At 49.2% G+C, this 144,179-nt stretch overlaps 1 protein-coding gene across 1 annotated transcript; it reads right to left on the bottom strand.

The window, feature by feature from the left end:
- Positions 1-64,597: 64,597 nt before the first annotated feature.
- Positions 64,598-142,012, bottom strand: LOC142576317 (uncharacterized). The gene is made up of 3 exons (XM_075686396.1): positions 141,890-142,012; positions 70,215-70,514; positions 64,598-68,438 (listed from the first exon to the last, which is right to left on the bottom strand). Exons 1-3 carry the CDS (start codon positions 141,899-141,901, stop codon positions 66,390-66,392), a joined length of 2,361 nt encoding a protein of 786 aa, XP_075542511.1. The 5' UTR covers positions 141,902-142,012; the 3' UTR covers positions 64,598-66,389.
- Between the last annotated feature and the right edge of the window lie 2,167 nt (positions 142,013-144,179).

Raw genomic sequence — 144,179 nt, 5'->3', positions numbered from 1 at the left:
GTGGAGAATGGCGTCCAGAGTAACTGAGGCTGAGGTATAGCGAGGTCTTGACGAAGGACGCGGCCGGCATGCTCGAATGGTAGGGACCTCAGCTGTCACTCGCACTACTTGTCAGTGAAGCTACTCCTTAGCTTTGAGGAGACGCGCATAGCTGTCGCCAGTGGTTGCATCGTGGGACGACGGGTCAGGAGGGAAATGAACTGTGGCCGCGGAGGGAAAACCGACATCCATAATTGTTTCCGCCAACTGAGCCAGAAATTCCAGCGTCGAAGATGAAGACGCAGTAAGGATCATGCACACCTGCGGTGGGAGGCGCTGCAGGAGAAGTTCCGTAGAAGTCCACTGTCTGTTGAAGGAGCCAGTTCTTCAATCAAGGCTTCCATGCGACGCAGTAAGGCCGTAGGTTTGCGGTCACCTAGATCCTTGAATGTAGAAAGTTGCTGTAAGGGATGCTGCTCCGCTTCAGCAGTGCATTGGATGAGCGTCATCTTAACGTGGTGATGGGGCCGGTCGACGGGCAGGGAGCGTAGAACATCGCGAATAATCGCAGCAGTAGTACGTGGAAGCGCTCCAATGACGTGGTCGAATATGGTCAACAGGGCTGCAGCTGAGAGCGGTGACGCGAAGTCAGAAGTCACCAACTTGTGGGGAAGGAAAAAGCCAGAACAATGCTGGTGGTGCCTGGTGTCCACAAATTTTATCTTTAAGAGGGAGCTTTAGCTCGGGCCCAACTCCGACGTGGTCTATTCAAATACATGTAAAACGCAGAAACGCTTTTCTGAGGTAACCCCTGGACTGATTTTAATTAAATGTGTAAAAAGGTAAGTTATAGTGACTGTCCGAAGTGGATTTTCGATTTAGGGCTTGAATTTCGTTACAAGAATTTTCAAAACTTCGAATGTTCGGAAGCTATAGAAACACGAAGTTTACAAATTAATAGCTTTGCATCAAGAGCAGATATCGCGGTTCTGCAAACGGCATCCATTAGATAATTCAAAGCGGACAAGTTTGACATGTCAATTTATATCTTACGTGAATTCGTTACGTTGTGTGCAAGGTTTCTGCAAAGGCTGTATTTCCATGTAACTATATTTTTTTAGATTCATTTGTAACATATCTATTTTGTCCGCCTAATATGTACTATTACATGCAAGTCACATAATTGTGATATCATTTTTCACCGCTGAGTTACTGAGTTGTAAGCTTGATAGTTTCATTTTCTGAATATTTTGATTTTTGTCAATTTTTAATGAAAAATTGATGACTTAAATAAAAAAATTCGAAACCAACAGTCACTTGATTTTACGTTTTTCTTTTAAATTCAACAAACCTCGTCAAATTTGGTTGAGTTCTTGCCGAAAGAAATTAATTCTCCTCTTACATGTATTTAGATAGGATAACCCGGGCTAAATCTTCTTTTTAAGGAAGGTTCCTTGTCGACTGCGCCATTATAAAGGAGAGAAGCAGACATTAGGTCGTCTCTGCGATCGCATGTTTTATACTCTAACTTCTTCATGTTCTCTTCTCGCGCTTCCTTTTCGAACGCCCTAGCCACTGCACTTCGTCTTCACATACATACATACATACATACATACATACATACATACATACATACATACATACATACATACATACATACATACATACATACATACATACATACATACATACATACATACATACATACATACATACATTCGAGCGGTTAGTTGGGCTAGTTGGATGAAGTTCATCTTGTAATAAGAGGAGGAGGAGTACTTTTATTTCTGTTGTCCCTGCAGTTATAGCGCAGTATCCCCCTTATTACACGATGATACATGCATTCGTCCATTCTTCACCTATGGCTTACAGAAATCCATCGGAATAAGCACAGTAGCGGTACCTCTTGCAGACAGTTTTTTTTTAGTATCATAGAACTAATTGAAGTAGGTGGAATGTGCAAGTTAACAAGCGTCCGCAAACTTATCACACGGCAGCCGCTAAAAGCCGTGTCTTTTTCAGCATTCAAGTAGTAAACGCTTGTCCATTAGTGATATCATACCTGCCGAAATTTTTCGTATTCGGTGCATGGGACCTTGAAATTTCTTTGCACATTGCCATTGTTGTGTCCATGCTCACTTAAGCTCTAGCGTGACCGTCAGTTAGGATTTCTCGGCGAATCGATGTACAAACTCGCTGAAATTATTACTTATTATGTCTCCGTAACTATTTGTTTTTATAATATTCTGCCTCTTTCTCTACAGTGCACTCGTCTTCCTAATGGAAAGAGCAGCGGCTGTCCCGACCCGCACTGTCTGTGCGTCGTCACATCAAGGTTAGGCCACCCGCATCCTACAACGGGAACTTGTGAACCGCCACCAACGGGAAATATGGGTAAATGATACCAAGCGGAAATAAAACATCGAATATGTAGCAACTGCTCCACATCGACTGTGACTGTGACATTCTTATTACTGAACTAGAAGGGCAAACTAAACGGAACTCACACGCATTCACAGCATATTCTTTACAGCTTTCACATCTCCCTATACAATTTGTTGAATTTTCGCCCCTGACAGTCGCGTGTCGCTGCACCATGTATGCAGATAGGCTTGTTACAGAGGCACGAGCAATATAGCGACCACTGAGTGCTGTTTAAGCTCACATGTGTGTTTGTCTCCTTGAGAGTGAAGACATTAAATGCATCACACATAGCTTTCACTGCATATATATATATATATATATATATATATATATATATATATATATATATACATATATATATATATATATATATATATATATGGAAGGAAGAAGTGTACGTCTATTCACAGATGGCTTTTAATGGCGGAGCCAACAAGCGGAGAGCAGCATTAACGTTAAGTTCTTCTTCGTCGTCTCCAAGGCCACCATCAGCGTCCTCTTCTTCCCACATTACAGACTGTGAAATCACCCCCGTCGGAAAAAGCACCTTATTGGTGCGGCTCATCGGTCCGGCAAAGGTACGGTTTGAGACGGCTGACGTGATGTCAGAGAGAGGTGAAGCCACGGTGGCATCCAGTGGAGCTGGCGAAGGATGCCGTAAGGGCCGTAGTATCGCGAGTGGAGTATCTCCGGAAGACCAACACGCCGAGTTGGAGACCAAACTAGCACAAGAGCACCTGGTTCGTACTCCACATCGTGGTGGCGCTGGTCATAACGGCCCTTTTGGCGTGTCTGTGAAGCAGAAAGACGAATGCGGCAATCTGGCGTGCTTGGGTCGCTGTGGCTATGACATCCCGAGTGTACACTGTCGGTGAGTCGAGTGTGGTCGAAAGGAGAGTCTCGAAAGGCAAAGTCGGCTCCCGGCCGAAGAGGAGATAGAAGGGTGAGTAGCCAGCTGTGTCGTGGCGCGAGGAATCCGCCTTTTGCGATGCATTGTGGCGCCATGGTGCGGTGGCCGTGAGAAACAATTTGGCCGCTGCCGCTGCGCGCCGCGGCCGCCGCCCCACGCGAGACTCGCGATCAAAAAAGCAGCGTGTGAAACAAGACCGAAACAACGTGTGCGCGCCGTCATATTTTTTCATCGTCAGCTGGCCATCGAGCCCTCTGGTGAATGCTTTTACATGAACGGCTGCATGGAAGAAGAGCTTCATCAACGCTTTACAAGCCCCTCCTTGGCCTGAAACCGCTGTACCTGTAGCGCAAAGTGAATAATTAATAAAACAGTATGAGTGCGCACAAAACCTCATGACTCGAATAAGGCATGAGGTGTAGTTTTTAGTGCGACTATCACGTTTCACTACTGAGTGTCTTGCTTTATGGTGTGGCATAGTGCTAGGCGCGTATACATACACAGGCAGTGGGGAGGCCAATTGAATGCCAAGTTGCATACGTTATTTACCCACATAAAGTGTGTGTACATCTACAAAAATGCCAAAGAAAGGATCAGAATGACCAAAATGTGTGATACCTCCCTGTTTGTGGGGCGCTTGTCTTCCTCAAAGAACTCGCCGCGGTACAAGCATAGCGGTCGACCGCGTCATTTCTTTTTATCTGGTGCATGTACACAAACAGCGTCAGGATTATCACGTAGTAGTGACGCCAAAGAACACAGTAGCAATACTGTGAATGACGAAACTAACTTTTATTGGCCGAACCTGTGCCCACAGAAGCAGGGTACACTTAAAGCACAAAGATAGCGGCGAATACTGTCGGTGATCGTCCACATCTGATCAGCGGGTCAAGCGCGTCAGCTTTTATACATAAGCCATATCAAACGTTTGAGAGTAATCGCTGGTGCCCGCGTGTCTTCCAGAAAGGTCTACACCATTCGCGGCGCGCATACATGCAGTCAGATTACTCAAGGTTTAGCCATAACAGACAGCGGATAGAACGATCTATAACATTCGATAAACTTCCGATACATGTGGGCGCGTCCCGCGCTGAGCGATAACATTTGTTTGACGGTTGTAAACGGTCACCCGAAAAAGATAAACAAGTACACGTCTCAGTATGAAGTTCAGATGTCTGGGCGATAGCGAAGGTGCCCCTGAAATGTGTCAGTACACAATAAGACGCGCCACTCGACTTGAGAAGACGCCGCACAGCAAAACGAGCCTTAGTGCATACCGTACTACATCCTGATTAGCTAAACGAACATAAAAGCCTCCTGCAAGTAAATATCCCTTTACTTGGGGCCGACAAGAATGACGAAACGACAACTAGCAACGATTGCTAACTATAGCACTATCAGCTACTTCCACAGCGCACGATGTTTCCCACGTCAGCCCGGCAGTGCAGGTAATCTTGGCTCCGACAGGTAACTACGCCGACATCACGAGCATTCGCTGAGCGTTTATAAAGCTGTAAGTGTGCATGGTGTGAAGTTGCGAAATGACGGCGTTCTAGCGACGGACGCAAAGAAACGATAGAGAAGAAAAAAATCCTCCAACCAGGTCGCGCGAGCTCCGAGATCGTTTGTTTCGCTAGCTCAAACATACTTTGCGTCTTCGTCGAGATTATTTGTACGAGTCAGTAATGACAAAAACAGACAGGTAACCTACATATGCCAATACATACTTGTCACAAAGTGCAGCCCTAATCAAGGCTTCAGGGCGCTGTCGATCGCGTTTTACCGACGGAATTCGGAACATCTGCGTTGCTCTGCTGGGATGGTCACGGGAGGTGCAGCCGTAAACGAGACACGACATTGGAATCGCGCCAAATTTCGATGGCAATAATGTTCGAAAGGCGTTCCATGCGCGCGGCAGCGAGAATGGCAAGCCTGACAAACGAGTGAAAAAACTCTATTGGACTTCCGGCAAGGACGCGAACTCGTCGCGCACCCGGCTATCGCCACTCAGGACTGGCTGGTCTAGTCCAGCGGCCGGGTCACGGGCACGCCAGGCAGCCAGGATTTACTTGTCTACAGTGGGGCCACGCAAACGCGAGTCCCACTCTTCCGTGCTGAACTTGGGGTATCTCGACCTGTACTGCCGGAGAATGTGTGCTATAGAGTGTAGGTCTGCCCCCTAGAGGAGCAGGCACCGTCGCGATATACGTCGAGGTAAACCGTAAAGAACGGCAAGACGCAGATATGTGCCAGTTTGTAAGAGTCTAAGAGAAACGCCTGGCGCCCTATTCCACTGACCAGTGCAGCGCCTGCCACGGCCGTACTCCACTCACTCGGAGGAGAGGGTCGAGTCCGGTCGTGCGCCCATAGGTGCGCCTGCCAAATTGCTTCGATCCTCAGCCGATAGAGCGCTGCGCATGCGCAGTTGATCTTCGCAAAAGACTGATTGTAAGCGAACGTGACAAAGGTAGAGCAGTGTCCCAGTCGCGATGGTCGGAGGAAACATATATTGCTAGCATGTCAGTTAATGTGCAGTTCAGGCGTTTGGTAAGACCGTTAGTTTGAGGACGGTAAGTGGTAGTAAGCTTGTGTTTAGTAGCACATGATCGAAGTAAGTCGCCTGTGACTTTGACAAGAAAGTATCTTCCGCGGTCGATGAGCAGTTAACGAGGTGCACCGTGGTGTAAGGTAAGGTTGTGAAGCAAGAAGTCAGTGACGACTGTAGCGCAGCTGGTCGGTAGGGCTCTAGTAATGGCATAGCGGTTTGTATAGTCCGTAGCGACGGCAATCCACCTATTTCCGTCATTTAATATTGGGAATGTTCTGAGAAGATCAACGCCAACGCGATAAAAGGGCCGGTCGGTATATCCAAAGGCTGCAACAGACCAACAGGATGTACAGCTGGTCTTTTCCGGCGTCGGCACGACTCAGACGCGGAAACAGCGCGGGACGGAGCGTTTGAGACGGGGCCAGAAAAAACGTCGCCGAATTCGGTCATAGGTCCGAGTGACGCCAAGGTGTCGAGCGGTGGGAACGTTGTGCAGTTGCTGGAGTACAATCTGTCAAAGATGCGACGGAATAACGATTAGGAGCTCGGGCCCATCGGGGCGCATGTTGCGCAATACAGGCTGCCATTTTGTAGCACGAACATGTGAACGGATGGTCAGACGGATCGTAGAGCAGGCGTTCGATATTGTGTCCTAATGATTCATCGCTTCGTTGTTCACCACCAATGTCTTTCAAGGCGGAGAGCGAAAGAACGCAGATTGGTGCGACATCCACTAAACTGCCCGGTGCATCGACCAAATGACGAGACAGGCAGTCGGCATCTTGATGTAGACGACCCGACTTGTAGCCCACAGTGTATGTGTGTTCGTGCAGCCGTAGGGCCCAGCGACCGAGGCGTCCGGTGCGATCCTTGAGGGAAGAAAGCCAAAAAAGGGCTTGGTGATCGGTTGTAATTGTAAATGGTCGACCATATATGTAGGGTCGGAATTTGCCCACCGCCCGAATGAGGGCGAGGTACTCGCGCTCGGTAATGGAGTAATTGCGCTCGGCTGAAGAGAGGAGGTGGCTGGTGTAGGCGATAACGCGGTTGTTGCCACATAGGCGTTGAGCTAAAATTGCGCCGATGCCGCAGCCACTGGCATCAGTGTGTATTTCTGTCGAAGCGGAGGCGTCAAAATGGGCGAATACAGGAGAGAGAGAGAAAGGAATGCAAAGGAAAGACCGGGAGGTTAACTAGAGATTATCTCCGGTTGGCTACCCTGCACTGGGGGAGGGGCAAGGGGATGCAATAGGTGAGATAGAAAGCAGGATAAAGAAAAGGAAAAAGAAACCTAAACACACACACGCACGTACACACAAACTATTCCTGTGGGCACTGTCACGCAGCCCGCAAAGGCGTTCCTAGTCTTACGCAGTGTCACCGTACAGTCCTACGTCACACAGTGTACAGTCACAATTTGTCAGAAAGTCCCGTGTCTTTCCAGTATCGCAGCAGCGCCTTCATAGAGGATCGCGCTGATGTTCGCGTAAGCCAGGTTCCAAGGATCTTGTTTTCTGTCATTGGGCGCTTGTCCAGTTTGTCTAAGGTGGCTGGGAGGCCTGCTCTTTGTCGGTTAAAACGAGAGCACTGACAAAGAAGATGCTCGATCGTTTCGTTGCATCCGCAGAAGTCACACAGTGGGCTGTTGGCCATTCCGATAAGGAAAGAGTAGGCATTTGAAAATGCTACTCCAAGCCATAGACGGACAAGAAGGGTGGAATATGGAGCTGTAAATTAGGGTCCAGGGTAAGGAGGCGTGCACTTGTGAAATCGGATGAATTCAATTGGGCTAATGTCAGGTCACGCGCAAGTGCGGAAAGTTTTTTCGCTGCGTCGGCTCTCGAAAGAGGAATGGCAACGCAGTTGACGCCGTCATGGGCAGATCGGGCAGCTGCGTCTGCTCGATCATTGCCCTGTATGCCACAGTGACTAGGCAGCCACTGATATATCGTATCCTTCGTATCCTTCGTCAACTAGTCGATGGTGGACTTCTCTGATCTCTGCCACGAGCTGCTCATGTGATCCATGGCGCAGTGCTGAGAGTACATGCTGTAGGGCTGCCTTGGAATCACAGAAGACTGACCATGCGTGGGATGGTTTCTCCTTAATGAAATGAAGAGCCGCACGCAGGGCTACCAGTTCAGCAGCTGTCGTTGATGATACATGTGACGTCTTTAGCTGTATTTTGACGGATCTTCTTGGTATTACCACAGCGGCAGCTGCGCTTGCAGATGTGACTGAACCATCGATGTAAACGTGTACGCGGCCACTGTGCATCGCATGTGAAAGTTCTAATGTGGCCAGCTTAAGGGCAAACGATGGCATGTTGGCTTTCTTCATGATTCCTGGGTTGGTGAGGCGTATGTCAGGTCTGTGCAGGCACCATAAAGGTGAGGATGGTGTTGCTGCAGGCATGTAGTTCGATGGCAATGAGGTACGATTGGCATCAATTATACGACTGAAAGTTGTGTGTGGCCTTTCTGCGGGTAGAGCGGCAAGATGGTGAGAAGGTAATCGGGCAACGTGCCGAATATGCGCCCTGAGAGCGTCGGTTGCCAAGTACGTTGAAAACAGGAGGTGTGATGAACAGCATGATGAGCTGCGAGAAAGCAGACGCTCGTTCAGAGCCACAGCAGAAAAGAAGGTCTTTCTTGAGGTCGTCAGTCAGGGGACGGAAAACATGGCCAAAATTTTCCACAAAGCTGCGGAAGTAAGAGCAAAGGCCAATACCGCTTCGAACATCTTTGGCACAAGTTGGTACTGGCAAATTCTGCGCAGCATGAACTTTAGCGGGGTCGGGGCGAATGCCTCAAGAATCGACGAGTTGTCCGAGCAAAGTTATTTGGTGGTGACCGAAGTGGCACTTGGACGAGTTGAGCTACAAACTAGTGGTGCGAAAAACAGAAAGAACAGATGAAAGTCTTTCAAAATGGGTCCAGAAGTTGAACAGAATAGGTTGACGTCATCCGAGTAGCACAAACAGATGGAACATATCAAGCCACACAAGAGCATGTCCACTATCCTTTCAAAGGTCGCCGGGGCATTGCACAAGCCAACAGGCATTACCCGGAACTGATAAAGGTCGTCTGGTGTGACGAACGCGTTTTTTCACGATCCATTTCCTCCCCGGCAATTTGCCAATATCGAGAGCGAAGGTCTATCGATGAAAAATAAGTGGCACCTTGTAGATAATCGAGAGCATCGTCAATGCTCGGAAATGGATATACATCTTTCTTGGTGATAGTGTTTAAATTAATATAGTCAGGCAGAATTGCCAGCTGTTATCCTTCTTTTTGACGAGAACAACAGGGGACGCCCACGGCCTAGAAGAGTGTTCAATAATCCTATTGGCAAGAATTTTGTCACTCTCGCTCTGGATAACTTGTCGCTCAGAGGGCGACACCCGGTATGGGCGTCGGCGAACAGGTGCTGCATCGCCGGTATTTATACGTTGCTTCACGACCGTAGTTTGATGCAAAGGGCGATCGTTCAGGTTGAAAATGCCGGAGTACGACTCGAAGAGGCCACGCAGTTCTGCGGCTTGTTGAATTTAGAAGTCCGGTGCAACCATCTTTGTAGAGTCGTCGGGTGGGGCAGAAGCAGAAGGCGCAGAATGAGCACTGGTCGATGACGGCGCATATGATAGAGCGGAAACGTGGCACTCGTGCGACGGTCACAACGGGGCAAGAGACGTGCCTCGAGGTAGTACTTGTGGGCACTATCCGAAATTTAGGATGGGAAGACATGTCTGAATGTCCGCTGCAGAAACGATGGTGTGTAGGAAGGAGACATTGTGAGAAAGCAGGACTGAAGTCGCGAGAGTAAGGGCAATCTCCGCCAGGTACAGCCGGGCAGGCTAAAACAGTGATGTACGATGCTGATAGAGAAGGGAGGCGAATAAAATCTGCAGAACAAAGCTGAGTTGGAGCTTGAGCAGGAAGGTCAACGGGAAGGGGTCGGTCAAGTTCTACAACACCGGCTGAACAGTCAATCAGAACAGAATGGGCGGTCAGGAAGCTGAGTCTGATGATCGCATCGTGAGGGCAACATTCGAGCACACTAAGCAAAACGGGCGTGTGGCAGCCGGTGACACTCACAGGTACAGTACACATTCCAAGCAAAGCGAGAGTTCCACCGTCGGCGACCTGGCGCAGTCGAGTCGGAGCACGAGTAACTACTTACTTCATGCGCGTTCGAAGCTTTACATTAATAATGGAAATTTGCGCTCCAGTGTCGATGAGAGCTCTAACGGGCAAACCGTTCACGCAGGGTCAGCAGGCTCAGAAGAGGAATTTCAGACCGGGGTGATAAAGCAGCGTCTCCTCCAGGACCTGCCCCAATTAGCTTCCCCTTGGAGAGCGGCGACGGTAAGCTGGGGACGGGGAGCGACGCAGCTGGGGCGAACGGGAGCTGTGACTGTGTGGCGAAGGCGAGCGGCTAGTCGCAGTGGCTCGAGCGTTGTCAGAGGCGTGTTCAACGTCGGTGGAGAGTGCAGGTTGGCGAGGATTCAGTGGGGATAAGCGATAGGCGGGAAAGCTTGGTCGAAAGTGGGCTGGCCAGGAACTTCCTACAGTGGCGAGAGATGTGTCCCACACGCCCACAGTAAAAACAGGTGGGTCTATCATCATGCGTGCGCCATTCGGCCGGGTTGCGATAGCTCGGATATTGACCGTATTGACCCCAATGCACAGGGGCAGAGGCAGCAAACGAAGAAAAGTCAGGATGGCTGTCGGAGCAGATGGACGGGCGACCCACATTGGCAAGTTCTTGGCGGATGACCGACTGAATGAGAGGCACGAGTGGCCAGGAATCGTCGAAGCACTGCGTCACTGGCGTGGCAGGGGACGCTGCTTCGATTTTACACTGGACGACACGCATGATGTTCTCGAAGGAGGTGGGCTCAGGCTGTGTAAAAAAGTCTTCGCACGTCGCTGAAGCTGCGGTATTGGGTAGACGCGTAAACTGTTGAACTATATTGACGCGAAATAAGTTTGCACGTGTTGACACGGGAGCCTTAAAGCGAGAACGACGAATTTCGTGGTTGCGCGCGGGCTCTCCGGGGACCAGCCATCGCTAAAGGCAGACGTTTTTTTCCAATCTGTATTTTGCCAAACTGTTTTAGTTGTAACAGCTGGGTGACGCGCGGGGTACGGTCGATGTTAAGATCTCCAGAGCATACCCCAGACCTAAGCCCGGCGAGTAGTTCAGCCGAGCTTACCCCTGTGCACGTACGTGCCAGCCGACGTCTCCAGGGACTCCAGCCGCAGCACGGTCTGCTATCCGAACGAACTAGAATGACGAACCAACCACCTCCTGCCACTCCTGCAGCATCGCACGTTGTCGTCAATCACATCCGGACGCCTAATATGATCCACGGAAGTGCTTCAGAGGACGCCGACTGGCTTGACCATTTTGACCGGGTTGGCAACCTCAACGACTGGAACCACGAGCGTAAGCTACGCTACGTGCACTTCGCTCTTGAGGATTCCGCGAAAACATAGCTTGAGAACCACGAGGCGGCACTGATGTCATGGGAAGAATTTCGTAGGCAGTTCCTCAATGCCTTCGCCAGGGCGGACAGGAAGGAGAGGGCGGAGTTAGCGTTGGAGGCAAGAATTCAAGGCCCGAATGAGCGAGTGACGGCGTACGTAGAAGACATGAATCGGCTTTTCAGACGTGCGGACCCTTCTATGGCTGAAACAAGAAAGGTGCGCGATCTCATGCGCGGCGTCAAAGAGGAAATCTTTGCTGGCCTCATTCTAAATCCGCCGACGACACTTGCAGAATTCCATGACGAAGCCACTACTATGAAAAAGGCCCTTCAACAGCGGGCCAGGCAAAACAACCACGACGAAGTGATTTCAAGGGAGCTCTCTGCCATTACCCTCGGTAACGACGTTGGCGCCTTGCGAGGACTCATCAGGGCTGTCGTCAAAGAGGAACTGCAGAAGATGCAGACGACCACTGCCCCTGTGGAACAACTTTCCATTGCAGAAATGGTGCGCGCCGAGGTCCGACAGGCCGTCCATGTTCCTGGACAGTACGAGGCACCACAGCAGGGACCGCACGCCGAAATGGGTTACGCTGAAGCAGTACGCCGTCCGCCAGCCTCAAGTGCGTGCAGCATGGTACACCCCACTCAACAAATGGACATAAACTTCAGGCCGCCTCGCAGCCCACCGCACATCGCCGAAGCAAGGACTAGGAAGAGCGACGTCTGGCGCACCACCGACTACAAGCCCCTTTGTTTTCAATGTGGCGAAGCCGGACACATCTGCAGAATGTGTCCTTATCGTCATGTGGGGCTCCGTGGATTCTCGTCGAATGCACCTCTTCCACGACCTGGTGAGCGGCCGCCGGAAATAGAGAGTTTCGTCGCAAATCGTCTCAATGTTGATCAGCGATGGCCGGAGCCCCGTTCGTCGTCTCCTGCTCGTTACAGGTCACAATCACCAAGCCAAGCCTTTACTCGCGGCGCTCTGAGACGCCGCTCGCCTAGCCTGGCGGGTCGGAAAAACTGAGTTCAGCGACCTCCGGAGGTGAGGCCGCTGACGACGACCGTACGCAATATCCTTCACTACGACGACAACGACAAAAACAGAACGCCGCAGACGTACAGAGGGAGTCGAACACTTTACGAGAGGTAGTAACGTCGAACATTCCTGTCACCATAGACGACGAAGAAATAACGGCGCTAATCGACACTGGAGCGGACACCTCAGTTATGAGCATGGACCTTGCCTGCAAGCTGAAGAATGTTTCTACCGAGTGGACTGGGTCGCAGATTCGAACTGCAGGAGGCCATCTGCTAACCCCAGTAGGAAGATGCACAGCGCGAGTGAGCATTCGTGGTTTTACGTACCTCGGATATTTCGTTATCCTCCCAAGCTGTTCGAGGGACCTAATTCTGGGAATGGACTTTCTGCAGGCTAATGGAGCTGTGATTACCTTACAAAAGTCGCGGGTAACGTTTTCGACGGCGCAGGCCTTAGCAGGGAGCAGCACTGGCGACACGTATGTCAACGCCTTGAGGATTCATGACGAGAACATCAGGGTGCCGCCAAGGAGCAGCGTATTGACCCTCGTCACCTGCGACGCATTCGATGGCTATGAGGGTATTGCCGAGGCAAATATTCCGCTGCTGCTCGAAAGACACATCTGCATCGCCCGGGGCCTTGTTCGAATACAGCATAAGTGCTCACAAGTTTTGTTGACAAACTTCAGCCATGAGTATCAGCACGTCCCTCACGGTACAGCTGTGGCATTCCTGAACGACATTGCTGACTTCTCCGATATCGGCACGTTACAAGTGACTTCACCGGATGCAACAACTCACGCCAGCCTGAATACCCGCGTCTACATTAATGCTGAATTAGCAGATGTACAGAAGGATCAGCTGCTGGGCCTACTGACAGATTTCTCCGGCTGTTTTTCCACGGAACCCAAAGTCCAGCGCACTTCCGTTACGCAACACCGGATCGTTGCAGAGGAGTCGGCGCGGCCTGTTCGTCAGCATCCGTATCGCGTGTCACCTATGGAGCGGGAGGCGATTAAGTGTCAAGTTCACGAAATGCTAAATGATGACGGCATCTAGCCGTCGACAAGTCCGTGGGCATCGCCTGTCGTACTAGTAAACAAGAAAGACAACACACTCCGCTTCTGCGTTGACTACAGACGGCTTAACCGAGTCACCAAACGCGACGTTTATCCCCTGCCACGGATCGATAACGCTTTGGACCGTCTGCGTAATGCTCAGTTCTTTACTTCGTTAGAGCTAAAGTCAGGCTACTGGCAAATCGAAGTGGACGAGTGCGACCGTGAAAAAACCGCCTTCGTGACTCCCGATGGGCTTTACGAATTCAAAGTGCTGCCTTTGGTCTCTGTTCCGCTCCTGCTACGTTCCAACGAATGATGGACACTGCACTCGTTGGACTAAAGTGGCAGACGTGTCTAGTGTACCTAGACGACGTTGTTGTGTTTTCCAGCACGTTCGATGAACATCTCGCCCGGCTACGAAGTGTCCTTACCGCAATAGGCAAGGCAAACCTCACCATCAAGCCTGAAAAATGTTACTTTGGCTTCCAGGAACTCAAGTTTCTAGGCCACATGGTCAGCTCCCGAGGAGTACGACCAGACCCGGAAAACTCGCTGCCGTTGCCGAGTTTCCTCATCCTAAAGACAAAAAGGCTGTTCAGCGGTTCCTGGGCCTCTGCGCTTACTACTGTCGCTTCGTTGAAGGCTTCTCAAGGATTGCTGAACCGCTCAAGATGTGCCCTTTGCGTGGACGGAAGACCAAGAGCAGGCCTTCACCGAATTGCGTAAACGCCTTCAATCCGCTCCAGTGCTGGCGCATTTTGATGACACCGCGGCAACTGAACTACACACCGACGCCAGCAACGTAGGACTCGGGGCCATTCTTGTTCAATGGCAAGATGGCGCAGAGCGTGTAATTGCGTACGCGAGTCGTAGCCTGACAAAAGCAGAAGCTAATTATTCAATGACCGAAAAAGAATGCTTAGCAGTCGTGTGGGCCATCAGCAAGTTCCGACCCGACGTATACAGCCGGCCATTTCGAGCGATCAGTGATCATCACTCGCTCTGCTGGCTTGCCAATCTACGAGACTCGTCAGGTCGCCTCGCCCGTTGGAGCCTCCGCCTCCAGGAATACGACATAACTGTTGTCTACAGATCCGGCCATAAGCATAGCGACGCTGACTGCTTGTCACGTTCTCCTATTCCCTTGACATCCTCCGACTTGTAGCTAGATTTGCCGTCTCTTGGTGTCGTCGACGTGGTGCGCATGGCTGACTATCAACGTGCAGACTCTGAGCTGCTTCCAGTCATCCGATATCTCGAGGGAGCTGACGTTGTTGTCCGACGCCCACTTTCACGAGGATTGACGTTGTACTGCCTGCGAAACGATGTCCTGTACAAGAAAAATTTCGAGAACAGCCAGGAAATGTTCCTTCTCGTCATTCCGACGGCACTGCGCGAGGAAGTTTTACAGGCCTGTCACGATGATCCCTGTGCCGGCCACTTAGGCTTCGCGAGGACATTGGCGCGCATACGGCAAAAATATTATTGGCCACACCTATTTTCGTCGGTTCAGCGCTATGTGCGAACATGCCGTGACTGTCAGAGGCGTAAAGTTCCACCTGTCAAGCCTGCCTGTCTCCTTCAGCCTTTGGATCCGCCTACGGCGCCGTTCCAGCAAGTGGGAATGGACCTTCTTGGGCCGTTCCCCACGTCCTTCTTGCAAAATAAGTGGATAATCGTGGCAACTGACTATTTAACTCGCTATGCGGAGACGAAAGCTGTACCGCGGGGAACTGCTGCTGAAGTCGCCAGCTTCTTCGTCCAAAACATCGTGCTTCGCCACGGTACATCCACTGTACTCATTACTGACCGCGGTGCAGCGTTTACAGCGGGGTTATTGCAACAAGTCGTCACACTGACGCACACCGACCACCGAAAGACCACAACCTATCATGCCCAAACTAACGGCTTAACAGAGCGCCTAAACAGAACATTAGCCGACATGCTCTCCATGTACAAAAATGTGAACTCTCCCGAAGTCACTTTGCAGTGTCCCGTGCGAACCTGAACGAGAGAACGAGGCCTTCTCTGTGCGCTGCGCTCAAGAAACGTCGAGGGACGCCCGACTTCGGTTATGAGCATCATCGAGCGACATCCCTCCGGACAGCGGATGCAGTCCCCTGTCCATCGGGATCTCCTTCCCCCGGCGGGGCGGTCTGTTGCGTTTCGCCTGCGACACGTGGTTTTGCCGGCGCGACTGCGGCGGGGCGGCAGACATTTTGGCCCGATCGTCGTCGCCGCAACACTCATCGCCAGGTGTTTCCAGGCGCGACTGCGGCGATGCGACCGCCTAGGGATCATCCTCGCATTCCAGTCATTGTGCCCGAAACAGGCGATGCCAAAGCAGGGATCTCATTCCAGTTATTGGGCCCGAAACAGGCGATGCCAAAGCAGGGATCTCGTTCCAGTCATTGTGCCCGAAACAGGCGATGCCAAAGCAGGGATCTCATTCCAGTTATTGGGCCCGAAACAGGCGATGCCAAAGCAGGGATCTCGTTCCAGTCATTGTGCCCGAAACAGGCGATGCCAAAGCAGGGACCATCCTCTCATTACAGTCATTGTGTCCGACCGGCAGCGCCACGACAGGGTGCTACGAGATCGTGCTCGACATGGTGCTACGGCATCGCTACGACAGTGTGCGTCACCATTAGCCCATTGTACATTCACGTGCTCGTCTTTTGAGGGGTTCCTTCTTGCCCTCAACTGCGAGAGTATAAAAACAGCTGCCCCCGGACGCCAAAAGGGAGGGCTCCGATTTCTTCTGTTGAGTGAAGTGCTCTCCCGTCTCTCTACTTCGGTCAACCTGACCGCCAACTCTTTGCGATGTTAAAATAAACAAGTTGTTTCGTTGTTACCAGTCGACTCATGCTTTGCCGGGACCTTCGGATGCTTCCAGTTGTACCCCAGGCCGCCAGGCCAACGCTACCCTTGGGGCTTGCGACCCAGGTACAACCACGGGCGTCAGCGCCGAGTTCCCAACAGATCGTACCAGCGGTCGGATTCCAAACATCTGGTTGGCAGCGGTGAGATCGCCTACGACTTCAAACAACTGTCTGCCAGCGGTGAGATCGCGACAACGGAGGCCAGCAGCGAAGAGATGCAGTTGACTGTATGCTGAGCAGCTCAACGACGATCCGGGAGCAGTGCAACGAGCCCTGTGTGACGACTGGTTGCCTGCAGCGGAACGACTGCGCGGAATTCCTGCCTGCGAGGTTTGGTGAGTGCGGGACTTTCTTCTTCTGAGCTTTGCCAGGCTTTTTGTTAGTGTCAGAAACAGAGCTGGTAATTGTGGTTGTCGTTGCTGCCGGGTTAGTTTGCGGCAAGACAATAATAAGCAGTAGAGAAAGCAGCATTCAGAGCAGCCATGGATTTGAAGTCGTTGCGCAAACCGAAATTGTTGGAGCTTGCAAGAGAGTTGGGTCTGGATGTCTCAGACAAACTAAGAAAACCTGAACTGCTAAAGGCTATTCTTGAGTTAGAGGCTGAGGATGACGAGCTGTCGGAATGCCTTGAGACTATTGAGGAGAGGTCAAAAAGACAGGAGCGCGAACTTAAAGAGCAAAAAGAGAAACAGGAGCGCGAACTTAAAGAACAGAAAGAAAAAGAAGAGCGTGAACTTAAAGAACAGAAAGAAAAAGAAGAGCGTGAACGTAAAGAACAGAAAGAGCGAGAGCAACAAGAGAAAAAAGAAGAGCGCGAACACGCTTTGGAAATGAAGCGTCTCGAGGTAGAGATGGAACGCGCTCGTAATGGAAGTCAGGCACACGGTGCAGGAGAACGAGTATTGTTCAAAATGACTGACCTGATGCGGCCGTTTAAGCTTGGAGAGGACATTGGTTTGTTCCTGGTTAACTTTGAGCGAACGTGCGAGAAGCAGGGGTTCTCTCGGGAAACGTGGCCACAGCGCTTGCTCACTTTGTTACCCGGCGAGGCGGCCGACGTAGTCGCTCGCTTGGATAGAGAGGAGGCAGAGGATTTCGACAAAGTAAAATCGAGTCTGCTAAAAAAGTACCGGCTGTCTGCGGAGGCGTTCCGTCGGAAGTTTCGGGAAAATGAGAAAGGCAGAAGTGAGTCATATACAGAGTTTGCGTATAGGCTTATGTCGAACATGCAGGAGTGGCTCAAAGAAGAGAAAGCGTTTGGTGACCACGATAAAGTTCTGCAGTGCTTCGGGCTAGAACAGTTTTATAGTCGGTTACCGGAGAACGTGCGATACTGGGTCTTGGATAGGCCAGACGTGAGTACGGTGGCTAGAGCCGCTGAGCTAGCCGAGGAGTTTGTGACGCGTCGAGCTCGCGGAGCTAAGGACGGTCAAAAGGGTGAATTTGGCTCCAAGTCTGAGAGGCCAAGGTTCACGCCCATGAGATTTAAGGGGGACAAGCGTAGTGAGGATGCGAGTGAAAGCAATCCGACCAAACGTAAAGAGACGGCAGCCGAAGCCGAACGCAGAAAGCGGTTCGAGATGAGGCGAGCGGGCGTTTGTTATACGTGCCAGAAGCCGGGTCACTTTTCGGCGCAGTGTCCGGAAACAACACCAAAAGTTGTGTTTTTTTCAATAGGCAGCACGGACGAGAACATGAAGCTTCTCGAGCCTTACATGCGAGACCTCCTCGTGAACGGGAAAGAGTGCCGAGTGCTTCGCGATTCCGCAGCTACGATGGATGTAGTTCACCCATCTTACGTAGAACCCCATATGTTCACGGGCGAGTGCGCGTGGATCAAGCAAGCCGTGGAAGCTCATAGCGTGTGTCTGCCAGTAGCAAAGGTGCTTATTGAAGGACCTTTCGGAGCGCTTGAGACAGAGGCGGCAGTGTCATCTATGCTGCCACCCCAGTACCCGTACCTATTTTCAAACAGGTCCGATCACCTCCTGCGCGAGAAGGGGCTTTTGTTTGGTGAAGCTAGTGTTCAGGCCTTAACCAGATCGAAGGTTCGGGAGCTCGCTGCAAAGGCGGTAGTTGCGGGGCCGACGTTATCAAACAACGAAAAAGGGTCAGAGGCGCAGCAAGCTGATATTCCGAGCACGCCCGAACTGAATAAACTTGAGTCTGTAACGTTAAAGGCGCCAGATACTGGAGAGGAAACGCCCGACGCGGGAAAGTTAGAAGAGCTATCTACTGATTTGCTCATCGCGCCTACGTCAGACGGACTTGATAGGTTGCTAAAAGTCAGCCGGACGGCTTTGATAGCCGAGCAAAAAAAGGATGGCAGCCTGGAAAACGTGCGCTGCAATGTCAAAGAAGGTATCGCCAGGAAAACTGCGCGTTTTGTGGAAAGAGGTGGAGTCCTGTACCGGAAGTATCTAGACCGCCGAGGAGTGGAGTTCGATCAGCTGGTCGTGCCTCAATGCTATCGTCAGGATCTGTTGCGCTTGTCACATGGGGGTTCGTGGTCCGGACACCTAGGAGTTAAGAAAACTAAGGACCGTCTCTTGCAAGAGTACTATTGGCCAGGGTGTTTTCGGGACGCAGACCATTTCGTGAGGACATGTGACACTTGTCAGCGGGTGGGCAAACCAGGGGACAAATCGAGGGCGCCGTTGAAATTGGTACCTATCATTACGGAGCCTTTTAGACGGCTCGTTATTGATACTGTGGGACCTCTGCCGGTAACAGCCACGGGGTACAGACACATTTTGACTGTGATCTGCCCAGCGACAAAGTTCCCTGAAGCAGTGCCGCTTAAAGAACTCAGCTCAGTTGAGATAGTTAATGCACTACTGTCCATATTTGCGCGAGTTGGTTTTCCTGCAGAAATTCAATCAGATCAGGGCACAGTGTTTACTAGCGCTTTGACGACAACTTTTCTCGAAAGGTGTGGGGTAAAGCTGTTACACAGCTCAGTGTACCACCCACAGTCGAATTCCGTTGAGAAGCTCCACTCCGTCATGAAGCGCGTGTTGAGAGCGTTGTGTTTTGAACATCAAACTGACTGGGAGCTGTGTCTGCCTGGGGTGATGTTTGCTTTAAGGACCGCGCCGCATGCGGCTACGGGGTTTTCGCCAGCTGAACTGGTGTACGGTCGCTCGCTTCGATCTCCGCTTCGCATGCTTCGAGAATCATGGGAAGGTAGGGGCGACGACCCAGTCGTGGTGGAGTACGTACTTAAGCTCCTCGAACGCTTAAGAAGGGCACAGGAGTTGTCAGGTGAAGCAATGACAAAGGCCCAGCAGAGGGCCAAGGTTTATTATGATCGGACAGCCAGGGCCCGTCGTTTTGAGGTTGGCGATGAGGTCATGATATTGCGCACATCGCTAAACAACAAACTAGACGTGCAGTGGGAGGGCCCAGCACGAATTGTTCAGAAACTGTCGGACGTTAGCTACGTGGTAAGTCTGCCAGGAAAGCGGAAAGCACAGCAAGTTTACCACTGTAATCTGCTCAAACCTTATAGACAAAGGGAAGCAGTGGTGTGCATGATGGTAAACGTTCCTGAAGAGCTTCCGGTCGAGCTTCCAGGACTAGGCTCAGTGACGAACAGGGAAGACACCGGTCAAGTCATTAGTGACCTTATCAGTAAAGCACCGCTGTCGCCCGAGCAGAAAACCGAACTACACCAGCTATTACAAGAGTTTCAAGGTCTGTTCTCTGAGAGGCCTGGTAGGACTTCTGTACTTACTCATGATATAGAACTTACCTCCACAGAGCCAGTACGATCCAAGGCGTATCGGGTGTCACCCCGCCAGAGCGATATTATGGAGGCTGAGGTAAAGAAAATGCTACAGCTCGGTGTTATTGAGGCAGGTGAGAGTGACTATACCTCCCCTTTGATTTTAGTTGAGGTACCGGGCAAGGAACCTCGTCCTTGCGTCGACTACCGCAGGCTTAATTCCATCACTAAGGATCAAATTTATCCGATCCCTAACATCGAGGAGCGCCTTGAGAAAGTTAGTAGCGCTCAGTTTATTTCCACCCTAGATCTTGTCAGGGGTTATTGGCAGGTTCCACTTACAGAAGAGGCTAGTAGGTATGCGGCGTTCATTTCACCAATGGGAACATTCCGTCCTAAAGTGTTGAGTTTTGGTTTGAAGAACGCGCCATACTGTTTTTCAAGTCTCATGGATAAAGTGTTGCGGGGACAGCAAGAATTCGCTTTACCGTATCTAGACGACGTAGCGATATTCTCCGCATCCTGGTCTGAGCATATGGCACACTTGCGGGCAGTGCTAACCCGCCTGCGCGAAGCGGGCTTGACAGTAAAGGCTCCTAAGTGCCAGTTAGCACAGGCCGAGGTTGTCTACCTCGGTCACGTGATTGGTCAGGGTCGTCGCCGCCCCTCTGAAATAAAAGTGGCCGCTGTGCGAGACTTTCCGCAACCGCGCACCAAGACCGATATTCGGTCGTTCTTAGGTGTCGCCGGCTACTATCAGAGGTACATCCCTAGGTACTCTGATATCGCGGCTCCCCTGACGGATGCTCTAAGAAAGACAGAGCCTCAAACAGTCGTCTGGGACGAGACCAAGGAAAGAGCTTTTAGCGCCCTAAAGAGTGCCCTAACAAGCCAGCCTGTGCTACGATCGCCAGACTATACAAAAGGGTTCATTGTTCAGTGCGATGCTAGTGAGCGAGGCATGGGCGTTGTACTGTGCCAACGGGAAAATGGAGAAGTAGAACACCCCGTCCTGTATGCTAGTCGTAAGCTGACCAGTCGTGAGCAGGCGTATAGCGCCACCGAGAAAGAGTGTGCATGTCTCGTGTGGGCCGTTCAGAAATTGTCATGCTATCTAGCCGGCTCGAGGTTTATCATTGAGACGGATCACTGCCCTCTCCAATGGCTGCAGACCATCTCTCCCAAAAATGGCCGCCTCCTGCGCTGGAGCCTCGCTTTACAACAATATTCCTTTGAGGTGCGTTACAAAAAGGGGAGTCTCAACGGTAACGCCGATGGCTTAAGTCGAAGCCCCTAACGTAGGAATCAGCCTCAAAATTGTTTGTTACTGATGTTTTTCTTCCTGAGGCAGGATTTTTTTTTAACATATTGCTTTTGTTTAGTGTTTCAAAGTGATGATATGCTTTCTAGTGCAATTTTTCAATTTGTGGACGCGTTCTGAGTGATGCTAGACTACTGTAAGGAACTAGGCAGTGGTATAAAAAGGGGAAAGAGCCTGGCAGGGCTTAGTGAGGGTTGTGCCGTGCTTGCTGACTGAGCGGTTGAGTTTCAGCGTAGTTCTAACGCTTGCCGGGAACGAGAACAAAAATGTGAACTCTCCCGAAGTCACTTTGCAGTGTCCCGTGCGAACCTGAACGAGAGAACGAGGCCTTCTCTGTGCGCTGCGCTCAAGAAACGTCGAGGGACGCCCGACTTCGGTTATGAGCATCATCGAGCGACATCCCTCCGGACAGCGGATGCAGTCCCCTGTCCATCGGGATCTCCTTCCCCCGGCGGGGCGGTCTGTTGCGTTTCGCCTGCGACACGTGGTTTTGCCGGCGCGACTGCGGCGGGGCGGCAGACATTTTGGCCCGATCGTCGTCGCCGCAACACTCATCGCCAGGTGTTTCCAGGCGCGACTGCGGCGATGCGACCGCCTAGGGATCATCCTCGCATTCCAGTCATTGTGCCCGAAACAGGCGATGCCAAAGCAGGGATCTCATTCCAGTTATTGGGCCCGAAACAGGCGATGCCAAAGCAGGGATCTCGTTCCAGTCATTGTGCCCGAAACAGGCGATGCCAAAGCAGGGATCTCATTCCAGTTATTGGGCCCGAAACAGGCGATGCCAAAGCAGGGATCTCGTTCCAGTCATTGTGCCCGAAACAGGCGATGCCAAAGCAGGGACCATCCTCTCATTACAGTCATTGTGTCCGACCGGCAGCGCCACGACAGGGTGCTACGAGATCGTGCTCGACATGGTGCTACGGCATCGCTACGACAGTGTGCGTCACCATTAGCCCATTGTACATTCACGTGCTCGTCTTTTGAGGGGTTCCTTCTTGCCCTCAACTGCGAGAGTATAAAAACAGCTGCCCCCGGACGCCAAAAGGGAGGGCTCCGATTTCTTCTGTTGAGTGAAGTGCTCTCCCGTCTCTCTACTTCGGTCAACCTGACCGCCAACTCTTTGCGATGTTAAAATAAACAAGTTGTTTCGTTGTTACCAGTCGACTCATGCTTTGCCGGGACCTTCGGATGCTTCCAGTTGTACCCCAGGCCGCCAGGCCAACGCTACCCTTGGGGCTTGCGACCCAGGTACAACCACGGGCGTCAGCGCCGAGTTCCCAACAGATCGTACCAGCAAGTCCGATCCAAACAGCACTCTTGCCCATAGTGCGCGCCCGATGCCCTTGAAGCGACCGGGCCGGTCGCTTTTAAGAGGGGAGCAACGACGCGAAATAAGTTTGCACGTGTTGACACGGGAGCCTTAAGGCGAGAACGACGAAGTTCGTGGTTGCGCGCGGGCTCTCCGAGGACCAGCCATCGCTAAAGGCAGACGTTTTTTTGCCAATCTGTATTTTGCCAAACTGTTTTAGTTGTAATAGCTGGGTGACACCATGCGGCGGCTCTTTGCGTCTTCAAAGCGGCGACATTCGTTAATGATCTCATTGACCGTTGTTATGTTCTTGTAAACAAGCAGGTTAAATGCGCCGTCCGCGATGCTTTTTTTTTAAACGTGGCTGACCTTGTCTACCTCTGCCATATTATTATCCACCTTGCGGCAAAGAGCGAGGATGTCCGCGATGTACGCCACGTAAGATTAAGTGGACATCTGCGCACCGGTTCCATGATCCTTCTTAGCAGCACGTTGACGGCCGACGGGCTTGCTGAACAGATCTCTAAGCTTCTGTTTGCACTGGTCCCAAGTTGTAATCTCTTCTTCATGGGTCTCGAACCAAACCCATGCTGTTTTCTTTGGGTAGAATATTATATTAGCCAGCACAATCGTGTTATTCCACCTGTTTTGTGGGCTGGCCCGTTGGTAATTCTGCAACCAGTAATCGACGTCAACGTTGTCAATCCCGGAAAACATGCCAAGGTCGCGAGGCTGGGCCAGGATGACCACCGGTGGCGACAACGGGGCCGTGGTTGAAGGCTCTCCTTCGGATGACATGGCGGCCAGGTTACGTCCGCTGCGGAACTCCGCCTTGAGCAAGTGATTATCCAGCAACTCCACCAGTGATGTTACGGGAAGGAAGAAGCGTACATCTATTCACAGAGTGCTTTTAATGGCGGAGCCAACAAGCGTAGAGCAGCGATAATACTAAACTCTTCTTTGTCGTCTCCAAGGCCACCATCAGCGTCCTCTTCCCACATTAGACTGCGACAACATTTTACAGCGATAGGTGCTACGGGCTCACTCCCCTATGCGTTTTGATGTCCGCTGCAGGGGTTCCGCTGCAGAGATCACAAATTAGTTTGCGTAAATTTTATTGCCACGTTGCTTTGCGAGGATATGAACTACGCTCACCCTCCCCCTCCCCTCCCAAGTTCCCGGTTCGTGGTTCTATTTGTAAGCCACTACGCCTTTTGATGCAAAAGCATCAAATGGCCCATTGAGCGAAAAAGCTAGCGGCGCCTGTAGCAGCGAACCGGCACCTAACTTCCCATTATATGCCACGAGGCGCGCTCGCCATCGCGAGGAGTTCGTAACTTGAAGGACTGCTCAGCGGCGCTCAATTACACATAAATGCTTTCGCATTCGCAACTCATAAGAAGGACGTAGGTGTTCTCGAAATATTTTCTTTATTTCAGGGAAGCAAAACCGACACATTTACACTAAATAGCGTGGAAACGCAGCATAAATCGATAGTCCAGCAAATTGAAACGCACACACATAGGCACGTGCGCGCGCGCGTGTGTGTGTGTGTGTGTGTGTGTGTGTGTGTGTGTGTGTGTGTGTGTGTGTGTGTGTGTGTGTGTGTGTGTGTGTGTGTGTGTGTGTGTGTGTGTGTGTGTGTGTGTGTGTGTGTGCGTGCGTGTGTGCGTGCGTGTGTGCGTGTGTGTGCGTGTGTGCGTGTGTGCGTGCGTGTGTGCGTGTGCGTGTGCGTGCGTGTGCGTGTGTGCGTGTGCGTGTGCGTGTGTGTGTGTGTGTGTGTGTGTGTGTGTGTGTAGACTGGACTGGAAGTGTGAATCTGCGTCCGAGTGAGCCCTAAGCGAAAAATACATTTGGCAAATGGGTCTTAACGAATTCCGCTTATTTCGTCGGCCTGTCGTACACCTAGAAAGACCTGGCAACTCCAGATTCATTCAACATGTTCCCCACACCACACATTGCATTCCTACGAAGGTGCAAGCTTGATAGGCTCAGCGGTTTGAATGAAAAATGTTTGCTCCCCCTGTAAGCTTCCAGAACATTATTTGGAACACGACAACTCCTAAATTGCTTCTCGGGCTTGGAGAAAAAAAGACAGTTAGCGGATAGCATGCGCTGCTGTGAACATCAGATTCAAATTTCTTGCAGTCGTGGGCGGCGCCTGGAGCTCGCAAGCGTAGCGTGAAGTGAACTTTTTCTCAAGCGCTCTCTTTTCAAGACAAGCCTGCTCCTCACTTTTTCCTGGACGCGGCTGCTATTGCCCAATAGCTGACATCAATCAGAAAGCGGGTTTGGATGAGTGTGCGTCTCCGTATACTGTTAGTGTAACGACCCAGGCATAAGTGAACAGGCATAAGTAAGCAAAACTGCGCTTTCGAATTTCAATAGTAATTACGTAATTCCGGAAGAAACTGACTATCGTTGGTTCACACTCGGCCACGGCCACCCACGTAGGAATAAACTTTAGTCGTCCCGCTTATCGGTATCGTAGCCATCGGGTGTCGCTAATTTCGACTAGTTTTTAACACTGAACTAGCCTCCAACCACGCGAAACTTAAGAGCACACACATGCATGCCAGCGCGCTCTAACTCCTGGCTGCTCCTGGTTAGGCGCCTTAGCAGACTTCGCTCCGTATTGAGCTATTGAGTAAGGTAGTAATATCGGCGAGTTGGAAAGGATGCATACCTATGAATCAGCGTGACATGGAGGAAGACACAGAGTTAAGCATAGAGTAGAGCATAAATAGCATAGTAGAGCACAGAATAGAGCATAAGAATAACTTGAAAGGAACGTGGACCTCTCATCTTTCAACACATTGCAGATGTGGTGAGTGCAAACCTTTCTTCGAAAAAACGAACATCATCATCATGCACAAAGATAGAAGGACCCGTGAGCTCGCTGGAGCGTTCCATATATAGAAAGGTTGCGCGACGATTGTGTATCTGAGCCATCTATCGTTTTGCTAGATTGTGAAACGCACTTGCTCAGTAGCGATTTCCACAAGACAGATTTCTTGCGCACGTAGGCAGTTGGTTCATTCGTGTTTTCTTTTTCATACGTTTTGTTCAATAAATTTCAGTTGTTAGACAGCACTAGTCCTGTGTCCTTCTAACTCCCTGTCTTGGGCTGTTTTGCGTTGATTAATGAGTGTGAGACACACAGAGCACTTGAAAATCCTCAAGTTGGATGTGGCTACTATCCGTCGGTCAAGCTGTTACAGGACAAAGCCGATCCGCATCACGTAGTACGGCCAGGCTGGAGCCCATAAGTGCGAGCGGGAACTCAAGCCCTGCCGTGCAGAAAGCAAACGATGCGCGTTCGCACTGCAACTGCATGCAGCTGCGGACGCAGCATAGATACCGCTTTCGCCGCAGGGTGCCATGACAAGTCCGCTGGCTGAGCTGAGGGCAACCGCGTTTGGAGCGTTGTAAGCGCCACAATCGTTAATAGCGACGTCTACAAGAACATCCGAAATCACATTTGACCGGCGCGCCACGGTGACGTTCAGTAGGTGGAGCGCTGTGGGCACATCCCGCTCCACCGTAGCCTTAGCAGTGTAAGTCATTGAAGAAGGATCGGAAGCACCACGAATGGGACGCTTGACTGCCAATAACTCCGCTTATCCTGAACGCATTGAAGCACTTTTTGCGGCAAAGTATTTCTGAAATAGTGGATTTAACTTCAAGTGCATTTCTCCATCAACTTCAATGAAAACTGGTTCTGGGCCCCTTTAAAGCAATTTAAAGTACCTACAAGGTCGAAATTCCTCCGCCAAAGGGCAACAAAGATACACGTTCTTCACACTAAATTCAAACTTCATGCATATTGTGCAATTTTCAGACGACACAATTTTAAAACATTCTTTACACGAAACGACATCTATATACTCCTTATATAATTTTTAAACGACACAATAAAGATATTGTGGAGGAAATCATGGAAGATGATTGTCCAGGTTAAGAACAGCTTTCTTCTATAATCTGCTTAATATCATAGGAGTATCTACGCTTGCCCCCCCCCCCCCCCCCGTTGTCAAAAGTGGGTGGCCAAAATATGTCATTCCCCCCCCCTTTCTGAAAACCTGCACTGGCACGTTGGCTGTACTCTGCAAAGTCCATTAAAACTACAGCTGAAGCTAAACTTTCTTTCCTAGTAGGGGTGCCACATAAATAATGCTTTTCTTTAATACGCATATCCTTGCATGAGCCGTGACGATTGTCTTTTGTGCCTTATCGGGATGTTCTGTAGCAGACGACGCGCGGGATTCGCCATACACGCTTGCATAACGCATAACGCCTGTCGCTGGGCAGTTCCAGCCCTAACAAACTATCATCTTGCACAACTTGCATCATGTCCAGTTTTCAGGACCGCTATATCCGTATTCTAAAACCCAATCAGCTTGTTATATTTAACCTGCGGGTGAGCGGGAGGTCCGGATGAAGTATTATAATCAGCCGCACGCAGCTACTCATGTGCCTTACGGCCTGAAAGCATTGGATCTTCAAATGCTGGAACTACTTAATCTCTGTCCGTTGCAGCGTTGAAATCTCAGTATCTTATCACCATCAGAAATATAATCCAACCTTTTACAAATATCACTGTCGAATTTGAGTGCGGAATCACGACTTATCGTAGATATGCTCGTGAAAATGACCTTGGGCGAATCGCAGAGCCATTTCAATACCAATTGAACACTGACTGAATTTTCTTTTCGAGGACATGTGTCACTTTTGACTGATGATCGCGTTTTCGGGCTTTGTTTCCCGGCAGTAGCAACCACAGCAGATATTTCGTATTTCGAAGTTTTTGGTGACCTGTGCCGAAAATTTGCACTGTGTAAGTTGCATATGAATCCTGGAAACAGTAACTGACTGGTCGCTTTATCCCAATTTTTATGCGTTATACAGGACACTTGGTTATTTTCCCCCGGTATTCTCGGCAAAATATGCGGGGCATCGTGCTTATACTTCAACGTTCAATAACACTTCAACAACGTTCCGAGTGACAAGCGATATATGTTTATTCTGTGTAGGTTCATTACAGCCTTTTTAGAACGTTACTCATTGAAGCGTTCCAGGGTGTCATACTGCCGCTAATCTAGATGTTTGCTAGAATCCTAAAACAACAGCACGAGAGTTGACATTTCATGAAAATAGAGATAATTTTAAACGCAATGCGTTGCGAAACTTGCATTTTCCTGCTTTAAATGCAACTGTCGCAGAAAATTACTAAACCCTCGACTTTTTTTCAAGTATTTTCGTGGAATTGCTCCAGTCACGAATTACGGTCGACTGTCGATAAATATGTGAAATTTACATAATTTTATCCCAAGGTGGCTGGAGACTCCATATAGAAAGCAAGTCTCAAGGGGGGAATGACTCAGTGCCTTTTATAGTGACCCATCATAATTACATAGCAATTAAATATTCATTTATTATACAGTCAGTCCATGCTAAGTCCCTTCACTAAATATATTGAATCACCCGCTCGAATTACATGTACAGGTTAATTCTTGGGCACAAGCATTACAACAAGCGAAGAAATAATCTTTCGCGATTACTACCGAAACGCCCCACTTGAAACGTCCCGTCAACGACGGCAGTGCCTTAATGAAAGCCGGTCCTGTAAAACGATACATTTCACTCCGAAGAGAAATGGTGTACTTTAAGAAAGTAGATTGTTCAAATTAGTCAAAGCTTAATGTTCATTGCCTATTTCTTACAACGACTGCACAGTATTATCAAAAATACGTCGCGTTCACAAACGTGTACCCCGTGACTGAAGGGCATATTACAAGATTCGTAAATTGTTTCTCCCGTCTTCTCGGTGAGCTAAACAGTGCCTCTTGTTTCTATCTAGGGAAAATTATGCGCGTGGTATGGATAAGGTGTAAGCAATGCTCCAAATGGACGGGTTAAATGCGCATTTTCAAGTAGAATACGTATGCAAGTGGTCCCTAGCGTTATTAGTCTGTTTCACGAGCGGCGTAAGGCTTACACGGCTGCGCTGGCATAATTACAGCAACCGAGGTCAAATTTTTGCGAACATATGGAGAACAATGCGCGAAGTTTATGTGCGGTGGTAAATACGGGCTGATCAAATACAGCGTAAAAAAGAAATTGTAAGCAACTGTCAGTAAGTAGCACGCTACTGCTATTAGCTAGGTTTCCCAATGTACCAGTAGAACTTTGCGTTTCAGGTATTTCATACTTTTAAGGAATGGGCAGCATTTTAAGTGCAATGTGTCGCGTAGTTTTAACCGTTCTGGCTCATTTATAAGCGCTACAAATAATCATTGAACCCTCATCCTTTTTGTTCTTACTCTCTCATACGTGATATATTGGTTTCGCCTGGTGTCCTCACTGAACTAGAGGAGGCATCTTCGTTATGTTTGATAACTGTAAGACAAGTTAATGGGTGATGTGGAGGTGAAGCTAAGAATATATAGGTAATTTGGGCTTTCGCAATAAATTACGTATGCAAGCACACCAGAGCGTTTGTGCGTGACTAACGAGCGGGGAAGAATTGACCCTGCTGCCCTGGCAAAGCTATAAAAGCCGCCAAGACTAAATTTAGCAAAAATTCGTGGTATACTATGGAAACTCTCGGTGCGAAGTTAAATGTGGTTGGAGCAAACAGGGCTCTGGAAGAAAAGTTCTTATTCAAGTGCTAAACATGTGGTGTGGCTGCTATCAGCTATGTTTTCCTGTGTCCCGACGTAGGGATTGTTTACAATAGAGCTTTATTTTCTGGAAAAGAGAGGTGGGACACGGCAACTGCAATGTGCGACAAATTTTTTACGCTCCTGGTCTTGTTGGAAGCGTTGCAAATATTTAATGAGCCGTCGTATTTTTTCCTTATTTTCAGGCGTCATAACAGTTAGTTTCAGCAATGTCCTCGGCGAACTGAACTAGATATTTTGTTTATATTTGGCGAAATTAAATAGCGCGTTATGGGCAATATATATATATGCAGGTTGGCTTCGAAGATAGGAGGACTAATTACGACATTTGTAGTAAATTAAGCATGTAAGCTATCCATAGCTTTATCAATATGTTATGAGAACAAAAAATGTATCCCGTTGCCCTGGAAGAACTCTGAACTCCAGAGATATCAACTCTAGCGGAATTAAAGGGGGGGCGTGGGGACGTAATAAACAAATAAAGCATCGCATACCCCCTCAAATGTTGTAGTGGTGGTTTTCAACAGACTCACTGGACATCCACGCTGTCGCAGGGCCGAGATGGCGAGTAAATTTTTCTTCATTTTGTGTGAATATTGCAAGTAATTTATGTTTATTGTACATCGTTACGTATAACATCGACAATACTATAGCCTAAGCTAGCTACACACTTATGCTGTAGGCTTAAACAGCAAGTACAATTTTCGTTGAATTATTCCAATTCTTTCTAGCAAATGTGCATTTTTATGTGCGTTGTACTGCTACTACTGGGCAGGATCAGGGACCACTTTGGCGCGCTCATTCCATTTTCTCTGTGCATCATCTTGAGATTTTGTGTAGTTGCAAGAGACAAATGCAAAATCAGTTCATTTTTCGCACCCTGTTAAATATAAATCTTGCTGCATTATCTTCGTCATGTCGAAATCCTCAATTGGCGCTCCCAACGAACCAGAACTTACTTGATATTCACGTCGACGGTATTCCTTTGACGGCGTTAATAGATACTGGAGCCCAGGTGTCCATAATGATTTCTAACCTCCGTCGTCGACTGAGGAAGGTTCTCACGCCTTCTACTACACGAGCCGTACGCGTGGCCGATGGCAGCACTGTTGACGTCACTGCAATGTGTACTTCCCGTAAAAGTATCACCGACCGCCACGTTCCTGTTCTTTTTACAGTGCTGGCCAATTGTCCCCATGACCTGATCCTCGGACTCTACTTTCTTACGGCGCATTCAGCTTTGAACGACTGTTCTGCCGGTACACTTTGCCTCGAACTTCCTCTACTCGCGCATATTCGTGCCGAACTGCCGAACAGCTTTAGTACGACCGCCTTCGTCCGCCTGCCGCATAAAGCCTTGACTTTCGTCAATTTGCTATCATCTTTTCCTGTGCCCGATAGTGATTGTGTCGCTACACTTATTCCTGAGGTCCTTTTGATGCGCAATATCACTGCGCCCCACTCCGTCGTCAGCGTCACCGATAACCGGACATTCTTCCCCATCATCAATTTTATCCAGACAAAGGAAGTTCTATCCCAAGGCATATCGGTTGCAACACTGCGTGCTATAGGAGATGACCACGTCACTACGTTTTCAGTAGGCGCCTGGTCAGATTCTTCACCATGTTCACAGGATGCTATTTGCCCTGACGCAACATTTGTCACATGATTGCTGCGGACCTATTGCCTGAACAAGTAGCAGCTCTGTGTCGCCTTTTAGTTTCGTACCACGACATCTTCGTCCTCAACAATCGCTAATTGGGACAGACTTCAACTGTTACGCATCACATAAATCCTGGTAATGCCAGTCCTATTCATCGCCAGCCATATCGAATTTCTGCTTCAGAGCGTAAGATATTTCAAGATGAATTGAACCAGATGCTTGCCAAAGGCATTGTTGAATCTTCGTCGAGCCCTTTGGCGTCGCCCGTGGTGCTTGTTAAAAAGAAAGATGGCACAGGGCGTTTCTGCGTAGATTATCGTCGTATATACCGCATTACCAAGAAAGACGTCTACCCCTTGCCTCGCAATGACGACGCCCTCGATTTTCTCCACAGTGCCAACTACTTTCCATTAATAGACCTTCGGTCAGGCTATTGACAAATTTCTGTGGATGAAAAAGACTTATAGAATACCACGTTCGTCACCCATGATGGTCTATATCAATTAAAAGTTATGCCGTTCGGTCTATGCAATGCCCCAGCAACGTTCGAACGTATGATGGACTAGTTGCTTCAAGGCTTCAAATGGTCAACATTCCTCTGCTACCTAGACGACATTCTCGTATTTTCGCCTACATTTGAGACACACCTGGAGCGCTTATCAGCTGTTCTTCAAGTCCTCCGCGAAGCTCGGCTCCAATTAAATTAATCGAAGAGTCACTTCGGTCGTCTGCAAATTACAGTGCAGGGCCACCTCGTCGACGCTTCCGGTATTCAAGCAGACCACGAGAAAATTCGTGCTGTCGCGTATTTTCCTCTACCTCAGTCTGTCAAAGACGTCCGAAGTTTTGTGGGACTCTGCTCCTGCTTCCGACGCTTCGTTAAAAACTTCGCAGTGATTGCCCGACCATTTACTGATCTTCTGAAGAAGGACGTGCCGTTTACGTGGGGCCCCACTCAAACTGCCAAGTTTGCACAGCTCACCAACATTCTCGCCAAGCTATCTATACTGGCCCATTTTTAGCCGTTCTCTCCTGCAGAGGTGCGTACCGATCCGCGTTGTCACGGTATCAGAGTCGTCTTAGCCCAGCGCCAACAAGGTCAAGATTGTGTTATCGCCTACGCTAGCCGCCTCCTCACAGCAGCGTAGCGCAACTATTTGATTACAGATCGTGAATGTCTGGCTCTCGTCTGGGCGGTTTCCAAATTCCGCCCATACTTGTATGGCACGCACTTCTCTGTAATCACGGACCACCACGCGCACTGCTACCTTCCCTCACTCAAGGATCCTACCAGCCGGCTTGGTCGCTGGCTTTGCGGCTGCAAGAATATTCCTATGCAGTAGTGTGCAAGTCGGGCCGATTACGTCAATGCGCAGACTGTTGATCACGCTATCCAGTGGATGAACCACCCGCTGACCCTGACCCCGATGCCGACGCTTGCGTTTTCTCCGTCTCTCAGCTGCTACACGTTGCTGACGAGCAACGCCGTGATGTCACCTTGAGCGCCATCATTGATGGCTTGGAATTTTCGCCTTTTGATTTGTCCCTTCACCTGTTTGTTCTCCGGGATGGTGCATTATACCGCCACAATGTACGCCCCGACGGCCCTGCCCTACTCCTCGTCATTCCTAAGCACCTCTGATCAGCTGTTCTCCACGAACTTTACGATTTACCAACGGCAGGTCACCTTGGCATCTCCCGCGCCTACGACCGGATTCGCCGACGCTTCATTTGGCCAGGCCTTGCCCGCTTCATCCGGAAATGCGTTGCGGCGTGTGACAAATTCCAGCGCCGAAAAACAACATCAACGCTCCCTGCCCGGTGCCTTCAACCGCTAGACATTCCTCCGGAGCCGTTCTTTCGCGTTGGCTTGGACTTACTTGGCCCTTTCGCTCTATCCACGTCTGGCAACAAGTGGGTAGCTGTGGTGACAGATTACGCCACGCGCTACACAATCACCAGAGCGCTTCCAACGAGCTGCGCCACAGATGTCGCCAATTTTCTTTTACGCGACATGATTCTGCAGCATGATGCTCCACACCAACGGCTCACTGACAGTGATCGGACATTTCTTTCTACATTCATCGCCGACATCGTGCAGTCCTGCTCAACTAAGCACAAACTTACTACGTCTTCCCATCCACAGACTAATGGTCTCACGGAGCGTCTGAATCGACCCTAACAGACATGCTTGCAATGTATGTCTCGTCCGACCATACTGATTGGGACCTTGCCCTACCCTATGCCACTTTTTCATATAATTCGTTGCGTTACGACACTGCCGGTTATTCCACGTTCGATCTGTTGTTCGGCCGGGAACCCACATTGCCACGGGTCGCATCCCTTCCATCCGCCACAGCAGAGACCAGCGAGTATGCACTTGACGCCATCACCAGGGCAGCCCAAGCAAGCGAAAAATTGCCCGCGCTCGCCTCCTGACCTCCCAAGAGAAGCAACGGCGTATGTACGATCGCCAACACAGAGACGTCCACATTTCGCCTGGATCTCTGGTACTCCTGTAGTCCTCGACTCGGCTCCTGCCTCAGTACACAGGCCCATATCGAGTGCTGAAAGCCGTGACTATAGTTACGTAAGAAATCACCCCAGTCAGTACCAGTGCCTTATCTGCACGGAATTCCACTGGCGTTGTGCATGTCGCCCACCTCAAACCACATTACTCTCTTCTTATCAACGATAGTTATACAATGATACATGCATATTGCGTAAACGAGAAGAAAGGAGGTTGACCCGATGTGTGTGTGTGTGTGTGTGTGTTTGTGTGTGTGTGTGTGTGTGTGTGTGCGTGTGTGTGTGCGTGTGCGTGCGCGTGTGTGTGTGTGTGTGTGTGCGTGTGCGTGCGCGTGCGTGCGTGTGTGTTTGTGTGTGTGTGTGTGTGTGTTTGTGTGTGCGTGTGCGTGTGTGCGTGTGTGCGTGTGTGCGTGTGTGTGTGTGTGTGTGTGTGTGTGTGTGTGTGTGTGTGTGTGTGTGTGTGTGTGTGTGTGTGTGTGTGTGTGTGTGTGTTTGTGTGTGTTTGTGTGTGTGTGTGTGTGTATTACAGCCGAACTCTTCTCTCGCGCTTTGATATAAGTGAACCTACATGCAAGCCCTATTCAATATGAATACGCTGCGCCTTGTATCGGCGCCATTGCGAAGCTTGCGCGTGGGCGTGTTTAGATATTTATTCAGACAAGACTGCCTGAACGTATGTGACCCGGGTCTGATTCCGCCCAGAGCCGGATAATATTTGAGCGATATATATAAGGCGTTAACATTGCAAGAACGCTTCACGGACTTTCCGGGGCTTACGTATCTATGTTTACATGTATGTTTCTTTGGGTCATGACCCTACCTGGGTCACTGGGTGGTCCATGGTCGAATGGGTAGCGCATCGGGCTGCTACCGTCGAACCAACTTGGATGGCTGAGTATGTAGCGATGTGTACATAAGTACCACTCTTCAACGAACCTCTTTCACGCTGACATGGGTCACTCTAAATGCAGGACTTGGTATGCTACACCGTAGGTCGGACACTGCGCTTGACGCAGGCGAGGCAGACACAAGCTGACAAGCTGGAAGAATGGGCGTTTATTTGCAGTGCACGTCGAAATATAAAGACAGGTTAAGGAAGGAGGGGAAGGGAAACAAAGTAAGAAAACATAAGATAAGCAACCAGATTGGCACGTGTAGCTGTCAACTTCATATGAGAAATGATATGAAGAACACTGCAGTTATAACATTTCTCTATCAATAGTACTGAATGCGCTGCGCAGGTCTGCGCTCTCGTGTGAAGCGTCGGAGTTCCGTGGCCACTGTAGGTTCGCCGTTTCTCTCTTGTGCGTCCAGAGGTTGGGGTGATGACTGACGCTGTGGTCGTGATGTTTCACGAGTTTCGGCTTTTGCCTTTGGCCCTGCTCCGGGAGTTTCTTGCGGAGTTCTCGAGATGGACGAGCTTTCACTCTCCCTGTGGCCTTGGGTAGCCATTGGGTCATTCCTTGTGTGAACTTGATCAACGTGTCGCCGAACGAGGCCCTCAGGCGTTTCCGCTGTCTTACTTACACTTACCAGTCTTACCACTGTCTTACAGCTTACTCCCCTTTTACGACCGCAGACTCGAACTGTCATTGGTCCACCGTTTGCTGTATTGGGGCCGTAGAGTGGTCATTCCAGTTAACGCGCAACATAGAATGTTACACATGTTGCACGAGACACATCAAGGATCATCGGCGATGAAATCAATCGCTCGGTCAGCTATCTGGTAGCCAGGAATGGACCACAACATAGAACAACTGTCAGCGGGGTGCACAAGCTGCATCCGAAATCGGCCAATGTCTGAATCTGCTCCGCCAGTTAACTGGCCGACCTGCCAGGGAAACTGGTCGACAGTTCCTCTGCGCATTCTGCTTTCATAGACTGTTTCACCAGTACTCTTCGCCTTGAGCTGCCTCTTCTAGATCCGGCTGAATCGCAGCCCACTCGCCACTTTTCCGTAGACTACGTTGGCTTGCCACCTTCAGCACTAACTTACTCTGACTTTGTGTCATCCCCACCAGTTCCCAACGGTCACTACATCGCGACTCCCATGCGAGAAGTTTTATTCGCACACAATATTACAGTACCTCATACAGTTTTATCTATTACGGCGACTTACGTCTGCCTGCCAGTGGTCAATTTTGGCTTTACGACACAATTGTGCTGCCACGCGGGATGTCTCTGGTCCAGCTTTGCCCCCTTGGAGCATTGCTATCGTTGTAGACAACCATTCAAGCGACTCCGCTCTGTCGCCGTCTGCAACTTCTGCCATCGCCGACTTGCAAATATCCGGCAGGTCACACGTCCTGTGGGAATCAATGTTATGCGAAGCAATGTGTGGGGAGCATACCAAATTAACGAAACGACCATGAGAGCACCAAGACATAGGTGGCTGTTTCATGACCTACATGACACGCATGTCCCGATATTCATGTCATGACCGACCATTTATGCTCGTCATGCACTCGTGTCATACTACGCCAATGTTGGTACATACCAAGACGTAGGCTGCTGTTTCATGACCTACATGACACGCATGTCGTGGCATTCATGCCATGACCTATCATTTATATCCGTCATACAGTCTTCTCATACTACGCCAAGTTTGGTAACTACGACGTTAACGAAACGACCATAAAAGCACCAAGACGTAGGCGGGTGTTTCATGACCTACATGGCACGCATACCATGATATCCCTTTCATGACCGATCATTTACATTCGTCATACGTTCTTGTCATACTATGCCAATTTCGCTAGAGACAAAGTTAACGAAACCACCATGAGGGCACCAAGACATAAGCGGCTAGATAGATAGATACTGTCAAAGTAGCAAATGTTCCCAAGCAATGCTTCGCATTTAAGATTATTGCGCCCGGTTTGCTGTCCGAGCACGCCCATGAGCTCTTCCGCGTTTTGTTTTCATACCGCGATATTTTTACTTTAACGATCGTCCTATGGCCCAAACTACAGCTGTTATGCATAGCATAAATACCGGCGCAGCCCCTTCTATTCTTCTCCGCCCGTATCGAGTGTCGCCGGCTGAGAGTCAAGCTGTTCACGCAGAAGTTCGCAAAATGCTTGCCAAGTGGCAAAAAAAAAAACATTGTTCTGAAGGACAAGGTGCTCTCGGCGGCGGCGCTGAGCCTCTGCTCGGGCAGCTGGTTCAGCAGCAGCAGCAGCAGCCGAAGCATTTTCACCGGTTGCGTAGCACATTGTTCAGAAAGAATGCGTGAACACGGAAACGCGTTGCTCGCGCGGAGTGCATTCTCTAGAGACGGCGGTTTGTCTCAGACGAAGTAGCACATGCACAGTGGGTCCGAAGCCCAAGCCAGAGCTTTGTTTGCGCGCTGGCGGCATACCTGGTCGTGCCGACACTCCGCTTTCCTCCTCACCATTTTCGTCATACCCTTTCCGCTTTCCTCCTCGAGTATTTCATCCCGCCCCCCATTGCGCTTCGCGCTCGCTTTCACCTTTCGTTGTGCTCGTTCGCTCGTTTACACCGGCGACGACGCTTACCACAAGAGCGGGCGCTTAAAGCTGCGCTCTTAAAAGCACGCGACATTTCGCACCTACCGAGTGGAGGCGAGATTTTCATGCTCTCACGTGACTGCCGCAGCGGATCACCTCCAGTTGGTGTGGACGCTCTGCCGCACCTGCATTTTAACGCTGGCGGCACGCCGTGCGCATTTGACAGCTAGTGTGTATGGGGCTTCCTGCGGCGACGATCGCTCCAAGATAGCACCAGGGTAGCGCGAGTCGTCTGTTCACCGATGATGCCATCGATAAGGCATGCGGAGAGTGCGCCAAAACAAAGCGCTGCATGAGCGAAGGTCTGTCTGCGGCAGCCGCTCTGAATCGTGCCTAGGCATCGCCCACGCGATGCCTCTCAGAATCTTCCGATTAGCGAGACAGTCGCGCCACACTTAGCGCGTTTGCAACGTGCAGTACGAGACAGATTCTCCGCGCCAAGCAATATATCGCGAAATGAAGATATGTATAGAGCTGCACTCAGATTTCGCATTAAGCAGTATCGGAATCATCGGTGTGTTTTTTTCCTTCAGCTGCTGATAGGTCAGCGCTGTGTTTACGCTCTTTTTCCTTCGTTCTGAATGCGAGTCATTTCTGATGAAGGGGACGACGTTGTTGCCGCTGATCATAATCCTGTTGGTGTTCTCTGTTCTGTTGCGGCGTCACCGAGTTTGAAAGTCAAGGAGAATGAGTTACTGGCTGTCGCCTCCACGTCCTTCTATTCAGCATCTGTATTGTCGTACAGAATCGGGTACAGCGCGCTGTCTCTAAAAACCTTTCCCTCAGGACGTCTCAGTTTAGACTCATCCTTGTAAAAAATGATCACTAACCATGACAATCGAAACAATCGCGAGCAAGATCAAACCAAACAAGCGCGAGAGGGAGCTTACGCGAGGCCAGATGCAAGGCCAAATGCGAGACCGGATGCATGATGCGGGTCCGCATGACACCAGTTTCTCGCGCACACGTCACTGAAGGGGCTGCTTTCATTGGTCTCCGCCTTAGGCCCCTCGCGTCTTTCATCTCCCTCTCCACGTTCGCTCTTTCATCCTTCGCCGTTGTGCTGCTCGCTCGGTTACGCCAACGTCGAGGTCAACGCCGGCGCTCACCGCAGAAACGGGCGCCTATGAGCTGCCCTCTCAAAGACAGATGGCTCTCGGCGATACTACGTGGTTTATCGGCACCTTTAACCAAGTTACAAAAATGGACGTGTATCCCCTACCTCGCATTGATGACCCCCTTCACTGCCTCCACGATGCTCGGTATTTCTCGCATATTGGCCTTCGCTTTGGCTGCTGGCAGATTTCCGTGGACGATCTAGACCCCGAGAAGACCAATTTTGTAACAACCGACGGTCTTTGTCAACTCAGTGATGCCATTCGGTCTATCTAACGCTCTGGCCACATTTCAGCACAAGATGAATCAATCAATCAAGTTTATTTTCGCCGCAGACAATACATTGTTACTGCGAAAATAGGGGGCCAGAAAAAGAAAGCTGCATCTGTGCAGCTTTACTGAGCTCTAGCCATCCGTACAGCAGCAGTGACACGACGATTTGTTGTATGGATTCAGTTATATAAACATATCAGCAAATAAAGAAACGATCAGACAATCCTATCACAAATGGCAGTTGCAAGAACAATTACACAGGATACATATTTCAATGAACAATTAGACGCATAAGCAGTTCCAATACAGTCACGCAAACAGGTAAAATACGCTTTTGTTAGTAAGGGCCAGAAGGTCAGCATTTTCCCGGTCTAGCTCATTTAGTGTAGTTTCCAGTGTGTAGTCAAGTTTTTCTTTGCAATAATGAGTGCGCGAGAAGGGAACGTAGTATGGCGGTTGAGATCTGGAAGGGTAGGAAATTGTACTTTTCCTGAGATTTTATAATTCTTGGAATAGTACCGCCCTACCTAATGTGGCGTTTTTATAGGCTCTTAACAATTCGTATTTGTATATATTGCGGATTTTCATCATATTATGTTTGTGAAAGAGTGGTTCTGTGTGTTCTAATAACGAGGAATTTTCTGTTGATCGAAGAAGTGCTTTTTTCTGAATCAGGAAGAGTTTCTGTAAGTTCGATGCTGTCGTGTTAGCCCATATTAGCATGCAGTAATGTACGTGAGAGTTAAAGAGTGCAAAATATAACATCGTTTTAATGCTGACTGGAAAAGTGTGACGGTTCTGGCTTAATACACAGGCGTCTTTACTTAATTTTTGTAATAAAGTTTTCACATGTTCATTCCAAGACATCTTTTCTGAGAAAATTGCACCTAGAATTTTAACAGACTTTTCTATTTTAATTTTAATGGCCCGAGAGCAATATGGTCGTCTATGTTTTTTAAGGTGCCTGGAGTGCGAAACAACACACACTTAGTTTTTGACACATTAAGAATGAGCCTATTGTTCTGGCCCCAAATCTGCATGTTGTGGCAGAACGCACTTCCTGTTTTTTTATGGGCTTTCTTCTTCACGGCTTTAAAGGGTCCAGGTGCCTGTGCTACTTGGAGGACATTATAGTATTCTCCCTTACGTTGCTGACGCATCTGGAGTGCCTCTCAGCACTCCTGAACGTTTTTTTTTTCCTCGAACTGGTCTGCAACTCAACGCTTCAAAGTGCAACTTTGACGGTCGCCAGATTGCCGGGCTTGGAGATCTCATCGATACGAACGGAGTGCAACTGGACCCAGGCATAATCCATGCTATTACGCCCTTCCCTGTTCAGAAGTGTGTCAAGGATGTGAGCAGCTTTATTGGCCTTTGCTCGTACTTCCGCCGCTTCGTGGAAAAATTTCGCGGCCATAGCACGACTACTAATCGAGCTTTTGAAGAATGATGCCCCTTTCAAGTGGGGCCCTAACGATGCCTCTGCGTTCTCGCACCTATAATCGCCCTTCTCATAACGCCGCCAGTTCTGGTCCATTTTGAACCTTCTGCGCCTACCGAAGTTTGTATCGAGGCCACAGGACAGCTAATTGGCGCAATACTATAGCACAACGCCAGCGTGGCAACGACCGTGTTATCGCTTACGCCAGCAGGCTCCTCTCAACCTCCGAGCGCAACTATTCCATTACTGAGCGTGAGTGTCTGTCTGGCCCTTTGGGCGGTTGCGAAGCTCCATCCATACTTATATGGCCCACCCTTTTCAGTCGTCACAGGACATCATGCGCTTTGCTGGCTGTACTCACTGACATAGCCCACAGGATGGCTTGGTCACTGGGCGTTACGCCTACAATAATATTCGTATTCTATCATTTACAAATATGGCCATCTCCACAAGGACGCTGATTGCCTGTCTTGCTACTCGATCGACGAGCCTGACGGCGCCGACCGTAGCACCGCCAACGGCATTTTCTCTGTGTCTGCCTTCGCTCCTATCGTTGCGAGCACTCATCGATTGTCTGCGATCGTCACCGGCCGACGCCTCTCTTCACCGATATGTCCTATAAGGTGGCATTCTTTACCGAAAGAACTTCTGCCCTGGCGCCTCTTATCTTCATCTTGTCGTGCAGAAACACCTACGACGGACTGTGCTCTTTGAGCGGCATGATGTACCGCCGCTTCTATTGGTCCTCTCTCGTTCGCTCCGTCCGACGCTATTTTGCTTGCTGTCTGTGATTCCTGCCGGCGTCGTAAAATGCCTTAGGTGCTACGTGCCGGCTATCTATAACCGATCACCGTCCCTGTGGACCATTCTTGTTGTTGGATTAGATCTCCTCTGCAATCTCCTGGGAATAAGCAGGTAGTCGGTGAAACTGATTACGCCACCCGATACACCATCACACGGGCTCTCCCGGCCGGTTGCGCCACTAACGTCGCAGACTTCCACTTCCATGATATTAACGCGAGAGCGTTAAGGAGGCCGTTTCGCAGAAAATCTGGCGTCCGCCTTCAGACATCGCAACTGCAAAAAAGGTTTCTAACCACGTATACCCAGGCCTTCCATATGATGCAAGCAATTGACTGAAGTAATTGAATTTCAGCTAAAATACGGAGAAAAATCGTAAACTACGACTTCTACACAACCTACAGACATGATAGTTCTCGGATTGTAATTTGACTATACGAGAAAACATTATTCTGTTACGCAAAACCTCAAAGAAACCCCTTCACAACACAAACCAGCCGCGGCGTTTACAGACCGGCAGCGGTGTCCGCCATTTTGCGCACGCCGGCGCGATGGGTGCCTTGGGGGCCAGGGAGCGGCGCGCTCAGTTCTTTGCATTAGCTCCAGTTGGCGCTGGCCTGTGCCCCATCGCGGCGCACGCAAGAGGCCGTGATTCCATCATAAAGCTCGTCTTCGTAGAGAGCGTTCGCGGCAAGCGTTTCCAAGTAAACATTGCGGCTACATACGCTCCACTTGCCGGCAAGCGTGAGAAGCAGTCAGAGATCTTTGAATGCTATCACGTTTCACTCTTAAAAGGCGAAGCTTAAGCGTCCTCCAAATTTTTATTTTGCTTCATGGCGCCCGCGACAGCTGCTTACTGATGGTGGTCGTAACTTTTCTGTCGAAAGTTATCGTCGACATTTTGCATTCCTGCTCCACTCAACACAAGCTCACCATGTCATACCATCCTCAGACCAACAGCTTGACGGAGCGGTTGAACCATGCCGTCACCAATATACTGTCAATTTACGTTGACTGGCACGTTGCCTTTCCTTACGTTACTTTTGCCTATAATTCTTCTCACCATGACGCCACCGGATATCCTTCATTTTATCTATTGCACGGTTGCGAATGGACCTTGCCCCTTTATAGTACACTCTGTCCTGCAACCTCAGCAAGCGAGTATGAGCACGACGACATCACCCTGCCCGGCCAGGCACGCCAGCTTCACCGTACTCGAGTGTCGGCATCGGAAACCACTCAGCAGCGCCTGCACAAAGCTCGCCACCGTGACGCACAGTTTTCGCCTGGTGCGCTCCTCCTCCTCAAGGCAAGGGACACTCAAGGCAAGGGACTGGCGCCGCCTGCAAACCAGCACATACCCACACTTTTCTCGTCTACACGCAATCTCCCCAGACAGTTATACGTCCCGGACATGTCCCTTGTGTAGCAACCACACTGCGACACTCACGCACATAACACACGAATGTACCGACCGTCCGGGCGACGCAGTTTCGCCACGAGTCACAACACACACTCACTACGTGGTCTTGGGAGGCAAGACTCTCCGAACTGGACCTGGGAAGCCAACTGGCGACCCTCGACCAGGCCCATCGAGCCACGATCGCTATTGGAGCCCTGTCACAGGGAACCACCCAGGAATAAACCGCGCAACAGTTTTTGCAATAATAAAGTTCCTCCTCCTCCTCAGACAAGCTCCCTTCCCGATAGACTAGGTCCTACCGCGTGCTTTGCCAGGTGACGCCAGTGACCTACGAAATTGCTCCCGTCAGTTCTACGTCCCCTTCTATTCGGTCATCCAACGATACCATGCACGTCAATAGGCTCAAGGCCTACTACACTGCTTCCAAGCCCGGCCTTTGTTTGTACTGGAACGGCGCTCTTACCGCTGGGATAGTGTTGTTGTTGTTGTTGTTGTTGTAGCAGCCTGTCACACGTGTGGCTCCTACCTACGGTGGGGGATTGGCCGAGAAATGGGTGGATTATTCTAAATTAATATGGGTCATAGATTTCCTAATATATATGGAAATAGCATTGAATAGCGTAGAATTACCTGTTAAAATAAAGTCAGGAAGGTTATTTTGAATTATTAATAATTAATTTAGAAGTAAAACCAAAAAAAAATTGCAGGGCATCCGTTTCGATTCTGTAAGGAATGTTTGGAGAGCGAAGCATTCATCTCCCTGGCTGAATCTCAAAGTGGACGCCCCGAACGAAAGAATTGCAGGTTCTGTCAAGTCCAGGCCAATTCTTCGAAGAGGTATTTCCAACCATCTTTTCCTTATCGCAGTAAAGCGGCGACAAGATAGTGCTACGGACCAGTAGCTACGATAAGAAGATGCCAGCGGTGAACAGACGACGACGTCGATTAGAGGCTAACGCGCGGTCTGTTGCTGTTGGGCCAAGTGAAGCGTATTTACTGGTAAATGTACTTGAATACAGCTCCTCGTCTGCGTCTTCCCACGTAACGATATAAATACTTACGTTGCTGTAGTGACACTGAAGGACCTTCATGCACGGCTCCGAAAATTTCACCGAGCAGAATTTCACCCCTTTTTGGCGGGTCGCGACATCACTGACAATCACCGCGCATTTTTCCCCGCCCGAGTTCTTCGAGTAATCACGAACATTTTTATGAAGAAGAGTTGACAACTATCGACTCGTAGCGGGGAAATATGTAACCAAGGACTTGTTTTAAGGATTGGTGGCAGCAAAATGAAAATGTCGCGTTTTTCCCCATGTTTGCCCCACCTCATTATTTACTACAGCACGAATGCCTCTTACTATATTTTTTCCCACATCAGTGCATGGTGGTAATTTGTAGCAAGAGGCGGGCCTCCTAGCAATCGAGGCCTGCGGGTGCGTCACCTGAACGTCTCATTACTGGGGTACGCTACCACACGGCCATCAAATCGGTCTCTTAGAAATGCAAAAAACGCCACGAAGCTTCCTTGTAGGCTATAATTGACGCTTCTAGAAACACAAGATGCTGCAGGAACGTATGCGAAACGTTCTTCTTTTGTACGTCCTCAGGATGAGCGTTCCTTTCACCACGGTAAGCCCTGGCATGAGCATAAAAAATGTTCGCTTTTATTTTATGTCTCCTAAAATCTTCTTTCGGACACTCCTTACGCTTGCCTTTCCCAATATCACCGTGCTCCGGTTCCACCACATGACGCCTGAAGAGAATGAAATAAGTTATTATGCAGCGCCTTCAACTTGGGATGTCACCCACGCCGGGCAGTGTATAACGATGTAGAGAACGTCTTCAAGACTTTATTTCAGTACTCAGAACGCAGGTATTCTGTATTTAGACTTCTATATTCAGTGCCTGAATACAGAAGTGGTCGACGTGGTACATCTGCTTTGGAAATTTACTGCAACGATAGGCATCCGGAAAGGACCTTTACCTGGAGGGCTTATCTGGCTTACTGACCCGGATGGCCGTCAGGCGTCAGTTCATGGTACACATGTTAATTGAATGCTATTTCGTATCATGGATTCTGGTATGGATTTCCTGGTGCATATGAGACGAGCACCAACCCAAGTCTGGAGGCCAATATTTTTGTACTAAATAGAGGTTCCTAGCACCTTCTTTCGGGAGGCATTCTGTCCCGCTAATAGAAGACCATGGGTTGTCTATGCTATACATTATGCTGCCTGCTATGCCACTCTTCTTTTTAAGGCGAAAGCCTTAAGTGGCTCGTTGTAATGGCTCGTATAATTGGAAAACGCGACATCTTGTCGGGTGGTAAAAAATTATCATCATCAGCAATGGCTCATACCCCCTTAAGCAAGCAAAGATGCAATCGAACATACCCCCGTAAGCAAGCAAAAAATGCAGCGGCAAATTGCAAGTCATCAGCCTAGTCCACCTCGAGCTACCCTTCCTGACTTAGAACTACCATTCACCATCGAAGAGCTCACGGCAGCAATCGGCGACGTAAACAAGCGATCATCACCTGGCCATGACGGCGTGAGTTATGCAGCGCTCGCAAATCTAGGCCACACATCTCGCCTACGCCTTCTGGAATACTACAACGCCTCATGGATAACTGGGGAGGTTCCTACGGAATGGAAGCTTGCGAAAGTCATTCCTATATTGAAACCAGCGAAGCAGCCAACAAATTACGCCTCCTTCAGACCCATATCTCTGCTTAGCTGCGTAGGGAAGCTATTCGAAAAAATGATCTACAAACGACTAAATTGGTTCTTGGAAACTGCAAAAGTTTACCCGGAGGAAATGAATGGCTTCCGGCAAAATAGATCCGCAATTGCTAATGTCATTGCCTTGGTCTCATCAATTGAAGAGGAATTGGTCTCTGGAAACCTACCTACTGCATTATTTTTAGACATTAAGGCAGCATATGATTCGGTCTATCATAAAGCAATACTTGACGCTTTGGCAACCCTTGGTCTTGGAGGACGGATCTACGCATGGATTGAAGACTATCTTCAAGGACGCCAACTTTTCATGTGTACCCCGGATGGCCCCACGGCGCTTTATGCCGTCGAGAAGGGAGTGCCACAAGGAGCTGTGTTAAGCCCGGTATTATTTAATTTAGTCCTCATCCATCTGAAAAGAAACCTGCTCCCTGGCGTCAAAATCACACTGTATGCGGACGACATCTGCATTTGGAGTGCGGCGCGTTCCCGCAGTACCACCCAACAACGCCTCCAGAGAGCGCTAGCAAATATATCGGCCTACCTAAATTCAAGGGGTCTGAAATTGTCCCCCGACAAAAGCGTTGCCATGGCTTTCACGCGGAGGTGTATGGAAAAATACCCACTAGTGTTGGGTGGTCGTGCCCTTCCATACGTCAAGACGCAAAGGTTTCTTGGAGTGACGATCGATAGGAACCTCACATGGTCGCCCCAAGTGAAGAAACTGAGTGAGAAGATTTCCTCGGCGTCGCACGTATTCCGATTTTTAGCCGGAACACAGTGGGGCAGCAACTGTAGATCAATGGTGCTCCTCCATAAGGCCTACGTCGACGGAACACTACGATATTACCTCCCGATCCTGCACAAAATATCTCCCACAAGCAAGAGAAAACTCGAGGCAGCACGAAACAACTGCCTTCGCGTATGTCTTGGCCTTCCGAAGGGGTCGTCCCGGTCAGGGACTGTAGCAGAAGCTGGATGCCTGCCTCTGGAAGTGCTATGTTCGCAGGAGACACTTCGGATACACCTCCGCCACGTCATTCATACGAAGACTCACTTTTTAAAGGATATTTCCAGAACCCGTGCTACATCTAGCTTTGGGCAGGCCGTCGGAAGCATATCTATTTCGATTCCTGCTCAGGCGTCACAAATTATGCCGCGCAACATTTCACCATGGACACTGTCCCCACTGGAAATCGTGCCATATATACCTGGAATCAGTGCGAAAAAGAAAATGCCTCAGGCAGCGACTTATCAGATAGCTTTAGAATATATGCACAAAGAATACGCAGCCGCAACGCACATTTTCACAGATGGCTCTACAATTCCACATCGTTCATCATGCGGACTTTTTGTACCCTCTACAGGGCAACGATTCTCGTTTCGTCTTGAGCGAGCGACATCATCTACTTCAGCGGAGCTATATGGCATTAAGGAGGCCCTTGCGTATGTACTTCGACAGCAGCCGCCAAGGGCATGGGTGATTTTCACAGACTCAAAAGGAGCCCTACAAAGTATCTGGAACAGGCACAAGCGTTGCAATAATAAACCAGCAGCATTTGACATTGCTTATCTTCACCACAGGGCTAAGATTGCTGGGCATTGCATAAAGTTCCAGTGGATACCTGGCCATGCCGGCATTTCGGGAAATGAAAGAGCGGACGAAGCCGCCAGAAATGGACTCCAATACCGCAAGTTCAAAAGAACATATTTTACAAAAGCCGATGCTTCAAACATGGCAAAAAAATATGCCTATCAAGAAAAAGACCGCATCTTGAATCTGCCGCTTCACCAAGATAACTTCCTACGTTACATTGACCCAGAAATGAGACCGAAAATTCCACGACCACTTCCTCGACACTTAGAGACATTGTACCATCGTCTTCGACTGAATGTGGCATACACGAACAATTATCTGTACAGCATAGGACTTACCACTAACCCATACTGTGATAACTGTCGCAACTTAGAGACAATTGAGCACATATTACTAGAATGCCCCGCGTACCACGACGAGAGACAATTTTTTTAGCACCAAATGGACATGATTTGCCACGAACCGTTAACCTTACCGAGCATCTTAGGTCCAATGCCCGGCCCTTCAAACCAGCGACGGGTTTTGGATTTATTGTTCAATTACCTGACAGAAATTGGTCAAATAGGAAAGCTTTAAAAATTGCATCCTTCCTATACAAAAGCTTAAGTTTACCCGCCATGTCACCTGTAAATATTAGTATCAGGTCCACTCGGACATTTCATATTTACTTTTATCCTTTTTTTCTCGAACTCTTTTCTGGAATCTTTTAATCCCATTCCCCATCCCTATACAGAGTAGCATGCCAGCAGTTATATACGCGCAGGCAAAATTCTCTGTTTTTCCAATAAAGAGCCCTCTCTCTCTCTCTCTCAGTGGCTCATACCTCCTTAAGGCAGAGGCTAGAGGTGCTCAGCAAAGTGCAGCGAAGAATGCATACATGCACGAAATCACCCATAGATCACACGAAACAGCTTACATTTCAATAAAGAACAAACTCGAAACAAGCATTCTAAACATAAACAAAATTCGCAGTTGCTCCAGGAAGGTGAAGCACCGATTTCGATAGCAAATTAGTAGACAGCTGTGCGAAGTAAGGATAGTAGTTTTATCAGACATATAAACTTGTAAACATTCCCTTACTAAGTAAAATAAAAATGATAGAATGCGTAAGCGTGACTCAACGAGGATGTAGAAAGAGACGGGCACAGAGACAGCGCTGCCTTTGTGTGTCTGCTTCTTTTTACGTCCTTGTTCAGTCGCGCTTACAAATTCTATCATGAACTCAAATCAACTAGCCCGTCAACGTATTTTAACTAAATTAACCAGCACGGCGTTGCGCGCGCACATGTAGACATGAACACATCTCGCTCGATGACAGCGGAAACTGTCTGTGAAAACGCTCGAGTTGGGAATTGCGGCAACGGCCCCAAGCCAATTGACCTCCCTTCATCTGTCGCTTCAACGCGAATCAAACCGCCGTGGTTGCTCAGTGGCTACGGTGTTAGGCTGTTGAGTACAATGTCACGGGATCGAATCCCGACCACGGCGGCCGCATTTCGATGGGGGCGAAATGCGAGAACACCCGTGTACTTAGATTTAGGTGCACGTTAAAGAACCCCAGGTGGTCGAAATTTCCGGAGTGCTCCACTACGGCGTGCCTCATAATCAGAAAGTGGTTTTGGCACGTAAAACCCCATAATTAAATTTTTTCAACGCGAACGACACGTAGAAAGCAGAGCGCATACGAAGCTACCGGCACTACGCACACTCTGCCAACATCGCAGATCGCTTTGAAGATGAGGCCCGCGCGGGTGCGCACTTTGAACACGTCGCAGATTGCTTGCAAGACACACAAGCGCTGGCAACGCGTCCTACGGCGTCCGCCAAACGCGTCTACTACGGCGTCCGCGGCTGGTGCGGTCAACGCTGTAGTAAATGCCGCGTCTATCTCCACTCTGTACAGAGCGGCGGGTGATGACGACATCAAGGCACCATAGCAGCCAGAGAAGAATGCCCTCCTCCCTCACCTCATCCCCCTGCTTCGCGCGCCACAGGAGAGAGAGAGAAAAAAACATTTATTTAAAGGAATAAATGGGATTTGTAGTGTGGGCCCCACTTGGTTCATGAGTCCTATTCAAGCGGAGCTGGCTGCCCTCAGTCCAGGGCGCCACAGGCTGTTGCCGCTCTGCGTTCCCTGTCGATCAAATTGAGCGGGTCGTCAAGGCTGTCGCTGGCCAGCAGCCCCTCCCATCGCTCCACACTCGCTTGTTCTATAGGGGCAGTCCGGGGATGGCCCGGCAAGTCCAGGCAATGTGTAAAAGTGTTGGCTTCTCAGAGCGCCATGGGCAATGCGTTCTATATACTGTTGGGTGCATTTTATTAAGAATGTGTAAGTTGGGGTATGTGCAAGTCTGGATTAAGTGCCAGCTGACAGCCTCCTCCTTTGTTAGTTTTTATGTGGAAGGGAGTAGATCCGCCTGAATCCTTTGTAGTAATTTAAGATGACCGCGATGTCGCATGGTACCGGGGTAGGCTCCTGCGGCGCAGGATCACGGTGTGCTCGGTCTGTTGTGTATCCTCGAGCCACCATGTCTGCCTCCCGGTTCCCTTCCAGTCCCATGTTACCCGGCGTCCATATTACGGTAGGCCGGATGGGGAGATTTCGTCTATCTAGGGCATCGGTAGGATCTGTTGCGCCAAGGAACTCGTTACTGTTCGGCCGACTCACCCATGCAGGAAATTTTGGCAGGCTGCCTGAGAATCCGTAAGGATGTTCAGCGACCGTCTCTGGTTGTTGCCATGGGCAATGGCTAATGCAATGGCCGCTTCTTTAACCGCCTTGACGGCGGTGCAGTGAATGGATGGCTGCTGATTTCGCGAATATGATGATCGACCGCTGTGTCTACAGCCCTATTGCGATTTGCGATTACCGGTATACAGTGCTGCAGCTACATAGGCTGTATGGACCATATTGACGCGTGTCATATTGACGCTTGTCTTTATCGGGCGACATGTTTCACCGTCTAACCAATGTTATCGCACAGCGCGGGACGCGCCTGCATGTATCGGAAGTTTCTGGAATGTTATCGATAGTTCCATCCGCTGTCTGTTGTCGCCGAGCCTTGTGTTATCTGAATTCATCGCGTGACGCGAATGGTGTAAAACTTTGTGGAAGGCACGCGGGTCCCAACGATTAGTCTGGAACATTCGGTGACTGCTGTATAAAAGCCGACGCTCTGGACCTGCTGATAAGATTTTCGACGATCGCCGACTGTGTTAGCCGCTCTCGTTGTGCGTTAAGTGTAGCCTGTTTTGTGGGCACAGGTTCGCCCAATAAAAGCTAGTTTTGCCTTTCACAGTATTGCTACTGTGTTCTTTGACATCACGACCACGTGACAATAGTCGAGTAGTTTTTACGAAGAGCTTCAACTCGAGCCTCCCGTCGCCCGTGATGAAGTTGCGGGTCCATATTACGGGGTACGGGGGCTACTTTGTAGTTGGTCCGGAGGTTGGGCGGAATAGATTATTGTTCGGCGATGTCTCGAAGGGGGCCCACATGCCCAAAGCGTCGCAGCAGGTCTCTTTCAGTGGTAGTCTGTGCTAGTCGGGAGAGCTGAGTAGCTAGTTGTGCTTCGTCTAACTCTTCAAACGTGTTATGGACACCAAGGCTTAAGAGTTTGTTGTTGGGGGTTTCTAGAGGGAACTCAATGGCCGCCTTGTACGCCCTTCGTAGCAGGGCGTCTACATGGTCCTGCTCCCCTTTTGTGAAATGCTGATAGGGGAGGCTGTAGGTTACACTGCTGACGACGAGGCTGTGGAAGAGTTTCAGCGCATCCTCCTATCGCATGTCGTGGCGACGGACGGTGACGCGCGCAGTCATACGAGTGACCTGTAGAGTGGTGGTGCGAAGGGTGGTGAGGGTGTGGTTGTTTTGACTGTTCGACTGCACCCACATGCCTAGGATGTATACGAGAGTTTTACCCGCTACTTCTTGATCGGCCAGTTAAGGCGTAGTCGATGGCCGGGATCGTGAGTGTTGGGTTCGTTGCTCTTTCCGTGCCAGATGCAAATGAGCTCCGCCTTCTCTGTGGAGCAGGCCAGGCCGCATTCACGTACGTAGTCCTCCGCGCAGGTGGCAGCTTGTTGCAGCTTGGTCTCTTTTTCTCCGAGGGAGCCCTGTGTGGCCCATAGCATGATGTTATCCGCATAAAGCGCATCTTGGACTCCCTCAATTTGTTGGAGTTTGCGCGCGAGGCCTATCATAACTACGTTGAAAAGCAACGGGGAGATGACAGACCCCTGTGGGGCTCCTTCGTTCGGGACGCTTAGTGAGGAAGATCAAAGAGTGCCCAGCCCTATCGGGCGATTGGTAAGGAATGTATTGACGTATTCGTAGGTTAGATGGCCTCAGTTGATTTCAGTGAGTCCGTTGAGGACAAACTGATGATGTCAAAAGCGTATGTTATGCCCAAGGTCAGGAGGAAGTGGGCCCCATGTTGAGGTACTGTCTTGAGGACTTCCTCTTTGATTTGGAGAAGATCTTGGGTTGATAAGCGGGCCCGGAAACCAAAAATGGTATTAGGAAGCAGTGAATAGTCTCTGGGTGGTTGACGCTGTGGGTTGCGACCGCGTTGAGCGTAAGTTGGCGTTTTGGTCGGGTAGGGTGGTGGTCGTTGCTGAATTGTCTTTAGCCGCTATCAGCACACCCTAGCACCATTTAAGTGTCCCTGGCCACATATCTGACCCTGGGGAGCCCAGCGATGCTCTGCTGGCGGATTGAAAAGGCCACAGTTGCGGCACACGGGAGCTTTCGGCGTGGAGTAAACATCTGATCTGTGCCCTTGCTGCAGGCATACCTGGCAGACTTGTCAAGTAGGTCTGTATGGATGGCATGCCATCTCACCTCCGTAGTAGAGCACGTATCGAGGGATCATGGAACCCTCAAAGGTAATGACTGCTGTATTGGAGTCCTCTAGCATTCCGGCACTGTGCACCGTGATGCCCTGCGAGCGTAAACGTACATTTGCCAAGAGCTCTTCTGGTGGGGCTTTCGGATCGACACCGTGGATGACACTACGCTGGGTGCCTTCTGGGGTTGCCACATATGTGCTGAACGCTTAGTCTTTGCCGCCCAGGGCCAGCGTGTCCACTCGACGGACTACCCGCGCTGTCTCTTTGTGCGGGATGCTTACGATGATGATGTTAGATCCGGGTCGGATTCGTACAATGAACTGGTTGCCCGTGCAGTGGGGTTGGGATTTGCAGGCGGCCAGTATGGCGCGAGAGATTTGGTGTGTACGGTATTCCTTGAGGGCTATGCCTTTCTTCGGTCGCATTGCGATTTTAATGTCGCTTCGAGGCAGCGGCAGCAGCTTTCGTCACAGCTGGCGCAGCGCCGTGGAGACCATTGTCGTTGGAGCTGTAGTGGACGCGTTGCCGGTTGCGTTCAGGGTAGCAGCTTGCCCGGCTTGCTGCTGCGTTGCTGTCCGTTCGCGTCGATTTTGTTTGTGTTGGGAGCGATGTGGCATCTCCAGTGTCCAGTTTGGATCCTGGTCATCAGCGGGTTCGTCGGGCGCTCGGGGCTAAGTTGTTCTGCCACGCTCGTCCCCATTGCTCGCCGATGTAAGTTCGTCCGGATCATAGGGTTCGGCCGGGAGTAAGGAGTAGGATTGGTCGTCGTCCCCTCACGAGTCCATGTCGCCGTCCGTGCACGAGCTCGTTGATGGGTAAGTAGGATTCATCGTCGAGTCAGGGGCTCCGCCGTGAGGCATGGCAGCCCGTCACTCCCCTAGGCGATCCAGTACTACTTGTAGGCTTAGGGGGCCGGCGCTCGCTTCATCTCTTTACAAGTCAATAGAGAGCTTTGGAATAGGGGCCGCAATATTTTGGGGCCCCAAAGAGCTCTGCGAGTGTTGGCGTTGGGGCACGCAGGAGTGAAGAGTTTTAGAATAGGGCTTTGCGTTTGCGGATAGCGTCTTGCGCTGACAGCGCCACTACGGCGTCTAAGAAAAGCTATTAGAAATAATTAAATAAAATATGCCATTTTATGATAGGAATAGTAAGTTTCACTTGCGTGTATTCGCGTTTAATTACAATTTATAGGTTATTCTTCAAGCAGCAAACAATAAGTTGCGCTTAGTTTTCAGCAACAAACCCAACTTTACGTGCCTTCACCAGCCAAGCTTAGCCGTGTTAGGCCTACGAGCCGTAAAATCCACACTCGAATTCGGAATCAGCGGCGTCTAATGAATCAATCTTCAAACACACGCTAGTTGACAGAAAGCGATAACCGCAGTCACTTCTCCTAGCTTGCGAACTTCACGCGTTACCGCGAATCAAACCCTGTTTGGTGTTAGGTTAGAGCCGTCGCTTCGATGGGTGCCGCCATGTTTGTTGACGCAAAGCTTTTGGGACCGCTATTTGCGCTCCCGCTAAATCGGTGAAATAGCGTTCCCAACGCAAAACCCAAATGCAGTTTGCGTCTCGCGCATGCGCAGTGGCTTCGACGCTATTTCTTTGGGGTCCCAAAACGTTTGGGGCCCCTATTCTAAAACTCTCTAATAAGTGACGAGAAATTCGTCGGGTTCGGCCAGTAGTAAGGAGTCGGATTGGTCGTCATCTTGTCGCGACTCCATGTCGCCGTCCGTGCACGAGCTCGTTGATGGATAAGTAGGGTTCATCGTGGAGTCAGGGGCTCCGCCGTGAGGCATGGCAGCCCGTCACTCGCCGAGGCGAACCAGTACTACTGGTAGGCTTAGGGGACCGGCGCTCGCTTCATCTATTTACAAGTCAATAAGTGACGAGAAATTCGTCCTACCGACTTGAAACTTGGGTCCGTATGGTCCCTCCAAGGAGCACTTCTACGCCCGACAGGTCGTCGGCGACGAGAAGGGGGTGGTCCAGGTCAAAATTTGCGAAACGCGCAGAGCCGACGTGACATGCGTCCACTCTGCGGCATGCGGTGTTCCGGTCTCCGCCACAGGAGAGGACACGCATTTGGGCGGCGTTCCTCGCTCGGGCAGGCGAGGTTGAACCGTGTTCGCCGGCTCAACCTCACACGCTTTAACTCGTATGGAATCTCACGGCGACGCCGACGCCGATGGCAGAAGGACGTCTGGAGTGTGCATATAATTGCTATCGCAATAATAAAGCATTGCATATCCCCCTCGGGAGTACGCTACGACCACGGTCGGGAGAAGCTGAACGAGCGGGAGAAGCTGAACTGCGAAAGCATTAACGCGATGATGCTAGACGACAACGTATACAGAAGAGGCCGAAGCTCGCAGACGACTTGCACATGTAAACCTCACACTGCGGCTCGTTACGTCTTGCAAGAAGTCTGACCCCTCCGATCGTATAACTTAATGCATTACCAAGTGAGCAGCAGGCTTTCACCTTCACATGTTACAGGAGTGTAACATGCCGCCGAATTTTAAATGTAATCTAGAAAGAAGGTACCTGGGTTTTCTGTTTAATACACGCTTCTCTCTCTGTCCCTCTCTCTCTCTCTCTATCTCTCTCTCTCCACGCTTCTACCTTCCTACCTGTTAACCATGCACCTCTCATTCATAGTATCTGTAAGGTCGCTCTGATTGTTCGGGTTCTTAAGTGTCACGAATCGGCCACGTGCTTTGTGCATAGAGAGGGGCTTCACTTGCCCCCGTGTCAGCCGGGCGACAGTTGCTGTGTTATGTGGGGTCACAGGCACCGCGCGGTGTTGGGTGACGCGTCGCGGCAGGTGCCAGGTGGGCGAGTGCCGATTCCGGGAAGTCGGCATTGTGCGCACGGTGTTGGCAGTCCGCCGACGGTCACACGAGTCCGCACAGACCAGCCTTGAAAGGGACCGCTGTACAAGGTATTGTGGGTGTGACTCCCGAGTGCCTGACTAATTGGAGGCGCCGCCGAGGTTAAGAAGGGCTTAGCAACTCAGACCCCGTTCCGCATGCAGTGAGCATGGACCTAATCTTCTACGCGTCCGGAACGCAATCGCCAGCCTTGTTGTTGGGTGCGACTGCCTGTGTGGTGTCGAAGGCCAGCTTACAGTGCACGCTGTAGGAATGCGGTGCACACGTAAAAAGTGCATTCGGACGACGGCGTCTTGGAAACACGCACTCGGAGAACTTTGTCTTGTAGACAATAAGTTTGAAGGACAAGGAGGGCCATCGGTCTCCCACGCGGACAAACTTTGAGTACGGCCGCACTACGTGGTATCGATGCCCCTGCTTCCGAGACAGTTGCGGCCCAGAGACGCCGTTGGGATTTGAAACGGTCTAGCGATAACTTGTTCGGGCCTGGCGTGTTTTGCTGAGCCCGTCACTAACTACGGAGAAATGAGAGGGCAACGGAGTTTTGGCGAAGAAGGAAAAGAGCTTTGTTTTCCAATATGTTTATTTTTAAGAGTAAGCCCATCCCTGTGGGTTGTGGCTTAACAAACGGTTGACTCTGATTGGCAACTGAACCTGTGGGACGGGCCAACGGCCCTACTGCCTTTTTTTCTTTGTATATTTGGGCTATAAAAATCGGGACGACATGCTGTCCCTCCGACTTGGCTGAAATCAGGATTACTGGTAGATCAGTGAGGCTCCGTACCATGTACGTTAGACTTGGCTGAAATCAGGATTACTGATAGATCAGTGAGGCTCCGTAATATGTACGTTAGACTTGGCTGAAATCAGGATTGCTGATAGATCAGTGAGCCTCCGTACTATGTACGTTAAAACGAGTCTGGGCTCTAACAGTCATTGAGACAGTCGAAGAGTGAGACTTTGTTTCTCAATTGTTCAAGTTTGTAATGTATTTGTTTTACCTGCCATGTATATAGAAAAGTTTACCTATAAATATTTCTTGTACATCTGATCTCATCGCTTCCTGCCTGCGTTTGATCAACAACTGCCGATCATCGTCCGAGACGCTTCAAGTTCCAGCGGTGAAGCGAGGACAGAGAACGAACGAAACTTTACTGTATCATCACTCAACGGGCAATCACTAGCGTACTTTCAGTTCTCCTTGTTATTTTCCGTGTTTCCGCCAGTAGGTTACCCCTGACAGAATACATTGGAATACATGCTTTTACAGAACAATTGTAAGCTTCTGTTCATGACCTGGAAGTGCCCCTCCATAAGCTCTCCTGCTCGTTTTCTTTGTTTAGACCGTGGTCACTCATCATAGTAATTCGGCTTTCAACCGGGACTCGCAGTTAGAACACAAATATGCGCAACTGCGCCCATAGGGAATTGCCTTAGATAAGCTTTCTTTTGACATTGCCAAGAACGTACTTTTGTGTAGCAACCATTTGTCAGAAAGAGCATAGTACCGTACTGATTATCCTTATAGTTGGATATAGCCGCTACGAGTTGGCCACCTATGGATATTGTTGATCTGCCGAATTGTCATCTTCCTCTTGCGTTTAGCACGTGGTGCATCTTCGAGCGTTGCTTGTCTTTTTCACTGCATTTATTTCCTTTCCGGAAAGACCCACCTTGAGTACCTAAGGGCAGGACATCATTGGAGGTTCACTGCAACGCGTGAGCCTTTCAACATGCGCAGTCTCGGTGACTTAGTTATAAGAAGACAATTCAAGAGGCTCGGCAATCCAATCCATGAAGAAGGGTAGCTATGGCCCTTCACCCGTGGCGGAACACTATGGATACTCAGTACTTAGAATTTTTGTCGACAGGACAGTCCTGGTTCAGGAAACATAGAGCCACAATTAGTCAGGGGATAACACACTGATGGCTCGGAAGCATCGGGACGGTTTGTTTAGTACTGTTGAGCGGCAGAAATAAAGGAACGGAAAATTCATCAGCACTCTTCAACGTCATTTACTCTGTGATGGCTGGGTGGTATGGAAGGAAGATAAACACAAGTCCTCGGTTACTAAGCCCCTCGTGACACGCTTCACGGGAAAAAATAAGATAGTGCAACGTCAAGTGAAAAAAGGAACAGCTTTTGCCGGTGCAGATGTCAATGGGGAAGTATGTACGTAGCTCGTGGTGTGGTAGATGTCAACAATTATCCGGCCGTTGCCCGTAGGGCCGATTGGAAAAGATTCTTACAAATGTATCCCGACGCCGTCTAAAAAATAGGCATGGACAAGGCAACTGTCGCTGTAGAGTGAAGTAATGGTGAGGAGATTGCTTCCGATTCTGACATGGCGGGACGGCCGGTACCACATCTGCGCATTCAGGCATTTATTTCCTTAGGCCCCTAAAGGATACGGCATTAGTGTCTAACTTGCAAATGCGCCGCCCGCTGGTTGCTTTCAGCCATTGGCAATGCGACAGCGATGACCTTCTCTCGTCTTTCCTCTTTGTCCCTTCTTTCTTCTCCAAGGCTTGGAGGTGTGCTCCCTAAGGGGTTCCAGAAAATAGCGCCTCCACCTCTCCACAGTGCCCTCTCTCTTTGTCTAAGAAGGAGAGGCAGGAAACAACGAAGTGTTCCATTGCAGACCAATAGTAGAGAAGGTGAAACCGGGTGCAGGTCTTCTGCACTCCGGTGTTTGCGCACTGGTGGTCAGCGTGAAAGTTCAGCGAATATGTCTCAGCGCAGATGGCGGGGAATCATAAGGAACCCATTGGCGTTCTTCGGAGATATAATTGCGGCAACAGCAAATAACGCATTGATAGCTTGCCGGCACGTTCCACGAGAAGCAGGATGTGACGACGAAGCTTCTGAGAATAAGTAAATACGGGAAACAACCCAGGAACCCTTCCATTGCTTCATGAAGCGTGCCGGCGACGGAGAGTATAGAAGACTCGTAGGTGGACACAGACGGGGACATGCTTACGGGCAGAATGGTTACGGGCAGATCGGTAAGTGATACGAATTCCATATTTCTGAAGACGAGCGCCCAGTGGGTGTGTTGATGTGACAGATCTTTTAAACAGGAGAACCAAAGTAAAGCATGGTGGTGCGGAACTACGTCGAATGAGCGTCCGTAGAGGTATGTTCGAAGATCGCTTCTCCCAAATGACAACCTTTCGGTAACCAAATAGTGAATTTTTGCGTCGATGAGCATACTGCTGGTCTAAGCAACAATCTACTCGTCCAAAAAAGTTTACGTCAGGCGCGCACAACGGCGGCAGCGGTGAACTCTTCATTGCACTCCGGTAACCATCTCTAAAGATTGCTGCTATAGTGGAAAAGCTGAGTGAAAGGCACTGTGATGGAGGCAAAGTTGGGAATGAAATGACGGAAATATAGGCAAAAGGCGGAGGAAGCTACCAAGTTCTTTTAGAGTCACTGCCTTTAGAAAACTCGACAAAGACAAGAAGTTTCGACGGAATCTGGCGGGCGACATAGCGCACAGTAAGCTCTTTCCGGGCCGAAAAGCGCGACTTATCTACATTTGCCTTGAGCCCAGTGGTAGGACAGAACTTTTTCCAGGCTTCGGAGAAAATACACTAAGTCGAAGCTGTCACGCTATCGTCCGATGAAGGCGATGATGGGCGCATTACTGCTTCGTAAGGTGAATGTCGGTATATTAAGAAAAGGCCTCAGCAAAATATCAGTAAGACTATAGAACAGAAGCATAATGGGTATATGAGAATGACCTAGAATCGGGTAGTAAGGTACGGCGTACGAGCACTCAGTGCCAGGTCCACCACTATAACCGAGCCACTCCTTTTCAAGTAAAGTGGAGGCACAACGGAATAGAAGCAAACATCGCGAAGGAACCATGATGAATTGGGAGCACGATGAAAGTATCTAAAAAGCAGTCGATAGACAGCGGGTTCAGCAGGAGGAAAAAGAACAGCTGAGTCACGTGGGCCGTCACAGGAAAGCGACGCACGAGTTAAGGCACAAGAAGCGAGTCGACGAATACAGTCACACAACAACGTCTACACTACCTTGGCATGGACAGAGTCAATGACAAAGTCCCAGCCCAATATAATATCGTGATAACATTTGGGCTGCACCACAAACTCGGTTTACGGAACCTCATGAATAGTGCAAGTGCTGTGCACACCAATAGAGGACGGATTGGCTGAGCATTTTAAGTGCTTACTTAAAAGTCTGGTTGCTTCCGAGGCGTCAGGCAGGGAGATACGATCTCTCCAATGCTATTCACAGCGTGTTTACAGGAGGTATTCAGAGACCTGGATTGGGAAGAATTGGGGATAAGATTTAATGGAGAATACCTTAGTAACTTGCGATTCGCTGATGATATTGCCTTGCTTAGTAACTCAGGGGACCAATTGCAATGCATACTCACTGACCTGAAGAGGCAAAGCAGAAGAGTGGGTCTAAAAATTAATCTACAAAAAACTAAAGTAATGTTTAACAGTCTCGGAAGAGAACAGCAATTTACAATAGGTAGCGAGGCACTGGAAGTGGTAAGGGAATACATCTACTTAGGGCAGGTAGTGACGGCGGATCCGGATCACGAGACGGAAATAACCAGAATAATAAGAATGGGCTGGGGTGCGTTTGGCACGCATTCTCAGATCATGAACAGCACAGGTTGCCATTATCCCTCCAGAGAAATGTGTATAATAGCTGTGTCTTACCAGTACTCACCTACGGGGCAGAAACCTGGAGGCTTACGAAAAGGGTTCTACTTAAATTGAGGACGACGCAACGAGCTATGGAAAAAAGAGTGATGTTTGTAACGCTAAGGGATAAGAAAAGAGCAGATTGGGTGAGGGAACAAACACGAGTTAATGACACCTTAGTTGAAATCAAGAAAAAGAAATGGGGGGCATGGGCAGGACATGTAATGAGGAGGGAAGATAACCGATGGTCATTAAGGGTTACGGACTGGATTCCAAGGGAAGGGAAGCGTAGCAGGGGGCGGCAGAAAGTTAGGTGGGCGGATGAGATTAAGAAGTTTGCAGGGACGACATGGCCACAATTAGTACATGACCGCGGCTGTTGGAGAAGTATGGGAGAGGCCTTTGCCCTGCAGTGGGTGTAACCAGGCTGATGATGATGATGATGATGTTTCTGAGAAAGGATGTCTGCTAATACAGACGCTGCAGTTCTCGTAAACAAGAATGTAGGAGTACTGAAGAAGTAGCAATTCCCGTATCATCAAATGTCGCCCTTACGAGACTTGTTGAGTGTCTACATAACAAAGCGATAAAACAAAGGCATTCTTTGCCTTTGGGGCTTTGCTGTAACTCGACTTAGCTGCGTGCGCGGCTTCGACTGGCTGTAACACGGACATTACGTTTTTTTTTTTTTCAGAGTTCTAGCCGCTTGTGTACGTCTGCTGCACGCTTACGACGCCGCATACCAATATTATTAATTGTTCAGTGATCTCTTATAGTAATATTCATTATCCGTTGCGGTGGCTTAGGGGTTTGCTGTTGCGCAGCTGAGGCCGAGGTCGCGCGATCAGATCCCGGCTGCGGCAACCGCATTTCCATAGGGGTGCAATGCAAAAACGCTCGTCTTCCGTGCAGTGGGGGCACGTTAAAGGTACCCCGGTGGTCAAAATTAATCCTAGTATCCCACTGCGGCATGCTTCATGATCAAATGGTGGTTTTGGCTCGTAAAATACCAGTATCAACTCAGACGCTTTAATTTAGTGTATCTTTGCCTTTCCCTCGACTAACGCTCCACCTTTTTACCTTACAACAGCAATCAAGTTCCTTCTCTCTTTCTCTCCCTTTCCCACATGCTGTGTGGCTAACCAAAACTATCTCAGCTGAACTTACCTGTCTATATTTACCGCCCTTTTCCCTTACTCTGACGGGACTTGTGGACATCATTTGGTATTGCCTGCGACATCAAGCAGCGCGTCTTGTGCGCCGCCGCCCGATTGCGAAGACCGTGCATTTGAAGACGTTTGTGTGTGCTTTTTTCTATGTGTATTTTGTGTTTATTTTATTCTTTAGGTTTTCGTCAGCTTTTATTTTCTGCCGCTGCGCCTATACCCACCAGAAATAGGATGCGATGAAAATGTCGGCGGGCATCATTTTTCAATTTTCCCAAAAACCACCGTTCTCTCCTTTTTTGTGTATGTTTCCTGCCAAAGTTTCTGAGTAGCCGGCAACCATATCATTCTGGCCCAGCACACACGGCCACGAGTGTGGCTTAGTTTGTGACTTCTTAAGCTTTTTATTGGACGAAGTGAGAGTAGTCTAGTGACCGAATGAATATTTGGGCCCCACCAGTATAAAAACGTGGGCCATGGCGCAAGAAGAACACAAAGGTTAAAGTACAAACTTTGATTATGCACAAAGCGGCAGGCGTACTTGTCAACTTAAAGAACTTGTTTCTTGCACTCAAGCCTTCTTTTTTATGACACAGTCACGACCAGAGCGACCGAAAGTTTCTTATTTTCATTCTTGCTGTTTATACTGCAACTCACTAATGAGAAACGTTAAAGAAATTAATCCTTGTCTTGCGAAACCAGGTGCAGTGGCCGAGTATGGTCGCCAGTTTTTGCAGAGACCAGCGTGCGTGTCACCTTGTCCTTCACCCGCTTTGGAAAACTTCAGACGCGATCAGACGATAGTGTGGACAGGAAAGACTTTATTTACATAAAATAAATACACTCCGCCCCCCACAATGAGTGAATATGAATAACGCACATGCTCAGCGTCGAGGCTGAAAGAAAGGAAGACAACTACACACCACAATGATAGAAGGTAAACTCAAGAAATTGCTTATGGCTGTGCTTTGATTCGGTTTGCCGACAAAGCTGTAGATGGTGACAAAACAGAAACGTTTTCACTTATTTAGCATTGGCAAGCAGTACCGCAAAATTAATTGCAGTCTGAAGAAAAGAAAAAAGGAAGCTGCATTAAATTCATGCCGGCTTTCTTAATTTCAAATGCATTCCGCTTGAAGCAAGCCTAAAGCAAGAGACAATTCCATGTGAATATTGCTGTGAACACGAATTGTAAATAGTACTTCTGACCAATGTTTCACTAGCAAAGTGTCGTTCGAAGTGTTGAGTCAAATTATGCAGCCTACGTGGGCAAGTGGGGCATGGCCACCTCTTGTACGTTGATACGCAAAAGCTGACAAAAAGAAAAGGTTGATGAAATCAATTTTAGGTTCGCTTTACGCGTTCAGTGAACGGAGCTGACGTTGATATTGAACTCTGCGAATTGTTGCTTCTGATAAAACTGCCAAACACTTCTTTCTATGGTTGCCATGCTAGGTACTTCAGAGGCATACGTTTGCCCTCGCAGCCTTGTATCTTAGCTTCGAACGAATAATCCCGTGGAATTGTATTAATGGCGCGTTCACGCGAAACAGTGGGCCTGGAGAAGGATCTGGCCGTCAGAGGGCATTAAGCTACACCGGTGGTTTGCTTTACGCTCTTAACCTAACTGGGCTAGCTACACGACTGGTTAAAGCGGTCATAAGCGCCGTGTAAACTGCAGAAAAAAAATCAATTCTTGAAAGAAACTGTTATCAACAAGCAGAACAGACACAACATAAATAATACTATAATTCTCGACGTTTAACAAGCAAGTAAAACCAAACGATATTTATATAACAGCGTTATTGATAGACTCATATTGTACATACACGCAGAGACACACGGAACAGCAGAAAAATTGTTCGGTGCTGAAGCAGGAACCGTTGAGCCTGCGAGGACGACTTCATACCCGCTTCACACAGCGGGGGTGACTGGAAGTTCCGAACATGTCTCGCTGTAGGCAATTCCTTTTTCTTTATTTGCGCTTCGGCTGCTCCCTTCGTAGCAGGTCACTTCTCTGCTATGACAAGGTAACCGCCGAACGGAAAATCAAGGCAAAAATGAAGACAGTGCAAAAGAAAGCATACCGAAAAATTATAGTCCGTCGACCAGCCGCTATTTTCTACTTTTTGTTTGGGGTGCTTTTTTCTTCCTTTACGGCCTCACAGAGGGTGTCCGCAACCGCCCGACACCGACCGAATGGCGCTCGAAGCGCCGCAGTTATGCGGCCCTTCAAGGACTCCGGAACCGGTGCCTTCCATTGTAGCCGGGCCAGGCCTGGACAAAGGCGTGGCCGACACGCCATGCTCGTGAATGCCTAACGGCTTTTCTTTCTCTTCTTTTTCATTCATTTATTTTTGTCGATCCTGAGCTCGCTTTAGTTTCTTGTGTTCGTTTCTAGAGCGGTCGCGCCGGCCGGCGAATTATACCTGGCTCAAGGGTGTTCCCACGTTCAGCCGAAACGATTGGAGCGCCGCCATTCGTGCGATCGGAAAAGTCGCTCGTTGCGAGAGGCACCGTGGCACGTATAGTAACACTTCTGCATTTCAATGGGCTCGCGCTCTAACATCCGGCGATGATATTGCTGGCCCTGTTTTTTTTTCTTCTTTGATTTAAGGCCGCGTGAAATTGGGCATCTATTACGAAGCGTGATGACGGTGCCTGCCAATTAAGACGCCCGGGGGGTAGGCGGCCGCCGAACCGAGAAAGCGTTACAGGGCGTCTCCCTCGCATGCCTCATACATAACTCTCTACATACAGCGGCCACACAGACGAGTGTGGTGGACGCAACTTACTTACGCTTCCTAAACAAGCTGGGCAGGCGAGCGCGGCGCATGAAATGCAAAGTCATGCGTCCCCGGCGATTAATGGTTGATTGTATTCGCCTCGTATATAGCCCGGAGGGCAGACGTGCCATGCCGGCATAAATTGCAGGCGCAATTTAAAAAACAAAGGCACCTTTGTAGCCTGAAGGAACCGAAAATGACGTGATACCTGCTCGCTTCTTGACGTAGGTAACACGTAGCACTTAATCGCAGCGTTCTTGAACAATTTGCGTCGTGTTTTTGTCTTCTTCTTCGTTACTTTTTGCAACGCTCTTGTCCTTAACAGCATCGCAACAGGAACTCGCTCCATGTTTAATGTAGCTGTACCCTTTACTAGAGAATTCCACATTTGTTCATTTAAAGCCCTTTGCGAGGTCGCCACAATATTACCATATACAACGCCGCCGCTGGCTGTCTAGGGCCTTCTTGATGAGATTCTTGAGAAGATTCTTGAGAAAATTTAAGCCGAGAAGCGTGGAAAATAATCAAATGATTGCACTCTCTCTTTCTCTGCGCTTCTGCGATCGATAACAATTCAGGATACGATAAGGTTGCGCATGACTGCAAAGGCCCTGGTCGTAGAGAGCACGTGCAGGGCCGGTTGTGACATGTGCCGCCTTATTGCAGCAGGTTAGAAGCCCGGTCGTTAGCAGCGTAACAGTGACGTAAGGCGCGTTATTTGCAGCTATTTATAGCCTTAATTCTTGCAGAGACATTTCAATAACCAGCATTATGAGAGACAGAGTGGCTGAAAGCAAAGCTATAGTTATCACAGGCACACTCATGAAATCATTACTTGCTCTTACCAACGCATAATGTTTTGCTACGTCTAGCAATAAATTGGGAGGCGATTCATGCACAACATGTCTAGAATTCTTGGAAGTAAACATCTTATCTACATCGTTCTGCGCACATGTATTGTTTCTGGAAGTTTTCGAGGATGGCGTATCGCAGCTTTTTGTAGGCCACGGGGCGCATGGGAACCATCGTGAGAAGTAAATTAGGCAATTAACGCTCGTGTAGATATCAAAGGTCATCTGATGGGCTGCTTTGCCTCCATGATTAACGCATGCCGGGGCCGCGACTGCTATACAGAAAACTTCCATTACTTAAACAGTACACTCATATCAGCTTCACTTCATTCTACAAGAACCACCAGTATCAGCATACAGTTTCTGGAAGCAAAAAGGTTCTGGGCGCTAGTTAGCGTTCATTGTGCTCGTCGTTGTCGTTAAAATAATTACATCATCTCGAATTGCTTTCCCTTATGAACGAGCCACTTAGCCACATTATCCACAGCAAGGCAAAGCCCTGACATAAAGGCCAATGGTTGCGGTTTAACTAATCGACGTTATTTGGATTCAGCCAAAACGTTATATCAGACGGCCTTCGACATCGACGTGTACATGGGGCGCGTAATGTCGGCGACATGACGTGGAGTCCGGGTTACGACGTTGATCCATGGTGACTGTGGCTCCGCTGGGCGATCTGAGAGAAGCGTTTTCTGTGGAATGTGTTTCTTTGTCACCTTTAAGCTTCCGTATCTTGAGATTTCGATCTTGTGAGCTTATTGGGAAGCCGTTTGTGTCCAGGACTACTCTGCTCTCGCTTTCTCGATGCTGTTGTGTCAGTGAAAATGGAGGGTGTCCTGGTCCTGTGTGTTCTGCTCTCCTAAAATTGTCGGTAACTGAAAAGAAAATAAAACCACATGTAAGACAGACCCAACCTTGTTCTCTTTCACTCTCTGACTTTATTCCACGTAAAGATTGTGCATAAAACACAGAAGAAAATATGTGAATACTTCATTGTGCACTGTTTGAGAACATTCCAAAGTCATCGTGAAAAATGTCTTATCGTCTTACAATTTTTCGGAACGGCGTGTAATTTGGCGTGGGATTTATTTGAGGTGTTTTGACGCAAAAAGTAACGCAGTAACTTGCTTAGCTCGCCGAACACCAGCTTTCATGCCAATGGTAAGTAGAAAGGTAGGGACAAAGTGGGGATGTTAAAGGAAGGTTTGGGATAAGGGTTAGGACAAGGAAGTATTCAGATGATAAAGTACTTATTCTCAGCTATAAAAACTACAGAAAGAAAGAGATGTTAGCGTTAGAAGGCCTCTGCGCTCAAGTAAGCTCGAAAACTCGGACTGTTTGGCAGTTTAGCTGAGCGCGCAGATTCTGATATAGAGACTGTCAATGACATGCAACATGATGAGCTTGTCATGGTAAGAAAAGGGTTATTGCGCGTGGGAGTATGAATAGACGTAATATGATCAACAAGAGATATGTTTTAATTAATTGACGCGCAGTAACAATGCTATATACAAGACTGTAAGGTGCAGCTATCTATTCGCCTGAAGAAGATGAAACTGCTACTCGTCGATAATTTTCTTTGAGAGCTGTAAAAACAAAGCGATGACTACGGTACGCGATTAGTATCTTTGCAAGTAGAAAACGCGAGCTTCGCTTCGAATCGTTCATGCGAATTAGGTTTCGAAACTTTTAAGTCGGTCAGTTATCTTCTGCATGTCATAGATTTAAATAAATACATTACTTTGTAAACCTATTCTCTTCAGTACTATTGAGGGAGCTCTCCGATAGCGCTAAGACGGGAAACATTGAGGTAAAGAAGGGAAGTGAATTCCTGTAATGCCTAGAAAAACCTGTCGACTGCCTCCTCCATGACGTCAGAAGCGCTAGCTTTGGAATCGTACACCCAACAATTTTCAGTCTTTTTCAACCTAGTACTTTAATGCCTGGATGGTTTATGACTTGTGTAAAGCTTCTAAATGCCAAACTCTGCTTGGAAAAAGGCAATGCTTCCGTTTTTCTTTCTTTTTTTTTTTCAAAGAATGCCCATATGGCAGGAATCCGTTCAAGGAGCAATAAAGGTGCATTTTTGGTGTCAGAAAACGCGGAGCCCACATTGAGATGCGCGGAAACCTCGCATAGTTAGTATAGCGCCATTTTGTGGCGCAATAACAATGAAATTAACTCACTCATTAGCTAATTAGCTTTGTTCACTCTCATTACACTTTCAAGGTCCTCATTTTTCGATAGTATCATGGGTTTAAGTGATTCTGACGTCAATGCCGTCTGCTCTCTGGTGGGATGCATCTGCACAGAAGCCCAACTTTGGCAAACAAAATTGGGAAGCGTTGCAGTCGATAGAAACGTTTCGAGTCTGAAAGTGACATGAACGTCCCTGCTGTGTGATGTACGAGCTGTGACTGGCCAGAGGCCGCGACGTCGGCGAGCCATGTGAAACGGCAGGTGCTGTCTTTGACACGCGCAGGAATCGCGCTTCGCTTCACGCACGCCGAAGAACTCGACATAAACGTGACCAGAGGACGGAGTCCCTGTAGTGCAAACGGTGATGGAGTTGAATGCCGAGGATGATGAGAGCTATAGCACGGTATGGGTGCGGGAGCCCCTCTGGACGCCCGTCATAGGAGCTGTCGGCGACCACTTAGCCTGAACCGATGTTGTACGACAGAAGTGTTGTGTCAAACAAAGGCAGCGCCTTTTCCTCAACTTGCCCTTGCGCTGGTGCCCCCTGACCGCTGGGCTGGTAGAACTGCTGTGGCTGGACCGCGGCACCGGTGGCTGGAGAGGCTGACGAGGAAGAAGTCTTCTTCTTCAGGTACGGTTCTTCGTACTTCTTGGGATCGTAGAGACCGTGGTCGTACAGTTCCGGTTTGTACGTACCGTCGTCGTTCTCGTCGTCGTCGTCCTTCTTCAGCGACTGCGCAGCGGCGCCGCCCAATCCCGTCTGTGCTCCCTGAGGAGCCCCTGCGTACCCCGTCGGTGCCTGCTGGGGGTATCCTCCGGCTCCCTGCAGTGGGTACCTGGGTAGCTGAGGTGCCGCCTGCCCAGTTCTCGGAATGAAAGCAGGAGCCTGCTGCGCAGGAGGCCTAAAGGAGTTGTAGAGCGGTACTTGACCACCGGCGCCTTGCGGAGGACCATAGGTGGGCGGAGCCTTCAGCTGTGCTGCCTGCTGTGGTAGGTAGACGGGTGGCCTCTGGAAGGCTGGAGCTGTGGTGGCGGGAGGTCCGTACTGAGAGAAGCCCGGTCGCGTGGCTCCAGTGCCAGGAGCACCCCCAGGTGGAGCAAACTGTTGCTGCGGTGGCTGCCGTGGAATGAATTGCTTGAGGAAGTCGGCGAAGTTCGGTTTGTTGGCGGCTTTCTGCGCTTCCTGGGCGAAAATGTTGGCTATGCTGACCTTGGGTTGTGCCTGTTGCTGTTGCAGGTACTGGGCAGGAACGTACTGCTTCGCTGGAGCCGCCGAAGTCGGAGCGGTAGCGAACGGCGCGCCGCCGGGCCTAGCTGCACCAGCAGGTGGGTAAGTGCCGGGTCTAATAAGAGGCAGAGGGTAGCCCTGCTGTTGGGCGAACGTTGGGTAGCTGGGTCGCTGAGAGGTGGCCGCCGGAAGCTGAAGACCCGCGAAGGGCCGGGAAGGCTGCTGGGGCGCTGGAGATTTAGCGTTAAACTGCGGCGCGTAGGGGCTTGCCCTTGTCTGGACAGTCGGAGGCGCATATGGTACGTAGCCGAAGGTAGGGGGCTGCCGTGGCGCGGATTGGGGGGCTCCTCCTTGGAATGGAGATGCAGTCGACGCGGGCTGGCTCGTAGCAGCTGCGGACCTTTGCTCGGTTAGGTGCTGCTTGAAGAAGTCTGGGAAGGCGAGGTTCTCGATGGGCAAGTTTGGTGTGAGACGCAGCACGGGCACGTGGGAAGGGCCGGGCGAAGGCTGGAAAGGAGGAGCAGTCGGCTGGAATTGAGGGTAGGCCGGAGGCCTGTACTGGGCAGGTGGGCTCTGAGGGGCGTCTGAGTAGCTTGGAGGCTTGTACTTGGCAGCTGGACTGGCACTAGATGGCGCTGGGGCCGGAGCAGGAGCGGGAGCTGGAGCAGGAGCCGGGGCCGACGGAGCCGGCGCTGACGAAGAGGCCGCCACGGTCTGTTGTTGGAGGTGCTGCGGGATGGTGTCCTTTGGCGCCCCTTCCTGGTAGATGTCGCCTTCGGCCTTGAAGCCCTCCTTGCCAGCTGTGTATTTGATGATCCTCTGGCGACCGGAAGCATCGATGAAGCCGTAGGAGCCCTTCACCGTACCGTCGGGAAGCCTGGTCTCCTCGCGGAAGCTGCCTGTCTTGTCGGAACCCTTTCCAGTGTCGTAGCCGAACTTGTAGTCGCCCTCAAGCTTGGCACCGATGCTGACGTAGTGCAGGGGAGCGGCATTGAACACAGCCAGCTTCGCTTCCTCAGCTTTAGCGGAGCTGCCGGACGACTGTGATGCGGATTGAGGCTGGGACTGCTGCAGAGCCTGCGCCTGTGGTGGCGGCTGTGGCTGCTGCTGTGGGGGCGGCTGGTACTGCTGCTGCTGTGGTGGTGGCCGGTATTGCTGCTGCTGTGGTGGCGGCTGGTATTGCTGCAGCTGTTGTGGTGGCCGGTATTGCGGCGGCTGCGTTGGCGGCCGGTACTGCGGCTGATACTGCGGCTGAGGTGCTGCTCTCGGAACGTAGCTCTGCGAAGGGCAAGAGGAAACAACTGATTAGTTCTTGAGCTAAGCTTTATGTACAGTAGGCAATTCAATTTGCCACATTATCACATTATTATAGTAAGCTAAGGCAACGTCATCTCCCCATATTTCTGCATAGGTAATTCCGTCCCGAATTTCATGGACATTTGGCTATGTTTGAAGTTCACAAAGCACCTCTAATACGACCATCTGGATGCAGCGGGTCAATTACGGAATGGGCGTGCTATGTCAGTTTTAATGGAATTAATATAACCATTTTTTCTACGTGCAAGCGATCTTGCGTGCGACTGACATGCCGGTGCGAAAGACATGTCTTAGCCTCACGTGATAAAACCTATAGAAATAATATTCGCACGTTCTTGATACACGTAAACAAACACGAGTGTTTGAAGCGACATCGTTCCAGGCTGTGTGAATTTCTGACTTTTACCTGTAACGGCCTCTGCGCTTCTATCTGTCAAAGGTGATTACATGTTTTCAGAAGATTCAAGTTCTTCAGGTATGGGCATGCGGGCGCTGTGCCACCGCATTAATCCTTCTGACCCTGTTTTCCCCCATCTCGAAGAGGATAGCGAGAATGCCAAAAAGAACCTGCATGCCGCTGGTGGTTGCACGCGCCACCATGCAATGTGACGGTTAAGCCAGATTGGGCATAATGCGCAGTATATTATTTCATCGGAATTGCATGCTTTCAGCTTTTAACGACACTGTGCATCCTCTTGTTAGCGTCGTCAAACCTCATTTGCCAACTCAAGTTGGTTCTATGACTACAATTATTCTCGTTCAGCCTGCAATGTCTACCACGCACGACTTTATTTTGACGAATTGCCACTAAATAACTGTTCAGAATGTTAGACATAACTTGGCATGGAGATTGTGTTAATCCCGAAACTTCGTGGGTGTCTCATGACTCGCGTACGTGAAAGTGCCTTGATTTACTTTTGAGCTGTATATTGCGTAATAGAACGAGCAGTTCGTGAACCTAAAACGTTGCACTGCTTCTAAAAAAGTGCAGAAATACTGCGATGCAAGCCCGCAGCCTTAACTAATCCGCAAAAGCAGAAAAATAAAAGAATCCACACCGAATCTTCTGGAAGAAACCCATGCCAAATCCAAGGCAACATTTATATAATGATACCCACGGATCCCTAAATAATTGAACGGTTGCAGCATCATATTTTCATTTAATTATGTTTTTATAATATTTGACGGAAAATGTCTCAGTGAAGAAAAGGCTGGCATAGAATCAAGGTAATCAGGACACTCTCGAGGGAGTTACTGTGTGCAAATTAACATACACACAAAAATTATTTGGAACGCACAAAGCGCACAACTATTACTACGTCATCGTCACTTTCTGCAATCATAAACGGTTCACATTTGACTGCAGCTTTTCTAAGCGTGATGAGATTACAGTTGAACTGTTTCAACCTGAACAGACTCCCCACCGGCGATCAGTAGTGGTTGTATGTAAACACGTTACCTATCGTAAAAAGGGGAACAAACTTGTTTCACGACGCAACCAATGTGCGCAAGTTTACAGTACTACGCGTGCGCAACACTTCCTGTCCATGAGACAAGCTAGGCCTTATCGGAAAGAGCCGCATTCACTCGTCAACATCTTATTTTCATCAGGTCAATAAAAAGAAACAAACCTGGTGACTTTATCCGGTCTGTTCTAACATAATGTTGCATACAATGCTTGCGTGCTTTTTTTTTAGGCACAGATAACTTCTATCGTGTAGTACAATATGCACTCACAACACCAGCCGACGCGGAAGGTGGCGGCCCCTGCGGCTGGAATCCCTGCGAGACGAAAGGCTGCCGCGGTTGCGTGGGCGGGATCACCTGCTGTGGCACGTAGCCCTGGGGCAGCTGGTAGCCCCGGGGAATGGCGCCGGATCCGGCTCCACCCTGTGCTGGTGCGCCACCTCCGGCGAGTCCCGAGCCGTACGGCTGGAATCCCTTGTAGCCGCCGTTGAGGGGCGGTGGACCCTGGAGGTACTGCTGCTGCGCGGCGCAGAGCGTCGCCGACGCAGCCAGCAGCCACGATGCCACAATCTGCACACGGGCGAGTAAAGAAAAGCTCTTGGAGGAGACGTCTGGCACGGTGTTGTTGGTCTACATAAGATGCGATCAGTGGGATTATCATCATTGGGCGTCGCTGGTCACAGCTCCTTAACCCATTAAGCAAGGCCCGAGCAAAATCTACCAGTTTCATTTTGTTGATTTTTCATGTCAGACGATCTTTTCACACTGTAAATACGTTGTGAAAGTTTTGTGAGTGGCGCTTTATTCTTCGAAATGCTACGATAGCGTAGTTCATCAAGAGCGCTGGGCCTTTATGGGAGGAAAACCAGACGTAGGTCACGAAATGTATATGCTGTATCTTGGAGCTTCCAAAAACAAAGAGGCTTGCAGCCACGGGTGAAACGCATTTTTGCGCAAGCTCGCTTAATTTGCTGGTAGCAAGATTAGCATTTAGTGAGATATATTGTTTATGAAGGTGTTTTTACTTATCGAGTGTGTGGCATGACTTTATCAAGTAACAAGGAACGGCTTTGCTGTTTCTTTCAGAGGGATGCGCCCCGCAAATCTATTATTGAGGCAGACCTAGACGCTATAATTGGCGATGAATACAGGCATTCAAAACTAAAGCATTCAGCACTTGCTTCAGAGGTAATTGAAACATTCAAGAGACTGGTGACATCTGCTCCAAGGACAGTCGGTTCTTCTATTACAATCCTGTTGTATGAATGCTAGGTGTCATTTTCGTTATAATTTTCTGTCATTTCAAGAGGTGGGGTCTACGCCTTGCTCATCAATCTGGGTTGCCCCACTTTTATTGCATAGTTCATCTCGATTGGCATAGGAATATACATACTCTTTGTGGTTTTCTGTTCCCTCCCACTCATTTTTCAATTTGTAATAAAGGGTGCATGAATTATCTTCCTTTTTAAATAATCTTCATGTTAATCTAAATGGTTTCTATTTATCTTAATTCACTTTATCACTGCTCGCTACTATTGACTACGGAGACAAGAGCATCGTCATCTTTGTCGGCAGCAAGAAAGGAACGGGGAGGAATAACAGCAATGTTGTTGTAATTCTAAATACATATCTTTCCTGCAACAGTCTCTGAAGTTCTTGTAGCCAGAAAAAAAATTTGACTAAATACAGTTTAAAAAACTATCGTGTTTGCTTCGAAATCAAGTGCACCCCTCTAGCACACACATAGGCCCCAGCGTACTTTACAAAGCACACCTTCATTCATTTGCTTGCAACGGTATAAATATGTATCGTATATGACGTGTCATGCATTCATCGTTTACACCCTTATCCTCTTAAAGCTTGTCCAATATTTTCAGCTTCAAGAAGCGTATGCTATGCTTCACAAAAAACGAAGAAGCTTGATGTAGAGCAGCACCTGCTATGTTCAGCCCTTTTCCAAGTTTGGCGATGAATAGATCACATACATTATGCAGCTGACAAAAAGCTACAATGCGGTCACCTTCTCAGGACCCTTCTCAGCAAAATAGCGTACCAAGGAACACTGTGTGTTTTGACTAATTATTTACAAATGAAAATGGTACTGTACATTTAAAAGCACGCTGGGCGCTAATGGGTTAAACTTCGGTTCACCAGTCTGAGTGGGGTATCATGTCAGATTCAGCGAGGGGACTCTTCTAACTGAACGGAGGGCCAGGAGGAGCAGCGAGTGAGTGTGGCGTCGATAAAGGAAAGTATAGTTCAGAGCTTGACACCGAGACGCTTAATGATGGAGCTGTGACTACTATAGGGTTGTGTGTGAGCTAACATATCTATTGTCCACAGTTTCAAAAGAATTTCGTTTGAGCTTATATTGTACTTATCGAATTTGTACTGGATTGATCATGTGGTATATTTGTGCTATAATATCTGTGAACATTTTTTTTTCTTTGTCCTTCGCCGTACTGTCCACTCTCCCTGCTGTATAGCATACGTCAGGGGACTGAAGGCTTTGTCAGGCGTTAAGACTTTACTCTTTGCCTCCCGAAAGATTATTGTTGTATCCTCTCTAAAATTAAATAGCTTTTAAAGGTTTGACAGCCGCACCACCACGATTTGTGTGTTTTACCTGTTCCAGCTGTCAGAAAGCACGCAACGTAGGTGCACGTCGGGATTGACACTTGCGAAATACCAATCAACTATCAGCATCCTATGAACATCCTTTGAACATTGATATCCCAGCTAACATTCTATTTACATGCTGTGCCTGAAATAGTGCTTTTCTTTATGTCGCTGACAGCACATTGACTGGATATCTCTTTTTTTTTTCTTAGACATGTATATGCTCATTGCTTCAATATAAATGCAGCGTTATGTAGCATCAGCAAGCCATATTAAGTGCACTCTGATGTTTATTATTAATAAGCAACATTAAAGGATGAAAAATGGCTGTTCTCAATATGCCCGGTAGCGTGCTGTACTGTTTCGTGATCAACACAGCATCAGATAATAACACTAACATTTACAATGCTAGGTCTCCATGGGAGCACGCTGCCCACAAAATGCTCAAAACACAGCACCGAGGTAGCAGCAGGTCATTGAGCCTGCGAGAAACTGCACATTTCGCACTGCGCATTAGGCAGGATATCTCTGTCGGCATTGATAACCGTTATTTGTGAGGCCCAGCTAGGCCTGATTAGAACCTGTGAGTTTTGCAGAAGTAAACAGCAGAACGCCTTATCTTTTTCGCAGCCTTGTCCACGCCTAAGTGAATTGAGAGAAGCAACAAGAAGCTGTTAATGCATCGTGAGAATAGATGCATAATTCGTTAAAAGAACGCGTGAAGGCTGTCGTCACACGGTGAACCATGGTGATGCTGGGCAGTTCCTCACCATTATCGTAACTGCGAGTTTTTTGTTGTTGTTGTTTCTTTATTCCTTCTTTGTTGTTGTTCTTCTTTTTGTATCGAATGCGTTATCCACAAGTAGAAAAACCAATCGAAGTTCCCAATACCTTTATAACTATAGAAGTTCATTCAAGTGTCCAAGTATATATCGATGTAAACTGAACGCTTCTACGCAGCGTATGTTCATTGCGTACATACTGAGGCTACCGTCCTGTGTGCACCGCAAGTGTGACATAACTGCCTGGATCGATCGCGTACATTAATGGACGTCGTTGGCTAATCGGGGCGGGCATCGGACCGGTCTCACAAGGCCCATTAACCACCAGTGTCTCAACGGGTCTGCTCCCGCGGCGCAGCAACCAAGCCGGTAAATGTGAAGGACGATTACGAAAGGGCGAAGTAACGCCGGTGTCGAAGAACGGCGCTGCCGACGCACTTGTCGGGGTTTCCCGTCTCTGACGCGAGATGTCGCCAGCTGCCCTGCGGCGCGCGCTTATTGCGTTCTTTTGATCTCCAGACGATGAAGGTGTCACCTCTCAGTTTGTGAAAACGGCGCATGACATTGCCGGAATAACGGACTAGTAATAAACATGGACCATACTGCGTGCGCTCACCAAAGATTGCGAGCAGTCCTTTTTCGTTTTCCAATGTCCGACAACTATGCGCACACTCAAGTAGGCTGTGTCGTTGGCGCTAGGCCGCTTTTGCTGAATGTGTGAAGCACAAAAGTGTTCGTCTAACGATGATTGCGCCTACGTTAAGATTTCCAGCTGGCCAAATATTAGTCCAGAGCTAACGAATACCGCGAATACCGCTGTTGTTGGGGCGTCTATGTTGCGTCGGGACGTTATATCAAATAAATAAATAAATAAATAAATAAATAAATAAATAAATAAATAAATAAATAAATAAACCGTGGTTTCATGTAAAGTACGTTGGGTACAAATTTGTTATACATAGAAGCTTCTAAGCATTCGCCGCAGCAAAGATGCGCTTTCCATGACGCCAAAAGAACGGCATTAATTATTATCGCAATTTACGCTGGCTCCACGGGATGATAAGGTCTCGAGGTACAGTGACTCAGTTTACTGATCAGCAGCAGAGTTTGTAGGCTTGGTATTTTATTTTTGTGAATGGTGGCATTGCCCTCAGCGGCCCCAAATTAAGAAAGTATATTTGGTAGATTATTATGTTGATGCTCTAAATTATTATTCATCATTGTTGCCCGAAGTCACAGGTTTACGCTTCCTTACAACTCTTAAGCAACAAGTCTCATATTTCATTTTCTCGAATGTAAGCATAAAGTAACGGATAAAAGAAAATATCCCAAACAACGCAAACAACGCAAACTCTGTAAGCGTGCTTCACTCAACGAACCAGTGTTAGGTGGCGTAGCCAGAGTTCCGAAGCCTGAGTGAACAAATTATTCGCTCTGCCAGAACGGAAATTTGTGCGAGCTTGCAAGACATCATACCAGGCGAAACAGCGCCAAAACAAGAAAGAGCGACAAGCTTGTGCTCGCCGTGCTGACAACTTGGCGCGTGCTGAACAGATTACGCGCTATTAGATAACCACAGATATGACTGAGTGGTGCCTTGTTGCAGTTTTACTGCGGAGTGTCAGGGGAAAAATATTTAAATAAAGGAATACGAACGAAGATAAAGCGGTAAAATTGAGGAAAAGAGATACGAAAAAAAAAACTCAAATGTGGAAGAAGTGTGAAAGAGTGAAAAAGACCATAGACTACTGAAGCGAAAATTGTATAATGTGATTATTATTATTATTATTATTATTATTATTATTATTATTATTATTATTATTATTATTATTATTATTATTATTATTATTATTATTATTATTATTATTAGTGTAGTTGCTGATGTTACTTCTTTTTCTATCATTGCTTTGAGCTTTTGTATTCGCTATAATTATATCAATCGGCTTCATCCAAAAATATTCTGTGTGCACACGATTACCTTGCATTCATTCCACTCGTGTTCCGAGCATCAGAAAACTCGTTTGTCACCATTTATTTTTATTTTTATTTTTAGTGCTTGTTCTTTCTTGCCACCTATACGTCATTCTTATCTCGTCGATTCCACCCACAATAGAATGCGCCATGAGACAGCTCCTGCAGTCACATCCATCTTAGAGGAAACTCAAACTTTTTTTGCCCCTACAGCCGTTGCAGACGTTTGCAAACGTACATGGCCTGAAAAGGCGGCCCGGGAAACTTGATTCCACAAGGAATCACGGTTGAAAACAGGTTGGTTTGCTGTCGCTTTTACCGTTATTCATCAGATCGCTCGTGGTTATTTTTTCCACGTCGTTTCGATCAGCCAGAAGCAGAGAGTTCTCGGCGCACGTCTAGAAAAAAGCCTGAAAGCTCGAGAGAGAGATTTCGCCCCTGCCTCCCCGTGTAGGTTACTAGGAAGGTCGCCCCGACGGAAAGACGATTGCGATCACGGCGTGCCAGACAAGGTCGGACGGGCGTGCCTCGACCGTCGGTGATTCCGGGCTTTCTGGCGTGATACCAGATTGCCCTAACCTAAATTCGTTTACGACGTCTCGAGTACATGCAGTCACGTATGAATTTTCTCAAAAATATATCAGCTACTTGTTCTTCCAGGTCGCCTTGCAGTAGTTCGCTCGCTTAGCCAGCAACGGAGCTATATTCGCTAGAGCAGCAGCTTGGGCTTGTTGGTTTTCAGTCGTGGTGTTAACAGCGCACAACGTAAACGGGGAGACGAGACCAGTAGATGACACCTCGAGCACTGACCTTAAACAACGTTTATTTGAAACTGTAGGTTACCAGAGCCGCTTTGTGGATTGCGCAGAAGCCGTGGTGTATCCTATAACTTTGAGATGTGGGAAAAAAGTATATAGGGCAAACTGGAAGGCGCACAAACTAAAGACTAAAAGAACATAAACTTAATGTTCGGCAGGCGAACAGGCATTTAGGCATCCACGTCAGGGATGTTTGTGCCGCAGAATTCAGACACTGTAAGATGCTGGAAAAACACAATGATCAGGTGGTTCGGGAGATTACTGAGGCATCCAAGATTGCCATACTTCATGAACAATGTGTTAACACGCCGTTCTTGTTGCTAACAAAACAAAGAACTTGAGCTTTTGCACGTGAGATCAATTTCTTGAGTGCGCAGAAGTGCGTGTGTCGCATGGTGTGCAATTACGTGTCTGCGACACGTGTGATTCCTGTGGGGAAATGTATAAGAAGCCGTGTTTCTTTCAAATAAACGTTGTTCAAAGTCAGCGCTCGTGGTGTTGTCTTCTCGTCTCGTCTCGTTTGCATTTTGCGCTGTTCACACCAGGAGCTATATTGCCACCTGACGCCAGTCTGCAGGCGTCATAGAAGTCATTTTGATAACAGTGAATCGATCCTAATCAAATCATGTTTTTGGCACGTAAGACGGCAGTATTCACTCGTAGCAGTGCATTTTTCTTGAGGGAGAAATAATGTAGCGTGTTTCATAAAGGAGCCACCACGTAACGAGTTTGCATTGCTGTTGTGAAGGAACACGAACATTTTAATAAACCTGGCTTTCAGTTGAAGATACTGTATCTCTTCACTTCAAGCCTTATGAGGCCACGCGTTCTTTTTCTTTTTCTTCAGAGGGATGGACTCGAGAAGACCATTCTTTCAGGCCCTACAATTCTTTCTGCTCAGCTGTCATTGATTATATTCAACAAAAACTTCGTCGGCATCTTAAAAACAGCGCACATACGTATTGTATAATGTTTCATCTAAAATAAAGGAAGAGGGAGAGTTAAACGCAACGGAAAGACAGGGAGGTTAACTACAGAAAATATTCATTTGGCTACCATGTACCGAGTAGAGGGGGAAATGCAGGGAAGACCTATTAAAATGCATAGTGTCATGGAAACGAGTAATGGAGACGATTTTATCTCCATTATTCGGCAGTACATATATGGGCCAGTGCCCAACTGTGAGATGTATGCACATTTTTGTGCAGCACTAGCGCAACGCCAAGGGCACGAAGATATTCTCCCAAATGTTATGTCAACAATATTTTGATTTGGGCGAGTTGGTTCATCTTGACAGCTTTCAGAAAAAAGCGCTAAAGATGAACACGAAGACGAAGCCCTGTAATTTTTGTTCCTTCTTCTTTGTCTTTACCGCTTTTTAATGAAAACTGTTATGTGTCACAAGCGTTGTTCGCGACACATCTTCGCGTTCTTTGCATATAGCAGGTTTATGCAACAACCACGCACTCCACTTCGTTAAGGTTGCACGTGTTAAGTGCAATGATTCGATGCATTCGTTCGAATGCAACCTTAACCAAGGCTACGTTCCAGTGGACATTTTTGAAAACCTGCAAAAAGAATTTCACTTGAAAGAACTCAAGCAGCACTTTTATTTGCTAAACGCATGCGTAGTTTCCCGGCGCAAATGTCTACAAGTGATCACGGTGGACTTACCCACCAGTGCGACACGTTAAACGTTTTCTATCTTTTGCAGTGCCTACATGCAGACAACAACGAACTATGTCGACCATCCTTCAGACAACCTTTACGCATGACACGCTTGACAGGGTCATTAATTCTGCACCCCTATTAACTGATTGCAATCAGGTCAATCCTACAGGCGCCACTCGACTTGTCCTAATCTGACCTTGCAGCCTTTATGCAATTAAACGCTAACTATGGCATCGCTGTTCCGTCAATAGGGGTACTTCCTCGCAGCAGAGACCTTTAAAAACAAAACCTCCTTGGTGCCGCCATTGTGAGCAAGGCGGTGTTGCGAACACGCGTGATCGTCTAGTCCAAAGCAATAAAAGCGGGACAACACGTGCATTATGCGCCTGCTTGGAACCATGGAAAGAACGCACATAGCGATGTTGTAATCCAAGCAGTATAAACATAAACTGCGGACTCGTGTCTGTGCTTACGGCTGTTCACAGGATCTTGCAGACTCGTTGATCGTCGCACTTTGTCAGAACACTTGCGGGTTAAGAAACGCCTGATAGCTATATCAGCTATCAACCTATGCACAAAATGGTTTGGGCTATGTTCGCCGTTGTACTTTCGTAGTGTGCACTGATTGAACTGAAAATGTTCAGGCGCGACAGGCGCTCTTTCGTCTCGGTTTCCATACTACATATGCCGCAGGAATTTCTATATAAGACTATAAGTCACGTATATATAGTACAGCGGTAGTTGAGCTTCCGTGCTATCAGGCCACCGTGAAACCTGGGCATAAGTGAAGCGAAACTGAGCAACGTATGTGTAGGAACGTATGTAGCAGTTGCCCTTGAACGTATCGAGGCGGACGAGAAATAAACGCAAGGAATTCCATCGCATGGCGCCGGCCGGCCCAATTCGCCGGCTTTCGCTTTTCTTGCTCTTGCCTCTCCGAAAGGGCGCGCCTCGGCTCGAGTGCATGTCAGTCTTTCTAGGCTTATGAATTTTCTTTTTTATTTTTACTTGCTTTTCCTTTCCGTGTTTGCCCTTAGACTTTTCATCTTTTTTTTTTCGCACATTCCTCGCCTCTCTTATGAATCTGTCGCATGCAGCGGCAGAAAACCAGTAGTCGGGGCAGAGCTTCGCGCAAGCGCGTGTCATGTATCGCGTTATACGCGTCAGCGGGTACGAGTGCGCGAGCTCTCATCAAGTGCTTCAACATCGTGTGGTTAAAAGCAAGTGAATTCGTGGCGCCAATCACGTTGTGCGATTTGTGCGGTGGTTCAACTTCTAAAACGCGGCTGGTGCTATTTTTTCTCTTTTCCTCAACATATTCCTTGTTGTTGCGTAGAAATGTATGGTGACGGGAATGCCTATGAGCGCCGCTGTTGTGTACGGATGGGCTTGTACGTTGACGTAGCACGCATTGAGGACATTTATATTCGTCTATATATAGGGGCAGGCGCGTGCCTTTGCGCTGAAGAATGCGCGATGGCTGTAGGAAAGATCGAATATAGTTCTGCAGATGTTTACCTCGAAGTGACACCAGCGGGTTCTCGCAAAAAAAAAAAGGAAACACTATAATAAAAGAAACAGTCGAGTGCGATGTCGCACATGACCGAATAACCGCGGTGACTCAAACATTTCCTCCAGCATTCGCTTGTGCTTGTTTTCCGTATCTCCTAATAAGCAACCTTTTTAGTCTGAGATCTATCTCGATATTTGTAGATCCTCAAAATGACCATTCTGCTCTTCGCGCTAAAACTCAGTTGTGATCAGGGCGATACGCCGAAACACTTACGCGTTTACAAAATGAAAAACGTCGGATATGCCAAAGAGAAAAGTGTGACCACCCTACTTGTCTCTATTCTTGTTTCGTGCGAGAGTCACAACGCCACCTAGCCACGCAGAGGAACCAACATACAGCTGTATTTCTAAAGCAAACTTGAAACGGCAATTGTCGGTATGTGGACGGTGTCCAACAGCGTGTATTGTCACACACTACGCCATCCCCGCTTATTTCAAAAAGCACCTTTACAGGAAGAAATGAACGCAGTATTACTAGCGCACGTGTTCCTAAAATTATAATTGTTACCATATAGTCTACCGTATATCATCACGGTTATGCCAAGTTTTAGTTACTTTTGCGCGTCTTGATTTGCTCGCACGAAGCCGCTGTCGGCACGCATGAATGATATAGGAAATGAATAAAATCGAAGGAAAACTCTCCTTAGAATACACGGTCCGAAAACAAACTGGGTTAGCAAAAAATTTTCACACAGGACCAGCACTCGGGCGTGTTCTTGAAGTTGTTAAAGGGACAATAAGAGAAGCACCGAATGTTTAAACGTATAAAATATTCTTTCGAAACTCCCTATTTACATCATTTCAGGCTTACCAATTATCCTCTCATGGTAAAAGTGACTTTTCTTGTGTGTGTTGTAGAAGGATGATTTACTAATGCGTCAAAATTGTTAGTGTTTTTTTTCTTTAGTGTACCTTTAACGATCTAGACATTGCTTGAAGGAGTCCTGCATGGTGATAGCACATAATACTTCCTGGTACGACAAAGAAAGAAAAGAAATGGATGCGCTGCTTGACACCGCAGCTCTAACATGCCGCCTGACAACATCTGTCCGAGCACGTATAGTCATTGAGGCCATTCGTCTGCCTGTCCTTCCGGTCACGGACGCCCATGCCATTATACTCTCGATCCAGGTTGCCGCAGTTGGCGTTGAAACAACATGCGAACGTGCGAACGTTCTTTTAAAACAGGAGGCCCATTAACAACCCAGGCACGACACTGCTTTTCAATTAGCCGGTCGCTCTGTCGGTCTATTTAGGGAATGCCGGCGTAACCCTTCCGCGTCGCCGTATACGCGCAACACACGGCTCGGCTAAAGAAACGCGGCTCAGATCGGTTGCGTGACTGCTCGCGGTCGATCGGCTCGGGTGGGCGAGTCGCGGGGCGTGAAATACTGTCGCGGCCAGACTGTGTGATATGTTTGCGCAGTCGCGCGCTTTCAGGCGTGGAAAATAGGCGAGACGACGAGAGAGATTTTGATTCGGCCAACGACCGGTCTAAACGCGCGTTGTTAGAGGCTCACAAAGCGGCAGGAATGGGAATACCGGTAGTGGCTGTGTCAAAAGTATATCATAGAAACAGTTGCGGAAATAGGAGCGCGAGAGATATTAAAAAAATTGATAATCATAAAAGCCGGGGCGGATATTAGCGGCGTGGGGGTGGTGTGCTAGCTAATATCGTCAACAGTCAAGAATCATGCGACTGTATTTTGGAACGATTCTTCGCGATCCTTTTTCCGTATGAATTTTTTTTTCCTTCATTTCTAACCATGTTTCTTCATCAATACCGCTGAGTGGCAGAAATCATCGAATTTCTGCTGGCCAAGGACGAAGGCAAGAACGTAATATCCCGCAAGGGACAATTAAAAGAGAATAAAGGGATATTCAAGGCTGATTGCAAAATGTAAAGAACTGCTACAGAATTCGGCCTCAAATTGGTCGGCACTTTCAGAAGAGGGGATTATGCGACCGGAACACCGTCAACGTAACATTTAGCCCTTCCCCCCCCCCCCCCCCCCTCATGCTCTTTGCTCTCAAGCACTCGCGAAGCGCCGCCGTCTCTCTGGAAGCCCGCATGGTAGCTGTGTAGACGCTCAGCACTCGTGACACATTGGCGCAGTCTGGTCTTCTTCACAGGCACGATAGCTGATGCGTCAAAAAAAAAAAAAGAAGAAACGCTTACGTCAGCATAACTTACTTCTTTCCCCGTGCCTGTGTGAGTGTAGAAAGGAGAATGATCGAATATGGCATCTTTGAGAACGGTGTACGGAAAACACGTTGCCTGCGAGTTCCAGGCTGACTACAGCCTTTTAAGAGAAACCAGGTGGTGCGCCATAAGTTTCAACGCCCCGGGGACAGAAAAGAACTCTCATGCTCAACGCCACGGGAAACGCGCCGTGCACGCAGCCGAATGACGCACATGGTGAACGCGCAAAGTAATCCCTTGTAGTTCTGACAAAGGATCTGTTATATCTCTAGAAGTATGCGCAGGATGCTCAAGCTTCACTAAATCTCCTCGCATCCCCATTTACCTTGTCCTCCCGAGCACCACGCGGTAGCTATGCAGGCTACGGTGCAAATGCTGCAATGCCCGCATTTCTCGATAGGAAATCGCTACCATGTGCGGCACCAACGACTAACACAGCACAACCGTACGGGCTCGATCTTGTAACGCTCGATTAGCCTATTTTGGTAAGTCGCCACGTAGTCACTTCGCGTATGCAGGTGTGTAAATGAGCTTGCTAATATAGTCGACTGTAAATGCAACTATGCCTCCTGCGCCTAACTTTCAAACATCGTTGAGCTCGATCACGTAATGGGAACTTCGGTTATTACTCTGTATAAATATTTGTTGCATTCACTCTGAGGTGAAATCAACGAAGGCTGTGTACAGAATCGCAGTGCAGAGAGGTGTGAGTCGAGGACGGCTTTCTTTAGCGGCGGCGCGTTCAAAGTGAACCGGTCTCCACCAGCTGAACGCCTATAATGCCATCCCGTAATGTATAACCATGCACTGCATATAATCTAAGGAAACGCAAGTGCCGGTACGTATGCCCGGTACTTCCTATTCAGCCCGCGTCTCCAGTGGAAGCAGGCTGCGTAACTGGGGCCAATTACCACGCGAAACGCCTTTATTGTGCAATAATCCTGTGGAGTGTGTGGAAAAGTAGAAGAAGCAAGGAGTAGTCGTCCATTGGAGGTCGTTGGACATCCATTTACATTACGTTTTATTTTCTTTTTTTCCCTTTAATTTCTTTATTCATTTCTTTTTACTTCCGTTTTTCCATTTTGTGGTGTGTTCATTGTCGGACTTGTTTCTTTTTTTTTTAACGGGGGCGTGAACCATATTAAACCACGACTTTAACTTTACGCCACATGTCGCACTATGCCTTATATAGAGTGTGCCAGCTAACGTTAACCTGGCTGCTGAAAGCAATAAAAAAGTTATTAAGAAATCACGGTGCGAGATACGATTACAAAACCTAAAAAGTGTGCAGCCACCATAAGTTTGACGACCGAATACCCAGGCCTTATAACCGTATCTTGCACCATGACCTTCTTTTTCTTCTTTTTTTTTGTTTTTTTGACCAGCTTGGCTTACGCTAGCTGGGGCACAGGCTATAGGTCATTGTTTCTTTTTTCTTTTTACGAAAAAAAAAGCGGCAACGGCCTTCGCATCGGAAGTAAAACGCGCAGAAACGCATCGCAACATGAAGCATACATGTCTGTGTCTCAATAGATGGATGGATGGCTGGAAAAACATTATTATGGTCCATTAGGTCGCGGTAGTTTCCTAGCCCGAAGCGGGCTGCTTCACGTTGAGACCGATAGGCCAAGCCTTCCGGCCGCTTCGCGGACCCGTTGCCGCTAGGATATTGTGTTATGTCTAGAGTGCTGCAGCAGCACAAGTAGCACGCTACATTTGCGGAAGCGAAGCTGGAAGCTTTGCGCCAGTGAAACGAAATCGCACTCAGCCGCGTAACGCCAACGCTCTGGCCCAGGCCGAAGACGATGAGCGACCACCTCGGCAAAAAAGTAGCTCACGTCCGGGCACGAACCACCGAAATTTATGCACCGCGCGTGTGTGCAACTATATATAGAACGTTCTTGGCAGACTTTTCACTTGCAAACGTGTTATAGACGTTATAATTCACAATGCACCCAGGGCGCCACAGCTGCAGTGACGTTCAACGAGTTTCGTAATCCGAAAACCGAGGAAAGGAAACTGGGAAACGATTTGGCGTTTTTGAACAAACCGCTCGCGTACCTTCGATAATCAATCAGAGAGAACGCTACGAATAACTGTGGTATGATTTCGCACGTTTCACCGGCCTACAAGAGCGACCACACCTTCGGTGTTGACACGGGCGTGTCGCCCGCCACTTGCGGGGACCGCCACTACTGGGACGCGTATCTGCTCCGAGAGGTTCGGCCGCCCCCGTACTGGCTCTCAAGGAGCCACGGGTCTATACGGTCGCACGTGGCGCTCTCGGAGAAAGCGGCCGAACCACCCGAAGCGGGTTTCGGGGCCACCGCTGTCGCCTCGCCTCTCGCCCGGCCGTTCGTTAATTAAATACCTGCTCCGTTTCCCTGACCAGCCAGGGTACGTGCGCCCGGATCGCTGCTGTCCGGCACCGGCGGGGTCCGGCCGAAAGCCGCGCGAAATTATTTCGCACAAGAGCGGACCGGTGTAGCTGCACCGGCTGCATCGAGTGCGCGACGAGGTGCGATACGCAAGGAACCGGAGACGTGCCGGCCGTCGACGCAGTCAAAAGGGAGAACGTAATTTGACAGGTGGCGAGTGAGCTTGCATTCGCGAGGACATCTGGAAGGAGGTCGGGATATTAATTCTAGAAACTGGTATTAGAGGAGACGGTTTCTACGTTAGTGAAATTAATTATTGCGAAATATTACGGTTTCGTTCGTCCAAGCACTACTACGGCGGGCGATACGCGAACGCTTTACTTCGTACCGTGTCGCCAGCTGAAGATGGGAACTTCTAACGTAGTATACGTACACGTAGAAATGTGAAAGCAAACGCAAACGAGCCTTGACATCATTAGAAATAGTTTTTTTTTTTTTAGTCGCGCATTTCACTGCTTCTGTGGAAGAGCTGTTGCGAGCAAATAAAGAAAAAGAGAAGAGAGGAAAGGTAATGGCTCATTTGAAGCACCATAAGTTGCGCCCTTTTTTTTGTCTATCTTTTTTTTTTTTCAAAAAGAAAACGAAAAAATAAGGAAAACACGGAACGCTTGTGCAACCTTGAAGAATGACAGCTCAAAATTTCCTGCACAATCTCGTATTGGCAAACGCTCTCTTCGAAAAAAGAAATAAATTATGCACACAGAATGCACATCTTGGAATCCATGTGGAACTAAACTTTCGTAAAGTGGCTAATGAAATGCTACAGATTTGCACATCTCATTCCTGCGTCTTAGGCGCAAAGGAAACTGGCGTGACAGCACGCGCTCTTGTACATACGTGTTACATATAATGTGTCACACATGGCAATCATCTCGAAGAGCTCGTTGGCATTGGCGCGAAGGACGCGTGCGTATGATTGTGACGTAATCATCCAGGCTATGAACAGACCTGCTTCGCTCAGCCATGTTTTGGCTGGTAGTGCGTTGGTATGCAATTTGAAGAATATTTTTTTATGTTTGGCTTAACTTGGGCATTTTTTTAAACCCACAACAACACTTTTTCCTTGTCTTCCACACGGGGTCAGGCTTGACCACGTGTGGAAGACCTATACACGCTTGACAGGTATCGTGTCCACATTCTACGGCGTAGCATGTCGTAGTCATTCCTTCTATGGGCGCCTGCGGCGTTCACTTTTCTCTCTCTCTCGCTCTTTCTTTCCATTTTTTTATCCTCTTCTTGTCCTCCTCAAAGCACGCACTTGTGGGTCGCAATGACCTAATAACTTTCTTTATAACTGTTATTTACGTGCATTTTTATTTTCTTCTGTGTTCTCATGACCTATTCACACTTGTTTGTTCTTGGAGTGTTATGACCTTTTTTCACTGTATGTTCTCCGTCATCCACGGGCTTGCTCAGCTAGTGATTTGCTATTTTGTTATAGACGTTTGACAGTGTTTCAAATTTTGATTATTCTTTTTCTTGTTGCTGTTCCTCCTATCCATGTTTTTGGCATAGTCAATGCTTTCTGCGGCCAAATTTCTATATCTCGCGATTAATAAACACAAAATAAGCCGTAAATATTTTGTAAGGAAGATTTTGTGTGCGTTATGTGTCCGTCATCTGCCCTGTCGAGTGTGTTCTGTCGTGTGTCCTGTGTGTCATTTAACCTGAAATAGCATGTTAGGTGTGCCACCAAAGAAGCGTCTCCTGTTTTAACTAAGGATCGTATCTCTCACTGTACGTCGTTCCACCGATGCCGTTGCAAAGTACGATTCGCTATATAACGTGAATAACAATATCGCTGACGTATTATCTTCTACGAAAAAGTGTTTTCTTTCCCCAAGTTTCTCGCTAAACATGGCACGAAGCCCATTGCGAACTCCTCTTGTATATGTAAAAAACAACGGTATGCGACTTGAAACAACGGCCCTTACACAAATACAGCCCTTCCTTCTCGAGCTTTCCATCACCTTTCATACTAGTACCGCCTTCACGGCACCTCCGACTGGTTCTTATGTTCTTTCCCTCGCGGCTCGTTCGAACCTGTCACAAGAGTTTGTCACCTAACGAAGAGGAAGCACCGTTTTTGATCGATTGCGTCGACTGCAATATCCTGACTTCTCCTGCAAGTTAGGCTCACGGGTTAAACCAAACAAACGCATGTCCTTCCGACGCTCCCTTAACGTTGCAACCTGAAAAGAACAGATGGTGAGGCTGCGAAGAATGAGGCCCGACAAATGCTCAGGTGTACGTGGGAATATATGAAATATGACATGACACGCGGAAGGCACCTGTCTAGCACACAGCCCAACGCCTTCTTCCGAAGCCTCGGAGAGGCACCATCGGGCGCTCTCCACATAATTTCGCGCAGCGGCCTTTTCCATCATCGTCGCCTGTCACGCCTGAAAGCTCTAGGGTGGCATCGCGCCCACAACGACGCTCTAAGCTTTCCCGTTAATTTTCTTTTGTCTTCTCCACTATCGTTAGCTTCGCAGGCAGATATCGGTCCAGGAAAAAGGGCGAATAGCGTGATAAAGTCGTCATTGACCACGGGTCAAAAATGCAAATTGGGACTGACGCTTTGTATGACCCTGTCAAGACGCATGCGAATGTTTAATTTGTTTATTTACCCAACGGCTCGGCTGCGCCGAACGCCAAAGCGTCTCGCCGGTGTCAACTTGTCTCGCGGCTTCTCGATCTGCGTCGACCGCGTTTCTTTGTCTACTTGTGTCGTAGCCGCTTGCAGAGAACCGTATCTCCACCATCCGTCACCTGAGAGCCTATTTACGTCAGCCCATAGCCTCTACTTTGAAAGAAAAAGCGGAAGGTCCTCTCTTCCTGGCTTCCCACGAGCGACGCGGAGCAGACGACACATTTTGAATCACGTGTCTTCTCCGTTGAACGTGGCCCTACAGCGAGCTTTGCGACGGCTCGGAAAAGTGACACTTCCTATCAAGTTCTGAAGCCACCAGAAGTCGCTATGAGAGCGTCATCAGACACACTATACGTTTGAATAATAACATAGCCACATTATTCTCCTAGGTTGGGCCATGCCTCCTTCTTTTTGGTTATGTTTTTACTTAGGTTTGTTTTTGCCTGGACGGGTTTCGCAAACGATCTTTATTGTTGAGACGAGAATATTAGGATGTCAAAGAAGCCTCGTTAGAGTGCCATTGTGGTGGAGAACTGAATGTCTGCTTTATATACGTGAAGTAACTGTACTGTCCACGAGTGACTGCAGTGATGGTTCTATTTATATAGCAGACAACTTGAGGAAAACCATGCTTGCATTACATTCTCAAGCGCCCTAGCCTAGGGATGGAATGACATCATGAAGATTTTGGACAGAAAAAACCCTCGAAACCGAGTTCGTGCTTTCACCAGCTTTAGTTCGCTGTAAAATCTGAAGCTCTCACACATTTACAGCAGTGTTCAATTTACGTGCAATAGCTAGGTTCTTACACTTTTCCTCACTTCTTGCTTTATGTACTAATCTATAGTATCACAGCACCCACATCACGTCATGATATGATTTTCTTTGATAGTTTCACATTTTTCCACCTGCGTAATCTTCTACACTAATTTTTCCCGCTGCTAATATTCTTCAAACAGCCCTAACTCATTCAGTAATTTAGGCCATCGCTTTCTTTTACCACGTATATATCTTTCATTTCTGCCTCATTCTAAATTTGCTACTAAATATTCGTTCTTGCTAACAGGTCGGAATAGAATCGTTGACTAAGAGACATCTTTCATTAAATCAGTTTTCGTGAGAAGTACAGAAATAAGCTCTGTAAACCGAAATGGCATATTTGGGCTTGACACGCTGCTCTTCCCTAAAGTTTAAAATCACGAGTAAGCCTGGCTCTTTCCCAAGTACTTACTAAGATATGCTTCACTTATATCATCTATCACCTTCTTCGCTTGCAGTAACCACTTAATTGAGCCGTAGCGGTATTCCGTTTTTATCGATTGTTTGAATCACTTTCCATAATTCGATTCAGTTCGACATCCGCCACAATTAAGGCCCAGACCACAGGCACTGCTATCTTTTAAAAAATAAAGGAATGTTGTGAAGAAATGAAAAACGTGCGCCAAAATATTTTACGATGAAAAAGAACTTAAATCAGTAATGGAAGCACCAATTTCCTCCGAAGCCAGGAAAAAAAGAAAAGCAAAGAAAAGTGCTATTGACCAATAAAAAAGTATGGTGTCGGCCGAGAGCTTGAAGCTGCAATAAAAAAAAAAATACTAGCAGCCCTAGCGGAGCCTGTTGCCGGGCGAGTTAGTATATCCTAATGAGAGATTGAAGGGCACATGCCATGTCTAGCCAAGGAAAATAGGAGATTCTTCACTTGTCTGCCTCCTATTTTCTTCGCTATGCATTGCATGTGAATTTCGCTTACGCCTTTCAGGCTGTCATTAGGACCTCTAGTTTTCGTTTTTATACTGTATTATATACTTCTGGTAGCCCGTGTGGCAGGTGATATAAATGGGTCATTGTAATTTTGAACGACGTGTACGCAATATTTTTTTCATTTTTGTGAATGATCAAAAAAGCCTTCGTTCTTCCTTTCAGCTTTTAGCAAATGTAAGACGCACCGACTACGATCGACTGCGCATAGATACCGTTTCAAGTTCCCAGGAGGTTTCACAAGACAATGAGAACTGTCTGGCATATACCATCATAACATGTTCGAGCACCATTTCAGTATACTACGACAAATACGAGTATGGAGAAATGTGTGATTAGATCCGGGCCTTCGCTGGCGGAACCATTGCCATAAAAAGAAAAAAAAAGGAAATCCGAACAATACAATAAGTAGGGGCATTGTGTCTGCCGCGAAGAATGTTTCGTGCTGAAACCACTTTGTGCGCAAACACGCGCGTTATGGCAGTGATAAGGACCCACCGAAAGTTTATTTACCCCTTGCGAAACGGGATCGTCGCTTGTATTTAAACTGTGGTGTTATTACAGACTGCCATAACACGTGCCGGGATTTCTCGGGCACGGCAGTTACAGAAACGCTTTCCCGAGTGTCCGAAAACATATGACGAGAGTTGGCGAAACGCCATTGAGCCTGTTTTGTTTTTTAACGTCTGGCTTGCTTCATGTGGTCATTTTACGCAGTGGCTCGTCGTCCATTCGGTACTGGTGAGATAGGTTTGTCGACGTCGAAGGAGGACTACATTTATTGCTTCGCTCATGTTTGTATAACATCGCGCATCGCGTTCACTGCCTGCTGGAGCGACCATTACGTACATTCGTCTGTCACAAATATATGGAAACTGTGGACAACCGGTGCATTATATATCCCTTACAATTTCGGATTCCACAAAGGCCGACGTTTCCACGCACCGAGCCGTACAAATATTTGCGACAAAGAGATTCAAACCAGCGCGATAAAGAAGCAAAGCACGGAAGCAGCACAATGAGGAAAGAACAGCCGATAAATGCGCACATTACAAGGTGGCCGGGATGCCCCGATAGAAGGGTCAATGCCACCAAAGCCCGAATGCACAAAAAAGTGCTTCAACACTCCTGCCTGGCCTCAGGATCAAAGGCCAAAAACAATGCGTGGCCTCTCGAGTGACGTGTGTTCCAGAACTTTCTTTGCTGCGCACAACTGATAGCCCCGTGAGCCCACATTCACGACTACAGGCATCCGATCGTCGCTCAACAATAACTGTTGGCGACAATCCTGGGCGTTTCTCGTCAACGGAGCATTTGGCGTTCCCGTCGGCTGGATTACTGCACTGAACTGCGCCCACATGGCTACTTCGGCTGGTATCTCGCGCCTATCTTTCGTCTAGTATACGCCGAAGTGGTGCCCAGCGCTCGTTACGAAATACGAAATCAGAGCTTACCGACCGGTATAAGACAGGGTCTGTTGCAACATTTATTTATTTATTTATTTATTTATTTATTTATTTATTTATTTATTTATTTATTTAGAAATACGGTCAACCCTCAGTTGAGGGTCATAACAGGGAGGGATGTTACATATACGTTCATACAAGACAGCCAGATACAAAAGATATATGCACATGCACTACAGTGTCCGACGGATACAATGCAATATATGATATACAGACTGTAGTCGTGCTAAGGGCGTGGTAGCTACAGATGACTTCGTACCATCCCCCCCCTCCCTTTCTTTTTCCCCACAATAAAAGATGTAATTCTCACTGTAGTGCTTACAGCAGCCAATTCGCGGCCTCCCTACAACTTTGTATTGAACGGTTGCTACGCAACCGCGGTAGTATACGGCCTCACATGGCGATGTTTACCATACCACTTTTATAACTGCATCGGTGTCTTCGAATTTTTTTACTATCATATTGTCCGATCGTTAAAGTTTCGCTGCATAACGTAGCGTGTGTGCTACTGATTGCTCGATTGCATAAAGTGTTTTATGCGAGCGAAAATTTATTTGTGGAATACGTTCTTGCTCTTGAAGCAGTTGAACAAGTCTCCGTGATGGGACGACATAATTTCCTCGTCTTTTCTATTATTCCATTCTCGATCGCGCGGTTGTCGCGTTCACTTTTACATGCAGAAGGACCAATAATCGTACAACTACTTAATAACAACACCTTCGATTGGTTTATCTCCTGGAATCCGTCTCCAGATAACACGATATCTTAAATGCCACGTATGGGGCGCCAACAATTCGAACATTGTTGTGCATTTAAACATGTTACAAAATCAGATTGCACAGTCTGAAAACAGGAGGGCATTCACGGAGTATGTGATAATCGACTTTATTCGCTGTTTTAACGATGCCTAGAAAAATCCAAACAGCGATAACTAGTATCAGAAGTAGTTTCTTCTCCTTTCGTCAACGATTAAAAAAAAAAGAAGCAGCGAAAGTAGCCAGACACAAGTGCGGGTTGTACAGCTATCTCGTTCTTTCCTGGCTTCTCAGCACACTAAGACTGAGCAAACGAACAAACTCCACGCTTTCCTGAGCGCCAGGGGCCACGTAGTCGTTGTCAATTGCGTCCTGCATGAAAGCATTCCACGATTGGAGTGTAAAGTACGGCGTAACTCAGCGCAGCGCGCATTATTATTCGGTGGGGTAGACTAAGCGTAAAGATGGTCTATCGTCTAGCATTTGCCAGCGCAAACGTATCCACCCATGTACGTTAGGCGCCTTTACGAACAACGCGCGTGTATTGCTCGGTTCAAAACAATGGCATGTCATGCGGGCACTCATTCTTATATATAAGGCCACGCTGCGTTTCTCCCGCTTGGCCGGAGGCAAGACTATTGTTTCGGCAGGCGGTGGTCAGTCCCATTCGATGCCGGATACGGCTGGGTGGCTCGCTCTACAGCTATATACGCCCGGAAATCAAAGGACCGGGGAAAGCGCAGCGAAGGGGATAGCCGAACGGGGAAAAAGAAACAGAAAAGAAAAAAGCCGGCAGCTCCGAAACAGCGAGTATCAACGGTATACGGAACGCAGCGGCCTAAATTGCGGGGGAACCTACGCGATCACTGGTGCACCTCGCACGGCGGCGAAGCACACGTCTCGCTTTATCGGACCGCGACGGACAAACAGCTCCGTAAGCGTGCAGAATGTCCATTCAAGCGTACTCGAGTCTCTAAAGTCTAAATGTATTTCCACTCTTGGTTTCGTCTGCGCTGATACTCGGCGGTTTATCAGAGGTGTACTTTTCGAAAAACGGGTGGCGTGACGGATCTTATTTTGCGGAGCAAGTACGAGACTCTCCCGCAGAGCTACGCCAAGTACCATCATTCACTTAATCACGTTTCAGTTGCCCAATCTAACTATCACAGACTCCGCACGTGGCCTGCGCAGTTGAGAGCATCTGTATTCGAAATTCGCTAGGATCACATAAACCGTTTCGTTTTCGGACAAATAGTTTAAAATTTTTGTCTCCAATGCATTCAGATAGGCGCTTCCTAATGGAAGCTAAAGTTTCCTTTTGCAGATGAAGCTTTAGCCAGATATATCAGAATATATAAGATATAGATATATGAGAATAGAATAAATCTACATACATGAGAACAGATTAATCGTTTTTCTCGGGAACCACTGCAAAGATTTTGATGAGGATTCTTAAGGTTAAAAGGAAAAGATGTAATCTGGTATAGCGTAGAAAGTGTATTTTTAATTCGTGATGTGAATTTAAAAACAATTTTTTTGAAAATTCGAAATTCCCAAGAACTTAAGCATCAAGTTCACAACTTTGTGACGCAGCAATAAACTAAGATATCCCAATTATGTAAACTGCACTTAATCATACATCCCAAGCGGACAAATTATGCCGTAATTATACCGAAGTATGCCGCAAGCTGCGAGTACGGCTTTCGCGACGCCGTCGTAAACATATTACCAATTTATCGTAAGGCGCAAATTCTTACATTTTTCCGCTTTGGATGCTCTAACGGATCGAGTTTACACAATTGCGCTATCTGCTTTCGGTGTAAAGTTATGGACTTGTAAACTTCGCGTGGTTGTATTTTTTTCTATCCGTGCCAATTTTTAGTAATTCTTGTTAATGATTAAAGAACATTAACTAAGGTTTCATTTTTCGTAATGTCACTAAAGTTCAACGTTTTCTTTCAAGTGCAACCCATTTCATTCAAATCGCCTAAGCGGTTGCCTCATAAAACGATTCCTGCATTTTACATGTATTTAAATAAGGAAATCTGAGTTGACCCTGATCTATAGTTTCCTCTTAACTCCCTATGCGTTTGGCAAGGTGAATGTAGCTGCGGTTTGGTCGGCTCAGCCGTTTGCTTTCCAACACTGTAGGATCGGGCAGCGAGAAAGAAAAGCAGTAACAGTATATAGCACAGGTGAAATTTTTAATCCCACCGTCCCACCGTCGGCACGTCCATGCTCAGTCCGCAATTTCTCTTGTTATTCGTCATAACTGTACTGAAAAGGGACTCGAACCGCCTTCCTTTTTCAGTTTTAACGGCATGCCTTTGTTGAACGTTATGACGAGGAGTCGCGTGTACGCCTTGATTAAGGACACGCGTGCACGCGCGTCCTTAATCCGCGCAAGCCGCACGGATCAGTGGCGTGCAACATGCGGCTCCGTCACCGTAAGGCATCGTTCAGATCGGACAGGCTGCCAGCAAGAAACACCTACCCCACGTTCAAGTCCGGAACAATGACGCCGAATAGCACCACGTGCTCCAGATTTATTTCTTCCAGCGTTAGCCGCTCTCTTGGCGCGCTTATCGCTTTTCCGTCGCCCCGGAATTCGTGAGAAAAAAAATAAAGATCAGGGCACGGCTCCCTGCTCCTGCTCCTCCATTTTTCTGTGGGCGTCCACCGCCGCCGCCGCCAGCCATTGTGTTCGCGCTCGCCGAGTGCACGTAAAGAACAGATCGCAAAGAACGGCGAAACACCCCCAACGCCAAAAGGCGGTGGCTTTGTGCTTGGGGCGCACACGACGAGCGTAGTGTACGCACGTACGTGAGGCTGGTCACGTGGCTCTCACTTTCGCGCGCTCCGTCCGACTCCTTTGCCGTTTTGTGTTCGCTTGATAAGAGTGCGAGAGCGTCGTCGACCTGCTCGCTTCCTGCGAGCGCCAGTGGGTGCCGGAGATTGCTCTCTCGCGTTCCGTGGCGCTGTCTCGGGCGGGTCGTGGACGCTAATCGCGGTTTTCGCCCTGCTTGTGTATCAAGGGCGAGGACGAGGTTTGCTAGCAAGGTGTCTGTACACGCATAACGCTGCGAGGTACGTGTTGCAGCTGCTGTCGCATTGTTTTGAGAGGTGCAGGGCTGCTGACGGACGGCCGGATTGAGTCGTTCCCTTTACGGGTACCGGGAACTCGCGTGCGTGGGCTCATTGTTTAAAGTTGCGCGAGACAACGGGACAGAGTTCGATCAAGCCGCGCTGGTACGTTCTCCTCCTCTGGCACGTCGATACGGCGCGCTGTTTCTGTAGACGAGGTGTCGATCTGGGTGCGGTGCATTATGGAATCGTGCACGCTCCTTTTATATACACGACAGGAGAGATGAAACGCGTCGTAACGGTGAACCTCGAATTTTCATTCATTCATTCCTTTCTTCTTTCCGTCCTTCCTTTTTGCTGTCAACGCAGGCCGGACTGCACCTTCGATTGTTCTGCACCGGTTACGTTGCATCGTGATCTGAAAAGACCGACGGCTTTGAGCTGAGCTAGTTGGCTCATACTTTCCCGGAATTAAGTGGGGACCCATTTCGGCGATGAATCATCTTCCGCGTTGTGAACACATAAGCTTCCGCTTTATTCTGGGAAAACTTACAATGCAAATTGGCATGAGTGCAGCTCTGTTATGGCCTAGTTATTTCCTATTTCTAGGTTCCGGCAATGCGCCCCTTTCTGAAGAGGTTGAAGAATCGGCAGTCGAGGAATGGGCTGTGCCGGACACACACTATTTTTTCTCTGACAAGCGCAAGAAAACCTTGGAACACATCTTCGATACGTCTAGGTACCGGTCATGTGCGGATGCATCCGTTCATTTATGCATTGGTTCGTGCATCGTGCGCGTCTGTGGGAAAGCGTAAACGGTCTTGGGAAACAGCCTTCGGAAACGCTGGTCGCTTTCACACAGGTCGATGTGAAATTTCCCCATCTCGACAGCGCTGCTACACGACACCAACTCCGCACGAACCTCCGCTCGCCTTTCTGGGCGTACAGTTGTCTACTGCAACGTCCGACCATACAATGAGGTCAGCACGAGTTTGTCGTCCTCGTCGTCATCATCATCATCATCGCATCAGCTCGTGAATACGACAATGCCTCGGCGAAAATGAAGGTCGCTCTTTTGTAATCACTCCCTCCGCTTTCCGCCTCTGATTTGCCCCTTGCGCATTTCATCACGTCGCTGTCCGTCTCTCGATCCACGTTATTATTTTATTTCGTTCACAGCACGAGTCTGACCCTGCGGCAGATACCAACGAGCGTTCTTCTCGCTGTCACCGCTTCTTTTACGTAACAGCGCTTCATCTGCACTCGAGCGGCGCCGAACGGGCGGCGGTCGCTCAGCTCTTTGAAAGCTGCAGTTCAAAAGGCCGGTCGCACTATCTGAGTGTTTCTCCACCTCCTCCCTTTCAGCGCATCAGCTTTTATACTTGCGGAGAAAGGTCGACGCACAATATGACGTTCCCGTACACCACGATAGTGCAGACAAGCCCCCGCCCCCCCCCCCCTCCCTCCCTTTCAGGGCAGTCGTCAACGCTCGGCACTCCCGGTCATATCGTTTTACATCGCACTTTAAGAGGACAGAAGTTTTCACTTCACTCGCGCTCCATTTGTTTACTTGTGCGTCTTCTTTTTCTGCCTTCCTACCTTCTCTTTCTTCCTTTCTTTATTTCTTACTTTCTTTTAAGCCTTCAAGAAAACGCTATGCCCCTGACGCCCTGTATCCGGCACGTCCTGCGGTATCAGCGTGCACTCAGGTCTCGTTTCTCTCCCACCTCCGACTCAGCGCGCGGAGTTAGTCAAATGCGGCCGCGTCGAGGTCAAGCGTTAGCGTTCAGTGAGACAAATACAAGGAGCCCGGTATATGCACCCGCAGACCCACGGCGACTGAATGACGCTGTTGGGGCCTACGGACGCGACAGCACGTCCATGTCATCACGTACGGAATCTGAAATCCGGCAGCACAGGCCAAAGTCGCGGGGGCGACGTGCCATGCCATTTCTCCCACCCGCGGGAGGTTAGGCGCTTTGCACGTTCGCTCTCTGAAAACAAGCCACCACTTGAAAGTCTAGTGTGCATCCCATCGTTCGGTAGTCTCTCGTCCACGCATTTTTACGCTAGAAAAATGGTTAGTCCCAATCAACCTTGGTCTTGTATCTCCATGTATGTATGTGTGTATGTATAGTCGCTTGCTCCGCGCTAAACTTAACATCCTCTCCCCCTTCCCCCTCCCCCCTCCCCCCAAAAAAGAAAGAACAACAATCACTTTCGTTTTCGAAGCTTATAGACCCGAACCTGGACATGCTATAGCATGTTGTAGTGGAGAGTTCTGAATTCCTTTGGCCCACCTGAGGGTTTTTTGACGTGCATCGAAACCTGCAGATACGCGAGAATTTTGGCGTTTTGCACTGACGTAGCAGTGCGGCCGTTCATTGCCCCGAATCGAATTCAGAACCTTGCGCCTAGCAACAGAAGCCATAGCTACTGACTCGCGGCCGCGGTTGCGTTCGACTTCATTTAAAGCCCGCTGCGATTAAGAGGCTTTAACTCCCATGCCAGAAAGGAGATTTCGCCAAAGCGAGCGCCGCTTCTCACAGATGCGTTCGAGCTCCTCGGACTGTCTTCTAAAAACAACACGTGGAGCGACATGTTTGCCGCAACGCAGCACCTGCTGCTGCTACAACCACTGCCCTAGTCAACATCGTCACGCACCCGGCTAACGACGGCACGACGACCCGTCGCCTGACATGATGCCAGGCACAACGCTGGGACGGGGAGCAGGCGTCGTGCCTCGATGGTGCACAAGGAGAACCCGCGACGGGAAACCGTTAACATTTTCCAACGCCCAGTGAAATGATTAGACAGTTACTTCCGTTCGGATCCGACTAATGTGCGCGCACAAGCTTGCTTCGCGCCAGCGTAACGGGCGTGCGCCTGACGTTCGTGCCAGCGGCAGAATGCCGAACGCTCGCCGCCTTGGCTCCGCTACAGAGCCGATTGAGCACGCGCAGCGTGACGGTGCCTCCATTTGGGCTTCGTCGTGTTCGCAGACGAACGTCACTGTTCGTCGCTCGCATCCCTCGAGACCTTCTAAACCTACCGTGTGCGGGCCACGCAAATGTGTCTTCGACACCGTGACAGCACGACGACGACGGCGCCAACGACGTGAAAGCGACTCCTAGAGTGTGCTTGCAATAGATGTCGCAGTAATAAACACAATTTAGAGCACAACATCTAGCGTTCTGACTCTTGTTTCCCTCATTTTTAGACGCTCTGTTAAAAACCGGCTGTTGGTGTTGAGGCACAATGTCATTTTGTTATCCGTGATTTACATTGCTACCAAATGGGGGTAAGATATATATAAAAGCTTCGCGAATTAACCAGATATACAGCGATGGTTTTACTAGAACACATCCAGGCTACGCAGCAAACGCGGGCGTCACTGACGCAACAATAAGTCGCATTCGTGTGTTTAGTAGCCATTTGGGGCGCGGGTAGGGACGTAGTCCGCAATGATCAAACCCGTATTGAACGCTCATTCTCTGCTTTGTTCTTGCGAACGTTCCAGTGGTGCCCTGGAACAGGGGCGCCGACCCTGCGCAGATAGGGAAGACCGTGAAGACGGCCGACCACATCTGCCACCGCTAATTTCTAACCAATTAGATCAAATAAAGTTTTCCCTCCTTCAGGTTTTTCTTGTTCGGATACTGAGTGCTCTTTCTTCTTTTCTTTCTTTAGAGTGCTTGTGCTTTCTATGAATTTTTTGTTTTATTGTGGTAGCACTTATACGAACGCTCTATAGGCGCGTTTACGCAGTCGGCGTCACCGCCGCCTTGTAGCAGTAGCATTCTTGTAGTGTGCTGGCCCGCACACTACAAGCACGCTAGCTCTCCTGCTGAGCTACTTTGTGTATGCACCGGTCTGAGCGGAACGAAATGCAAACACCCAGCTAACGTTATCTAATATATCACTGGGCGCTAGCTATAACGACGACGGTTTCCCGTCGAGGCTTGTCTCGTGCACCATCGAGGTGCGACGCCTGCAACTCCACCGGCGTTACGAGACGCCTGGTAGCTGCCAGGGCGCTGTTTCTTTGTGCGTCCAGCAGCAGTCGCGTTTATCGCTGCATCAGGCCAACATTACGCAGCTGCGCTAAGCTGGAACAGCTTGCGAGCAGTTCAAGTGCAACGATAAACCTTGCTGCCGCTGTCACTGCATCGCCCCTTGGGCGAAAGTGCCAAGTTTAGTTTGAGTTGCAGTAAATTTATCCCTAAACGCCTTTTCTGTATCGTTCAGCGCAGAAGATAAATTGTCGAGTGAAATTCAAATATTCGGCGTCAGTATTTCGAAAGGTGGAATGCTTCTCTGCACCGTAAGAAGTGGCAAAACTACTGTCGACTGAGTAAGAAATATTACGGTTAATACTAGAACTACCGATTTGTAGCCGCCGCGGTAGCTTAGTGAGGATCCATCCCATCTATGGCGTCCACGTCATCCAGACGCAATCTATCCGTGTCATATAGGACACTGATGGTGTGCCCAGTTCTTACCTTAACAGTTCTTATCAAGACATGAACTGTCTTTGCACGTCGTTGGGGAACAAAATTGTCCTCAGTTGGTAGCGTGTAACGATGCCATTACTGACCGGTATAGACACCGCGATTGCAACGTGGACCATAATGTAACCAATTATTGACTGACGAGCGAATGATACATTGTTACTTGTTTAATCGGTGATTATTGTACATTCCACTTGTGACTTGTGGGAGTCGGAGTGCATTGGCGAAAAGTAATGGACTGTTATCTCAACAGCATTAATTTTGAGCATTTCGTATGTTCCGAAACATAATTAAGACACATGGAATGTGGGAATCCCGATGTATCGGGACTGAGTGAATATTCAAGAAAATCCGGTATCACACTCTCCGCTTATTTCCATTCCCTCGTAAAGGTATTTGATCTTTGTTGGACTATTCGAGTGCTCGCCCATCCCTAAATCCAAGTCACGGCGGCAGTGCGCAGCACAGAACTTGGCACACTTTACATACTACGTGGGTTGATTTGAGCACACAGGATTGGTTTGATTGATTTGTTGATTTATCCCTTCTTTGTAGGTAGGAAATTCTATGAACGAGCACGATATGTCGCCGGCTTATCGATAACCATAAATTGTTCAATCAAAAGTGAAGTGAAGCATTTCAAGTGAAACAGTTCTGGGCACGCAAATCAAGGGGCACTGCCCTCCTGTAGGTCAGAAGGCCGGCCATCAAGTCGGTCGGGTGCTGTTCTGCGGGACCGGTGTCGAGGCATGACGTGGTAGGAAGTTTTCTACATTTCCTTCCTAGTTTCAACATCAACAACAAGGCATGAGGTGCACGAAGTATGACGCCCAGAGCCGCATACCTGCATGTCTTTGCCGTCGCATCCAATCCAGGCAGGCGAGCGAGTATCTTGACCTGGATGTCTCAATTTATTTATTTATTTATTTATTTATTTATTTATTTATTTATTTATTTATTTATTTATTTATTTATTTATTGTGTGACGACCTCGACACACCGTCAACAGACGTAAGAATATCAGAAGGAATTACGCGTGAACTGTAGGAATCACGTCGATTTTGAACACTGTCTCAGGAAATGCTTCACACACGTGAACAATGGACACACGTTAGAGAGCGCAAAACACTGTTTGAGGCACTTCAGCGTCGCGACACATCCGCCCGCGATCATTGTATAAATGTGGCGCGCTGTTCGCGCGAAGACGCTGGACATTCAGCCACGACGCTCTGTTCGATTGCTCCAGAAGTCCTTAAGTGCTCAGCGTATACGTCACTTGCGTGTCGTAACGCTGAGCAGATTTTATTTCCCGAAGGGCTCGCGCCGAAGGCGGCGCGTGAGGGCGCGCGCAGACGCGGCAGAGCACGCTGGGTGCATCACGTGCTGCGGCTTGGTTTACCCTTAGTGAGTTGCGCATTGTTTTGAACACGCGTAAACGACGCTCAGCGCCTGGTGCCGACGGACTAACTCATCAGGTCCTCAGGAACGTCGACGCAGCGCAGCTCCCTTCCCTACTCGAGGCCTTCAACGGCGTCTGGCGCAGTGGCATTATTCCTGCTGACTGGAAAGAGGCGATCGTCGTCCCTATTCTCAAGCGCGGCAAAGCTGCCACGAGCGTCAGCTCCTATCGCCCAGTGTCGCTTACTTCGGTAGCCGGCAAAACTCTGGAGGCCATGGCTTTGCGCCGCCTTGAGTGGATTGCCTCCGCCCTCGACGCTTTCGCCCCTGAACAGAGTGGTTTCCGGCGACTGCGCTCAGCAGCTGACTCGCTCGCGGACGTCGTAGCTACGCTCGAGCACGCAGCAAGTCGCCAAGAAGCCGGATATCTCGTGCTGCTCGATGTGCAACGCGCATTTGATGGTCTCCCTCACACCACCATCATTCAAGCCCTCCGTGAGCTACGTGTCACCGGCCGCCTCTTTGACTACATCGCGGCCTTCCTCAGTGACCGCACGCTCAGAGTGCGAGTTGGTGACACGCTCAGTGCCCCTCGCAGCGTGACCTCCGGGGTTCCCCAGGGCAGCGTGATCAGCCCATTTCTTTTTAACTTGGCTCTGGCAAGACTACCTGACTACATCCCCAAGATGACAGCCCACGAAGTCCACGTGGCGATCTACGCCGATGACATTGCACTGTTCGCGTGCGGGCCTACGTCCCTCGGCTTCCAAGTGCGAGAATCCCTGCAGTCGGCGATCAATGCCGTCGATGAATATCTCGCCAGCATAGGGCTCCAGCTCTCGGCGTCAAAAACTGAGGCGTTGTTGGGACACCCCCGTGCTCGTGCGCGCTTCGAAATGCCTTGTCTCACGCTGCGCGGAAGCCCCCTCCCGTGGCAGAGAAAAGTGCGCTAACTCGGACTTGACATCGACTGCCGGGTCAACTTTAACGCCGCCGTCTCCCAGCTCTGCAAGAATTCTAAGAAGGTGGCTGGCGCCGCACGCTCCCTGCTCGCCCGTGGTCGTGGCTGTACACCGCAACTTGCGCTTCGAGTTTACAACTCTGTCGCAACAACGCGAGCACTCTATGCGCTTCCCCTCACGAACGCCAGAGCCACCAACTGGAACGCCATCGACATGGAGCACCGCACCGTAATTCGCCAACTTTACGGGCTTCCTCGCAACTCGCAAGTAGGAGCAACTCTCGCCGAAGCGGGAGACTGGCCGCCCTCACTTCGCGCACGGAAGCAAGCGATGAACCACATCGAGCGCCTTCAACGTTCGCCACAGGGACAACGCCTCGTTTGTCGCCTCCACACCCTCGAGGGCTCGGGCATGGGCCAGCGTGCCACCGAGTTCAGCGCACTCGTCGCGTCGACGCCGCAACTCCTACCTCTGCCGGTATCGCCGCACGCCTCCGCGCTACTCGATGTAAACACCGCGGTGCCAGGCGTCAAGTCCAAGCGTCAAACAGCTGTTTGTGTTATGCAGCAGGAAACGGCCGCACTGCTACACGAGCGCCTAGGGGGCCGGCTGCTCGTTTACACCGACGGCTCCGTGGCGAGTGATGGTTCAGGTGCTGCAGCGTGCACGGCGCCGGATATTTGCGCTACACGGCAGTGCCGCCTTCGTGCTGTGTGGTCGTCGACGGTGGCCGAGCTTGCTGCGATCGACCTAGCAGCTGATCTCCTGCTTCAACAGCGCAGTGTTGTTTCTGCCGCGACCCTTTCGGACTCGCGCGCGGCACTGTGTATGCTGGCGAAGGATTACCTTGGACCTCCATTGGTGCAGCGCGTCGGCTCAAAGCTCCGCCATCTCGTCAGCCAGGGCTGCGATTTGGCGTTGCAATGGGTTCCAGCGCACATCGGCCTGCAAGGGAACGAAGCCGCGGACGCTCTCGCAAAGCAGGCTCACTCCCTGCGCTTCCCACTCGCTACCTCGGTCAGCGGCTTCGACGTGGCCAAAGCAACCATTCTGCGAACTCTCCGTGCGCAGCACCCGGACCAGCGCGTCGCCGCGGGTGCGTCACTTCGGCTCCTCCCCCGCGTGGGCTTCTCCCGGGCGGACCGCTCTTTCCTGCTTCGCCTGCGCGTCGGCTGCTACAGGACGGCTGCTAGAACGCACAGGCTGCAGGGAATTGGCGACTCCGCGTGCAGCAACTGCGCCGATTTGGAGACGCTCGACCACTTGCTACTTCGCTGCCCTGCCTTCGATGTGGAGCGCACGGACTTGTGTACAGTCTATCGGCGACTGGGACTGACTTACGATACGGCGACCGCGCTGCTATTCCCTGCAGCCCACTCGTCCATCGTGAAGCATGCTCTCTCGGCACTGCTAGACTACTGCAATGCGACGCACTTGAGAGCGCGGCTGTGAGCCCCGCACTCACATTCTTTTTTTCCCCCTTCCCACGTTCGTCCAGTCTTTCTCTCCTTCATCCTTTTCTTCCCATTCCCCCTTCCCCGTGCAGTGCTGTTGAGGTGTCCTCCTGTGAGAGACAGTTACGGCGCTGCACTCATCTCTTCCGTTTCCTTTCCAAAAATCACTTCACACACACACACACACGGGTCCAGAGTTGCCTCGCTGCGCTCGTCCCCGTGTTCGCCTGTCTCTGATTGCGCAGTAGAAAATGGCTTGCCTTTAGAGTTTGGCTTTATCGAACTATGGACGACAGGTGGCGCTCGAGCACAGCAAGTGCCGGTATCTGTCTCGCTAGCTACGGATCCGCCAACAACACCGCCCTCTTCCTCCTCCTAAAATCCGAAGCTATGAGTTTGGCAGCGATGGCTGAACGAGTTCAGCACCACGTCTCCCTGCTGTGATATTAGTGGGAAGCTCTATGACACCGTCTAAAAAGCGACGGCGCACGTGATAATCAGACTTGGAGAACTGGTTTTTTCTTGCATTAGGAGAAATGTCAGGCATCACTGAAATCTCCGTATAAGGGCATGGTTACAAACTCTTATGAATAAGATAACGCTCGGCTATAGTGAAAGGATCCTCGCAGTTTTTGCGTTTTCCGTTAAAAGGAACGCGTCAGTTGTCGTTTTTGCATTGTTCTATCAGAAAAATGAGATGGAGCAGCGAAGAGAGGGCGATAGCACAGGTCAGATGTGTATTTTAGACCACGACAATCTAGGCAAGCTTTTTCTTTTTTTTTTTCACTCCTACAGTGATCTGCATGCTTCCGAGCCACCGGAGAGAAGGAGAGAGCATGACGCAAACTTTACTGATACGCTCGAGCCACTGGATTACGCGCGCGCGCGGCAAGCACGTGTTGCATTGCCGAGCGCTAGCGACCGTGTTCGTACGTGCATGCGCGCGCGAAATCACCCGTCAGAAAGCGGACGCGCCCTTTAACATCGCGTTGACAGAACGAGGCCGTCACATACACACACACACGTACGCATACACGCATACTTAGGTGAGTGTGCGAGTTCTCAGAACCACCGAAGCGCGTACTGTGCTCCGACGAATGAACGGACTCTGCTCCTTTTGTAAACAGCGACGAAAGAGCGTTGTGCGACAGCGACAAGCGTTGTGCTCTATATGAGCGGTCGCTACGCGAGCAAGTGAATATTTGCCGATGTGTCTCGTCCGTCGATCCATTGAGATTGAAAGACCGGTTGCTCTCAAGCTGTCGCCATTTGTTCAGTTGGCGAGCGGCTTGACAAGGCTAGGTCGTGGCTTAAAATGAAAGGGTCTTTTAAGAAAAACATGGAATCACTTCACGTAAATGTCCGTGCAAAAACTCTCCTTACATTTATACCGAAAAAAGGGTTTGATCATGCAATGAAGAAGACAAAGAAAGAAGGAAAGAAAGAAAAAATAAATGTCGAACTTCACCTTTTAAGTGTCGCTCTCGAACAGCAGCCTTACGACAATGTGACGTCACAGGTTTCAGAATATTTTCTTGTAGTTTGGCCTCTTTTCCGCAGAAGCTAGCGATCTTGGTTCATTTGGGATAAAATATATTCTTTCGTCGATACGCCGTGCCACTAGCGCAGAGCTAACGCTTAAAGAAACAAAAAAAAAGACTCCTGAAGCCATTACATGACGCGAGAACTTCACGGCGCCAGGACATCATGGACGGTCTTTCGTTTTTGAGTCTTTTATCGCTTCCCAACCTTGCGCTCACAGTAAAGATTCCTCTTTTTGGAATTCCAGAAGCCCAGTGACCCAATCCAGCTAGATGGTGTCGTTTAACACCGATTTAACGCGTGGTTTCGTACGTTATTGGTTGATACGTGAAAGACCCTCCTGCGGGACAATCTCTTTTCTCCCTGTCTCTCTCGCCGCGATAGTTGAATGAATTTATAGTGTTTCACTGTTGAGCAAGAGGTCTCGGTTCGATTTCCGACCGCAGGGGCCACATTTCGAGGGGATTGTAATGCAAATGTCACTGCTTTGGTTGCGCGTTAGAGAGCCCTATACACTGTCAAGATTTACCCGGAGCGCTCCCCTACAGTGTCATACTGGGAAGTTTCAGGACATTAAGCTCCACAATTTCTTTTAAGTTCTCTCTCTCTCTTTCGTGCTTTTTCTTTCTTCACGATATATATTTATGTACATTGTGGATAAGTTGACAGCACAGACTGTACAGCATTCGAGTCAATATTCAATCATGAACCAAGGGAGAGTCAAACACAACGTGGCACCTCATAGTCAGAACAAGCTCTTTTTATGCCACGAAAATATAATAAATAAGCAGTAGACCGTGCGGCAGCTCCTCACGTTACCGTGCGCCGGCCGTTTAATAGCTCCTCTCCGGAGTTTTCAGGAAGTCGGCTCATCGCGAATGACGCTATGCCATGGGCGGTCGTGCACGCTTAAAGGAGCGCTGTTTCAAGTAGGGTCTTTGCCTGGAAAGAACGCGCGGGATCGCGCCAAGGCTCCATTCGCACTCGGAACAGTTTGAGCGAGAACTGGGAAATAAGGCCCATACGTGGCGCGCACACGAGATTGAAGTCCGTGCCGGTGCTCCATTTACACGGCTCAGCGCGAGGAATAACTACCACCTTTTCTTTTCTTCTGCTGCTGCTTATTCTTAAGCGTGAGTCACGACTATACGAAAAGCAGCTGGTGGCTTCCGCCTGCAACTTGGGGCAACCGTTTCACGCCACGAAATTGCTGACGTGTGGGTGACTCGGGAAGTGGGAGACGCGCCTAAGCATTGCAGACATCATGCAGCTTATCTCGGTAGTGTTTCTTCTTTTTCTTTTTTTTTCGTTACTTTTCGTCATTTCCATTAATATTGCAAAGGGTAGAGCTCGGGCGTTCTTTCGCGTCTTGTTAGGGCATTCTTTTCTATATGGTTACTTTTCGTTCTCTGTTCAGCTTCCTCAAGGGACACCCCTCGCAAGAAGTTGTTTCCGTGTTCTGTACACTCGGCTTCCTCGATCTGTGCTTCGCTGGCCGCTTCATCTGTGTACACGTTCGTTACTGAACCAGAAGCGCCGGAAAGCGACTTCGTCGGAGGTCTGTAGGAAGGACTCCATCATGGAGTGTCGCCGTGGAAGCGACGGGGCTTTCCGTCATCTCTCAGATTTTTTTTATCATTCTTTCTTTTTCTCCTTTTGCCTTTTCCAGTTTTCGCCTTGGTCTTATAATTAGAGTTTGAGGTCATTAAAGAGCCACACCGTAGCGAGCACCTGCCATAGCAAAGAAATACTTAAATGGAAGCAACTCCGGAGCAAAGAGAGGTCCGTACTGGCCGATCTATATAACAAGATCGAGATCTCCGTGAAAGTGTCCATGAAGAAAGGCGACCCGCCGCGTTGCTTAGGGGGTAAGCGGGAACTCATTAAGTGAAACTCCGGTAGGCGACGTTTCGGGTGGAAAACGTATAGCTCGCTCGGAACGCTCTAATTTAGAGACTCGAGAGGAGAATTAAGGAGCGCGATTTCATTTCTTCGAATAAGTGTCGAAGGCATGTCGCACGGCCAAACTAAAGTTGCGACTTTCTAGACAGACACTGTCCAGGACAGGCAATCCCTGCCAATGACTAAGTGGTTGCACTTTCCGTGCGACGGTTTATACTCGTAGATGTTAATGAAAAAGCAACAAGTTCGAGGACACAATGAAAAGAAATTGCAACCAGTTGATTACACCGGGGTAAAGGAATGCGAAGACAGAAAGCGTGGAGAAAGGATTCCGCAGATGATCACCTTGCTTTAGTAGTGCGTAGCCAGGAGCAAGTAGTCATGTGCAAGGGCAAAGAGCGTACCTGGTGACAAAGTAGTATAGCTTTTGCGTCACAGTTTCTTTGTCACTTTGTATCGTGTATCCCTCAACAGGCACCAAGTATAGGAACTTAAATCGCGACGCCATATACACTCTTGCATGAGCATGATACCCACCTGGTAATGCATTGTTATGCTGAACTAATAAATTACGTTGTTGTGGCAGCAAAATAGCCGCCCTTACCGTGAAACTAGGCTTGTCAATGCAGTGAAGCCACATAAACTAAAGATGGACTGCGGGTGCCGTACTGAAATTTACGCAGCAGTTCACCATAACATCACAGCTTTTGGCAACGTTCACTCGTATTGCATAAGCATTGAAATACTTGACAGTAAAGAAAGACTATAATGCGTTCTGTAGGAACCAAACTCTCAACCTCGCAAGCTTCAAGGACTTTGAGTGTGTTTCCACTTCGGAAAACAGCCAAAGTACGATTGATATTCGTGATTCTATACATTTGCCCCCCCAGCGCGGCATACTTTTAAATACTTCGAAATCCCCGACCTCAGATCATCGTTCCGTCACTGAGTTTTTGACACGAAATTTAAGAAACGAAACTTTGGCCTTTATATTTTGCTCTATAAAGGCCAACCTATTTCCATAAGATGAATAGGATGTGCGTATCAACGCGAACTTTGCCAGTTTAACCGATTTCGGGTTGGTTGCTCCTGACTGTCTCATAAGGCTTGACGTCCATCGGCCATGAATGCGCAGAAGCGTCCCGTTTCTAGAAAAAAATCCCGGATCAGGCAATGCTCGACGAGGCGGAAGCTGGAGCCCCGCTGGACTGGCCAGAACGGCGCGCCCTTTCTAAACGTGCGGGGCGCATAAATCGTCGGACCGCCGGCGTTCGCCCGCTGCTCCCTCGCTCCGTGTAACGACATGCGCACGGACAAGGAACCGGTGACACGCGTCGAGTGGCGACAGCCGCCTGCTTAAGTGTGCCCTCGACCACCGCACCGTTAGCCTCGCTTCGTCTTCCTGCTTCCTGCAGGGCGTCGCGTGGGCGAAGCCGGAACGGCTATACTCGATCGAGATCGAGTGTGTAGCCCACTTCGTAAGCATACCCACAGGTTTCCTGCGCGCACTCGAAGGCAGAGCGCATGCCGCATACAGTACACACTGTGGCCCGAGAATGTGGCGCAGACCGCGAGCAATTATTTCACCGCGTGAATCGAGAAGTACACTGTAGACCGTCGAGGTGGGGAGGAGGAGACGGCGGCGGCGCTCGCGTGGCGATCGGGCGAACAATAATTCCAGCGGCGTATGTGCGCGCGGTCAGCCCGAGTTGAAGGTGCGGCACGTGCGCCACCGGCCCCAGCTGAGCGCCGCTTTGGAAGAATTCCCCGAGTGCGCGCGGCGAGGCGCTTTTCCCACGCACTTCGAGCATCATCGATTGATTTTCGCTCTTACTTTTCTGTCGGCCAGCCGGCCAGTGAACGGAGCTCTTCCTCCAGACGTATTGCATAACGAAAGCGCGCGCGCTCCCCTGCCTCAGATTGAAGTGAACAACAACCCGGTGAACAATGAGCGAAAGGCATTGTGCTTTCTCTCTCTCTCTCTCTTTTTCTCGCTCTCTACAAACATTTTGGACAGCATGCGGACAGTTAGGACAAAAAGAACCGCGTTCTTCCTTTTATTTACCGTTTTTGTTTTTCTGAGATTCCTTGTGGGCGGCGCGCCGAGCTAAGACAAAAACAGAAAGATTGAGCACGCGCCCTTCTGTGCTGTCTGCGTTCGTAATGGAGGGTAGGAGCCGGGCCACTAGGGGCTGCCGCCGTGCGGGGGCTCAAGAATGAGTGTGTGTGTGTGTGTGTGCGCTGGGAGTGGGAGGGGGGATAGGATTGGAGTGGAAACCCATTTCACTCGTGCGCGGAACGCTGCGAAGGAGCGCACTTCTCCGAGAAACCAGAGCGGTCAACAGAAAACAATGCCCTGCCCAGATGTCTGCAGCCTGCAGCAGGGACAGGCCGACCGCGCCCTGTGCAGCGCGCGTTCACGTCGCGCTTTAACAGACACACTCCTGGTCTACGCACCGGCGTGCCTCCGGAGTGGACCACATAGGGAGTCCGCCGCCGTGGTATAGAAGGGACAGGAAATCTTGCTTTTTTTTTTTCTTACTTTTCAACCGCCGATCGGGACGATGGTGGGAGCGCGTGCTCGACTCGCGTGCGCGTAGGTGTTACCCTTTGCCGCCGCGTGGACCGCACGGTTCGAGGGCGCGGGGGTCAAACAGAGCGCAGAATAATCCAGACGCCTCTGAAGTTTGCTGCGCCCGTTCGGCGGCTGCAGGTCATCGAGTTACCTCAGTCGCCTCGTTGCGCCCTTTGACCCGTCTCGATTGCTGGCACTCCTGTGCGCGCCGGCTGCTCGTTCATTGAAGGGGTCCTCGCCTTTTCTGTAGCGAGTGAGACAACCTGGGACTGCCCACGCACCTGCGAACGCGTGATCGCTCTTACGCGTGACGACGAAATGTGGGAGACGGGGATGCGAGGCCACGCTTCCTTTATTTACTTTCAGTGTTAGCAGTGCGTGGAATACCGCTGTCGACACGAGGAAAGCAATAGATCGGCAAATATATCCAGCGCTTGCTCTAGTGTTTCAGCGATAACCTACGATGACATTAAACACTGGCGCGTGCCTGTACCAGTGGGTTTTGTGGGAGGAAACTAGCGATGAGCTAGCGCCACGTTGCTCTTCTCGTTTTCCCAGCAATTTAGGCTTTCACAAAGAAGCACGAAAAGTAGTAGTCCCCATGTTATTGCCGGGCAACCTGTCCTGGAATGTTGAGATACTGACAAAACCGGGGAAAAAGAATAATTTAAATCCAGCTTCCAGGCACCAACCAAGCTTACCAGACGAGAACGAATTGCTCTTCAGTTTAGAAGCTGTCTTTTCGAGAAACCCGCATGGTCTTCCTCTGTAGCTTCGTGCTACAGACGGGCGGATGACAATTATTCGTTTCGTGAACACTTCCTCCACGTTGCGGTCTTCCGCGGAACTGATTTGCCATAGCAGTGGCTGCTAGCTCCTGCACATGAACCCGGAAAGCAAGAACAATGAACACGCTACGGGCTTCGTGCGTCCCCGATGGATCGACAATTAAACCTGCAAAACACGAGCCAAAACGAAGGCGAGCCCGAATCGATTGCTTCACGTGAAGCCGCCGCCGATCATGACACTCCCGGGCAGCGCACTGAGCGCGTGCACTGATGATTGCATTGTCATGGCGCGTGACGGGGCGGGGGTGTGTAGGGGAAGGTGGAGGAGGGAGGGGGATGAATAATGTTCGGACCACCCGCGCTGCGCTGCCCCTTTTCGCTCAACAGCGGCGACAACAGCGTCACGCATCGACTTGGCCGATCGGGTGTCGGCTGCTCACTTCCGCAGTTGCGACACATTGCGACTGACCGACCTAAGCGACGAAAACCTGATCGCTCTCTACCTGGCGCTGCTGAGAGTGAGCAGAGTCCTCAATACCTCACAGCGATAGCAGCCACTTCAGCAGCTTAATTGAGTCATTTCCAAAACAAAGCGCCTCATAGAGAATCTTAGTCCAATTGCATGTGTCCTGGTAGGACGCAGCCCAGTCTGCCTCCGCAAACCTTCTAATCTTATCGCTTCATCTAAGCCTCTGCACCTTTCGATAGTGTTTTCCTGCAGTCTGCATCTACTCTGATAATAGACCACCGGCTTTCCTGTTACACGCGTTATATGGCCAGCCCAACTCTAATGCTTCCTCTGGATCTCAATTGGAATATCGTCCGTTCTCGTTTGATCCATAATTGCTGCCTTTCCATATCTTAACGTTGAACCTTTAATTTTCCCATCCATCGGTCATTGCGCGGTACTTAGCTTCTTTCCTAATCCCTTTGCTAGACAACGTTGTGGGCCCGCGTTCCTTATCACTGGCAGGATATGTGTAGTGATTATATCATTTCCTCCTGATAAATATCGGTAGGGCCTGCTGGCTATACTCTATTAATTCTCACCAGTCTGTCTCTTTCTCTCTCTCCCGCATTTCATCCCCATAGCACGTTCTTTGCCCCTTTATCTTCACGAGACGTTGCGCATTATTGCTTGTTCTCGTTAGGTGCGGAACAAGGCGTGATTGAGCGCCGACTATAAAATACAATGGGCAACCTTTTCTATCGCGCATCGCACCCTCCGTGGTTGCTTAGTGGCTTTGGCGTTACGCTGCTAAGCACGAGGCCGCGGGATCCAATCCCGGCCGCGGCGGCCGCATTTCGATGGGGACGAAATCCAAAAACACCCGTGTCTCATGATTCGTGTCTCATGAAACCCCGGGACTCATGATTACATTAATCCGGAGTCCCCCACTGCGGCGTGCTTCATAATCAGATGGCGGTCATGGCACATAAAACCCCAGAATTTAATTTTCGTGCGACCAATTCCGTCGTTTAATTGAAACGCTGCTTTTCAGCTCTTCGCTCATGAAAGCCAACTAGGAAATTGCTTCAGCGTATGTGCCAACTTGTTAGCGTCATAAGTCGTAACCCCCCGCTCGCCCAAAACGGAATTGTTTTGTTTTTTTAAAGCTTGCTCTTAACACGTGCCTTTTGAATCATATATACGCACTTTATTAGATACATACATAAGTGTATTAGTACACAAACGCACATTAGAGCCTTTGTATCTTTAACAGTGCAAACTGTCAACTTGTTTCTTCATTTGCCTCTTTCGATCCCCTTTCTCCAGTGCAGGGTAGCCTACCGGGCTGAGACTGGTTAGCCTCCCTGCCTTTCCCTTATGATCTTTCTCTATCTCTTTCTTAAACGCGGCGCACAATAAGCAGCAAAGATTAACCGGCAGAGCCTGACAAGCTACAAAACAGATAACGGTGGCTCTGTCAGCGAATTTGCTGTTACTGATTGGGCCTTATTCTGGAAATGGTGTGTAGAAATTAGCTCGAATGAAACATTTCTCTGGCATACTTTCACGAAGAGAAGACATTCAATGGCAAGTTACAAGACCTATGAGTGAAATTTTTCTCGAACCAAGTTCATTTTCTTTTTCTTAAATCTTGATGCGGCATTCGCAAAATTGTAAAAGGGGCCAAAAAGTCGTAAACCTTACGAAATACTCGGGAGGGTTGACAAGGTATATGCAAGGAAAGTAACAACACTAAAATAATATTGCTAAAGTGTCCAGTAAGTTCAGTTCCACGTGAAGCTTTCTTTATGAAGTACAGACACGTCCCACTCGTCAGAACATTTCAAGATCGCGTTTTTTTTTTTTTCTCATTCATTTGTCTTATTTCTGTCTTTGTACGGAAAGTACACGATGACAATTTATAGATTTTTTTGCGCCCTAGGTCTTTAAATGAAAAATGGCAAAGAAATCCAGCTGGAGTGTGCTTTATTTTAGTATAGCTGCGTTTAGCTTATATCGCATTTGGCGTTTACATTGCTTGTATTTTCAGTGGCCTCGCGTTGGAAGGTTATGCCACGTAGCTCCCAAACATCAACCACTCGTATGCGTGCGGCGCGGGCACGTTCAAAACGCGTACACAATTTCCTGCATCTCGGAGCCCTCGGTGACTTCATTTCATGCGCAACAAGCAGAGAACGTTGAACAGAGAGCCCACCTCAAATGAACCCCACGCGAAAATCGAGGCGCGTTATCAAACTACTACGGGGGGGGGGGGGGGGGGCGGCAACGACTTCCTCCGAGCAGTACGCACCATTGGGGCCGGTCGATTCTTCGCGAACTGCGTCCATTCACGCGTGCGTGTAAAGCGGACGTACGCTCAGCTGTGCAGTCGGCGTGCTCATGTGCGTTGTTGCATCGCGCGGCCATTAACGCGCCCATCGTCACGTGCACGCGGAGCGCGTATCAACCCCGCTGCTATCGGTTACAAGACGCAGCAGCACGACGATGCACGCGTGTTTGGACACGCCGGGATCCACGCCGGCGCAACCCACTGGCTTACTTCGAGGCGTCAAGCGGAGAAGCCGAATGACGAGAACGAGAGGCATGCGGCGGAACAAACGGACGAAGCCGAACGGAACGATTCAGACGCCGCCGCGTAAACAAACGCAGAGGCCGGGAAGCGATGGGCCCCGCCTTTCGTGCGTGCTTGGACGTATACTTTGACTGGGTGGTGTTTAGTTAGGCAGGTTGGCCTGGTTCGCGATTGTTAAGCTCTCTTCGCGCTTCATTTCCAGAACTCGCAAAGCTTTTTCGTGGGCTCTGTGTGTTTAACTTCTTTTTTAAACGCACGGAACTTTGCTTAAGGTCATAGAATGACCGATAAACGAAAGTGCCACTCTTGCGGGTCTGAAAGAAATAATCGAACACACATTGCGCGATATTCACAGCCTTTTGAAAACGACGCTTACTGCATCTCTCTACAGATCGCACTAAACTGGCTGTAATCCAAAAGATTTTCAGAGACGACAACACTTCGACCCTGACCGCATCCGTCGCTGGTGCGGAAAGTTGTTCCCGCGCTAAATCGGTCCTCGAGGTGCGCTGGCCTGAGTGCAGCTCCTTCTCATAGCTTGCACAGAATACAAAACCAGGCACGCATCCCTAGGCATGAAATCGGGACAATGCGCGTTTTCGTCATGGACGTTTATCCTTAAACGTAACGCGAGGCAGGGTTCCTGCCCACACCCGACCCATTTCTGGAGATCTAATAAAACAGCAAAGCTGACCATTGTCGCTACGAAAGAAAAGAAATGAGCGGGACGATTAACGACGGAAACACGGACGTATAGAGACCAGGAAGCGACGCGCGGTTTATTGTTTCGCCGGCCGTTATTTATGCGTCGATGGGGCTGACCGGCTGCGCATATATGCGCCTGCAGAGAGGCCTCTAAACGAGATTAAAAAGAATAAAACACGTAGCGCAAATACTGTGCGTCATGAAAATGCCTGGCGTAAAATAAATAAGGTCAAAGCGAATGGGATGCTGATATTGCTTGCACCCCTCGCCCGGTCCACTGAGCAGGAGGCGAAGGTGTTTTTTTCCGGAGCGGTGATTGTTTCCGCTCGAATTGACGACGGTTTTTCCCTCGTTCATCTGGACGCGTTGACTTTCGAAGTGTCTGTACTGGGGCGTGCCCGACAGGTTGAAACGCGTAGCGAGTGAAAGAATTTTTTTTTTTTTGAACAAAGCCTTACAATATTCCCGCTGCCTACCCTAATTCACCACCTCTTGTCAAAATTAAGAGGTCCTTTTATTTTTTTGCTCGCTTTTATTCGAGAGTCATCCGATTGACATTGCCCTAAATATGCCGCGATAAGCGTGCACTCCAAGTACATGTCTCTAAACTAGCCTCTTCTTCGATAACACTCGAAATTTCCGGCGCATTTGAGAAGTCCGAGAAATGGGCCGTGAGGCCGGGTGGAGGCGAGTCTTTAAGGAAGGCGTTAAGTATACAGGGAAGTTTTGAATGGCGGCTCGTCAAAACTAAACTTTTTTTTCCTTCGAGACGCAAGCACTCGAACCGCCCCTTCCGGATAAGCGATCATGACGCGCATACCGGAAGCCCGGGTTTACTCGAATGTAACGCAGGGGGCAGCTGCAGCCCGAGGCGACCTTAATGCATTCTTCGTCGCGCGGAGTGACGGCCCACTATCTCATCGCGAAATTTCGTGAGTGGCGTATCTTTATGCACATTGATGACAACCTTTCATTTGGTGAGATTGCGTCTCTGCATTGAAAGGGGTAGACTGAGAGACATTTAGTGTGAGGAAGGTTGATATTCTAGAAGCACGCCCAAAAATTTCACTTTTCTTTATCGCTGATCACCTCGTGTTATCGTGTACAGCGACAATATTAATTGAATGACAACGCATTTGCACGTACGCGGGCGAGAAGTTTAGGAGCAATTTACCTCTTTCCGCACGTGCCCCTGTCAGAAAGAGAAGCAGATCGACCGACGAAGATTGCCCTTTGGTTCTTAGAGAGCAATCACTTTCACGTTTCTTAATCACAGCGTGCGGAATATGCAGGGGCGTGCTTGATTTCCATTTACAGCCACAGGTAAAATGGAGCAACTGGAAGCACCTGTCTTCCACCATCTCCAGATAGTCCGTTGCTCCAAATAGCTTTACACCTATGTCAGCCACTGGTCGAAGTACAGAAACGGCGTAACGATCGCTTAAAAGTAGGAGCGCTCGAATAAGCTAGGAAAGATGTCAGTTCTCCATTTTGCCGCCATATTTGGCCGGTCACACTCTCAGTGACCACTTGTTGTCCTGCCGCATATTTGTCCTAGTGCGTGCGTGCAGTGCTCTATCTCCCTCTTTCCACTTGCCTTTTCCCTTACCCCCAGTGTAGGGTAACAAACCGGACGCTCGCCTGCTTTACCTCTCTACTTTCCCTCTCCCTAAATCTCTCTCTCTTTTATACCTGCCTCTCTCACGCAGACCTTTGAAATTAATGAAATGCGTTTTTGACGTGCACCTTAGTTAGCATAATCATTTGCTAACGGTGATTTTAATCAAATCGTCGGTACCAGAAACAGTGTCTGACAAACGACTAAACGACAAACGACTCGGGCGCGCCTGGTAAGCACTCTCCAGTCGGCGCCCCAACGTCCGGTACCTACTTATGTTCCTTTCGTCACCGACATGCCACGTGTGCATATGTTTACGCTCACGATGTTGCTGAAAGTGCCGGTCCAACGAGGACTGCAGCAGTAACACGAACACATACACAAAGACGCACGCGAACGGTCAGCACAGACGCCATAACTTTGTGTTCAATGTAGCGTCAAGCCCTGGTTGTGTGCTCGAGCTGTTCTGTGTTTCCGGCACAGATTTGCCCAAAGTGCTGGTCAGAAGCGTACACCCTTGTCTTCCGGCTCTCGTAGACTGTTATCAAGAAGCGGAGCGAAGGCCCGAGAGCGCAGCGGGTATGATTGTGTCCCAAAGTACTAATGCGAGGTTGTGAGGGTGAAATTGCGCGCTGGTCGTATATGCCTTCGAAGAGAGGATAAGGCCACGAAGCGGGGAAGGCCCCCTCCCTCCCCACCCCCCCCCCCCCATTACGGAGTACGCCACGAGAAAGGACAACGCGGATGGGGTACGCAAGCTTCTGTTCTTAGCTTTCGATAGCGTAATGGCTGCTCTGCTCAGGAAAGATGGCAAGCCACTTGTTTTGCTATGCATCTTGAAGGCGTCGCTTAGGTGTCGTAGACGTTCCCGAAGTGCACTCGCGAGTGGTTCGACCATACACAACTACGCGCTTCCTCCGCGCATAGATTCTAAACATTCAGCAGCAGCGTTGGCGAAATATTCATGTCAGAAATTGGCTTGCTCCGCAAGATCGTGTTAAATCGGGTACGTATGAGCCCAACCACCGTAATGTAATTGTTTGCAAAGGTTTTTTTTTTTTTTTGCTTTAACACTTTCTGAGAAGGTGACGCATCACCCACCCCTCCTGAAGTCATGTCTGGCTGCTCCGCTTGTTATGTAAGGAAATAGTTATGCGTATATGGCATGTTTCATCCGTGTCTATGGCCTTATATGGAACACACAGCCTGTGTCATTTACAAACATTAATGCACTGTCATTAGATGTTTGTGAAAGATATCGATGCAGGCTGCTCGCTGCGTAGACAGAATACAGCGCTATCATCAATAGAAAAATTTACGCAGACAAATGTATATCACGGAATTCATCCGTGAATGTCTGCCGTGTGAAGAATAACCACTCTAGCGTCACTAAATCTCTTTCTTTCACATCTTCCCTTCAATACAGAGAAAGAAAAATCACCACCCCTTCTAGTCCATGAAGATTGTCGAACAGCGAAGCTGTGGTTGTTACAGCGAGTGTTACACCATGCAAGTCAAACTTCGCGAGCAGTCTATATTGTAAATCGTTTGTTTCACCGTCTTTCACCTCATTTTTTTGATTTTGCGAGCTTCGCGCGGTGAGCATGTTTTTAGGAGTCCTTTGTTTTGCGGTTCTCCCAGGCTGCCGTTTAAACTCGGCATCTGTGGCGCGCAGCTCGGGGTCGGCCCTACGACGACGAGCCCGTTCACGGGCCAACTCTCGTCGAAGCTCGTGGTAGGCAGCGTCTTCCTCAGGAGTACGCACTACTCGTGGTCTTCCCGTATAGTTGTAGCTGAGATGGAATGTGCGGAACCACTAATCCAAAGCTCCGCATATTGAGCGCAAGGCCCACCACTGGAGATGCGAGCGCTGCAATCGTTTTGACGATTGGTTGGATTGGTTTTGACGACTGTCGTCTTTGTGTTTCTTAATGAGGTTACACACACGTTCGGCTGCGACGGAGAGAACGACGTCAGCGACGGTATGCCCGCCTTCCGCCGTTATCGCTTGCGTTCGATGTCTCGAGTTTGCTCGGTGTCGTGGTTAGCAGCATCCGCCCAGCACTGCGGCTTGCGATTCTTCAAAATTAGATTGCTTCAAAACTAAATCAGTCCCTCACGTAAGACAATGAATTAAGACCCCCTTAAGCAATGGCTCACTCCCCCGTAAGCGTGGCCTCTCCATTACGACGCTGGAATGACGAGCGGCTACGGAGCCAGCTGCGGAAGAACACCACAATGCTCGAGTCATTGCTGATGATGATAGTTTTAGCGAACTCCGACAACGATGGCACAGGGTCCACATAAACAGCTTCGCTATAATAGCAGAAACTACAGCTACGTCATGCCAATTGTGTAGTGCGTTGATAGGTCGTTTTGTCATTATTAGAAAACTAAGTCTTGAGCTGATTACCAGCGTTTAAATGTGTACGCTGTCAGGGCGTATCCCCCAGAACCACTCGGCTCATACTCGCGGACCTTTTCTCACATATCCAACCTCTCTCTCTCTCTCTCTCTTGCTTGCTTTCTCGCAGATGCAAGTCTCCCTTAGGCACAGGCCCGTGCGAATTTCGCTCACTTTTTTTTTCTTCCGCGGGAATTGTGAACGTGCGAAAATTTACGCGGTGTGTGAAACCCCAACACCAACCGCTGCGTGCTACAACACTGCGCTTTACGTGTGTGTCTCTTAATCACGCCTAATGTCGGTGATGACGAAACAAGGTGCGCATATACAAACGCAATGCGCCCCATTTAGACTGAGGGTGCATGGGTTTGTTCTGGAAGCACCAGTGAACATTTCTCGGAGGCCCCGAACGCAGTTACGCGAGATTTGCGCGCGTGTCGGAGAGCCTTTGCACGTGCCGCAAGAGCTCGTACCCCCTCCCCCCTCTCCTAATTCCTGACTCAGACGTTTCTTCATTCGCATAAGAAATTCTTTTGATAAAGCAGGGCAAGAGCAGGCTCAGAAGTGCATTCGGATCACCCACGTGTCGTTCCAGGTCTGCTTGAGATTACTGCGGCACGTTTCCCGTTCTGCAATATAATCGGAGAGAGGCGAGGTACAAAGAACGAGAGTGCGTGGAGGGATACAAGGTGATAGAACGCTTGCTTGAACCCGCGCGTGTGGAGGCGAAGCGGCCCTTCTCGAAACCAGTGGGCCGACGAAACTCGGGGGTCCTGTTTCCCACGCTATCGTATATATGCTCGGAACTTCGCGCTCGTGCCTTTTTCGTAGAAAGCAGTGATGGCCTACCGCTGCACCTGAGCACAAAGTGGCGCTCTACATTCCGCGCATAAGCCTTGACGAGACGTAGATGAACAGCGAACCACGACGACGAAAATAGCGGCTCTTGAAAGCCAGCCTGCTGTCGAACAAACTTGCACGATGCGGAAATCAGTTGAAATACGTAAGCGGCCCTGAGATAGCTCTCTCGAACCATTTTCGGCGTTTGCAGCGGTCTTAATACTTCACCGATTGTGTTGTTTCGAAGGGCCCCCAGTGGCGTTCCTGATTACAAGTGCATGGACGCGCTCGCTCCCAAGATGAAACAGGATGCCTTTTATCCCGTGTACCGTGGCTGTTCCTCGATAATGCTCACGACTACGTTATATGTTACGCATCGCTTGGCAGGACATCCCACGTGTGAAATCAACAGAACTCAGGAAAAGGGAAATGTTCGGGCACCAATTTCGACTGACTTTTGCAAAATATTTACTACAGCCCTCTTGTCCGACGACCATGTTCCTGACTTTTAGTCATGTGCTGTTGTCATCTCTTAGCCGTGTTATGTTCATTCGTCCTCACTGTTTTCATTTTCGCCCACTTCCTCCCCAAGGTGCTTTCGTCCTCGATTAAGCCCGCAAAGTGGCCCGTTTCCATGTACGCAAAGGATATGTTCGAGAATTAACCCTGTTTGGGGTTGCCCCATTTGATATACTATTACTTTAGTACACTAGGGCCATGATCTCGTGCTATTTATGTATTTATTTATTTATTTAATATTTTGCTTGCCGCATTCGCAGCGCTTACGCGCATATCTAACAAGTCAGAGATAACGAGCGGGCGGCGCCACCTGTAGGTGCCGACGTATATCAACGCTCTCTCTGTCGCCGAGCACAATGAGAAGGCGTCTGCCGGCGTGTCGTACGTCAAGAGGCTATGAACGCATGCAGGGACGTTTCCCCCCCCCCCTTTTTTTTTATTATGCAAGAACACGAAGGGCGACATGCATAACCGCTTGAGCTCAAGATCACAGCGCCACATTTACCGTCGTCGTATTTGTGCTATACATACGAATGTTTTCGACATCGTGTGAGATCAGTCCGTGAAATTGTGTAATATCTTAAGGTACGGGTTCCCAGACAAGCTGGAGATTCGACAACAAAACTCGCTTCACGTACAGCCTCTGAAACGCTCAAATTCTGAGCTTTCCACGTTGTCCCGAGCTGCTCTGGCGAGTGTTTGGGTTTAGCGCGGCCGGTCGACGTCGTCGCGAGAGAGAGAGAGATTATACGCCGGCCGGCCCGGTCGCTATCTGTCGCCGTCATCGTTCTTTTCATATTTCCGCAACTCCTTTCAGGGTCCCGCTCGGAAACCGGAGCGGCCTGCCGTCGTCGAAGGCAAAGCGGAAGGTGGCCGCGCTGCAACGTGCTGAGCACGTGCTGCGTACGCGCGCTCCGTCTGTGGCCCGCGCTGCTTCGACGCCGAGCCGTTCGCTGGGCCTTCACTGCCCGCTGCTTCTTTCTCCCGGTGGAAAGGAGGCGGCGCACGCTCGCTGTGAAGTCTATAAGACGGCGAGGTCGAGCACCGCCCTTCAGCGATAGCGCAGTCGCCGACGGAACGATAGAATGTTCCGCGCGGTATTTGGAGCAGCGCCGGACAACACCGGAGCCGCTCTGCCCCGTAGGCGTGCGCACCCGCGACATATAGCCACTGGCCGGACTGACCGCGCTTTGCCGCGCTGGGAATCTCGCCTGCGTCCACACTGTGGACTGTGAGCTGCTTGACCTGCATGAAGTGTAGCTGGGATCGTTCCGGTGCAAAAATTTCCTCACCTTCGGTATGAAGCGGTTGTTCCGAGAATTCTTCGCCGCGCTAACTTAGCCTAAATGCCTCCGTAAATCATGCGGAGTAATTTGCCTTAATTTGCAGAGAGAGAGAGAAGAAATGACTGTCATATTGTCAGGACCAAAAGTAAGAAAAACTGACGGTGCTTCCGACTTTAAAAAATAAAATAAACACAATGACTTCGCTGTAGCATTTGAACAGCCTTAGTGTGGTAGTAAAACAAATTACATTTACAATTGGCAGTATGTATTTTGAGGCGAAATAATTATGCAATATTTGTCATCCAGCTGTGCTTGCACGAAAGCCAACTGGTGGGCTGTGAGATTTAGTCAACATTTTTTCTAAGGCAGACTGGACATCTGTGGACCACAGTGACACTTTAGAGCTCGTTCAAGTTTCCCTCTTGTATCTGAACGAAGATGTAACGAATTCGTGAGAAGCACGTTCACGCGGAACCGCAGACAGGGAAACTGGGAAGGTGTATACTAGGCCGTGTTCAATTTTAGTAGGCGTGGCTGCGCGGGCGTTGAATAGCTCTCTTGTTAGTTCGTCGATTCCGTGCATACGCGAGAGCGTACTGATGCCGTACTAAATCATGCATGATTGCTCTCTTCATCCGCAACTTAAATACAATCCATTCAGTAAGCAAACGATAAGGCGATAAGCTCTACAGTACGAGTGGCACTTCCCGCTTCTCTTCTCTTATCGCTGACGCGGTGGTTGCGCTCGACTCAAGTCGTACATATAAGCACGCAGCTCAACTTTCGCTTCTAAGCTCTCCGTGCTTCCCTCTAACCAGACAAGCGTCGTATAGTAAGTGTCGCAATTATTCTGGTCATGCGTATAAACTACACCGGACGTCCAGCCATCGCGTCTGCTCGCCGTGAGAGTGTGTGCGCACTTAGAGGAGCTAGGCGCCTGCTAAACATACGTGGGCCACGGCCAACGGGCCTCGGGGAAACGACGATACGTTAACCCAGATTCTTCCTTTCCGCTCACGCAACCACTGCAACCTCAAAGCTGCGCATCGATCAGGGACAGGCAATGTCAGAGCCGCCTCGGCCTGCAAGTGACTCGGCCAGCCGATCGACCCGAGCGAAAGCGGTGCCAACCATTTACTATCTCGCCTTTTTAGCCTCCCCCTCATATCTTCCGGCCTCCCTTCCTGAAGCAGAGTCCGCAGCACAGGCAGAGCCCTGTCCGAACAGCTGACCGCGCCTCCGGAAAAGAAAAGGGTTATCTCGCCTCCGCGGCGGAGGGGGCCACCGCGATCGCTGTGCAGCGGCGCTGTGCTCTCGTTTCCCGGGGCGTACCGGCTGGCCGGCCGACGGAGCTGGAGGCGTCTCGCCGACGCCTGCTTGCGTAATGCGTCCCGCTCGGGGCGCGTTGGCGCGGCCTGCCGCGCCGGCGCGGTATCCGGTCAGCCGGGAGGTGACCCGTTGTCAATGCGACCGCCGTCGCGGAGAAAGGAGGGAATAGAGCTTCGTCGATACGTCCTCTGGGTGTCCTCGCTTGCTGACTGCCTCTGTCGTCCATCGTCTGTTTGATACCCAAGGCTGACCGTATGTAATCCGATAACTAAACAAACTTTCCGCACGATTCTTTTGCGAATACGATAAATATAACGTGTCAATTTCGCATCATTCAATTAAAGACAACGAGGGACGTATGTGAAAACCTTTCACTGCACAACGAAACTTTCCAGGAATAGCTCCTGAAGTGACTGATCTAAGAGAAGACGGCTCCATACGGATATCGTGCAGCGTTGATATAAGCCTTCATGTTATCGTATGAGAGCGCGTCACGTTCTCTTTAGCTGATATCGTACTATCTCTTTAAATGACACAGATATTCTGGAACACTTCTTGAAGGCTACTGAACTCTACGAACACTTGTCACAGCGTACATTCCTCTGCGACACACTCTGCGACACACTCTGCGAATGACTGACTCTTTATGATTTTTCTTCTCTCTCTTTGTCTATTCTTCCCCTTTTTACCCTCCCCAAATGTAGGTTAGCAAACCAGGCACGTCCTCGGTTAACCTGACTACCTTTCCCTCTTCATTTCTTTCTCTCTCTCTCTCTCTCTCTCTCTCTCTCCCTCTCTGGAACTACGTTGCTTTTCATTTCTTCATCCAGCATTCTTATTACCTGTAAGCAGAATCTTTCATTCGTCGGCCCACCTAAGGTCATCTCCAGTGGCTATAAACGCTCTGGTGTGTTTGTTGAAGGCAGGGTCCTTTTTGGTGACTTCAGGTTGGTTTGGGAATCGCGGCGTCTGGGTATTCGTCCACGTTCGCCTCGTCAAAGTAGACGATTTGTGGCCTTCTAGTGCACGTAAGACAACAAAAAAAAAAGTCGTCAAAATGAAGCTTGGAACGAAAAAGATGCATCTTGTTAGCGCAGAACTATTTACGGGCAATTAATTATGCGTAATTAGCGCAAAAAGGCCGAAACGAAACACAGATGCATGCATTTGTTCAGAATGTGCGCTTCTAAAGCAGGAAAGAGAAACGTGGCATTACTCAACGAATGATACGGCCGATATCAGAGATAGTGCAATCACAGAAGAAAGAAAGAAAGAAAGAGGAGTAAAGTATGTAAATGGTTTTATGTAAGAGCAAGATGGCACTCAACACTAAAGCAGGGTAGGGTGCCGTAGGTTAAGTTTTATATATATATATATATATATATATATATATATATATATATATATATATATATATATATATATATATATATATATATATATATATATATATATATATATATATATATATATATGCATACAATCACACGATCCCATACTGACGTAGTTTAAAGAATAGAAGCACTTAGGAAAAGTAACAGGACTTTACTGACGCTTCGGCCGGAGTCATGGCCTCATCAAGAGTGTGATTGCAAGCCCACAGAGTTCAATTTATGCATTTTTTTTCGTAAAAAAAAAGAACCGAGAGAGACAAAACAAAAACGTGAATACAAACTTTACAAAACTTGCGCGTAAAAAGAGTGACATTAAAAAAAACCCGTAGCCTATGACCACACGTCATGAATATCAGCACGTGCACTGGCTCATGTCAAATTGAACGAACACAACTATGAATGCAAACATGCGCGAACATATAGCGGTGCCATGGCGGGAGTACAAAGTTGCGCGTGCATTTCTTTCCTTTCTCCGTATCCTCTCTATCCTTTCCACTTCCTCTGGAGCAGAGTAGCCCATCGGATGGTTAGTCTGCTAAATTTCTGTGGCTTTGATCTCCTATTTCTCTCACTTTCTCTTTTTCTTTCTCTGTTTACAAGTGAATGACTGGAGACCTTCAAATGAAGACAACCAGTAGTTTCACATCGTCAGACGGTGTACGCAATTGGGCTGCCGTCTCCAACGACCACGCCCAATATATATAACGTTACGCAACTGCTCCGAACTGAGGCAGGAATGTTCAACGCCCCACATAAGCATGGCACGCATGGTCATCCTAACCGCCCACGCTAATGTCCACGTTACCGGGACAACAGGCAATCGAGCAGCGTTGACCGTAACGGTAAACGTTCACCGATATGTAGTCCCGACGTTCTGTACGACCGCAGATCAGGCTCTCTTACGGCACTCGGCCACAGCTAGCAGCAATCGAGGTGAGTATAAGCTGCTCCACATGGTCCTGACCGACTGGAATTCCCTTAACCACTCCTCCGGCAAACAAGTTCTTACTTTCTCTCTCTCTTTCTCTCTCTCTCTCTCTCTCTCTCTCTCTCGCTCATTCGCTGCGCATATGGGATGATTGGTGCACGCAGGAAGTCAGCAGATGAACGCTGAAACTGGCGTCTCATACAAAGAGCTTGTTCCACCTCGCTGTGTCTTGCAGCTTCATTGTCGTAGCGAAAGAAACGGGTGACTCTATAGACTGCGACCAATCGTCGGAAACGGATAGGTATTCGAAGCTCCGGGATATGGACAACGTACCAAGGAATTCAGAACCGATTGGTTAGATCGCTTTTAAAGTAATGATTGTGCCTGACATTTGTAGAGAAACAGGTGAATGCGTAAGCTTGCTAAGGCGAGACGTATGGTGATTCGCCGACTTATGCAAGGGGGCGACTAGACTGACCACTGAGGAATTCGTTTACTTTTTTTAACCCGTCGGAATGTCTAATGCGAATCTCAAGGCGCTCACCATAACGCCACTTATCAGTGCGGTAACTGGTTCAGACGCTCATAGCAAATACTAGACGGGACAAGGAACGCAAACTACCGCCTCGCCTTCGGCACACGACTCGTCCGTTCTGCCCGCCCAATTATTTATTACGGTTCTTGGATTTTCTGCCGCGCACAGGCGTCCTTCGGCCGCGAGAACCAGGCGACCGTGACGAGCTGCCGTCTGCGAAAGAGGCTGGCGTTTCAAAGTGGCGATCCGAAACTGTAATTGAGCTGTGGACGGCACAAGCGGCGCAAAGCCCGCGACCACATTGCCCGGCCAAAGAAGAGCGGCACTCTGCAAACTGCAAGGACCTGTTTTGTTATTGTTTGGTTTTTTGCTCTTCCGTTACTGTAACTTCGCCTTTGTGTAGAGCCTAGGATGTCCTTCAGGTTTCGAGTCCAAACCATCGCAACAAACGTAACAGCGAGCGTTAGAAAAAGAAAGGAAAAAAGAACAGTTGAGTGACTAGGGTCAAAAGTAAAAAGAACATCACGGCGAGAAAGGCAGAATGAAGGCGAAAGCAAGCACCAAACCGGAAAAGTGAAAGCAGGAAAGCAAAGGAAAGCAGGTCGAGCGCCGAGGAAGACGATTGGCTTGGCATACGTCCGGCGTGCTGGAGAAATGAAAGAAGGGGCTCCTGTGTAGCGGCGCTGAACAGCAGTGAAAATGACGGCTAGCACACGCCGAGTAAGCGCGGGAAGTTGTCTCCATCAACCAGCGATACGAAGCAGGTGCGAACGAAATGCCGGGTGGGATGGAGTGTGTTTTGTCGGCGGTGTTATTGCGTGGCCGCTCTCAGTGTCGTTGTTGCACTTTCCTTTCATGGCTTTCAGCCTTGGGTCGTCGTTACGCGACGGAAATTGCCACATTCTCCGCCATCCTTTATGGCCCTCCTTTCGTGTGGCGATCTGCAGACTTGTGCGGGAGAAAGTGCGAGTCGATGTATGTATAAAGGAAGCGACACATCGATTCACCGTCATGATGGGCTTTCGGAATGGTACTTGTGGATACGTCGAGAGGAGTTTGGAAAGAGGTGTCTAAGGATTTGGAACAAGCGTTAAGTTAGAGCGTAAGTAACCACTACAGTTGGCGACGCTTGCGGTCTCAGAAATGAACGTAGATGCTAGCGCAGGCCGTCTTTCAAACGCGGTGTGGATGTTGCGTACACACGTCGCTTACAACTGAGGAGTCGGGCGTTTCTAGAACGAGAAGAGGTGTAGTGAATGGGAGGGTTGTATTATGCAGAAATTGGGAATGTGGAGACGTTTGGCGCTTTCGATTTCTTATGCGGCATCATCATTCATTCTTCATTGATTCTTCATTATTCGTGTTCTTTGTTGAACTCAGCTTGACAAAAGCCCTTAACAGTGAATGTCAACGTTGTACTCGAGAATGTACGCCAGGACGAAGCGTGCTCTTTCATATGTCTAATCATTGCAAAATTGTATGCGCCACTTCCACCAGCAAGAAAATTTACACATTAGTTTAAAATTAGCATTTCAGAGGACTTTTCTTATCCTTCCCAAAATATAAGCCGTATAGGTGGCTTCGTAACCAACCCGAGCTTTCTGCTCTCAGTTTATAAGCCCTTCCGTGCGCAAATGAAACCGCCGTTCACCGCAGTCTAGAACCGCACAGTATAGAAGGAAAACGTTAAATATTGGGCGAGATCACAAGGTAGTCCTAAACACGTGTTTGCGCTTCTGGTGAGCCCGCGCATGCGCCTGAATCATGCACGACAGGTCGCGATAGGTGCCTGCAAACCTCCTTACGCTTGCGCCCATTACTTAAAAAAAAAAAATTTTTTTTGACGCCGTGTGTCTATCCTATCTCTTTATTGCGTTTCGCCAGTGCAGGGCAGCCAAGGGGAATCGCATGCTTTGCCCAACCTCCCTGTCTTTCCCTCAGGCTACACGCAATAACTCTATCTCCCTCTCTAGAGGCAGCGCTATTTATTGCTGCCGCCATGTGTAAGGAACGTGTATTCCAAATCTTTTCGTACATTAAATGCTATATTATGAGAAACTTGCTCGCTGAAGAGACTGCTATCACAGAATCTTAGCTAAACACGAACAAACACTAAATGGGAGAACAATATGGATAAAAAATAAGTGAAACATTTAAAACATTTCCCAATTGCTCAGAGTACAAGGAAACTCAAATTGTATACTAAGAGTTTTACACGAAGCTGCAAAAGATGCCAGTTCGGCCATTTTAGCAGTTGGCGGCGGTAATTTATCATGACTATACAGCATCGTGTCAAGGGTGTGAGCGCAGAATCCAGTGGATCAAGAACTTATCTTGTTTGTCCTTCGCCATCCAGTGAACTCGCACCCGCAAAAGTAGGAACACATTCACTCACCGTTAGCATCTCTACGGCTAAGCTGCCTTTCAGGTGTGGCGTCCAGCATAAAACAAAAGTAAAGCTTTCTTTTCTAAATTTCCCGTGGTTGTCACCATGAGATGATCTGCATGAGACGCGCGCATAGAGGCTCCTTAATCCGCATGGTTTCTACAGACATGCCGGAGCACTAAGGTTTCTCTTCATTTGTCTCGCGTACCATCAAACTGAAAATCAGTTGGTTGTGTTCGAACAGAAGCAACGGACATCTTTCGCGCTCGTCGTAAGACCGCACGCCATGACGGGAATAGGTGGTGTGGCGAAACGGTCGCAGCAGACCGGAAGTCTCACGACAACGGCCCCGCTCAAACGAGTTCCCGTGAGAAGCGACATGCAACTCGGCATCGGCCTCAGATATTTCCTGCTGCCATTACGCTCGTCTTGCCTATTAGGAACGCCATGTCGCCAGCAGCGCGAACTAATTCTCCTGTCACGCTAAGCAGACCACTCGCAGCATCAAACTAAATTAAAGAAGACAGGCGAAGAGCAGGAGGAGGAAGGGAAGATTCGTAAGAAGAAGCGCAAATGGCCGAAAAGGAAGTGCAAGAAACCGGGCACATAAACGCAGCAATAACTTTCCAACGCGAATGCCCCCTCATTATTCCTTATCGCTTCATGGCGAGCGCGCGGAGTGCCGGAAGAGCTACGCGATGGGTGACCGCAGCGTAATCGACACTGTAAACACGGGGATGGGTGAGCCGGCTGAACACTTTGTTACGCTCTCGATTTCACCCCTCCCCCGCCCACCCAGGCTGCAGCCGATCGCGCGGTGTCCGGAAGTGGCGGCAGCTCGCCTTTATATGCGGGCTATACGGCTGCTCGGATGTGCGTGCATTGTCTTAGCGGTCGGCAGTGCATCCCGCTGCCAGCCCTGCAATCGGCCTGTCAGGCAGCACCCGGCTTCCCCGTCGATATAGCGGCTATAGAGCGCCGGCTGACGAGCAGCGACGGCAGCCGTCGCGTGCGCGGGCCGTACCTCGGTAATCGGACCGTCGAAGTGGAGTGGCACGCCACGCGCTTTTCATCTCCTATCAGGGTCGCCTAATTGCACGTCGCGTGAGCGGCGACGTAACGGAACGTCGCGTGATGGAGCGCTTCGAAGTGGAGAGAGAGAGAGAGAGAGAATCGGTTCGAACCTGTACGACCGCCCCAAAGGCGAGAACGTCTTCTGGTCTTCGCTAAGCGGCTGTCAAGGCTCGGTTCGCTTTTCCTCGCAACACCCACGTTGTTCGCCGCTGTTTACGCCGTTTCTTTGTTTCTACAAATGCGTACTCGACGTTGGTTACATCCTATTACTCTTGGCGCTAAAGCCTGCTCAGAAGGCGCGGAGCCAGGCTTGCGATTACATCAACTGGTTTCGTTTCACGGCCTACTCATTGTCCGTGTTTCGGGTTGCGTAGTCTTCATTGCATGGTATGTTGTTGTTTAATAAATATAGACAAATGAGCATGTACGCTCCGTTAGAGCTCATTATACCAAGGCACAGTAAAGGAACTAACGCTACTGTTTTCCTCGCATAAAACACACACGCATACAGCAGCGACACCAACGTACTTCGCGCATACGTATACGTACGTACACCTCATAGAGCAGTCACTTTCATAGCCTCTGTTGTAGCTGATACATGCGTCAGGGGATTCATAAATCACCACCGACACAGGGATAGCTAACTGCACCGCATAACTCTACAAACATTCTCTATAAGGAGAGGAATGATTGCACATAACGTTGTATTGAAGAACGGATTGCTCAGCAAAGCCGTATGCGGTGACTGACTCTACGGTCGTTACATCCGTTTGCTCGCAAAAACGACCACAATGTCTGGCGTTAACATCTCCTTGCATCATGTCAAGATGCTGCGTGCAAATGGTGCTACCAAGTCTCCTATTTCACAGGTACACGCGTTGTCCATCGCAACACTGCAAAATCTTGGCAAGATATTTCGCAGGCTTCTTCTGCTTCTTTGCTAGCTACGTCGAAATCACTTCTTTCTGCTCAGTTGTTTTCTGCTATGAAGCAGGTAAACACCGACGTATGTGGTCCAAGGCGCACTCGCCGAAGCTGCAACTATTATAGTTGCTCAATGTTGGAATGGCGGTAGCTATAGGTCCCAATACTGACCGCCGCGCCGCATAATGATGCTCTGTGGAAGCTGCCCACGCATAACGAGCGCGGGTGATTGCCAGTTGAAGCTTTCCACCACCCTCACCATTCCAGTCCCTCTCCCACCACGTTACTCCCGCCAACTTCGATCCATTAGCTGTGCAAATAGACCGGTACATCTTTCGAAGCGGCTCCGCAGAAGACGCGCGAACAAGTGAACTACGAACCAACTAATAATGCACACCCCGGAGTGCGCGCCAAGCAAATGTGTGGAAATGACGGCTCCCAAGACGCCGTGGAAACTTCGAAAGCAGTTTTGCATTGAGAGCGCTGCAGAAACCGTAACCCAGCCATTTCAGAGAAGGGGCGTAGGGGCAGGGGAGGGGGAGGGGGGGGCGCCGAAGAGGAATCCTAAGCATGCAGCTGCGCACCTAAACACATACGTCAAGGGCGTACTATACTCCGACGGTTTGCGCGGAAAATGTTCAACCATTTTACCTGCGAACGAGATATACGGTTCTTCTTTGGAGAAGTTTCGTTGAAGGGACGTGGACTGTGTAGGAGGAACTCGGCTCGTAGTAATTACTCGGCTTTAGTTACCCGAAGCTTGACGCTGAAGAAGTTAAACGCGACATTAAAATTTTCCCAGCTCGTTTTTTTTTTCTCCGCAACTCGAGTTAATCGTGCATAGCACCGTATATAGTTCAGGCGCACTCCTTGCGAATGCATGAAGTGGGACTTTAGCGGCCAACTTCAGTCGCCCTGTGCATACATACGGCGCACAGGCGGCTGGTGTACTAACGCGGCCAAGTTATCGCAAAGTGAGGCACCTGCATGTTGAACGATGCCGAGCGGAGCAGTCTTCTTAACAGACCGCCTAACGGACCGTTAGCTTTCTAGATTAAATCGCCGACCAAAACGTCAACGCAACAAATTAGTGCACGAGACATCAGAACGGCTCAACAAGACGCCCAGCTAGGCAGAAAACAATAACAACGTTGGAAAGACTGAGACGCTAACTAAAGCAGGCTCCGGTAACCTCCTCTTCGCTGGATGGAGGGAATAATGGAGTTGAAATGAAATAGTGAGAAATGGAAAAGAGGGGGTAAGGATACGCAGGCAAGCCTCTGCGGAAGCGCCCAGAAATCGTCACAGCCCATCACGTACTTACCCTTGGTGCTGCCTAGCAGTGCATACCCGACTGCGAAGGTTTTCGCAGAATGGAATGTCATGAAGCTAACGTTTGCTAGCGACTTCGCAAGCAGTTTGAAATTGGTTGCCGCCGTTACGCATAGTGACCGCACTCAGAAAAAAAAAGAAAGGTGCCTTTCGTACCTGGTTCCATTAGTGTCCTACTCACTGCGCATTTCAGTTATATGGAGAGAATGTCTTAACTGCAAGAAAACTTCGTTTCAATGTGGTGCCTGGCCATGATGCAATAACTTTCGCGGTCTAGTGCGTACGAAAAACAAACGCAACACGCACCTTCCGCCAGCACCGGTGGAAGGTTTGGTTTCGTCAGCACCGGTGGAAAAACCGTAGTTAATTGTATGCCACGCTGTATAGCATAGCCTCCAAGATCGGGCAGCGAGCACTGGAGTCTTCCGAGGTCGTGCATAACGTATTTTCACATTGCGATCACTAGAGGGAAATCCGTCGCTGCAGTGTCTGGTGCTAGATTACTTCAGCACGGGAATGGTAGATGAGAGTACGGAGATTTTGCCACGACGTCGTCCTCCTGGCGTCAAGCGCGACTTTGTTCATTCTTATATTAATTGAATTGGAGGTAGTTTTTCTTTTTCTTTCATCTCGAACTCGTTGAAGAAGAATGATCAGCCATTGAAACCTCTAGTTTCTATAATTTCACGGTTTTTGGAAGGCTAACAATGACGATAACGTCATAAGATGCTACAAAGGAACGCAAATACGAAGGTGAATCAGAGAGTCTTTTCACCTATGTTTTAAAGCCAAATTGCGACTGTAAATGCAAAGGGAACACATTCATTCCCAGCGGCGGACCTTTCTTGAACCGGCTCGACATTATACATCGGTAGCTCCGCGGCAAGGCGCTGCTGTAAGTTGTTGAAGGTGGCGGTTGTGCTTCGCACGTCCACGGCGTACCAGCAACGACGTGTAATAGGGAAAGGAGGAAATAAAGAGCGAAGGCAGGGACGTTAACCAGAAATGCGTCTGGTTAACGTCTGGAAATGAAAAGATAAGATAGAGAGAGGGAGGGAGGGGGAGAAAAGCCGCGGGGAACGAAGTGTGATAAGTTTTCTATGGAGCAAAGGACGAACGCCCATCGAAATCCACAAGGAAATGCAGCCTACGTATGGGGAAAGCTGTCTCGCTTCTTAGAAGTGTAAGGTGATGTTGTGAGTTCGCAAAAGGCCATGAAGTTTGACGGTGGTTGCACAGTCAGTTGGACGAATTCTACCACAGGGACACCTCAGATTTATGCTGAAATGGAACAAATTACTGAACCGGTGTGGGGACTGTGTGGAAAAATAGTGTAAGGTACGCAGAATAGTACGTACATCTGTAATTACTTGTGTCTACCTTATCTTGGCTAATAAAAAATAGGGGAAATGACTTTCTGATTCACCCTCATACGTATGCATGTGTGGCATTTCTAAAGGAACAACAAAATGTTTCAGCACTCGAATATGTCGTGTTGACATATTCACAGTATATTACCTGACAAGTTGTATTAGTCGTTAACGTAAAACAAACGGTCGTAATTGGCGCGGTGAGGCTAACACACAACGCAGCCGAACCTCAACGACGAATAAAAAACGCCGCAATGCGATCTTTCGATAACTCCATGCCGAATCGTAGAAAAAGTTCACGTAAAACCGGTGATAGCCGCAGCGGCCGAATGCCTTTAGCGGCACATTTTCCATCGATAATCTCAACGTGAAGCTGTATGACGCATTAGGTCAAATACATTTTCTTCGCATGTCGCCATTGCAAGCATGCAGCCGATGCTGACTTCGCGCGCTCGTGCTCTCTGCCGGAGAGGTCATCGTTCTCGGTGCCCGTTTGAGAGACCTTGTTGAACTGTTTGATACATTTGCCGGCGCTTGCCTTCGCTGGGCTATTATTTGGCTGTCCTTTACGATAGACAGCGATAGTCGTCCATCATAGGTGGCAAGAAATATTTAGAAAATAAATAGTGGCAGGAAATATTTAGCTCGCTGGTCTCTCCGGAATGACAAATTGCTGAGTGAATGGAACCATGACACGAAGTGATGTGAAGCATTTCCAGTAACGAAGCGCTTAACTGTATCACACGCGATGGGCTTTAGTTTTTCGCGACACAGACTATGGCGAATTGTTCGACGAGCCTGGGCTCTACATAGGCATTGGTGCCTCTATTGCTTGCGTATTTCAGTTAATAGAGAGTTTTAGAATAGGGGCCCCAAACGTTTTGGGGCCCCAAAGAAATAGCGTCGAAGCCACTGCGCATGCGCAAGACGCAAACTCCGTTTGGGTTTTGCGTTGGGAACGCTATTTCACCGATTTAGCGGGAGCCCAAATAGCGGCCCCAAAAGCTTTGCGTCGGCAAACATGGCGGCACCCATCGAAGCGACGGCTCTAGCCTAGCACAAAATTCGGTTCGATTCGCGGTAACGCGTGAAGTTCGCAAGCTAGGAGAAGTGACTGCGGTTATCGCTTTCTCTCAACTAGCGTGTGTTATGAAGATTGACTCATTAGACGCCGCTGATTTTGAATTCGATTGTGGATTTTATGGCTCGTAGGCCTAACGCGGCTAAGCTTGGCTGGTGAAGGCTAGTAAAGTTGGCTTGCTCAAAACTAACCGCAACTAATTGTTTGCTGCTTACAGAATAACCTCTAAATTGTAATTAAACGCGAATACACGCAAGTCAAAATTACTATTCCTATCATAAAATGGTATATTTTATTTAGTTATTTCTAATAGCTTTCCTTTGACGCCGTATTGGCGCTGTCAGCGCAAAACGCTATCCGCAAACGTAAAACCCTATTCTAAAACTCTTCACTCCTACGTGCCCCAACGCTAACAACCGAAAAGCTCTTTGGGGCCCCAAACTATTGGGGCCCCAATTCTAAAACTCCCTATTAATAAGCCAATAATAGCTCCGCTAACAGATATACTGTTTCAGGTATCCTTCGGCTGAAGGTAATCAGATGTACTTGGATATCATCACCGAGTGTCGGATTAAAGCAACATTCCCGCTCAAGAGCTCGAAATAAAGGCAAGCCAGCCGTAGCTCGCAGCAACCCTCTGGTTCAATAGGCTGCGGGGGTTGCCCTGCTTTGCGGCGTCGTGTTATTGACGCAGGTTTTCGCGACCGTTGATCTAGACAAATGATGTGATGCACGCTGGCGACATGCGCGAGTAGGCAAACAAAAATACATTTTCTATCCTCTTCACTGACTCCAGTTCCCACAAAGTACATGTGCTCAGTGACCCGTTCCAAGCCGTCCCAATTCTTCTTCTTTTTTTCTTTCTGTCTCCTGCCGCCTACAACTCAGTGGTTCCAAGCTTCCTAGTATGGCTTCCCGCACTGCTGCATCACGCATTTTTTTTTTCGTCCTTCTCGTTCGTTATGTCCATAATAAGTGCTCAAGCGTTCACCTACAGGTAGTCCGAGTGATGTACTATAGAAAAGGAAAGGAGGGCGAGGAAAAAGTGGCGGTAGCTCCCAACATTGGATGCTCTCTAAACGGACTTCCAGAAACTCGCGGAAGTTCAGAAATGGTCCGCCTCTGGACCGATCGCGGGGCTGCTTGGCACCACTTATTGCTGAGAACGCGCGCGCGCGCGCACATCTACTTTGCTATAGGCGAAATGACACTCAAGCCCAAGCGACAGTGATGGCAATAACCAGAGTTAGAAAGACGAGAGAGGGGAAAAAAATATAAAAAAATTACGAGGCAGAGACAAAAGGACACGGAGGCCATAAACGGGCCACCGATGCTAATGGTGCCTCGACCTACAACCATTAAGCGCCTGATAACGAGCCCAAGGCGTGCGGCGCGATTCCACGTTACGCCCGGAGGAGGAGAGTAGGCATTCCTGAGCTTTCTTTTTTCTCTTCCGGCAGCGCATAACTCCCTCCTTTCCCCTTTTCCTCCACATTCTCCAGTCTCGCTCATTTTCTTCCTGCGTATCAATCCAGAAACGGGGCGCATGGGTTCTCAGTAGAACAGCTCCTCGCCTTCCTTACCACTCGCTTTCTTTCTTTTACTTTTTTTTTTCGTAATGTATGTGTGAGTCACCACTCTCTGGTAAGAGCCGCATAGGCAGAACAAAGAATGCGCATCGATAACTTCGTGTTTCGTCGGTTAAGCGCACTGGTTAAGCCTGGAAGCGGAGTCGTATGCTCGCCCGTTCCTTCTTCTTTTCTTAAATGTTGAAAGCTTATCTGTCGTTCACTTCGGGGCGATTAACGTCGCAGCAGTGGTGGAATGCGATTTTAGGGAAGAAACGCGCAAAACGGGTCATTGTTCCAATCGTAGGGCTTTGCGTGCTGCATAGCGTAGTCGAAGCACACGGGCTAGGGTCAAATATGAACTCGACTCACTATGGAACTTCGCATGTGGTGCTTCCACGCGATGAACCTTAGTTAGCCCGATCTTCTTTCGCGTTACCCAATTTTCCAAATGGGCCCGCGGTAGCCGTAATTTCAATATTTTCTTCTCTTTCCTGTGTCAAGTGAGCAAGACAATCTGTTTCGGCAACAGGATTCCTTGGAACACGGATGAGGAAAATAGGAAGAAGGACATTGGTAGCCCCCTCCGGTGTTTCAAAGCAGTGCGCAGACGTATCAGATCTTGTCATACGTCATATCGCGCAGGTCTTTTGCAATCGAACCCTTGTATGACGTCGGCTGCCTTCGCTAGATTTGGATTTATGACTATTTTAACCATTGCCACCACGCTGATTGCCGATGAGTCGGCCAGCCACTGCTTTTATTTTTATTTTATGGCTTTCGTGATTTGAGTTTGCCTTCGTTGAATTGGCAATTCCGTAGGCTACGTAGTTGTCCGGTGTTCTAGACTGCCATTTGTCATACGTGAGAGCGGGGGCACCAAAAGAGGGGGGATGAGGGTAATTAAGAACAGAAGAAAGCATGATCGAATTAGGAGGCGAGTAATAAGCGTTAGAAATGGCGTCAATGAAAATGTAATTTTACTATGATTTCCGTTTAAATCCTAGGCGAGAACGCCGGAAGAGGTCATCACGTTTCCTCTTTGCACGCATTAATCGTCGGGGTAGGTTATTATCTGGAACACCCCTCGACGTAGCTCGACGACTTCCGGCGTGCCGCGCTATACACCGTGATCGCGCGATCGTATAGACACCGCCCCGCTTGGCTTGGCTTGATCTCACCAGCGCTCATCTGTTAGTCATTACCCCGCTCCCGCCGGTCACGCCCGACGCTCACGGCTGAAGTTCGGCGCCGATTTCGGGTTGGGGCGAATTGCTCGGCAGCAATTATTTCCGCACGTCCAGGGTGAAAAGCTTAGCCGAAGGCATTGCCAGGGGTTTCCGCCGTGCGGCACCTGATCGACTGCGGCGACCTTGCCGTTTCCGCATGCGGTGTTAAGAGACGCACTGAGTCCCTTTGTTCCGGGAAAGGAACGTGCCCCGATTTCACGGAGACGCCCGCGCAATCGTGACTGCGACGTGTGCGAACTCGACCGGTTGGTGATGCTCGCTGGTTTTTGTTTTTTTCCACGCCAGCCCCCAAATGGCGTCGAAATTGCGGTCAAAGTGTTGGCGTGTCGAATCGAAGTCGACTTTTCCTTTTTTTTCTGCACTTATATTCAAGGCTACCGCCTTTATCTGCTGTGGCTTCCAAGGATGTTGTTCTTGGGTATCTAAAAAGAAAATTGACAACTTACTGCTCAAAAGAGGAGAGCAGGACGACGAGGGTCTGATGGGCTTTTTAAAGCAAAGCGTTTCTTTCTTTTTCTTTTTTTTGAGTCTTTTCAACTTCGTGTCAGCAACCTCTAAAGAACTTCAACGCAATCACTCGCATACAGGTTAATCAAACAGCATTGTTCAAAGAAGCAACGACACTAGGAGGCTATTTCTCGACGCTGTGCCAATTTCTCTGCCTCCGTGGCAGAGGCAGGCAAAACCTTGTCCCCAGTACCCTACTTTTCCTTCCTTGCGTGTGCTACTTTTACGAGGCACGGGAGCAGAAACTCTGACGGAGTTGCACTTTTTCCGAGTATCACATATCCACAGACCGACTGACAGTATCTCCAGCTGTTTTCTTCGAGTGAATTCAGGTAAAACTGAAAGGTACAGAACGCATGTTCAAGAACACTAACTACACACACACACACACACTAACTGTGTGTGTGTGTGTATAGCATTGAAGTCAGCACCATCGTTTGCAATACGCCACGGCAGTTTTTCTCATCGATAGTAAACTGCAGCTGTCTCGTGGCACATGCAAGACGGATTCTCCGCCGCAGAAAATATAACATGTTTTAATCGTTAACATTCCCAGCTTGAAACTGTTTACCTCCGCATACAATTGTGCGTTGAAAATATCGTCATCAGAACCCATAAATTCCTGAATGGTTAAATGTTAGAGAACCACTACCTCGGGGCTTTAAGGTGTACAACTCATTATTCCATACTGACTGGTTGTTTGCGCTCGCAAGGTTTAGACTAGCGCTCGCATGGTGCGGATTCCTTCCCCAGAATGTAGAAAGTGCTTCTATCTTCGTTATGAATAAAATCTTAGACCTGTTTCGTTGATGTTCTAGCTTATTTCAATCGCGCGTTTCACACCTGCCGACCCACTCATATTTCGGTACAGTGGAACGCCCGCACAATCCTTTTAGAGAGAGAGAAAATAATGCAGAGAAAGGCAGGGAGGTTAACCAGAGGTCACAATCCTTTTAATTTGTGCACCGTAGAGATGTAACAGAACCACAGGCTTAGCCCGTGTGGCTCGACCTCAGATGCTTTCGTTTCGGGTGCACCCAGATTCTCTGCCCTAGTAATTTTCATTTCCAGAACACGCGCAAGGTTTGCCACTTCACACGTTCTCGCAAGCGCATGGTATTTGGGCGAGCATCTCGAAACGTGTGAAATCCTCCGGCACGGACAAAGAGCGTCATAATCACCATTACACGCAATACTGTAAGCGTGTGCAATTCCAAGCGTTCCAAGCTCGCGGGTATGCGCGCGTCTATGCGTGTGTGTGTGCCTACATGCGCGAGTGCATTTCTGTGCCTGTGTGTGCATGCAGGCTTGTGCGTGGATGTCTTTTTGCATGCGCGTGTACGCGTGTTTACCTGCGCACATCTGTACATGTCAGTGTGAGCGCACGAGTGTTTGCGTGCACGTGGTACCTTGGCGGCTTAACGCCGAACGCGTCAGTGCGCGCGACTACATATAAAATCAGTGCCTTTGAATACTACGTGCCTGCGGCTATCTTAAGGTCGCTGCAAACGTCTTGACTGCCTGGTTCGTATTCGACGAACCCGCAGGCACCGCTTCGCGGCAACTTGATTCAGCAGCCGGTCCGGTTGGGCCAACAGGTGGCCGTCATTTATTACGCTCGTCGTATCCCATTTCCACGGCACCGTTTTCGTTCCGCGCCGATCTTAAGAAATCGCCTTAAATTTCTCTGGGTTTCTCTTTTTTGCGTTTGCTTTTATCCGGCTCACACCCCGATCTGGAACGACTGTTCCCTCGCTGTTCGGTCCATTGTGTCGGAGCGTACCGATGTGTGCGGATATCCCGAAAGAACTGCTCCTTGCAGCAGCGATCAAGTAAACGGTGGAAAGTCAGTACAGTCGCCGGTAGCACACAGGCGTCATTGGCTTTTATTGTCAGTCGTTGTGTAGAGATAAACTATTATTTTCTCCGAATGGGCAATCTCGGAGCAGCGTGTACAATAAGGTCTTCACGACTGGCGGAGAAATAAACCTAGAAAATATAGGCAGATACTCAAGAGCAATAAGCATTACGAAACTGAAGTAACCAGAAGGCGCCGCGGATACGCAATGATTTTTGTGAGCGGGTCACTGAAGAGAAAAAGGAGGAACGAATGGTGAAGGCATCTAAACTTCCCCTCATTTTGTGCCAACCGTCCAATTCCTGCCCGATCCCCGACGTGTGCTACATGTGCATAGGAACAACAACAACAATGTACACGGGGCTCCTGCTTCAAGGGAGGCACCACAAACAGCGTCCGGAAAAAAGCATGTGACTAAAACAATTTAAGGAATATAAAAATAAAACGAGAAAGGTTGGCTTGAAATCGATGGCGAGACGCTGATTCGAGCGACCTGTCGTAACTTAGATCAGCCTTCTTCCTTTTCCTAAGCTTTCTTTTTCACGCGAGTGGATTGTCATCTATCAAGCATAGTATTTCTCGCATTATATATTCTTTTTTCTTTCAATTTCCACAAATCTCTTCTTGAAAAGGCCGCAGTTGCACGGTCAGAACCTGTAAACTCAGTTTTCATATCAAGAAAAGAAGTTATAACAGCAGCAGCAGAAGCAACACCACCAGCAAAAAAAAAAAAAAAAAAGGATCTAGACTCCAAGGGCGTGGAATTGATGGCCGCATTTTCGTCCTACGAGATCGCAATTTTTTTTCTAATAGTGGTCCCGCCAAAGTGGTAGCAACCGAATGTGTGTGACCGGGCCAACGCCGCGCGTACGGCGAAAGAGTAAAATTACATGCCAACGGTGTTTGCATTAGGCTTTTTTCTGTACAACATACTTTCTTGTCGCTTAACTGCGCATTATCGCTGACATAATTGACACTTTTGAAAGCACATGCGTTCATCTCGGAGTGTGGTGCCGCGAACTATACTTCATTATGATATTGGTACATACGGGCAGGTGCCACTGAAGAAAAAAAAAAGGATACAATGATAGTTTAGGAAGGTTACACAAATTAAGGTGCTCCAATTCAGTCTCCCAACTTCAACTTCCTCGCATAATTAAATAGAACCGCGTTGTTATACTCCAATACGCATCAATTAAATATGGGCAAAAGACAAAAGAGTGAGAAGACCCGGAAGAACAGGTTTCGAGTGACTCCAGCTGAAAAGCACTGCCTACGCAACATTTCCCGTCAAGTATTTTCCAATATAAAGAGACAGAGACAAAAGGGAAGGAAAGACATAGAGGTTATCCAGTGCGGCTGGCTACCCTGTGCTGGGGAGAGGGATAAAGGGAATAGAAGGTGAAAGAAGAAAAAGTCGAGTGAGTCCGATGCAGTTTACATCGGATTCTATTGGTTCATCAGCCAGATTACGCAGTGCAAGGCCACATGCTTACGCAACACGTTGCGCACGCAACGCAGGCTCTTGCCGTATCTACCAGAGGCCATGCGACCGGAACAAGGGGACAGCGAAGGACACGTCGCCACCGCTGCTGTATGCGTAACAGTGCTACCAGTGCGGCCACCTTTGTTCGTAGGCTGTACTCCGGGTAACCTACTTTTCTGTAAAATGACACTTTAACTGCGACGGCCGGCCGGCGACACGGGCCGATCGGCCGAACGCATTTCTTTCTACCGCGCGCGCGCCCGTCTTCGCAGGGCGTGGTTCCCAAGGCCGCCCGCAGGCACGGCGGAGTGGGGACACGCGCGATAATTAGGCGCGTCTCCCACCGGCGTCTATGAGATCGCCAACCTTTCTCTCTCTGGCATTTCTCGCATCGCCTCCTCTCCCCTTGTCTCGCCATATGGTCTCTCTCTCTCTCTCTGTCCGAGAGAGCGTCGAACGTAATTTGCGTCGTCTAATCGACGTCTGTGACGGACGAGCACCCCTTCAGCCGACAGCGGGAGGAATAGGAAGGAGGTCGCGACTCGTGTGCTACTGCACTATAACGGAAGCAGGCTGTAGCGGCCGCATGCGGGTGTTGCGAGCTCAACTCGGTCGGCTACTCCTGACGAGCGGCGACCAGCAACGACGGGCCACTGGGTAGCAGCGGGAGCTTGAGAGGAGGAGGAATCCGTCCATTGTTTCGCTGACAGCCGAGAAGGAGGTGGATCGAGGGGGTGGGTCGAGAAAGTTGCGCACAGTCGGTATACGTACACTCCACTTGGGTACGACGGCGCACACTCAACTACTTTTCGCGCTCCAAGCGGACTCGTTACAACAGCCGATTCTTTCTTTAAAGCCTCGGTGTTTTGATGGAATTTGCGCTCTCCCGGTCGTTTTATTACTCGCGTTCAGTCGGCCTGCTCGCTCGCTAGGCAGGCGGTTACTTCGCCCGATAGCCTGGTTCTCTTATTTCGTCACAGTCCGCAGCCTTTCTCTATATTGCGCAGCATTAAAGTGAGAAAAAATAAAAGAAGTGAAGAAAGAAATACAGGGTATGCAAACTCTCAGACCGCTGATACATCGAGGTCACGCGAATTATCGCTTTGCCGGGCACTCGCTGGGCGCAGGCCGCCAGCTGCTGCAGAACGCGGAACACTTTTCCACATTGCGCGCACTCGTGTGATCCGGAGTGGTACGCGTACAGGAGCGACGTCATCGACGTTACGCGCGCGTGCAGCGGGGACACTTACGTACGCCGAAGTTGATCGCTCGTCGCGTTATATCGCCATTATTATTAGTGAAACTACATACGTACCGTTCAGGTTAAAGAGCCTCTGCGATAACCGTCTTCTGCTCGTGCTCCCGAGAGCATTTGGGTCAATAGAGGTTGCTCCTTTCCGTGCCATATTGTTGGCGGTTCGGTGGTGGTTGCGTGCGCTGTCCGGCAATTCGAAGATATCGCGTCAGCGGCGCTCGGACATAAGGTCCGTTAATGTTCTTCCGTCCTCTCTCATTGAGTCTATGAAAAAACGAATACAGCAGTTGAGCGCGTAATCTAAGGACGGTCCCCTGAGCACGTGCAGTGCTTTGAAGTATATACTTAGCTCGAGAAATCGAGATGGCACCCTAATTGCCATCAAAGGAAAAACGTGTTTGTTTTTGTTTGCTGCTGTTCGCCGCTGTGCGCTTGCTGATGCGTGACTCAATTTGGCATAGAACCTTTCTCCTAGTGCGCCTTGCTCGTTTACGGCTAACTGCGCACGATCAGGCGATATAACAAGCTTAGCTTAGCGACAGTGATCGACCCCGGAAGGCCATTGCTGCTCGCATACATTTAGACGCAGCGTTGATCGCAGCCGAGACTGCACGTTAAGTAACTGTCCGATTTGCTAGGCCTTATATAATAACGACCAGTAATTGCCATGGCGAAATGCTTTAAGATATGCTTTCAGATCACTTGCCCAGAATGGTTCATTCGTCCGTCATGTTCATGCTTTTCCTTTCTTTTTTATTGTTGTTTTTCCTGCATTTTCTTTTTTCCTTCATCCCAATCATCTGGAGAAGCATGCCTGTCATACGGCCAGGTCAGCATCTCTAGCTGTCATTTTAGTTTCCCTTCCCTCTCTATGTCTCTCACTTAGTTGATGTGGGACTGGACCAATCTCTGCGGAACTTTTCGTTGCTTGACATACTCGAGTCATTTTCGTAGCGCACTTGGTACAACGACGCGATCAAATATTGTGGGAGCTATAAGATTTAATATTGTCGTCATGAGTACGGAATGTTCCTTCAGGCTTTCGAAGCGACACTCCGTGACTTATTTCACGAACCGCTGCACACTTGCGACCCACATACATGCTTATGATGCATCTAAGTACAGAGAGCCGCGAGTGTTGTGAAACTGAGACCCAATTCCAGTTGAACGACGTAGCTATATTATACGCCGTTTTTATGTGCAGACATGGAAATAACGTGATATTTTTTCCTTTTTGTTTCTGCTACGAAAAGGTGCCCTTGTGACCACACTATACAAGATCAAAGGAGAGAAAGTTGGGCGAGTTCGTATGGCTGCACTGTGAATTATAAAAGCGCGAACAGACGGACAAAAAAACACAAAGAATTTGACGAGACAAGCACTGCGTCACAATAAATGTAGCGTTCAAGTCGGCGCACCTGTAGAGTTATCTCCATCGCCTATGTGTTCCGTCTGTTAACGCTGTTACCCTTCATAACGAAATATACAAGACTATAACTGTGATTTCTCGAAAGAGCAGTTGGTTATTACAATCGCAACTTCATATCTATCTTGGTGGTAGTAGGTAATCCGAGTACAGCGTGCTGTATTTAACGCTAGCATTTCTCTCATCAGGTTAATAGCATTCACAGGTGAGCCAGAGGTAAAGACAAGTCCTGCGCACGAATGCACCGTTTTTTATCTGGAAGTGCACATGCCCCGAAGATGTTATAGACAGATTGCCGCTAAATTCAAATGGTTCCACCATAAACGCATTCAACGTATCTGTCGATTGATTCCTACGACGTGCGACTGAGAGTTATAAGGCATGGAACCGTTTGGAGAAACAAATGTTAGTGTTCGTGCCTGAGCTACACACTGAAGTTCGACGGCTTTCACAGGTACGTTTCTCGGATCAGCTGCTCATTATACCTTGAGGATTCTTGTAATTTGATCATGTACGGTATGATATCCAGCAAGTTTCCGTCAGCACGCGTCTAGGGGATTGCGCGCCGAGCGTGGCACGCTCTGAACCGTTCGGAACCGCTTCGAACCGGCTGCGCCGTTCGGCTCCCTAAGCGCACGGGGAAGAGCACCTCTCAGGGCGGCGCATCCCGTTCATCCTTGGCGATCGCGCTCATCGGCCCTCCGCATCCTCTGCGGACTGATACGTGACGGCGAGACTCGGATCGGGACTCGTCGCGTTCCGCGGAGTACAATCCAGCCGTGGGGGCGCAGGAAACACGGTGGGCCGATGGCTCTGCCGCCGGTGACCCGACTCACTCGGGCGACAGATTGAAGAACCGGGGCCGGCGACCCGAGCAAGAATCAGCGCTGGCCACACTCACCCAAGAACACATGGCAGCGGTGAGTCGTCTCTCTCTCCTCCTCCCGTCGGTCGAGTGCGTAAAGGTCCACCAGCACCGGCACAAGGAGCGTGCACAGTCAGTCGCACAGATTACCCAGCGAGAGTCACTACAGTTTTGCGGCCGGTCGGGGGCCGCCAAAATGCATTTATACTGCAATCGCCCTCCCCTTTTCTCTGGGCGGCCAGACCGCGGTAGCGGCCGTCACGTGACGAGCGTGATTTCTTTTCGCGTTGCCCGGCCTGCCGCTGTGGGCCCTCGCCACTTTCGCTTGCCCGCTGCCGCCCAAGTCGCCGGCGCTTCCCTCGTCTTTTTTAACACTGCGCTTTTCTCCCCTGGCCGCCTCCCCCTCGAGCCCCTCTCGGCCCGTGGCGTCTGCGGGTGCGCGGTCGCCGCTCGCCGCCGACGCAAAGGCACCGGACTTCCTCCTCGTCCTCGGCGGTTCCCTCCCCCTCCTCCCCCCCCTGCCGCGGAAGACCGTTTCCTTTCAACCGGAAGGCGAGCGCCTGACAACGCGGTGGTCACGGGCCACGCTTGACCGTTACGGGCGACCGGCTGGTCCACCGTGCGTGCGCAGTTCTTTCGGCCACAGCGTGTGCGGATTATGATGTGCGCGACGCCCCGGCCGTGCGCGCCAGATGTCGTCGAGATCGCTTTCGATGACAGTAATGCGTTGCGGGTGTAACGCGCGTGAAGCGATGAGGTGTGGGTCTAGCTGACGCAGTGCGGGTTGTTTTCTAGTAACTTGCACTGCCCAGTTTCTCGTTGCGCGATTGTCAGCCTGTGTACCAGAATACGCTGATGTTGGCGCGACGCGTAATGTTGTGACATCAACTTTCCTTTTCGTAATGCAGCTCAAAATTCAATGTCACAAACCATCCTCTTAAGACAGGAACCACGTTTTGAGACGGTAGAAGAATTTTAAATTGCGGGAATAATTGCAAAGACGGGATTGCGCGGACCGCATAGTCGAGGAAAAAAATATATGTGTGTTAGCCGCGTGCGAAGCCGCGGCTGCGTCTCGCGGGAAGCGGCCCGCATACTCCAAATCGGTAACGACGGCGACTCGACATTGCCCTCGGAGGCCCAAAATTCTACGGTCTTGCTCCTCTGGACCGCAGCACACACCGATGTCCCGCTTGCGGTTAACGAGGCGGCCCACGCCACGGCTCGAGGCCTCACACGCCGAGCCGCCGCAGATTATGTGGCTGCCGCCTCCGCCCCCAAGCGCGGTGCATCGGATCTGTCGGATCGGGACGCCCCGACAGAAATCAAATGAAATCAAATCAAATCAAACTTCGTTTTCCAGTGAAACATACAGAAACTGGATGGTCATTTTGGGCTAAAAGCTGCGAGAGTAGCTTTGTAACAAGAATTACAGTGGGCGTGGGGCGATCACCTGACCACGTTCAGAGACCTCACCCAACACTACAGACTCGAAAGACGCACGTCCCCGCCCCCGTACGATAGATTAAACAGGAACGAGGCCGTAACCTTACGCTTGCTCCAAACACACACCTAGACCGGCCGTCTTGCAGCACTGTTACCCAAGATTATACGGAACTTATGCGTGTAAAGCGTGTGGTCAGAGATCAACGCTGCGACACATATTCTGGGAATGCGCCGGCAACAACGGTACTAAAACCGCCGCCTTTAACGACGCGTCCACAACCGCGGCCGTTATTAGCGTTCAGGAAGCCTCGAGCTCGCTTCTTCCCGACGCCGCCCTAGATGCGGGGGCCACCGGGAGCCTTCTCCGTCGGCGTCACAGCCGCTGGAGGCGGCTCTCAAAACTTCGGAGTTGGAAGACCTGCTCTGGGCCGCCCGGCAAGCTGAAGATGCCGCCCGAGCCAACGGAAATCGAGCCGCCACCTGAGGCCACCACAACAAAAACTGCCGGACCATTCTTTTTAATAAAGCTTATTTTCTTCTTTTTAGTGTGTGTGGGACAGTGAGGTACGACACGCTGTCTAATTCGGCTTGAGCCGCGGAGAGACCTTGCAACTTGATTAAAGTCAGAAAAACAAAACAGAAACATTGACGCAACGCTTCCTGCTTTTTGCGTCAGTTTATGGTTCAACGTATTCATCCAGACTCCGTCGGTGAGCAATTAAATGTGCTCTGTTGGTCTCTTGCCTTACTGACATAACACTGAGCGCTAAACTATTGCGGCATCACTAAAGAATCGCGGGAAGGGAAAAGAATGTGCATCGTGAGTTAACATTCCATGTATGCTAGGAGTATGGAGCCTGGAGCCAATGGGTGGGAAGAG

The sequence above is a fragment of the Dermacentor variabilis genome, chromosome 3 (assembly GCF_050947875.1).
Source record: "Dermacentor variabilis isolate Ectoservices chromosome 3, ASM5094787v1, whole genome shotgun sequence".
Classification (NCBI taxonomy): domain Eukaryota; kingdom Metazoa; phylum Arthropoda; class Arachnida; order Ixodida; family Ixodidae; genus Dermacentor; species Dermacentor variabilis.
The sequence above is the reverse complement of the archived record's forward strand: the minus strand, read 5'-3'. Positions and strand labels throughout refer to the sequence as shown.

Bases quoted from the DNA above. Each gene is read 5' to 3' on its own strand.
- LOC142576317 (XM_075686396.1), bottom strand. The intron at 68,439-70,214 runs GTGAGTGCATAT...TGCCCTTCGCAG, and splicing joins CTTCCGCGTCGGCTGGTGTT to AGCTACGTTCCGAGAGCAGC.